The sequence below is a fragment of the Panthera onca genome, chromosome B3 (assembly GCF_046562875.1).
Source record: "Panthera onca isolate mPanOnc1 chromosome B3, mPanOnc1 haplotype 2, whole genome shotgun sequence".
Lineage (NCBI taxonomy): Eukaryota > Metazoa > Chordata > Mammalia > Carnivora > Felidae > Panthera > Panthera onca.
The window spans coordinates 58,670,927-58,791,727 of NC_138344.1; the positions used below are offsets into that span (position 1 = coordinate 58,670,927).

Below are 120,801 nucleotides of genomic sequence, written 5' to 3' on the forward strand. Positions count from 1 at the left end.
TTAACAAATACCTACTCCCAAATATCAATCCCCATAAACTGTACTCACAAACTTGGTGGTTAAAAATGGAATTTATGTCTCTTGCCATTTCAAGAGTTTTCTCTATTATTAGATTATATTCTCATACTTCTATCAAGGTGCAGTGGTTGGGGGCTGGGGGGGGGGGGGGATGCTGGCCCTTTAAGGGGGCAGCAAAGGAGGGGCTGGGAGTCTTAAAGCCAGGGCAGCAAACAAGCCAGGCCTAGGCTGCCATGGCTAAACTAAGTGGAAAGAACAGCAACAGTCCAGTGGTGGGTGTCAACAACAAGGCAGCTGTGAGGCCTGCAGGCCAAGTGTGTATCTGTGTGGAAGTGCTTCTCCAATTCCAAACTCTGTCCCATTTCTGACCCTTTGCTCCCTGCAGCTGGACTGGTGAGGGCACAGCATGGGGCTTTAAAATAGTCTGAAAGCCCAGGGTCCTGCTTCAAGACGCTCGGCCAATACTCCTCTGACAACCTTGCTAGGGGGAGATCATGGCTCTTTGAGGATGGATGCCATGACATCCTTACTGAGAAGGAGGGTGTGTCTGGGTTTCTTCCCTGTCTCAGGTTTACCTTCCAGAGGCGGATGGTGTTATCTTACCAGAGGAAACAGCCATGGCGGAAGTCTGCAAGCCTGCAAAGATGACATGTCTTGAAGGTATTGACAATTAGGCTGTGATATCTGGATGAAAAGGCTTGGGGTACAGAGACTTGATGGTCTGGTTCAGTGGATGGATATGGGCCTGGTGTCCAGAATTACTGGCAGTGACTTCCAAACTCTTTGACTTGCTAGCTACATCACACTGGTGACTGAGGTCACTTTTCTGGGCCCTATTTTCCTCTGCTCCATTGTGAAATTATCAATAACAGTCTTGCAGGACTGCTCAGCATTAAAAGGACACATACATGTAAGGTATCTGGTGCATAGTAGGCTTAAATTCCAGTGGGTCCTGGTAGCTGGAACTTGATTGGTTAAGGAGGCACTCAGGGCTGTTATGTGGGGGAAAGCAAGTGGAGAAACCTGGGGTAGTACTTACTGAGGCAATTGGAGAGATATGGAAAGCAAAAGTGGTTGGCACCTGTCAGGTTCCATTTGTGCTAGGGGAGTGGTTAGGGGCAGGTAACGAGGGGGAGACATTGTTTGAAGAGTGTGCTGGAGGTGACTTGTAAACAGAGGTGCTACTGAGAAGCAGCCTCTCTAGAAAAGACTCTTCACGCCTGAGTCCCCATCTACTCCCTCCTCAGGCCCCCATTTAAACCGAGGCCTGAGCAAGTGCTGTGGCTCCTTGGCTCCTGAGGAGGAGCCAGTATCTGCCTCCCAAATGGAAGACGAGGAGGAGGAGGAGCAGGAGATGGATTTGGATCCAGATCTAACCCCAGACTCGGAGGAGGAGGAAGAGGAGGATGAGGAAGAGAGTGATCTCGGGGATCCAGCTGTCCTCAATGCTGTCCACAGCACTCAGGTACCAGGACAGGATGGGGTGGGGTAACTGTTGTCCTGAACCATCTGCAGCTTACAGACTGTTGCTAAATATCCTTGTCTTCACTCCTTTCTAGTCCCTCGCTTTAATCATTTGGCCATGACTACATGACCTCCACACCTTTCTAAGATAAGTTCTGGGTTAACACTTTGTATTTTAGGCTTGAACCTGAGTAGAGACACTCTCCTTCCTTCTTCCTATTTCCCACTTAGTTTCTGATGCTGTCTTCACCTTAAAAACCAGGTCCTAGAAGGGTTGTGCATAGCCCATAGGTGCTCGTCCAGCTCCTGGTGCTGAAGGTGAGTTTTCTTTGACCCTAGGCCCCATGTCTCAGCAGTTCATTCCTGGTATTTATTCCCCTGGATTCCCACAACCAGTGGAGAGAGACCAGGGTTCCCAAACAGAAATGAAATCACTCAGATTCTCCCTCAACCCACTCCTGAGATACCAGTCTTGCCTCCCCTCAAAGGAAGCAGAGAGGTCCTGATCCAGTTGATTTTGATTACAATGGAGGGCCAGGCTTCTACTGTCTTGCATTTTGGAAGTGGTTGGCCTTCCCGCACCCCAAACCCAGTGGATGCTGATGACCACATGGCTCTTTCAAGCCTCATTCTTCCTCCCATTCTAGAGAGGTCTTCTCAACTCCCCTGGAATCAAGGCCTCTGGTGTGTTGGGGATGTCACCTGCTTCCTTGCACTTTCTGTGGCAGGTGAGTCACTTCATTATCCATCCTGTGAGAAAGTAATGGTGTGTGGAGAAGAAGCATGTGGAGTGTACCTTAGTCTGCTCTTGACCTTGCTCTGGAAATGGAGCACCCCAAGTGAGGTGCAGGTATGGGAGGCAGGAGATACCTATAGTCTAGGGAAGGTTGGTAAATGGTAGAGGTGGTCAGGGGACAACTGGCCATCCAAGTGAAAAAGACAAACTAGAGCCATCCTTTCACCTCCCAATGTTTCAGCAGATGAGCAGCATTAAGCTTAGGGCTGGAAAGAGCACCTGCCCTTAGGTTAACTGTGTAATGAGAACATGGCATGGGGTAGAGGAATTGCAGGAAAGCCTACAGGGAGAATAAGAAGACAATTGCAGCTCTGGGGAGGAGGAGTCCAAAAAGAGGCAAAGAAGCATTGCCCCAGTAGCTGAAGGCACAAGAGTCTGAGGGAAGACCATCACAGAGAGGAGAGACCGAGACCGGTGATGACTCACCAGACAGGAAAAGCGTATGCCCCCACACTATCAGGGACTAAGGAGCTGCTCCCTAGGAGGTCACCAACTCTGTTGGGTGAGGTTCTTACGGGAGAAAAGGCAGGTGACAATATAAAGGTGGGAAAGGCATGTGGCAGCAAGAGCAGCATTTGTTGCTGAAGATGCCCTTTTCCCAGACCTCCAAATTCCTCTCTCAGACGCTGGACTACCTCTCTCCTGTTCCTTTCCGGACTACCTTTTCCAGTGCCAGTTCTCCAGCACGACACTTTGGACCTCGACTTCTCCTACCAGACCCAACTCTCTTCTGCAGCCCACCAACCTCATGGCCCCCTAGTTTCAGGTACTGGCTCAGTGAGCTGGGCATCCCAGTGTCTCCCACAGGCTGAACTCTTCTCCAGAGGGTTCAGAAAGTAGTGGTTTGAGGAGGGGTGGAACCACTCCACTAACTGCCACAGAAAAACACCTACAGAAACTTAGTAAGAGAAGTGTGTGGTAGGGTCCAGTCATTTTCCCCTCACAGATGAGGAAATAGAGGCCCAGAAGGACTAAAAACTTACTTGAGGTTAGCTGGCATGGCAGAACTCAAGTTAGGACAGAACTCCCAACAACCAGGCCAAGTCGTTTTCTCTTTTGTCAAGATTTCCCGCAGCCAAATTGCAGGAAAATGTATCTTCGAGGGGAAAGTGAGCCCTGCTGAGCTAGGGTTGTGGTGTTTTGTGTGGCTGACTTTAGGGGAGGCACATGAACAGATGGAGTTGCTTTAGATGTCCAACTGAGGTTACCAGAGGCTAATTGAATGGGAGGGCAGGGAGCTGAGTGCTTTCTTTCACCCAGCCCAAGTTTCCTTCTAAGTCTTCCTAGTCATCTGACCCAGCTCCACCCTCAGCACCAACGGATCTTGCAGCTGCAGCAACATAGTCGAACACCAAGGTAAAGCCTGGATGGGCAGCGGGGTTGAGGGCAGCTCGTATGCATGCTGAGTATTCCTATGTGATTGGGCATCTCTCCAAAGCCCCTACACAAATAACACTCTCCCAGTGTTGCCCACCTATGCACTCTGTTCCATCCTGCCCAGATGGCTCCACTCCCTGCTTAACTCTCCTTGGGAAATTCACTGTGCAGGGGTGGGAAGGTCTAAAGGAATGTTCCTTCTGGCTTAAAGTCCCCCAGCCAAGAAGCCTTGGTCTCAGCAGCCAGACCCCTATGTTAACCTCATGACCCGAAAAGAGAAAGACTGGGTGATAAAAGTACAGATGGTTCAGCTGCAGAGTGAGAACCCCTGCCTGGATGACTATTACTACCAGGTGAGCCCCAGGTGCTCTTCTCCGCCTCTGACCTTGGCGTCAAATGGACCTGGACTCCATCAGCCTTCCAACTTTTTTTTCCAACTTTTAGAGGCCATGTCCAGTCAGGTGGGAGAGACCATCCCTACAGGATAGGGGCCATATTTCTAAAGCTGACATCCCAAGATCGTTATCCTCTATTCTCCTACACTTCAGACAAATGGGATTATTTACAATTCCCCAAACATTGACATTTTGTTTTCATCCTTTGCCAAGAATTTCCCCTACTCAGCCTTGAAATAAGAACTTTTCTGCCTTTGTACACTTTTGTGGATCTTAGAAATGTCTTGTTATAAACCTTCACCTACTTTGTGCTTTTTTAGATATGATACATGAATCTCCTAAATAGTGGGATTCAATTTGTTGAACTGAATAAATGCCGGCAGAAATTTTCACTCCTTACCTTCTGTTCCCTATCTCTCTTTTATATATGAGGCAGGTCTTAACTACTGATTTTGGATGTTGTCTAAGCTGTGTTCCACTTTCTTCTCAACTTCTATGAGCCCCCTACCAAGTTTCCAACCCTTAACCCCTTATTTAGACTAATTTCTTTCTTCCTTTCCACCATGCTTCAAAAACTCTTCTTTCTGCCCAGATCACTGAAAGCAAAATATTTTTATACTCTTGCCTTTTTGGCACTGCTCCTAAGTGAAAGAACTTTATTTAAATCCTTGTTTGACTCACAGTCAGTGGCTTTATTTAGCTTGGGATTTTACAGATTTCTTTGAGAAGATACTAGAGCTGGTGGGCCATTCCTCAGAAGCATAAAACTGGCCTAGAGTGCTATTGGCTACTGGCCAGTTGACAATAGTGCCATCTCTGTACTGCAAGCTCCTCATGGTTCTTCATGCCATCAGATAACTGTAATTTGGGAAAGCACAGGTACAATCACAAAACCAAACAGGGGTTGGGGGCGGAAGATGTGTGCAATGTGTATACTGGGAATAAGGAATGAAAGAAGGTTGCAGATGTTGGGACAGGTTTGCTTCCTGGATTTCCACCTTGCTCTCTGCCTTCTCATCAGACCTGGTGGTGGTATCTAGCTCCTCAGGTCCTTAGTACGGAGACCCCAATACAGATGGCACGATGCCCAACTCAAGATGTCGGCAGAAAGGCCTAAAGTGCCAAGATCATTTCTGAAATGAATGCTGTAGGAAAGGATGTATTAAGAAGTTGCATTTAAGAACCTTAATTCTAAGTTGAGATGAGGATACATTTTTCTATTCCATGGACTCTCAGGAATATTATCAGAAACTAGAGAAGAAGCAGACAGAGGAAGAACTACTTGGGCGAAGGACCAAGGTTGAATCCCTCAAGCTGGTAACACCTTACATTCAGAAGGCGGAGGCTTATGAGTCAGGTGGGACCAGGGCTGACGTGGTGGGTTGGGATAGACATCCGGATGAATAGAGGGTGGAAAGGGGAAGGGAATGTGTTTTTTTGACTCCTTTTTGTGCAGTGGTTCGAATCGAGGGTTCCCTGGGCCAGGTAGCTGTATCAACATGTTTTAGCCCTCGTCGAGCTATTGATGCTGTACCCCATGGATCTCAAGAGCAGGTAGAAGTGTTAACTCTCCAGAACCCTTTTTGTCTCCCCTGTTTTGGAGAAAGGACTGGGGCATTGTCATGCTTGAGATCAGATGGTGACCTAAAAGTGATAAAGAAGTGTGGTCAGACTTTGTGTTAGCCTTTCTGGCTCAATTTGTAGCTCGCTTGAGGCCTGGGCTGCTGCTATGGAGGTGTGGCTGATGGCCTGGGACTCTCTCCTAGGAGATGGGAGCTGCAAGCAGTCAGAGGCTTCAGGTGTTGTCCCGGATTGAGAAGGTGAGCTATCAAGTCCTTAGGGATGAGTTCCTAATTGACCCTTGAGAATGGAATATTGCTAATATTGACCTCTTCCTCTTTTCCCACCCTCAAATTGCCAGATGTTCATTCAGTTACTAGAGCTAGAACAGGGCCAGAAGGATGGGCCTCAACAGCCCTGCTACTCCGAACAGAAGAGCAACCAGGTTGAGAAGCTCTTCCAGGCCTTAAAGACCCAGGAGCAGAATAATCTGGAGTGAGTGTGGGAGGGTCACACCTCCAGCCCAGGAAGGGCAAGATGAGCAAAGACACTGACTTTGCTTCTGCCCCTCCTTTCTGGCATGTAGCCAGAGCCCTCTATACAGAGCCCTGAAAATGTTCTCCTTTCTCACATGTAGGGAGGCAGCAGATGGCTTCCTGCAGGTGCTCTCCGTGAGGAAGGGGAAAGCTCTGGTGGCAAGGCTGCTCCCTTTCCTGCCCCAGGATCAAGCTGTTAGCATTCTTCTAGCTATCACCCACCATTTGCCCCTCCTAGTCAGAAGGGATGTTGCCGATCAGGTATTGTGGCACTGAGCAGAGGATACTTTTGTGGATGGGTGAGGAATCCTTCCACTTCATCCTCTGTCCCCCACCCCCAGAGATGCTGGAGAAAGTGCTGGGCAGGGGGAGGTCAACCTGACACCCTCAGGTGGGTGAGTTCCAGAACAAACTACTATAGGAACAACTGATGAACTTTAGGTACAATAAACAAAATACAGGCATGTGTTGGCACAGGTGTGAGTGTGCTGTGGAGGTTTGAGAAGATAAGGACTCCCTGAGAAGTGCGAGCCCCATGTCCAACTTTGTTAGGGAATCCTAACATCCTAAATAAGTGGGTATTGGAAGACCAGTATTCAGGTTGGAGAGACATGAATAATGATAGGCTGGGGAAGTAACCTGACCAGGAAAGTGCCAAAAGCAGGTCAGCAAGAAAAGGGGGTAGAGGCAAAGTAGGAGGAGGTGAAGTTGTAGTGAAATCTGAGAGAGGCACTTACCTTCTTGCAGGCCCTACAAATGTTATTCAAACCTCTGGGCAAATGTATCAGTTACTTGACCTTCCATGAACTCCTCCAAGGACTTCAGGGGCTAATGCTGTTTCCGCCTGGCTCCTCAGAGCGACCAGTCACTGTGATCCTTCAGAACCAGGTAACACAGTGTGGAGGCTTTTCTCTTGCCACAGATGGCCTTCAGGTGCTATCACAGGCAAGGAATAAGCAAGGGAGTGCTAACTTTCCATCTTCGCTGCAGTGCTCCTCCATATCTAGTAAGCACTAGGATCACCTGGAGAACTCACAGAACACCGGTTCCTTGGTCTCACCCCTAGAGAGTCTCATTTAGTAGACTTGGAGTGTGGCCCATGCATTTGTTTTTCTAACAAGCTCCCTGATGGTGCTGAGGTGGACCTCTAGAGCAGAGGTCACCAAACTTTTTTTGTTTTTGTCTTTAATTTTTTTTTTTTTTACATTTATTCATTTTTGAGAGTGAGACAGAGCATAAGCGGGGGGAGGGGCAGAGAGAGAGGCAAACACAGAATCCGCCGAAGCAGGCTCCAGGCTCTGAGCTGTCAGCACAGGGCCCAACGTGGGACTCGAACTCATGGACTGCCAGATCATGACCTGAGCTGAAGTCGGACGCTTAAACGACTGAGACACCCAGGTGCCCCGTCACCAAACTTTATTGATTATCTCTTTTAGTAAAAAGCTCTGAATCATGTCCCCCATGTGCTTGTCTATAGGTCCTACACATGTGAAACTATACTAAGTACATACCTTTATTATGTAAATAGAAAGATAGAAAAACTTAAGTGAAGACTCTAGATGTGAAAGTTCTGATACCTTCTAATTACCCCAATGGTATATCTTGTGAACCCCTCTCTGAAGATCTTTGCCTAAAGTAATGCTTCATTCAGTGGGGTCCACAAACTACCTGCATCAGATTCCTGGGTCTATTCCTGATGTATAGACTCTGACTCCTGAGAGTAGAACCCACAAGTGTGCATTTAATCAACTCTCCACAAGGATCTTCTGGAAACTTGAAAGCAGTGATTTCCTTCTAAAGGTCTGAGAGTTCTTTGGCCAGCCATTGTAAAACCTGACCATTTTACAAGTGTTGTACTCTATTTTTACATGTGAACCTTCCCTTTTAATTGGGAACGTGGCAGAGCCAGGAAAGCACTGCTTGCCTATGGTGAACTTCTCTTACCTTGGATATTCTATCACTTGCAGTTTGGAATTTCTTTGCTCTATGCCCTGCTGAGTCATGGGGAGAAGCTGGTATCCCTGGAGTCTTCTCTTAAGGAGTCCAATAGTGATAATTCAGCTTGGTAAGATCTTATGGCCTTGTAAATACTATGTCAGTACCCCTGGGATGTATAGGCTGAGTCAGATGAGATATTTCCTGAGTGGTATATTCTAGTATTGGGAAGGAAGTTGTATAGAGAAGGGAAGTTGTATAAAGACAGACAGAGCATGAGCATGTGAGGGGCAGGGAGAGGGTGGGTGGGGAGTATGCAGAATCTGAAGGAGGCTCCAGGCTGTCAACACAGAGCCTGACGCAGGGCTCAAACCCACAAACCATGAGATCATGACCTGAGCTGAAGTCAGACGCTTAACCAACTGAGTCACCCAGGCACAACCCCCACATTTTTTCAATGTTTATATACTTGAGAGAAGCAGAATATGAGTGGGGGTGGGGCAGAGAGAGAGGGAGACAAAGAATCTGAAGCAAGCTCCGGGATCTGAGCTGTCAGCCCACGTGGGGCTCAAACTCATAACCAGTGAGCTCATGACCTGAGCTGAAGTTGGACACTTAACCAACTGAGCCACCCAGGTGCTCCTTTTTTTTGTTTTTTCTTTTTTTTTTTAATACTTATATTGCTCACGCATGAGCATGAGCAGGGGAGGGGCAGAGCGACTGAGAATCTGAAGCAAGGAACTTCAGAGTTCTTAATATAAGAAGGAGCATATGTAAAGCACTAAGTATTGTTTGGCACATAGAAACTCTGCAAATGTTCCCTTAATTGCTACAAGCACAAAGGCTGATAGTGGTGGTGGAAAAATAACTAGGAACCTTGGCCTTGAGTTCTGTTTACTACATAAATACCAAGACTCTGAGGTTTTCTGTCTTTTCTGCCCGCCAGGACAGACATGGTGGTTCTGATCGCCTGGGAGATCGCCCATATGCCGACAGCCTCTCTGGCAGAACCCTTAGCCTTCCCCAGCAACCTTCTTCCTCTGTTTTGTCACCATGTGGACAAACAATTGGTACAGCAGCTAGGGGAGAGGATGGAGTAAGTGATGGCAGAAACAAGGTCCTAGCCCCTTGTTCAAGCCCAGTCTAGGTTCTGTCACTTTGTTCTTGTTTTAAGCTAAGAATATGAAGGATACCTTGTTTTTAGAAGTTGTTCCAGATACCAGCATTTACTGAGTAACCAGTTGGTCCATATTAGGGCTGTGAGGCCTATTTCTTCAGTCAGACTTTTTAATTTATTCCCAGATGGCTTTCCTCATTTATTATGCTAAACTACTTAAGGGCAAGGATGAATAGAAGCTGAATGGTTAATTGAGGAAATATTTGAGGGACAACTACTCTAAGATAAAAGCATGAACAACATGAAAGGTCACTTGTGTCCTCAGAATTTACCATCTGCTGGAAGGAGTCAGATACTAATCAAATAACACAAATATTTTAGAAAATATAATTGTTTACAGTTAACATCTGTTCTCTTTGTAGGCTTGCTTGGATCTATTGATCCAGTTGTTCTGGAACATGTACATGTAGGAAAAGTTTAATCATCAGACATTAGCTATATGAGCTATGTCTTCAGAGATCCAGAGAGTCCAAGGACATTTCTTATGCTTTGATATATTGAAGGACCCCAACCAAAACATTTTCTTATGCTTTCATTAAAAACCTATGTGATATGCCTAAAATGGCATGACACGATAAGGTATAATTAAAGAGCTAAAAGAATGATGTGTTCAAACTTGTTATAAGTTAGGAGATGCAACTTGTGAATGCCCTAAGAAAGTCCTTAATAAAAGGGACAAGGTCTTGTTATGCCTAACAAAAGTATGACATGGAAATTTCTTTACTGTTTCCATTTTTTTTTCTGGTGTATTTATTTACTTTGAGAGAAAACAGGGAAGGGGCAGAGGAAGAGAGAGGAAGAGAAAGAATCCCAAGCAGGCTCCAGTGGGGAGCCTGATGTGGGGTTAGAACTCAAAGTGTGAGGTCATGACCTGAACTGAAATCAAGAGTCATGACACTTACCTGACTGAGCCAAACAGGTGCCCCCACTACTGCCATTTTGTATAAAGAGAAAGTAGCCCTCTTTAAGCTAATAGGATTGGCTATAAATATCTCCCTTGGGGTATGAAATGTTTGTTGATGAATACATGCCCTTGTTTGTCAAGTTAAATTAATCACTGGAATCCCTTTTTTGAATCAGGCACATTTTTTTTTTAATTTTATTTTTTAACGTTTATTTATTTTTGAGACAGAGAGAGACAGAGCGTGAACAGGGGAGGGGCAGAGAGAGAGGGAGACACAGAATCTGAAACAGGCTCCAGGCTCTGAGCTGTCAGCACAGAGCCTGACACGGGGCTCGAACTCACAGACCGTGAGATCATGACCTGAGCCGAAGTCGTACGCTTAACCGACTGAGCCACCCAGGCACCCCGAACCAGGCACATTTTAGGTAGTAGAGTAACAGCAGTGAAAACTCCCTGCTCTTCTGAAGGTTACATTCTGGTTAGTCAGGGGCTGATGCAAAACATTAAGTTGTGATCAATACCTTGGTGTGTCAGGAGTGACTGCAGTGTAATGGTCCAGGAAGGACTGTCAACAGTGGTTACAATTAGGTAGAAGGGAAAGTATTCCACACAGAGGAACTACTGAGCACAAAGCTGCCAAGTGAGAATGAATTTAATGTGTTTCAGAAGAAGAAGGAAAAGTATGGCTAAAGTACACAGAGAAGGTGGGAGGGTGATGAGTTTGGAGAGAGGGAGGCAAGGTATAGATTTATAAGCCATGACTTAAATATTGGAATTTTAACTAATGGGAAGTCCAAATTTTAAACTGGAAAGTGATGTGACTTCATTTTTAGGTCACTCTGGCCTGCTTATTGTTAGAGGAAGAAGGGAGAAAGCAGAGAAAAATGTTCAGAGGTTTCTTCCATCAGTTCAAGCAAAACTTGAAGAGGAGGGGCAGAGAAAGCAGAGAAGAAATTTGGAATAGGTCTTGGAAGTAAGAGTTGGCAGACATTGCTGATAGGCTTGGTAACAGTGGGGGTTGATAGGCTTGATAACCGTGGTTACTTGGATGACTTCAAGTAAAGTGAATGGTGGGTGCCCCATACTGAAGTGGGGGAAAAAAACAAGGAAAATAGGGCTTGGGGAGGGTGGTTAAGAAGAGTCAACTAAGAATTTTCTTAAGGGGATATAAAAACGACAGCAGGTAGTGATCTGTGTACATTAAGGGAGGATTTCTTTTGAGAATATCATGTGGACTTGGTATAATGTCAAACACCCCAATAAAGGGGGAGAAAGCAATGCAGAAGAAAAAATTTTACAGACTCAAAGTCTTAGAACAAGAAGGATGTGAGAAGGATGTGAATCAAAGCAGAAACGGAGGAGTTGGCCTTTGGTTACCTGTGTGTGAATGTGTTAAGATAGTGATGTTTATTAGACCTTCCCAAATTCCTATTACACACCTCTTCTTTCTTCACCCTCTCTGTTCCGCTCCGGCTCTGAAGATTTTTCATCATACTTCCTTGATAAAAGACTAGTAATGATACAGAAACTCTACCACAACCCCACCTTGACTACCCTATTTCTTTGCCCTTTACAATGGATATTATTTGACTTCAACATTCAGGTCAACTCCCTAACAAGAGAGCAGTCCACATTACCAAAGACGTGATACCACCCAGGTCCTGTAAGCGAAAATAACAGTAGGATAGTAAAAGCAAAGGAGAGAGAGGCAGAGAGAGGCAGAAACCGGGTTCCAACAGATGGAAAGCATTTAGAGTAAAAATACAGAGGGTAATGCCCCAGAGCGAGTCAAGTTGCTGCAGCCTGCCTTAAGCCGCTAAATTTGATCCCTAATTCTTTCAGGGTAGTTACGCAAACAGGCTTGAAGAAAAGGCAGATGGAGTTTTGTGGGTCAGGTTGGTGCCGGCCTCCATTGGCGAGAAATGCAATCAGCCGAGAGAGCTCAGCTGTCTGTGCCGGAATCACGAGACAGCCGGCAGGCGGCTACACTGCGCATGCCCAGGACGCAGATCGGCTCAGGTGACCGGAAGAAATGGCCGGACCAAAATGGCTGCAGAATAAGCAGCCGGCAGGGCTGCCAGCTGGGGCAGTTGCAGCTCTAAAGCCATGGAGCGGGTTCTACCTATGTTGTTGGTGCCAGTCCCAGCGGAGGCAACACGGCGGCTGGGATCCCGGGCACAGTTGCACAGAGAGCAGGAGGTTCTGGGGAGCCTAACAGCTGCAGGCAGCCTGCAAGTGCTTTCCTTGGCGCCGAGCGGCCGGAGTGGGGGTGCCTGCTGCCTCAATGGTCCCTTTCGGCAGTAAGTGCTGCGGGAAGGCTGGGCAGTGTGGGAGGAGTCCGGAGCCTTAGTTCGGCTGGCTCCAGTGCTCCCCCCGGGTGTGGGGCAGGGGAGAGGAGTGATAAACACCTGAGAGGTGATCTAGGTGCCCTCTTAGAACCTTTTTCTCGCTTTGCAGCCCCACCCTCCCTTCCCTTGTGAGGGGCGGGGAGGGGTAGGGGGTGGGAACAGAGAAGGTATTCAGCTCCTTTGGCCGCAGGGAACCTGGAGTGGGTCCCAGCTCGGGCGCTGATAAATTCAGCATAGGTTGATTAATCGTTACTGTGCTGTGTACCGTGCCCATTTTCTTTCAGTTAAATCCCTTAAAGATACCAGCTGGGGACAATCTCTAATTTGAATCATCTTGATACCTTTTTCTTGTGCATGAAACAGCGACTGCCTTCACACATGGACTCTTCCCCTCGCCTGCCTCCCTTCTTCAAGGATAGAACCTCGTTTGCCCACTCATTTATTGCTTAACAAATATTTATTACACGCTTACTGTTATATAGGAGCAGTGCCTCAGAAGTTGAACAAAATAGCAAAGGTTGCGTGATTTGGGAAGACCGAAAAAAACAAAAAACAAAACACCTAGTTATAATCCTATACTAACTTTCCACTTGTGTAACTGTTCGGCCAGGAGTTAGAGTTTATGTCATTAAGTTTGAGAGTGTCCTCTGAGTCTTTGGGCTTTTTTTTTTTTTTTTTTAAACCCTTAAGTTTTATTTACGTGATCTCTACACTCAGCATAGGGCTGGAACTCCCAACCCAGGGTCAAAAATCGTATGTTTTCTGACTGAACCAGCCAGGCACTCCTGGGCTCTTTTTAATAACAGAAAACATTTTGGAAACGATCTCCTCTTTAAAACTTAATGTAGTCAAGAGGGGTCTTGTCTTGGAATCTCCGGGTTGTGTAACAGTGCCTGACAGTAGAGATGTGTTTGTTAAATAAGCAACTGGTTTACTCAGTTTGGTATTTGTATTTTTTACTCCTGATCTCTAGCTGATAGGAAGAACAATCTCTCCATAACGGAAGTTAGTTTATTCAACTGCGTTAAGTACCTATGGTCACAGTCCCCTAAAGAAAGGAATGAGAGAAAAGCAGAACTCTTTAGGTGTTTGAGACTTAACAGAAGACATGTACACATGAAATGAAGGCATTTGTAAACTGCATGAAATTACTAGAAGGAAGAAGGATTAAGAGGGATTTATTTTTTATTTGAATTGAATTTTAATTCAAGTACTTCATAGGGTAAAAAATAAGGATAAATCTATAGTATTCAGGGCTTATCTCAAAGTGTATATGGCCCTTTTTATATGTTGAAATCACTGTACATTCTATAGTTATTTTTATTTAACATTCCTGTCTTTTCATGTGACAGTATAGTCCATATGCTACTGATGTTAATGGTGTTACTGTATTCTTCCTTTTTTTTTTTTTTTTTTTTTCAACGTTTATTTTTTTTTTTTTTTATTTTTGGGACAGAGAGAGACAGAGCATGAACGGGGGAGGGACAGAGAGAGAGGGAGACACAGAATCGGAAACAGGCTCCAGGCTCCGAGCCATCAGCCCAGAGCCCGACGCGGGGCTCGAACTCACGGACCGTGAGATCGTGACCTGGCTGAAGTCGGACGCTTAACCGACTGCGCCACCCAGGCGCCCCACTGTATTCTTCCTTTTAAATATATCTTAATTTAATATTTTTTATATTTGACCATTCCTATTGTTTTCCATATTTTCAGTGTAAACAGTCAGGAATTGAGTGTTCCTGAAAAATCATCAGTCCAGGTATAAAGATAGAAATATAAAATGTGTCAATATTTTTCTTTAATAAGGACAAAAAAAAATCGTCTGATTTTTTTTTTTAAGAAATAAAATTTAACTACTTCTGTATATAAAAAAAGATTTTTTTGAACGATAAAGCTTTATCAGCATGGTAGCCTCCTGCCATTCCATTGTTTTCACAATTGGGTCCTTTTATTTTTTTAATTTAGTTTGAAGCTGTCGCATCATTCACTATTCTCTTTCCATCATTACACTGCTGTAAAACTTCTGTAACTGTGCTGTCTAGCATGGTAGCCATTAGCTACATGTGACTCAGTGAATTTTAAATATTTCCTCAGTTGCACTATTCACATTTCAACTGTTCAGTAGTCACATGTGGCTGTTAGCTACTGTATTGGACAGTGCAGATATATAGAATAGTTCTGACCAACGGAATGGAAAGTTCTCTTTGTCAGGGCTATTCTATAATATACCCTCTTCGAGTCTTCATAGTCTATAAATACTAACAGTCACTTTTTAAGTCCTCGAAAACATTTAAGTTAGCAAAACCTACTTTGTTAAGTTTGAGCATCACCTCTTATAAAAAATACACATATTTGGTTGCTGAAACTTATCCTTGTGACTGTTCCTTTAAACATTTCATCAGACAGGATTTAGGAAGATAATTCATCATGTATTGCTCTATGTCCCCTTTCACCAGTCACTCGTATATTGTTAGCCTGAAGGGGGCTCAGGTAGAAGAGGGGCAAAGTCCCAGAGCAATTTACATTCCCTTAAAGCCAGTATAGGACTAATGCTACTACTCCATGAATTAAAGAATTGTTCTTTACTCATTCTGCCCTTCTACCCTCACCATTGTGGGTAAATATTACTGTGGATAATAGAATATAATAATCTATGCTTTTTCCTTAGCTTTGTATGGGACGCGTCTCATAAGAGCAGCTCACCAACAGACAAGCCCAAACTGCTTGCTCTTAGTGAGAATTATGAACTGTTTATCTATGAATTTAATTTGAAAGATGGAAGATGTGATGCAACCATTTTGTATAGCTGTAGTGAGGAGACATTGCAAAAGCTCCTTGAAGATCAAAATATCAGTAAGTATTTACAGGTGGTCAGTCTGTGACATCACTGTGAAATCTTATATATTCTGGGAAAACTTGTTATAGAGATGAAATCAGGGAGGGAGATTTGCCTTGTTAAGTACAATAGCCACTACCCACATGAGGCTTTTGAGCGTTTGAAGTGTGGTTAATGTGAATTAAGATGTCCTCTAAGTGTTAAATACGTTCCAGGTTTTGCAGGCTTAGGATCAGAAAGTAAAATATCTCATTCATAGGTTTTTGTATTCATTACATGTTGAAATGCTATTTTGGACATTATGGGGTAAATAATACATAAAAATTAGTTTCACCTGATTCTTTTTTTTTTGGTGCAACTAGAAAATTTAAAATTCCTTGTGCAGTTCGCATTTGTGGCTGATATATTTCTATTGGATAGTGCTGATCGAGACTGGTTACCCAGCTGTTTACTTTATTTCATCCTGAAGGCTGCAGAGAGCAGAAATGAAGCATTCAGGCTTTATATTTAAGCAGTAGCATACTGGACACACTTGATTTTAAGGTTCCTTCTTTTTCTTTTTTTTTTCTTTTTTAGATTTTTTTATTTTTAAGTAATCTCTACACCCAACGTGGCCGAACTCACAATGGAAGAGTCACATGCTCTAGTAGCTGAGCCAGACAGGTGCTCCCCCATCTTGTTAAAAAAAAAAAAAAAAAAAAATCTGTGATTGTTCTTGTGAGGTTCCCAGGATAAGTAGGGTTTTTTTTGTTTTTGTTTTCTTTAATCTTGTGTACTATCAGACTCGGACCATAAACAGAAGGAACAGAGATATTGTAGGCTACCTTTATTCATCCCCTTACCTACCTACCAGTGACCACTTGATTAGGTGGGTATGAGCAGTAACTGCCTAGAGTTGGACTAAGTGCTATTTCTTCTTCATTTGATCTGTTTATGATATGTTTACAAGATCAAAATTGCCAACTGTAAAATTGTGACCAGTGAGTTTGAAATACTATGCTTTTGTTTCCTAGGTATTTCCATATTGTCTTTGAGAATTCTGTCATTTCACGATAACACTTCACTATTGCTCATCAACAAATGTATCATCGTACACCTTATATTTCCTGAAAGAGATGCTGAGGTTGGAGTATGCAGCTGTTTTACATTACCCTTGCCTGCACAGGCAGCGGACAGGATTATTGACACGCAGCTCTGCAGAGGAATTCTCTTTGTTTTGAGTAGTTTAGGCTGGATCTGTATCCTTGGCAGTAAAGATGTGGATGTGCAGGGGAGGAGAATGCCTTAAAGGATGAGCCTTTTTTAGGCTTTTAGTTTTAGGGACTGGTATATAAGTAGAATTGTTAGATTTTCAGTTTAATTCAGGGAAAAAGATCTTTATGAACTTAAAATACTCAACTATATTGTTTTGTATTCCATTCAAATATTTTTTAGTATATACTTTTTTTTCATAGTCATAATATTCCAACTTGTGTTCTTTTTAAATTATATATGCTCTGTATTACCCATTTATTCAAAACATGCTTATTAAATATCTACTATGTGCTTGTTCCAGAAAGGATTTAGAGGGCTGCTTATGATGTGATGCATACATTTTCATATATGAATATAATCTCCTTATATGATGATTCCATCATATTAGTGAATCATATGGTTTGCTTAACTACTTTTAATTTGGTTTTGGAAACATTACAGTTTTTGTTTCCAGCAGATCTGTAGATCAGATCATCAGCAAAATTGTTTTGAAGACTTGAAAAATGACCCCTTATATGATTTTGGAACTTTTATTTCTGAATTAAAGGGATGGTTTGTCGGTTTTAGATATAAAATAGCCTTTATTAAAATTTATTTTGTAAAAATGTCATAAAGTGTTGCATTAACTTCATCTTTGTTGCCAGGTTATAGAACGGTGCTGTCCAGCATGTTAGGCACTAGGCTTATATGGCTGTTGTGCACTTGAAATTGGCTAGTATGATTGAGAAACTGAATTCTTAATTTTACTTAATTAGTTTAAATTTGAAAGCTGATACTTGATTCAGTTATTGGAGAACTTTTAAGTATATCTAAGTTCTCAAATGTGAATTTTAGGAAGTTTAAATACAAATCAGGTATTTCCAATGGAAATTTAGTGTCTAAACTGTGGTTTGCTGTAAGTGTAAAATACCAGATTTTGAACACTTACATGAAAAGGTGTAAAATATCCCAATTTTTTATGTAAATTACCTGTTGAGATGGTAATATTTTGGATATATTGGGCTAAATAAAATGTATTACTAACATTAATTTCACTGGTTTCTTTTTACTTAATAGGGCTACTAGAAAATTTGCAATGACAAATATGGCTCACATTCTATTTCTCTTGGAAAGCACTGTTGTAGAACAGTAGTGGAAAATATTAGCAGTGTATCAGAGCCTGTCACAGAGTGGATTTTCAGCAAGTATTGCTGAATGAACTCTGTATCAGGTTGTTTATTGGGCCACCAACTTCACATTCAGCTGGTTACTGTGATCAGGGCTGCCTCTAGTGTCCACTCTTCCTTTTGTTACTATACCCATAAGGTTGCAGCGATGAAGTCTATAAGCTCCATCCCATCCTGTATTTTAAGTGTTGGGGCATACTTAAGACTGGCATTTTCTTTAACTCTAACTCAAAGACATTTTTGACACTGTGGATGGTAGACATGTAGCTCATGTGGATTTAGCACTTCACCAAGAAGATATGTGTGATGAGCAGCAACAGGAGCCAGCCAAGGTTTCTTCATTTACTTCGCTGAAAGTGTCTCAGGACCTAGATGTTGTGGTGATTATCAGCTCCTCCAACTCTGCAATTGCTCTTAACTTAAATTTGTATTTCAGGTATGTAAATTACTGCCGTCTCTAAGTTGAGGTAAATAAAGCCTTAAGAGGTTAAAAAGTACTTGTTAGGGGGCAGCTGGGTGACTTAGTTGAGCATTGGACTCTTGATTTCTACTTGGATCACTATCCTAGGGTCGTGGGATCCATGCTGAGCTTAGAGCCTGCTTGAGGTTCTCTCTCTCTCCCTCTCCCCCACTCACACTTTCTCTCTTTAAAATAAAAACGTTTAATTTAAAAAATGTACTTGCTAGCTTTTTTTTTTTTTTCCTGAGAGAGCAAGTGGGGGAGGGGCAGAGAATCTCACGCAGACTCCATGCTCAGGGTGGAGTCTGATTCAGGGCTTGATCTCAGGAGAGTGAGATCATGACCTGAGCGCAAATCAAGAGTTGGACACTTAACTGACTGAGCCACCCAGGTGCCCCTTGTTAGCTTTTTTAAAAACCAGTTTAATTTCTCTATTCAGCTAGTTCATGTTCTAGCAACTACATAGTGAGGTTGTTACTGTAAAATTGTGCAAATGATCGTTGGCTACCTTTATTTATATCAAGATTTTGGTTTTGATTTATATGTTTTACATATAGCTTATATCATCATGTAAGTTACAAAGTAATCAAGCACAGTTTTAAAAATAAGTACATAATGTATAGTATAGCACAGTTGACTATTACACATTGTTTATTCCTTGCCCTACATTAAAGTAGAACAAAAATGGGATTTACCCTGTTTCAGAATTGCTTCTTATGTGGCTTAGGTTCCTGGAGCCTTGGGGATTACTTTTCTCTTAAAGAACTTTGATAATATATATTAAGGTAGCTTTCTCCAGCTAAGTACTTCCTCAGCTGTTTCCCTTGAAGGACCCACCCCAGTTACTGTCTAAATATATTAGTAAAAATTGGAGGCTTATTTGTGTTACTTTTAGATTTAGATATTCAAGTTGCTTCTGATTTTGTCATGTTTGAGAGAGGTATGATGTGAGAGGCATATGTAAATACCCCAACCTGTACATTGCAACTTATCTAAAAGTAGGCTAGTCCGTATTTATGACTTGTGGCCTTCAGGGCCATTCAAAACCATTAGGATTTTTGGTCCTAACTTAATATGAATGAGATAAACAAATCCTTGAGTAATTGGGAAGGCACTTTGATGGGTTTTATTGCCTATCGTTTGGATCACAAGAAAGGACAAATTCATTTTCACATACCTACTGAACCTCTTCCTACTGTGTTTTTTTTTCTTTTGTTTTAAATGGACTTGACCTTAAAAAAGAAAAAAAATCTTTGAACAAAGATGATTCGCACTTTCTCAGATCATATGCTTGTTTACAGTAGGCCATTTTTACTGACTGAAACATACCCTGGTATGTAGAATTACGTTCTAATCTACCTTGGAAAATAATTTGATAGATGAAGAGGAGGGAAAGCCTACTCAGCCACTCTGATCCTTGAGTATAGGGAACATTCCTGTGGATGTTTTTTGTTTTGTTTTTGTTTTAAGTTGATTTATTTATTTAGAGAGAGAGCAAAAGTGGGGAGGGCAGAGAGAGAGGAGAGAGAGAATCCTAAGCAGGCTCTGTACTGTCAGCTCAGTCAGTCCCACCAACTGTGAGATAAAGACCTGAGCGAAAAATCAGTTGCTTAACCGACTGAGCCACCTGGGTGCCCCCCTGTGGATGTTTTGGTAACACTTCAAGAGAACTCTGAAGACTGCACCATGCACATTGTTTGAACAAATTGCATTGAACTCAGTTACTGTTACATCACCCAAAGAAGAGCTGGTGTTTGCTTACCAGTAAACTTAGGAATCTAAATGAATGATCTCTATTTACTAATTACATGAATGCTCTTTAATTAGTATAATTTCTGGAATAGACTGTATTTTCTTGTTTTTTTTAACTTTTATTAAATGTTTTATTACTTTTTCTTAACATTTATTTTTGAGCGAGAGAGCACAAGTTGGGAGGGGGGTGCAGGGAGAGAGGGAGACACAGAATCTGAAGCAGGCTCAAGGCTATGAGCTGTCAGGACACAGACCGATACAGGGCTTGAACTCACACAATGTGTGAAATCATGACCTGAGCTGAAATCAGACGCCTAACCGACTGAGCCACCCAGGCACCCCTAATTTTTTTTTTTTAATTTTTATTATATTTTTTGAAAGAGAACTCGCAAGCAGAGGAGGGGCAGAGAGCAAAGGAGACAGAGGATCCAAAGCGGGTTCTGCTCTGACAGCAGAGAGCTCGAACTTAGGATCAGTGAGATCATGATCTGAGCCCAAGTCAGACACTTAACTGACTGAGCTACCCAGAAACCCCTGCATATTTTTTTAAATTTTTATTTTTTAAAAATTTACATCCAAGTTAGCATATAGTGCAACGATGATTTCAGGAGTGGATTCCTTAATGCCCCTTACCCATTTAACCCATCCTGCCTCCACAACCCCTCCGGTAACCCTCTGTTCTCCATATTTAAGAATCTCTTATGTTTTTGTCCCCTCCCTGTTTTTATATTATTTTTGCTTCCCTTACCTGATGTTCATCTGTTTTGTATCTTAAAGCCCTCATATGAGTGAAGTCATATGATATTTGTCTTTCTCTGACTGACTGATTTCGCTTAGCATAATACCCTCTAGTTCTATCCACATAGTTGCAAATTGCAGGATTCCATTATTTTTGATTGTCAAGTAATACTCCATTGTGTGTGTGTGTGTGTGTGTGTGTGTGTGTGTGTGTGTACACACCACATCTTCTTTATCCATTCATCCATTGATGGACATTTGGGCTCTTGCCATACTTTAGCTCTTGTTGATAGTGCTGCTATAAACATTGGGGTGCATGTGCCCCTTTGACACAGCATACCCATATCCCTTGGATAAATACCTAGTAGTGCAATTGCTGAGTTGTAGGGTAGTTCTATTTTTAATTTTTTGAGGAACCTTCATACTGTTTTCCAGAGTGGCTGCACTAGTTTGCATTCCCACCAGCAGTGCAAAAGAGACCCTCTTTCTCTGCATCCTCGTCAACATCTGTTGTTGCCTGAGTTGTTAATGTTAGCCATTCTGACAGGTGTGAGGTGGTATCTCATTGTGGTTTTGAGTTGTATTTCCCTGATGATGAGTGATACTGAGCATTTTTTCCTGTGTCGGTTGGCCATCTGGATGTCTTCTTTAGAGAAGTGTCTATTCATGTCTTTTGCCCATTTCTTCACTGGATGATTTGTTTTTTGGGTGTTGAGTTTGATAAATTCTTTATAGATTTTGGATACTAACCCTTTATCTGATACGTCGTTTGCAAATATCTTCTCCCATTCTGTCGGTTGCCTTTTAGTTTCGCTGATTGTTTCCTTTGCTGTTTAGAAGCCTTTTATTTTGATGAGGTCCCATTAGTTCATTTTGCTTTTGTGTCCTTTGCCTCTGGAGATGTGTTGAGTAAGAAGTTGCTGCAGCCAAGGGCAAAGAGGTTTTTGCCTGCTTTCTCCTTGAGGATTTTGATGGCTTCCTGTCTTACATTGAGGTTTTTCATCCATTTTGAGTTTATTTTTGTGTATGGTGTAAGAAAGTGGTCCAGGTTCCTTTTTCTACATGTCGCTATCCAGTTTTCCCAGCACCACCTGCTGAAGAGACTGTCTTTATTCCATTGGATATTCTTTCCTACTTTGTCAAAGATTAGTTGGCTATACGTTTGTGGGTCTATTTCTGGGTTCTCTATTGTGTTCCATTGATCTGAGTGTCTGTTTTTGTGCCAGTACCATACTGTCTTGATGATTACAGCTTTGTAATACAGTTTGAAGTCCAAGATTGTGATGCCTCCTGCTTTGGTTTTCTTTTTCAAGAGCTTTGACTATTCAGGGTTTTTCTGGTTCCGTGCAAATTTTAGGATTGTTTGTTCTAGTTCTGTGAAGAATGCTGGTGTTATTTTGAAAGGTATTGCATTGAATGTGTAGATTGCTTTGGGTAGTATTGACATTTTAACAATATTTGTTCTTCCTATCCAGGAGCATGGAATCTTTTTCCATTTTTTTGTGTCTTCTTCAATTTCTTTCATAAGCTTTCCATAGTTTTCAGTGTATAGATTTTTTACCTCTTTAGTTAGATTTATTCCTAGGTATTTTATGGTTTTGGTGCAATTGTAAATGGGATCGATTCCTTGATTTCTCTGTCACTTCATTATTGGTATATAGGAATGCAACCGATTTCTGTGCATTGATTTTATATCCTGCCACTTTGCTGAATTCATGGATCAGTTCTAGCATTTTTTTGGTAGAATGTTTTGGATTTTCCGTACAGAGTATCATGTCATCTGTAAAGAGTGGAAGTTTGGCCTCCTCCTGCCTGATTTGGATACCTTTTATTTCTTTGTGTTGTCTGATTACTGAGGCTAAGACTTCAATACTATGTTGAATAACATTGGCAAGAGTGGACATCCCTGTTTTGTTCCTGACCTTAGGAGGAAAGCTCTCAGTTTTTCTGCATATTTTATTTTCTAAGTGTGTTCTGAAGTTTATTTTTTATTTTATTTTACTTTAATGTTTATTTATTTATTTTGAGAGAGAGAAAGAGTATGAGTAGGGGAGGGCCAGAGAGAGAGGGAGAAAGAGAATCCCAAGCAAGCTCCATGCTGTCAGCTCAGAGCCTGTCTTGGGGCTCTAGTTCACAACCGTGAGGTCATGACCTGAGCTGATGTCAAGAGTCAGACGCCCCTGTGCTCTGAAGTTTAAAAGTGTTTTTATCTTTCCTGACTCCTAGTTCTAGCTCTTCTTTCCCCCTGATACAGAATGTCGGTTTCTCCTTTTCATTTTATCCTTTGAGATCTACCTCTCTCATGAAGCCTTTGCTTACTAAAACCCCTTCGATTTGTAATTTTATATTCATTTTATAATTTTTCTCCTCTGTGGACTTCTGTAGCACTTTTGCTTTGAACTACAGTTTAGCACTTAGTTATGTAGTCTTGTATTATTTCTCTAATTTTTTCATGTTTTCTATAGAGTTTGTAAGCAACTTGAGGACCCAAACTCAGGGTCTGTTCTTTCAGTTCATTGTCAGTGACTTTTCTTCCAATACTCTTACCCTGGCTTTGTCTTTGTTTGAAACCGTTCCTCCCTCAAATCACTACCTGCACTTTTCACTCCCTGACCACAGGTTCCCGAATTTTCTGTGTCACTCAAGTACCCCCACTTTACTTGTCATCTGACCTCATTGGAATTTCCAGTTCATTTGACTTTTCACTCTCTAGCCTCCTCATGTCTTTACTCCCTCCCACTCCTCTCCCTTCTCAGCATAGATTCTGTGACTCATCATTTCAATCACTTTTTTTTGCTTGTGCCCTAAACTCTTGCTCCTCTCTGTGGTAGCACTTGGTCTGACAAAATCTTTTTTTTTTTTTTTTTTTTTTCTTTTTCACTCTGCCTTTTCTGCCCCTGCCCCCAAGCAACCAGGCACTTGTGAGAAAACCACAAAGGAAAATCGATACCACTGTGAGTTCACATTTGCTACCTTCAACTGGTCTCTCAGTATTGTCTGGAAATTTTACAATGATTTTTCATGAGCCCATTTTTTTATAACAGTGTTTTTAAACCTCCGTTTTCCCCAAACCTCTGCTCATCTCTTTATCCCCAAGTCTTCTTAGGTAACTTTATCTCCTACTCTATAGTGGAAGTAGAATCCATCTAATGAGAACTCCCTCAGTTTCTCACATTAAGTTACAAACCTACTTTCCTGTGCCCATCTCCTCATCTTCCCTCCTATTAAAACAGATTCCCCTCCTTCCATGAAGGCCTCTGTGCTCTGTGCTCCAGATCCCATTCTTTTCCTTCCTTCTTAGGGACCATTTTCCATTTGCTTTCTTTATTTCTCCAACCTCTTTCTTTTTTTTTTTTTTTTGTTTCGTTTTTGAGAGAGAGAACATGAGCAGGGGAAAAGAGAGAGGGTGAGGGGAGAGAGAGAGAATCTCAAGCAAGCTCCACACTGCTAGCACAGAGCCCGATGTGGGGCTCTAACCCATGAACCATTAGATCATGACCTGAGCTGAAATCAAGAGTCGGACGCTTAACCAACTGAACCACCCAGGTGCCCCTCCAAACTCTTTTAAGCATTAGATCCATATCTAATTAGTCACCAGATCCTAATCATTCTACCTCCTAAGTGTTTTTTTGAATCTGTCTACTACTCTAAACTCCTTTGTTATCATTCTCACCCATGTCACTGTCATCACTTACCTGAACTAAGGTAAGGTAATGGTTTGTAATTGGTCTCCCCATGTCTGCTCTTACCCCATCAACTTCATGCTCTGTGAAGTAGCCAGAGTGATGAGTTAAAATGCATATCTTCTCAGAGAAACAGCCAGATATGAACACCTGGGGACAAGGTATCCACCTTTCATTTGGGGGGATGGGAAACTGCCTTCTCCATGCATCATCTTTTCTCCCTGTCCCCTGCCTTTTCTAGCTTTTTAAAAATCAATCCTTGATACATGTATGTTAACATATTATCTTCAAACTGTTGAAAGGGTTAATAGCAGTATAAGTGCTCAAGGTTTAAGTGCCACTCTTTCTCCCCCAGCTACTCTTCTATATCTGATCATATTGCTTTTCTTATTTAAAACCCTTACTTAGCTTCCCTACCCCACAAGATAAAACTAAAAATCCTTAGTAGCCCATAGAGTCTTGCACCATCTGTCTCCTGCCAACCTCTCCAGTCTCATCTCAGGCCACCTTGCTTCTCATTCACTATGCTTTAGCTACCTTTGCCTTTTTTTGTTTCTCAAAACACAAAGAAAAACTCTCTTTCTGCAAATACTCTTCCACCTACACCTGCACCTGCACTTACATTTTGTCTTTCTAGTTGGTATGCATTCCCCTGATCTCAGCCTAAATCTTACTTTGTGGTGACAGTATTGTGAACGGTTAAAAGCCTGGGCTTTATGGTCACACTGACCTGGTTACAGTTCCACTGTTTCTCTGGGCCTTTGTTTCCATATCTATAAAATGGGGGTATGTTTACCTCATAGGGTTTTTGAAAGGCTTAGTTTATATAAAGTTTTATGGGCACTTGGGTGACTCAGTTAAATGTCTTCACGGCTTCTGGGCTCAAGCCCCATGTTGGGCTCTGTGCTGACAGCTCAGAGCCTGGAGCCTGCTTTGGATTCTGTGTCTCCTTCTCCCTCTGCCCCTCCCCCCTCGCACTCTGTCTCTCTCTCTTTCTCTCTCTCTCTCAAAAATAAATAAACAAAATGTTTTAAAGTTTTAATCACAACATCTGCATTATCATAAATAAATGTTCTTATTTCTTTATAAAGCTAACTGCCCATAAATGTCCAATTCTTTTTTCTTGATTGAGATATAATCAGCACGCAACATTGTATTAGTTTCAGGTGTACAACATAATGATTCAATATATGTATATGTTGTGAAGTGAGCACCACAATAAATATAGTTAACTTCCATTACCACACATGGTTGCAAATGGGTCAAATTCTTAGGGCTGACTTTATCATTCTGCTATAAACAATGGAGAAAAGGAGTCCTGTTCAAAAAACCTGTCTATACTGTTCCTTCTATGTGACACCCCCTTCCCCTCAATATTTAACAGTAGTAACACAGATTTGGATTCAATCATCATTGTTGACCATGGCTATCATTTTAAAATGTAGGCAACACCCAGGACACCTACTATGTGAAAGAACTCAAGAAGACATGCCTGTTGAAGGCCCTAAGGGGATAGATGAAGATGATCCTGTTAATTCTGACTACAACATGAAACTGACCAAGTTTTCCTTTCAAGTTGATAGGTACAGAAACTTCCCTCTTGGGTTTACTTTATTCCTTTTTTTTTTTTTTTTTTTTGGTCATACTCTACCTTTTTACTAAAGGGCTTTACAGAAGTAAACACTTTTTTTTTAATGCATCTTCTTCATGATATAGTGTTTTATGTAGTGCCTTTCACTGTAACAGGTGTGAGTTCTACCCTATCTTCCAGGTCTTGGAAAGCTCAGCTATCATCATTGAATGAAACAATAAAGAGTTCCAACCTGGAGGTTTCCTATTGTGCTCCGTGGTTCCAGAATATTTTGCATTTGGAGTCTCCTGAATCTGGTAACCCCAGTACCAGTATGCCAGGCTGGGCCTTCATTCCACCAGACATAATGCACAACCAGTATAATTTTCCACAGAAAGATCATGCCAAGACCAGGGATCCAGGAAGATCATGGAAAATAATGCACATTCATGAACAAGAGGAACCTATTGAGCTTAAATGTATGTCTGTGACAGGATTCAGTGCACTGTTTACTTGGGCAGTGGAAAGGACGGGCTGCACCATTGTCCTTTGGGATTTGGAGACCCAGGGCCTGCAGTGCTTTTCCCTTGGCCAAAAGTGTATTCCTATAGACAGTTGTGGAGACCAACAACTCTGCCTTGTTTTGACAGGTGAGAATAACTCGTGTCAGGTTGAAACCCATTGCTAAGAGGTGTGCTTGCTTTCTTTTTTTTAAAAATTTTTTAATGTTTATTTGTTTTTGAGAGAGAGCGAGTGAGCATGAGCAGGGGAGGGGCAGAGAGAGTGGGAAACACAGAATCTGAAGCAGACTCCCGGCTCTGAGCTGTCAGCACAGAGTCCGATGCGGGGCTTGAACCCATGAACTACAAGATTATGACCTGAGCCGAAGTTGGACGCTCAACCGACTGAGCCACCCAGGCGCCCTGAGAGGTGTGCTTTCTTAACATATTTTACTTCTGCTCAGGTGATGTTAGTGCCTACACTGTCCTCTAAGTGGTAGTCTTTCATGGGGAAACTTGGTGTTACTCTTGGTACTGTTGTCTCATCTATTTGATTTTTAATTAAGGTTATTTTTGCTCAGCTCAATGCTCTGACGCTAAAGTCAGAGAAGTGTCAGAGTAGTAAAGGTTGGTTTTATCCCAGGGAGTCTCCTCTTGACTTGTCTGTGCAAGCAACAGTAGTAAGCTGGCTGCTTCTGGGCCATATGTATGTGCACCGCAGATTCATTCTATTGGGCTTGCACTATCTAGGCTTTTAAAGAAGACTGTATTATAAACATATAAAATTAGAGGATTTCTAGCTGTTATTGAAAAATTATTAGATCTGGCAACACTAGCCCTGCATTCCTCCGTAGTAATTTATGGGTTGAAGCTGAATTTTGGTTCTCTTAGATGGGCTGTTTTCTTGTTAGTTTTTTCTTGTACTTGTCTCACTACCCGTTTGATATTTCTCAGTCAGCAGTTATGCCATAACCTCCTACAAAGCTATTGAGTGATGCAATTGAACTATGTGTGTGTTGTTTTTTTTAATACCCCATATTTGGAAATCCTATATTTCTGTGTGTCAAGAGCGTGCTATTGGTTTTACCTTAGTGAATCGGATATATGACATCTCTGTAAATAGTTAAAAATTCCAGGCATTGATTGTGTGGATAATGTAAAGGAGAAAAGTGAGATTTAGTATTATTTCATAGGATGTGTTGTTCTTACGAGAATTTTCCCTGTGGTCCATTGTTGAAAAAATAAAACTCTTTTTTAAAAACATTAAAAAATCATGATGGATTAATCATGGTCATAGTAGTACCTGGTGCCAAATACATATATTTGTAATTATAGCACTGAAGTATTGCATAATTAGAAGTTAATGCATGTCATAAACCTAAAACCTAAATCCTGATAATTTATTTAAGGTAACTTTTATTTTTCCTGCAGAAAATGGACTCTCTCTGATTTTGTTTGGATTGACTCAGGAGGAGTTTTTAAATAGACTAATGATCCATGGAAGCGCCAGTACTGTGGACTCTCTTTGCCATCTCAATGGTTGGGGGAGATGCTCAATCCCCATCCATGCACTGGAGGTAACAATATTAAATGTCCACATGACTTTGCTTGATTATTTTCTGTCATAGACTCTTACTTGACTGAAGATTTGGGAGAATTCATTTAACCTAGCAGCAAAAAGAGCTACAGTCTTTACCCAACCATTTGCTTAGTTCTGGTTATTTCAATACACTAATTCTGCTTAGGAATTCTGCTTACCCTTTTTGGTCTTAAAAGATAAAAAATTATAGTAAAAACTAAAAAAGAAAAAGTTGCAAAAAATGAAGGCAACAATAAGATGGTAAGACTAAATGAAGTAGAAGCAAGCTATGGAAATCACAAACAAAAGTGACCTTTTATTTCTACCTTATGGTCCCTACTCTTCTAATCAAACTATGGAAGCAGCATAACCTGAAAAATTTGTATAGCATTTTGTAGTTCACACTTTTTTATATGCATTATCTAGTTTTGTCTTAAAATAACATGAGATGATTTGGGTAGTCTTTTTTTTTTTTTTTGTAAGTTTATTATTTATTTTGAGAGAGAGAGAGAGAGAGACAGACACCGGAGGAGGAGGGGAGAGAATCCTAAGCAGGCTCTGTGCTGTAAGCATGGAGCCCAGTGTGGGACTTGAACTCATGAACTGAGAGATCATGACCTGAACCGAAATCAGAGTCCGGGGCTAAACTGAGCCACCCGGGTGCCCCTGGATAGTTTTTATTCATTTCATTTTACAGATGAAAAACCTTAGGCTCAGAATGGTTGAGTGAGTGGCCCATAGCAATACTAACAAGAACTGGAGCTAGAATCAAAGTCAAGGTACTTTTCTGTACATCACACAGACCCCAAAAGTTAATAATGTTGTATGTGAGTTTGTATTTTTAATGACAGCTTTATTAAAGTATAACACACATACCATAAAATTCACCCATCTAAGGAGTACAGTCCACTGATTTTTAGTGTATTCAGGGTTGTACAACTATCACTGTTATGTAATTCCAAACATTTTCATTACTTCAAAAAGAAACTCGGTCCATTAGCAGTCATTTACCAGTTCTCATGGCTGCTAAGTCCCAAACAATGATATGCCTTCTGTCTCTGGATTTGCCTATTCTGGACATTTCCTATACATGGAAATATAAAATATGTAGCCTTTTATGACTGGCTTCTTTCACATAGCATATTTTCAAGGGTCATCAATGTTGTAGCATATATCAGTACTTCTTTTTTTGTATGGCTGAATAATATTCCATTATATGGATGTACCACATTTTGTTTATCCATTCATCAGTTGATGGACATTGGGTTGTTTCCACTTTTTAGCTATTGTAAGTAATCCTGTGAACACTGGTGTACAAGTTTTGTGTCATATGTTTTCATTTCTCTTGGATATACACCTAGCAGTGGAATTACTGGGTCATTTAACTTTTTGAACCACAAAATTGTTTTTCACAGCAGCTGCACTATTTTACATTCCCACCAGCAGTGTGTGACGAGGGTTCCAAGAGCTCCACATCCTCACCAACACTTGTTATTGTCCACCTTTTATTATAACCATCCTAGTAGTTGTAAAGTCAAAATTAAGTCATTGTGTTGTTTTTTTTTTTTAAGTAAGCTCTATGCTCACTGTGGGGCTTGAATCCATGACCCCAAAATTGAGAGTCACCTGCTCTACCTACTGAGCCAGCCAGGGACCCCTCATTGTGGTTTTGATTTGCATTTTCCCAATGAGTAATGATGTTGAACATGTTTTCATTTGCTTATTGTCCATTTGTGTATGTCTTTGGAGAAATGTCTATTTAAAGCTTTGTCCATTTAAAAATTTTTTTCTGTCATTGAGTTCTAAAATTTCTTTATATTTTCTGGGTACTGGAATCTGATGACTTTTAAATATTTTCTCCCATTCTGTGGGTTTTCTTTTTACCTTCTCGATGATGTCCTTTGAAATACAAAGGTTTTGAATTTTGATAGTCAATTTACTTTTTTTAATCTCTAGTGCTTTTGGTTCATATCTAAGAAATCATTGCCTAAACTGAGGCAATGGGGTTTTACAAGAGTTTTATCGTTTTAGCTCTTACGTTTAGGTCTGTGATGCATTGTGATTAATTTTTGTATTAGCAAGGGATTCAGTTTCATTCTTTTGTATGTGGATACTCATTTCTTCCAGCACCATTTGTTGAAGAACTTATTTTTATACACTACAAAATATCATTGAGAAAATTTGAGTAATGGGGAAAAAAAGAAAATTTGTCACCTATAAATCCATTATCCAGAAGTAATCATACTTATTTCCTTGTGGTTATTTTTCTTAAATATTAATGTTAATAATGTGTAATTTCATTAATATTCTTATCAACCCTGAAGGTAAATACTGTTATTAATCCCATTTTATTCATGAGGGAACACAGACAGGTTAGGAAATCTAATTCAGATATACGTGAATAGTGTTTTCCGATATTACATGAATGGTGATAGTTAGCCAGGATTTGAACCTAGGCAGCATGACTGCTGAGCCTCTGTCCTTATATAGTGTTCATGCCTATGTGTGACTTTAATTAGGATTGCATGGTATGTAAGAGATCACAACTAACACCACAGAAATACAGACAGTTATAAGAGAATATTATGAAAAATCATATGCCAACAAATTGGGCACTCTGGAACAAATGGATCAATTCCTAGAAACATATAATAAAGGATTGCATGGTAAATGGAGCATTGTCTTGGCCTTAGTCTCACTCCATATACAAATGAGTAAATATATATGATTTTAGTGATAACAACAACAATAATAAAGCAAATATCTTGTACCCACCATCCCAGCAAGAACTGGATTAACATTCTTTTTTTTTTTTTTTTTAATTTTTTTTTAACATTTATTTATTTTTTGAGAGACAGAGATGGAGCATGAGCAGGGGAGGTACAGAGAGAGGGGGAGACACAGAATTGGAAGTAGGCTTCAGGCTCTGAGCTGTCAGCACCGAACCAGACATGGGGCTCGAACTCACGAAGCGTGAGGTCATGACCTGAGGCGAAGCCGGTCGCTTAACCGACTGAGCCACCCAGGCGCCCCTGGATTAACATTCTTGAATGTGTGCCCCTCTCCATCCTATTCTCTTACCTCACTCAGTGTCAGAGTTAACTACAATTCTGAAAATTTTAACCATGCCCTTGCTTTTCTTTATCTTACTCCACATAAATATATCTTCAAATAATGCTATTTAGTTATGGCTATTGTTGAATTTTGCATATAGTGGTACCATGGTATATATTCTTTTGGGACTGTTTTTTTAACACTAAACATAATATTTTGTGATTCATCCAGTGTTAGTTTGTATAACTGTAATTTATTCAGTTTCACTCCCATATAGGATCCTATTGTATCAATACATCTTTACTTATCCACCTTTAGGTTTTTTCCAGTTGTTTTCTATTATGGACAAGTCACTATAAGCAGTACACATCCACTGTAGCGCGTGTGCAAGAGTTTCTCCTTGGTGGTAGTAGAAATGCTGGGTCGTGGGACATGTGCATCTTTAACTTTACTAAGTAAACACTCTAGTTTTCCAAAGTTGGTTTATCAGTTTATGTTCTCACCAGCAATGTATGTTAGTTTTTGTTGTATGTCTTTTCCAACCCTTGGCATTTGTAGATTTTTCAAATTTTGCCAACCTGGTATTACAATGGGTTTTAATTTGCATTTCCCTGATGATTCAGGTTGATAAATATATGACATTTGGATTTCTTTTGTAAAGTGACTGTTCAAGTCTTTTGTCTATTGTCTCTTGGGGCGTTTGTCTTTTTCTTACTGGTTTGTAGTTTGTATGTCGGATATATTCTAGATACTAATCTTTTTTTCTAAGTGGGATGAATATATTCTAATGTGTGGCTTGACTTTTTATGTTCTGTGTGGGGTCTTTAATGTAGTTCTAAATTTTAGTGTATTTTTATTAATCAGTCTTTTTTGCATGTAATTTGTGCCTTCTCCTATCCTGAAGTCATAAAGATGTTTTTGTATTTTTTCCTAAGTGTTAAAATTATGATTTTTGGGGCGCCTGGGTGGCTCTGTCAGTTAGGTGGCCGACTTCGGCTCAGGTCATGATCTCGCGGTCCGTGAGTTCAAGCCCCGCGTCGGGCTCTGTGCTGACAGCTCAGAGCCTGGAGCCTGTTTCAGATTCTGTGTCTCCCTCTCTCTGACCCTCCCCCATTCATGCTCTGTCTCTCTCTGTCTCAAAAATAAATAAAAACTTAAAAAAAAAAATTAAAACACTTTAAAAAAAATTATGATTTTCACATTTAAGTCCTTTATCATTTGGAACTTGTATTTATTCATGGTGTGAGGTGGGGACCTATTTCTACCCCCTGTGTATTGATAACCATTTGTCTCAGAACCATTTTTTTTCTAAACTCCTTCCTTTTACCACTACCCAAAATCTCTGTGTGTCAGGTCTCCATATATGCATGAGTTTGTTTCTGGGGGTCTATTTTGTTACATTGGTCTTTGCCTATCCGGGGCCAATTCTACCTAGTCTTAATTGTAAATCCCTCACTTTATTATTTTTCAGGATGTATTCATTATTCTTTCTTCCTTAACCCTCTTCCATCTGTTAGGATCAGCTTGTCAAGTTTCATGAAAAACTGTTAAGATTTTTATGAGAATTAGGTTAAATCTGTATATCAAGTTGGGAAGAATTGACATCTTTAGGGTATTTAATATTCCTATCCATAAACATAGTCTCTTTTCCCATTTTTTCATGTCTTTATTAATGTCTTTCAATGAAACATTATCATTTGTGCAATTTTTCCATTAAGAGCTTGACATCTTTTGTTAGCTTTATTTTTGGTCTGGATGTATTTATATTTAAATTTATGTGTATACATATGTAAATACTGTATGTTTAAATGTAGTATATCTTTACATATATTTAAAAACTTTTATATATTGATATTGTAAATGGTATATTTTTAAGTTATATTTTGTTACCAGTATAAAGAAATACATTGAGTTTTTATATGTTAATTTTTCTTTATTTCTGTACCTTTTATGTTACTTGGAGAAAATCAATATGTTTCCAATTTCCATGACTTACAGGAAATAGGTGAGAGTGCAGAGATTTCCATAATTTTCATTAATATAGTGTTTTTTTTCAAGTTTTTATTTAAATCGTTTTATTTATATGTTAACATATATGGTAAAGTTGGTTTCTGGTATAGAATTTAGTGATTCATCACTGAGGTATAACACCCAGTGCGCATCCCAGCAAGTGCCCTCCTTAATACCCATCACCCATTTAACCCGTTCCCACTCACCTCCCTCCATCAAACCTCAGTTTGTGTTCTATTGTTAGAGTCTCTTGTGGTTTGTTTCCCTCTCTCCTCTTCCCTCCCCCTTCCTGTATGTTCATGTATTTTGTTTAAGTTCCACATAAGAGTGAAATCTTGGTATTGTCTTTCTCTGACTTATTTTGCTTAGCATAATACACTATAGCTCCATCCACATAGTTGCAAATGGCAAGATTTCATTCTTTTTGATTGCTGAGTAATACTCCATTGTGTGTGTGTGTGTGTGTGTGTGTGTGTGTGTGTGTGTGTGTGTATGCCACATCTTCTTTATCCATTCATCAGTTAGTGGACATTTGGGCTCTTTCCATAGTTTGGCTATTGTTGATGATGCTGCTATAAACAGTGGGGTGCATGTGCCCTTTCAAATCTGTATTTTTGTATCCTTTGGGTAAATAGTGTAATTGCTGGGTTGTAGGGTAGTTCTGTTTTTAACTTTTTGAGGAACCTCCATACTATTCTCCAGAGTGGCTGCACCAGTTTGCATTCCCACCTACAGTGTAAGAAGGTTCTCCTTTCTCCACATCCTTGCCAACAACAACAGATGTTGTTTCCTGTGTTGTTAATGTTAGCCATTCTGACAGGTGTGAGGTGGTATCTCATTGTGGGTTTGATTTGTATTTCCCTGATGAGTGATGTTGAGCATCTTTTCATGTGTCTGTTAGCCATCTGTATGTCTTCTTTGGAAAAATGTCTGTTCATATCTTCTCATTTCTTAACTGGTAGATACTGAGTTTTGTATCCAGTGAATTTGCTAAGTTTTCTTATCCTAATAATTTGTTAGATTTTATTGAACTTTTTATATACTTAGCTACAATAACATCAGAATAATACAGTTTTGTTTCTTCTCTTCAAATCCTTATTCTTCTAACTTTTTTTCCTTATTTTGTTGCTGGGACCTCTAGCATAGAGTATCACTCAGAAGTAACAGTGGGCATCCTTATTTATTCCTGATTTTAAAAAAGAATACCTGTAATATCTATCCATATTGATATACATGAGTCTGTGCACACTCATGTATATCAAGAAAACCTTTATAAGATTGACTTTTCTTTTTTTCCTATGAGTTTTTTTTTTTTTTTTAAGTTTGTTTATTTTGAGAGAGACTGAGACAGCGTGAGTTGGGGGGGTGCAGTGAGAGAGGGAGACAGAGAATCTTTGCACTGATGGTGTAGAGCTGGACACAGGGCTGAAATCCACCAAACCATGAGATCATGACCTGAGCTGAAACCAAGAGTTTGACGTTTAACTGACTAAGCCACCCAGGCACCCCAGGTGTTGTTTTGTTTTTTAAATCATGAATGGGTATTGAAATTTTATTGAATACTTGTTCTGAATCTCTTGATATAATCATATGAGTCATCCCCTTTCATTTACTGTAATAAACTACATTAATCAATTTTACTTTTATTGTGAAATATAACATGTATAAAAAAGTATACAGAATACACATACAGTTTAACAAATAATTACAAAGCAAAAAGTCTTGTAACCACCACCAAGTTCAAAAGATAGAACATCACTAGCGCTGTAGAAGCTCCCGTGACCTCTAGTAGCTTGGATATTAAATATTAAGTTTATGTTCTTTTAGAGGATATTCTAGGAAATGTACATATTTACATGATCAAAACTAAAGTTAGTAACTTTACCCTTCTTGATAATACAGGTCCGTTGAATGCTTTAATTTTATTTACTTTTTCTCCCTACTTAAGTTACTATTGTTTTTATTTTTTTAAACCAAAGTAGACATCATTATTATGTATTTAGGTTCATTTCTTTAAAAAAAAATTTTTTTAATGTTTATTTATTTTTGAGAGAGAGAGAGAACGAGCATGAGTGGGGAAGGAACAGAGAAAGAGGGAGACACAGAATCTGAAGCAGGCTCCAGGCTCTGAGCTGTCCGCACAGAGCCCAACAAGGGGCTCGAACTCAAAAACCGTGAGATCATGCCCTGAGCCGAAGTCAGACGTTTAACTGACTGCACCAACCAGGTGCTCTTCAAAGTTCTCTTTTTGCACAGATATGATATATTTTCTTTGCTCTTCATTTCTTCTCCCATTTTAGGCCTTCACTCTGCCTGGAGTGTATCATTAAGAATCTCTTTTAGTGAGGATCTGACTGGTGCTGAATTCTCCGTTTTTATCTAACTAATAACATCTGTTTTGCTGTCATTTTTGGAAGATATTTTTGGAAGGTGTGGAATTCTAGGTAGGCAGTTTTCCTTCAGAACATTCCTGATCACTTTGTCCTATATTCTGGATTCCATTGTCACTGAGAAATCAGTTTCTTTGAGGATAGTTTATTTTCTCCCTTCAGGCTACTTTTGTGATCTTTTTGTTTTTAGTGTTCTGCAGTTTGACCAATTTTATGTCTCACTAATGAATCATAGTCTTTAATTGGAAAAATACTGGTCTATCTGATACAAATTCTTTAAAATTTGTTGAGACTTCCTTTCTAGCCTAGTAAGTACTCAGTTTTCATAACTGTTCCATGTACTTGAACATTGAATGTGCATTTTACCCCCACATCCTGTGACATCACAGTGTAGTTCAATCAAAAGTAATTATAATTTGCATACTTTCTTCAATTTCTCTTTTACCTTTATGAGTGTTTATTACATTGTGGATGATTTCTTTATATCTCCCAGCTCACCAATTTTCTTTTCAGCTGTGTCTAATCTGTTCTAAACACATCCTTCGAGTATCTAATTTCATTTTTTATTTTTTTATTTCTAGAATTACTATTTGGTCATTGTTTTAAAATATGTTATTTAGAGAATTTTCAAATTTACAGAAAAATTGAAAAAATAGTAAAATGAGCATCCATTTACCCTTCATCATTCACCAGCTGTTAACATTTTGCCACATATGTCTTGACTGGTTGTGTACTTTTTATTTTTGCCAAACTATTTAAAAGTTACTAACTTTGTAACTTTTTAAGTTCTTTGGCGTATATCTTCTAAGAACAAGAATATTCTCTTATTTAATCATACACAATTCAGTTTTCCCTCCCACCACCCAGACCAAAGACAGTTTTTTATGGTCTCTCTTTGGAGGCACTTGTTTTTCTAGTCCATCCACTTTTGGAGAGTGTCATGAGCCCTAGGTTTATCCTCTTTTCCTGGATGTGTAACTTCTACCAATACCTCTCACTCAACCTGCCTGGTCTGTTACACCCAGAACTTCAAAGTTAGTCTCCAGACTAACAGCATCACCGTCACCTAGGGATTTATTGAAGTGCAAATTTTCAAGCCCTACCCCAGACTTAATGAATCAGAAACTCTGGGGGTAGGGTTTAGCAATTTACTCTGGGTCATTCTTAAGCACAGTGCTTTAGGGTAAGAGTGTCAAGCTTTCTGCAGAGAGCCAGATAGCAAGTATTTTAGGATTTGCTGGTAGGATTCTATTGCAACTACTCAGAGGTGCCATTTGTAGCCATTGACAATATGTAAATGAATGGGTGAATGGGTGTGGCTATGTTCCCATAAAACTTTAGTTACAAAAACTGGCAAGGGCTAAATTTGGTTGGTGGGTCTTAGTTGTCCAATCCCTGCTTTAGGCTGTTAGAAATTTGCAGAATTGGGGTGCCTGGGTGGCTTAGTTGGTTAAGTGTCTGACTTTGGCTCAGGTCATGATCTCAGTTTGTGAGTTCAAGCCCCACGTTGGGCTCTGTGCTGACAGCTCAGAACCTACAGCCTGCTTCAGATTCTGTGTCTCCCATTCTTTCTCTGCCTCTGCTGTGCATATGCTCTCTCTCTTTCTCAAAAATAAATAAACATTGAAAAAGAAAAAAAGAAAAAGCACACTAGCGAGAAAAAAAAAGAAAAAGAAATTTGCAGAATCTTTCAGACAGCAGTTGGTTTTAGAGCATTCAGTTTTCTGGATTTGTCTTTCCCCTCATTGTTATCCCGGGAAAATTTTTTTGTTTGCATTTCAACTGAGCATTTATTTTTATTTATTTATTTAAAAAAAATTTTTTTTAACGTTTATTTATTTTTGAGACAGAGAGAGACAGAGCATGAACGGGGGAGGGTCAGAGAGAGGGAGACACAGAATCTGAAACAGGCTCCAGGCTCTGAGCGGTCAGCACAGAGCCCGACACGGGGCTCGAACTCACGGACCGCGAGATCATGACCTGAGCTGAAGTCGGCCGCTTAACCGACTGAGCCACCCAGGCGCCCCATCAACTGAGCATTTAAATATGTGTGTGTGTGTGTGTGTGTGTGTGTGTGTGTTTTAATCTGTGATTTTTAAGTGTACTGTATGGAAAGCTTCCTTAATATGCCTTATCAGAAATGGGAGTCTGTTTTTATTTTTTTAGTAAAAAAATCTTTTTATAAAGAGAGCATGAGCAGAGGAGAGGGACACAGAGAGAGAGAGAGAGAGAGAGAGAGAGAGAGAGAGAGAATGAGAATCTTAAGCAGGCTCCATGCTCAGGGCAGGGCCCAACATGGGGCTTGATCCCATCACCCTGGGATCATGGCCTGAGCTGAAATCAAGAGTTGAACCCTCAACCAACTGAGCCATCCAGGCGCCCTGGGAGTCTGTCTTTAGCCTGCTTTTTCAGTAAACTTTGTATCATGAAGTTTATATCACAAAATGCTTTAACATTTTAATTCAAATGGACTGTAAATTAACTGTAATAATAGTCCCCAAGAACCTGGCTTTGAATGGAATTAGAATTACAGATGGTAGAGCTGGAAGTGTTTTCTAATCTAACCTCCTATTTCTACCAAAGCAGAAACTGATGTTCAGCAAAGTTGGAGACTTGGGCAGATTGCATGGTTAGTCATTGTCAGAATCCTCACCAGAACCGGGGTACTGCTGCAGGGTAGAGCGCCTTGTGTCTCTTGCAGTCTCAGTACGTTAAGTTATAAAGTTAAAAAAAAAAAATCTATATCCTTAATTTTTTCCTATTGTAAGTTTTCCCGATTTTCTCCTGTTTCAGGCTGGGATAGAAAATCGTCAGCTGGACACAGTAGATTTCTTTTTGAAGAGCAAAGAAAATCTTTTGAATCCATCCTCAAAATCTTCTGTACCTGATCAGTTGGATCATTTTCCATCTCATTTATATTTAAAAAGTAAGTAGAAAAGTCTTCTGCATTTGTATTTTTCATTTTACCTTTTTAGTCATTTTCAAATTATTGTGCTTTTTGGTGACTGACTTGCCAAAAGTCAATCATGACATTTTATGTATTTCGTGGAATCTTGAGAGACTTGTAAGAATCTGTAAATGTTCTCATTCTAAGTGGATTGTTTATTGTTCATATCCTGTACTATGCTTTGTATTTTTAGTATACAAGGAAGAAATGGCCTTTCAAATTCAAGAGAATTTCATTCAAAAGAGAACAAAATTCATTTGCAAAATTGCTCACTCTTGCAACTGTCTGAGATATTTAGTGATGCCTGAGTTATGGATTAAGACTTGTTATATATAAATTTTTCAGCTTAACTCTTCTGCTTATTTGCTGCTTTACCAACGCTTCTTTTCAAGATTTGGCTTTCGTGTTTAATAAACAGGAAACCTAGTTGTTATTCTTCAACCAGGTAGCCATGCACATCCTCTCCTTAGAGGTACAGGGTAATAAAGTATGTTTTTCCTTACACTTACAGTTTTATAATCTTTTTTTGTTTTTTTTTTTTTTTGGTCTCTTGCTGGTATAGATCTCTTTCTTGTTAATAGATCCCCTTTTAATTGTGGTGGCCTAGAATTTCATTCTGTGGGCTTTGCCATAATTTTCCCAACCATACTCCTATTAGATTTTTGATTGATTCCAATTTTTACTATTGTTGGTAGTGTGCTATAAATGCTGTGTGTGTGTGTGTGTGTGTGTGTGTGTATAATTTCACATACATACAATTACTGGGATAAATGTGTAGATGTGAAATTTCCAGGTCAAAGAGACACATGATTTATATTCTTAAATGCTTTGAGAAATTGTCCCCCAGAAAAGTTTTATCAACTTGTACTCTAGTTACATGGAGAAAACAACAGCCTGCTTTTTTTCCATCAATACAGTGTTCTCACTGACACTGTGGATTCGAAATTTTCTTTTTTAAAAAACATTTTCTTTCATCTTGCTTGCCCAGTTTGCCCTTTCCTTTTGCATTGCTAACTTTTTTTTTAATACTCCAATTTCTTTTTTTTTTTCCAATTTTTAATGTTTAATTTTGAGAGAAAGAGAGAGTGTGAGCAGGGGAGGGGTAGAGAGACAGAGACAGAATTTGAAGCAGGCTCCAGGCTCTGAGCGGTCAGCAAGAGCCCAACGTGGGGCTAGAACAAAACAAGCAGGAAAATCATGAACTGAGTTGAAATTGGACGCTTAACCAACTGAGCCATCCAGGCACCAATCTGATTTCTTTTTTTAAGTCTGCTTGAATTTATAGAAAAAGGCCTGGTTTGTGGTAAGTGGAATTCCCTCAGCAATTGTCTGGTCATTATTCACTTCTATTTGGTCTTGGTCAGTGATTCCTCCTCCTTCCCCTCTCGCCTGCACTGCTCTGCCCTAAATGGTGGGGATGAGTCTGGAAACCAGCATGGGAATAGCTTACCAGCTGTCTCAAAGGCAATCTTAGGTTTCTCATCATGCTCATGCAATTCTGCAGGTGGGGCCAATGCTGAGATAAACAGGAATCCCTTTATTAGGGCCCAAAGCTGGCAAATGGAGGCTTCAGGAGCCTGCACTTCCTGCTTTCACCTGCATGTTTAAGAGAATGGTTTTGGAAACAGGCTGAAGTTCAAATTTTGGCTCTGCCATTTACTTACCAAATTAGCATGGGCAAATTATTTTAATCCCTCTTAACCTCAGTTTCCTCATCTATGGGAAAACGGCTACAGCACCTACCTCTCAGCATTGTTGAAAATGAAAAAAAATGAGATAGCACTTATAAAACACCAAGCCTGATACTTAAGATATAGCATAGGTGGTCAGTAAAAGGTGGTTACTAACAATACCAGTAAACAATGACTAATAGTAAGTAGAATCACTAACGTTTGCAGGTAAGACTTCATAAAATTTTTGTGAACTTTTTGAGAGGAGGATACTGGCCTTGTTTTTTGCTTGTCCAGGCAGCCCAAGATGCCCAACTTCGAGGATTGGGTGTCGGATGAGGAGAAGGTACGCATAGCTGCTAAATTCATCACTCATGCACCCCCAGGGGAATTTAATGAGGTGTTCAACAATGTCTGGCTACTACTTAATTGATGATCTCAGGGAAGGGGTAGCACATGCGTTTGCCTAGAATAACATGCGTCAGTTCACACCTGTGAAGATAGAAGGTAGAAGATTGGGTCTTCGTTACAGAACAGTCACCTGGGTAATAGATTTTTAGACCCAAGAAACAAAATTTTAAGTCTGATCATTTATGGAAAGAAGCAAGTGACCCCCAGCCAGAGGATGTAGATGGAAGTCTGAAGTCTTGGACAGAACCATGTGACAGTGCTTTAAGGGCCAACGTGAAAGATCTTTATTCCAGTGGCTTCTGTATGATTTATGCTAAAACTATAGACAGGCAACAGACCATTATTGTATGCATTGAAGCCATCAGTTTCAGCCTAAAAACTTCTGGAATGGTAGAGATCAGAGTGGAAGTTCACCATCACACCACCTACAGCCCAGGTGGTTGGAGTACTTAAGATTCAGGTTCACGGGGTGCCTGGGTGGTTCATTCAGTTAAGCATCCAACTCTTGATTTTGGCCCCAGTCCTGATCTCACAGTTTGTGGGTTCGAGCCCTGCATCAGGCTCTGTGCTGATGGTAGGGAGCATGCTTGGGATTCTCTCCGTCTTTCTCTGTCCCTCCCCCTGCTTTCTCTCTCTCTCTCTCTCTCTCAAAATAAACTTTAAAAAGTTTAAAAAATTAAAAAAAATCATTTTCACTATTAAGATGACAATGTTCAGTTGGTTAGTCATAAAGATGTATAGGATTCAGTAATTGTTTCAAATGAAGTCCAGATTGCCAAGTCATTGAGCATGCGGAAAGTAATTATCATACCGCAATTAGTGAAAACTATCAAACAGTGTCAGGCACCACGTTCAAGGCCTTGTGCCAGCAGCTTCCAGTTACCCACACCAGAAATCTACTGGAACAAGATACTCAGCTACAAGAGTGGCAAAGAAATGAGGAATGCTTAAAGGCCGAATGTAGGATTTTTCAGTATGTGGAGAGAAAGGATTCAACATGTGATCATATGATGAATAAGTGATTTCTAAACAAGAGTGGTGTTTTGGGGTGCCCGGCTGGCTCAGTCAGTAGAGCCTACAACTCTCGATCTTGCAGTTGTGAGTTGGAGCCCTGTGTTGAATATAGAGATTACTTAAGAATAAAAATAAAAAATTTTAAAGTGGTATTTTGCTAGGGCTTTCAAAGTTAGCAGGTTTCTAACCTTATAGAGTACTGTTGAACCTATAGCATCGTCTTGATCCTTTTGTGTTCTCTGCCTTTTAATTTGTTTTCACTATATCTACTTGTAAAAAAAATTTTTTTTTAATTCTGCCACATTTAATGATGGAGAAGGAGATCTATCCCGGAGTCATTTTACCGTTTAGAAAATTTTCCTAGCCAGGAAGCCCTGTTACTGATAAAGAAAGGTAATATGGTCGGTACTTTTCTACCCCTATCCTTCAAAGCACTTCCGGTACTTCAGTGGTTTTTACTGAGCCACCAGCAGCCAAAGAGGCTATGTTACAAACTAGCTGAATGGAAGACATGTTTATCCTTCTCCCTCTGACTGCTTTGATCATCATTTACTGCATCTCATAAATGTAGTGTTCAAAAGTTTGGATTGGGCTTTTCAGATCCTTTTCTGGGGGCAAAGGAAGTTTTCTGGAAATACCATTATAATCAGCTTCCCTGGGGAAGTTGTTTTTAAGTGCAAAGAGTTGAACCACATTCCCTGCACATTAATGTATTGGCACATGAATGTGTTTTTCTCCTCCCTCATTATCTCCTTCCCCTCTACCACCATTATACAGTTCTAGATATCTGCATTTTTTTATTTTTAAAAATTTATTCATTTTTTGAGACCCAGAGACAGAGCATGAGTGGGGAAGGCGCAGAGAGACAGGGAGACACAGGATCTGAAGCAGGCTCCAGGCTCTGAGCTGTCAGCACAGAACCCGATGCAGGACTCGAACTTATGGACTGCAAGATCATGACCTGAGCCAAAGTCGGATGCTTAACCCACTGAGCCACCCAGGCACCCTAACATCTGTGTGTTTAGATGAGTTTTACCCACTTACTGTTTTTTGTTCAAGAACTGCTGACATAATAGGGATGTAGTAGGGTATAAAACTTGAAAAATGCAGATGTTGAAGGAATAATAGTTATCTTGTGTTTTAATACTTTGTGGCAGGATTATACTATAAGCAGATGAATCAGACAACTATGTAAATCACAAACAAAAACTAAAAATGAACCAAAGTGAAAAAGGATAACGTTCCAGGCAATATCTTTCTCTTGTAACCTGTTATTTAAGGGAATGCTACTGATTTGTTCTAAATAGGATGTATAATTTGTTGCAGATTCCTCTTTCTCATTCCTGTCTGCCAAGAACTCAAATGTAACTGTGATATAGCAACCCTTCCCTAGTATACTGGCTGGTATATGTGTGATATCAGAATGACATAGATACAATATGACAACTGATAATGATGGATTCATTTACATTGTTTACACTTCCATGACCAGGCCTTAAGGGAAGGTCAGTTCTTAAAATAAGTAGTGTCTTCCTACCTATCTCCAAATACATGTCAAAACAGAAGGGTGTTTGTGCTTCAGCTTTGTTTTTGCTCAGTAATACAGTCAAACAAGCTTGTTTCCAAGTTACCCGTTGAGCTGTGGAAGAATTTTTATTTCAAATAAAGTATATTTGTGGGCTGCCTGGGTGGCTTAGTAGGCTGAGCATCCAACTCTTGATTTTGGCTCAGCTCATGATCCCAGCGTTGTGGGATTGAGCCCTGAGTTGAATTCTAAGCTGGGTGTGGAGCCCGCTTAGGATTCATTCTTTTCTCTCTCTCCCTCCCTCTCTCTCCCTCCCTCCCCATCTATCTCCTTGCCCCACCCCCCAACCCCCATCCTTCCTCTGCTGCATGAGTGCACGCACGCACTCCCTCTCAAATAAAAATAAATATATTTGTATTATGTGTCTTTCATAGTATCCATTCATACTGCACTATCCTCTATATCAGGTAGTCCAATAGACATATATCTGTTATGTTCCTAAAAAATTTTAACATATTTTTGATTATGTTAGTTTTGTTAGAAGAATACTGGTGTTCATGTTAATTTCTTTGGTTCTTTCTCAGATGTGGAAAAGCTGACACCAGCCTTGGATTTACTTTGCTCAGCAATTAGAGAAAGTGATTCTGAAACCCAAAGCAAACACTTTTCAGAACAGTTGCTTAATCTTACACTGTCTTTTCTTAACAAACAAATAAAGGAGCTTTTTCTTCACAATGAAGGTAAGATAGCAGCAAAGAGGGGTGCAACTGCCCTATCCGTGTGTCAGGACAGAGATCCCAGTGGTCCTATTGCCCGAGAAAATATAAGCCAAGAGACTGCTATTTCCTAAAGCTGAGAAGAGTCAGTGTATACAATTGATTGAGTGAAATAGGTTCCAATACTGGCCACGTTGACAGAAGGGACTAATTATTGTGAAAAGGGTTATGTTAAAACACAGAGCTACTGGTAAATACGAATAAGCTCAGATTTTTTTGTTTGAAATTTGAAAACACCGAGTTTAATTTTTCGGCATTTTTCTAGAATTCTTTATAACAGCTTAGGGTTTATTTTCTCCAGTTCTTGCTCTCTCTATATGTATATGCACACGTACATTTTTATATACATGAAATTGGCAAATTGATGTTTTCCACAGAACTAGATGAACATCTACAGCAGGGAGTGAACATTTTGACCAGCTACATTAATGAACTTCGAACCTTCATGATAAAGTTTCCTTGGAAGATAATAGATACCGTAGATGAATATGATGTAAATGAAAATGTCCCCAAAGTAAGAGAAAGCGATATATGGAAGAAACTCAGTGTTGAGGTAAATATGAGTAATTACTACTTCTTTTATTTGCCAGATTTAGAGGATCTGAGAAAACAATTTGAAAACCGGAATTTAGAATCTGTACATTTGTGATTCAGAATCTTTAGCAAGGTTTTATACATTTGGAGTTTAGGTTTTATAGATTTGGAGATCTCTGGGCATGACTTCAAATTTATGTCTACAAGCTTGTGTATTTAATTGAGAACACAGAGAGGTTCCCTCTGAATTCTTAATGCCAGATCTGCCCACTTAGATCCAGGGACAAGCACCCAACCCCAAAACTATGTGAAGTGGCACACTCTTCACGATATTTCTTCAATGGCTAGGGCCTGGCACTTTGGACTTAAGCATTCTGCCTGACCTTTGGGTAAATCACATTGCTGCTGGTAGTTTGATCTTAGGAAACTTTTATTTTATGGCATTATTTCTTGGACATATACTCAGTTTGAGTCCTATCTCAGATTCCAGTTAAGATATCTTGCCAGTTAAATTTTCTAGCTCACCTGCTTGACTTTTTTTTTTTTTTTTTTTTTTAACAGTTATTTATTTTTGAGACAGAGACAGAGCATGAACGGGGGAGGGTCAGAGAGAGAGGGAGACACAGAACCCAAAACAGGCTCCAGTTGTCAGCACAGAGACCTACGCGGGGCTCGAACTCACAGACCGTGAGATCATGACCTGAGCCGAAGTCGGCCGCTTAACCGACTGAGCCACCCAGGCGCCCCTTGACTTTCTTTTTATAGAAGTTAGTACAACCAGACTGTGCTGCTGCCCTCTTTATGACTGGGGACTGGAAGAATCCCTCCACCCACCTGTCGAGTATTGGCTTTGGAAAGACAAAGACCAAAATAGCTTAACCCAGATGATCAAACTCAGTAGGGAGTGAAAGTGATAAGTTTGACATACTGTCAGGTTCGCAGGACTGCTGTTCTTGGGGTGGAGGAACAGGGAAATAGCTGGTGTGACTGCTTTTTCTGTATCTCTTATTCTCTATCCGAAAGTTAATTGATTTTCCCTCTACTGTTTTTGGCTTCTCTTTTACAGTCTCCTTTGCAGGTTTCACTTCCTATTTTTCACCCTTTAATATACTCCAAGGTACCATCCATGGTCCTCTGGTCTTTTTGCTCAAAATAATTGATTTTTAACTTTTTGAAAGGTTATAGCCTATTTTGATGAAAGCTGTGGACTCTGTCTCCAAAAATATACATGTGATTGTGTGCATGTACACATGCATACAATTTTGCATAAGTCTTCATGGGATTTACCTACTCCTTGAAAGCCCCGGGTTAAGAATGCCCCTATTTGGGCCACCTGGGTGACTCAGTTGGTAAAGTATCCAACTTCAACTCAGGTCATGATCTCCTGGTTTGTGAGTTTGAGCCTGGCATTGGGATTTGTACTAATGGTGTGGAACCTGCCTGGGATTCTTTCTCTCTCCCTCTCTCTTTGTCCCTTCCCAACTTGTGCACGTGCACTCTCTCAAAAAAAAAAAAAAAAAAAAGTCCCTCTTCTGTCTAGGGTATAGGTCTTCAGTGTAGGTCTTTATTCCTTCTTACTAGGATTTTTGCTGTAACCTTCTAATGCCTTACTGTCTTGAGCTTGAATCCCCTGTAGTCTATTCTCCACATTGCTACCTGAACATTCTTCCTAAAATATGTATCTGGTTATGTCACCCTTAGCTTTTAAGATCTTTCAGTGTTTCCACATAAATTTCAGGATACAATCTATCTCCTACATATAACACCCTTCATGATGGAACCTCTGCTTTTCTTTCAAATCTCATCTGCTACTATGTCCAGTTTTTTCTCCAGTTAAATTGAGTAATTTGGAGTTTCCTAAAGAGTGATACCGTTTCTTGCCTTTATACCTCGGTATATATTCCCTCTTTTTGGGACACTTGTCCTGTTTCCTCAATATATGTATGTAATGCTTACTTGCCTTTTAAATTTCACCTCATTAGTCCTCTCTACTAGGAAGACTTTTCTTTTGTTGTTACCTCTTTTATTTAGATGCTCCTCTTCTGGACCCTCCTCTCTAGCACCCTGGGATACCTGCATCATTGCCTTTATCATACAAGACTATACTCAATACTTTATTTGTATATTTTCCACTAGTCTAATAGCCTGTATTTTGGTCAACTTCATCTGTCCTGTGCAAAGCACCAAATCTAGTGGTTGATTTTCAATAAAAGTCTATTAGGTGCTCAATAAATATATCAGTCCCATGTTGATAATCATAATAAGGAAATAAAAAGGAACTTAAAAGGCAAATACGTTTCCTCATTTTCTTAGGAAGTTATTGCCGATGCTATTTTGAGCAACAGAATACCAGAGGCACAGGCTTTCTTCAGGATTAACAGTCATTCTGCTCAAAGACTTGAGGAGCTGATTAGAATAGGCCTAAATTTGGTCTTTGACAATTTGAAAAAGAACAACATAAAGGAAGCCTCTGAACTTTTGAAGAACATGGTGAGTTGCATAAACTGTCTGATCTTAAAGTCTCTAATGGAAGAAACATTCTCTATATTGAATGCAATTTCTGATTGATATAAAAATTGATTTGTATTCATAGTTGTGTCAGAAACTAAGAAATTTATATAGCCTTTACTGGGAAATAGTCAGAAATGTTCTTTGGTACTGAGAACTTTTTTGAAGAAATTTTTTTATTGGGAGTTTCCATCATTTATTCTCTGTTATACTTGGCACTTTGACTAGAAGGAGACAGTGCTTTTCCTAGAAGGCTTCACACATGTCAAAGTGTGCACAGAACCTCGTTTGTTGGGAAACATTCTGGGTTGTTCGTGTGACCCCTTACGTCTCCATTTGAGCTAATGGCTTATACTTTTACTTCGTGCTCTGTGGTTTTACTTCATTTGAGAAGGGGAAGTCCCAGAGGTAGGCCTCCTGGACTAAGCTGAGACCTGGCCCTAATCTGCATGGTCGTGGCTTGTCCATGGTAACTTTCTAGAGGTACAGAGTGAAACCATGCAAGCATTGTGATTTGCATTGACTTTTGTTTTCAAGTGAATCATTATAGCAGATACCTGCAGTTTTGGTCATGGTAGCCTAGCATTACCTTAAATTGTTCTATCTGCTGCTTTTGTTCTGGCAAAATGGCTAAGGACTTTAGGGATAGGCAGTGTATACGTAAGGTAAATCTAGAGTATGAGTGTTCACAAGAGCAGAAAAGGTGTAGAATTCTAACAGGGTACATGTCTGTAATAGAGTATTTCTTTATCCAACATATATTTATGTTTAAAATAGTCCTTTTACAAAATGTAAAGGTTTTTCAATTTTTCTGTTTATTACAGGGCTTTGATGTAAAAGACCAGTTGCTCAAGATCTGCTTCTATACAACTGATAAAGATATACGGGACTTTTTGGTAGGTAAAGGTGAGGCTATGTAGTTTACATCTTCTAGTAAACCTTGGTGAAAATTCAAAATGAATTATTTTAATATTCGACTAATGTCTAGTAAGTAAAAGTATTAGAATTCCTTTTATTTTTAATGATCATTTTGCATTTGTGGTAAAAGAAAATTTGTGTGAATATATATACACTTCAAAAATTCAAAATACAGTTCTTAAATGGCATTTAATCTTATGACATTTGTTTTGCAGTTGTGATTGATTTTTGTGAGGTCATTGCTTAATTACTTTTTATTCAAGGTTGAAATTTTAAAAGAAAAAAATTATTTTTCTGAAAATGAAAAGAGAACTATAGACTTCGTGCATCAAGTTGAGAAGTTTTATTCAGGACATTTTCAAGAAAATGTGCAGATCCAGTCCTTTGCCAGGTAGTCTTATTAGCCTGCTTTCGATAATATGGAAAAAATATTGTGGACATTGTTTATAATTGTTAGTGAGCACAGGTTTTTTATGTGGAATTGAGCTTACATTCTCTATGAAGATAAAACTTGTATCATCCAGAAGGGACTCAGGGAATTTCCTCTCATTTCAATATTTGTATAATTACATACATATTTTTAAGATAATAAATACAAAAATTATAGTATTGAATTATGTGTTTCCTAAAAGAGTTGAAGTTCATGAGCAGATTTTCCCTCCAAAATTAAAAAAATTTATACCACTGTTTCAGGTATAGGATGAAGGAACAGGATTTTTTCAAGCACAAATCTGTTTTGGACTCACTCCTGAAACATGATCCTAAAGATAAATTTAACAAACAGGACCACAGAGTTGTGTTAAATTGGGCTCAGTGGTGGAATCAACTAACACAAGAATCCATCCTTCTCCCCAGGATAAGTCCAGAAGGCAAGTGTGAAAGAACCTAAAATTTAAACATATTGTATGAGAATTAAATTAGGCATTTGAATATTTTGGTGAGTCTCCATTTTGGAATTCCTTTTGGAGGAAGAATACTCAGTTACTTTAAAATGCAAGTCATTGCATGAAGACCTCTTATCTCAAGGTTTTTATTTTAATTTTTAGAGAGTGTGTGCATGAGCTGGGGAGGGGCAGAGGGGAGAGAGGGGGAGAGAGAGAGAGAATGAGAATGAGAATCTTAGGCAGGCTCCATGCTCAGCAAGGAGCCCAACATGGGGCTCAATCCCATGACTCTGGGATATCTCAAGGTTTTTGTAAGAGATTTATAATGTGACAGTGAAAGAGAAAAGCCATATGGTCTAGTGAATTGAAATTTCAAGGCTAAGAATTCTCTAGCCAGCCTCAAAGTGACATCTGTGTTTTTCCAATAGTCTTTGAGTTTCTTCTTGTGTAAACTAAGGATCTGTATCACATGAGGGCTCTGGGGAACAAGTAATAGTAGTTATGTATAGAATGTTAAATTCATGTTAACTATTACAGCCAAAGTTATTTTGTTTGTTTATTTAATTTGAGAGAGAGAGAGAGAGAGAGAGAGAGAGCGAGCATGAGCCAGGGAGAGGCAGAGAGAGAGGGAAAGGAAGAATCCCAAGCAGACTCTGTGCTGTTAGTGCAGAGCCCAACGTAGGACTTGATCCCATGAACCATGAGATCATGCCCTGAACCGAAATCAGAAGTCAGGCACTTAACTGACTGAGCCACCCATGTGCCCCCAAAGTTTTTATTTATATTAAGAAAAGAAAAGGGAAGAAGAATCTATTAAGTTAATTATTGTTGAGTTTTGTGTCAATAATCATAATTCACTGCTGTTTTAAAATGTATTTTATTCTTAATGCAGAGTACAAATCATATTCTCCCGAAGCCCTCTGGAGATACCTCACAGCTCGCCATGATTGGTCAAGCATTATCTTGTGGATTGGAGAATTTCAGACCCAGAACAGTTGTGCTTCACTTCAGCAGAACAGATGGCCCCTTCTGACTGTTGATGTTATTGATCAGAATACTTGCTGCAACAACTACATGAGGAATGAAATTTTAGATAAGCTGGCCAGGTATTGTAACTGGAGATGAATACAAGGAAGGGCAATAAAAAACTAATGGTGTAAATTTTGCTCTGAAATGCCATAAATCCAATGCAATGTTGTTTCATAGTATTTTAAAATTATAGTGTTACCATATATTGAGGTTTTAAAATCACATGCATTTTGGAGTGCCTGGGTGGCTCAGTTGAGTGTCTAACTCTTGATTTTGGCTCAGATCATGATCTATCTAATGGTTTGTGAGATATTGAGCCCCATGTCAGGCTTCATGCTGTCAGTGCAGAGCCTGTTTGGAATTCTCTCTCTCTCCCTCTCTTTCTCTGCCTCTCCCCTGCTCATGCTTGCTCTCTCTCTCTCTCTCTCTCTCTCTCTCTCAAAATAAATAATTTAAAAAAAAATATTTAAAATCACATGCATTTAACACCATGTGTTAGTGAATAGGTTCTCACACTGTAGCTGACATGGTCAGCTGTCATTGGAGCTACAAGGACCAAGTGGCAAGAGCTGAGAAGAGGATGCCTTAATGTCATGTAATGTCTCCTACTCTTCTCATTACTGTCACTGCACCTGTGTGCTGCCTGTGGATTTTAACTAAAGAGGACTGTTCAGTTAAGAAATGAGTGAGGGGGAGGGGTGCATCCGATTTTGGCTCACGTCATGATCTCACAGTTGGTGAATTCCAGCCCTGCATCGGGCTCTGTGTGGACAGCTCAGAGCCTGAAGCCTGCTTTGGGTTCTGTGTCTCCCTCTTTCTCTGCCTCTACCTCGTTTGCGTTCTGTCTCTCTCTCTCTCAAAAATAAACATTAAGAAAATAATTTTAAAAAATTTAAAAAAAATCAGTGAGGGGATGCCTGGGTGGCTTAGTTAAGTGTCCAACTCTTCATTTCAGTTGAGGTTATGATCTCGTGGTTCGTGAGTTCAAGCCCTGCATCAGTCTCTGTGCTGATGGTGCAGAGCCTGTTTGGGATTCTCTCTCTCTCTCTCTCTCTCTCTCTCTCTCTCTCTCTGCCCTGCACTCTCTCTGTCTCTCTCTCCCTCTCAAAATAAATAAACTTAAAAAAAGAAAAAAATTAGTGAAGGGTCAGTAGCTCTTGAAGTGATGTGAAGACTTTAAATTTTTAATTAATTGCTAAAAACAATTCTGTTAGATTGAACCATGTGAACTTGCCGTTTGTGTGGGTCAAAAATGGTTGAATATCAGCAATTTCACAGGCTAAACCTATCTTCCTAAGGCTATAAAAATAATATGATGAGACAATAACATATATATTAATTTTTAAGTTTCTGAAGCATATTCCTCATGTATTTATTTTATTTTATATTTATGCTTATTAGGGAAGTGTAGCTGTATTGTCCTAATCAATTTGAAGATGTGGAGAGTGAAATCTAGAGAAGTTAGGAGCTTTGCCCAAGCCAGTTACTTACAGGCTTCAATTCTTTTACCTCTGACTTTCTATTTGCTGTTCCTTCTATTGCACTAAATCCTTTCCTTATTTACTAAAAGTAAAATTGTATATAACTAGCATGGTTGTCAAATATTTGGCTTAATATTTATTTATTTAAAAAGCTAGTATGTGTGTGATTCAACAGGAATATGACATTAGTGAATTAGGTCTACAGTAAGAGATTAAAAGGAAAAACTCAGGGGCGCCTGGGTGGCTCAGTCGGTTGAGTGGCCGACTTTGGCTCAGGTCGTGATCTCGCGGTCCGTGAGTTCGAGCCCCGCATCGGTCTCTGTGCTGACAGCTCGGAGCCTGGAGCCTGTTTCAGATTCTGTGTCTCTCTCTCTCTGACCCTCCCCCATTCATGCTCTGTCTCTCTCTGTCTCAAAAATAAATAAACATTAAAAAAAAAATAAAAGGAAAAACTCATACCACCCTGTTAGATACAGAAGAGCATTTGATAAAATTCAGCATCTATTTATCATAAAAGCTACATATTAGCAAACTAAGAATGGATGCAAATTTCCTTAATGTGAAAGGAGTATCTAAAGAAATCTTGTAGCTAACGTTATGCTTGATGGTGAAACACCACAAACGTTCTATTTAGATTTGGAGCATGACAAGCCTGTTGTCGATTCTTCCCAAGTTGATCTTTAGATATAATGCAATCTCAATAAAAATCCCAGCAGGTTTTCGTGTGGATTTTAACAAGCTGATTATAAATATTTATATGAAAATGCAGAGGGTCAAGAATAGCCCTGAAAAAGAATTTGTCCTCCCAGATATAAAAGTTTATTCTAAAGCTCTAGCAACCAAGACAGAGTATTGGTTCAAGGATAGAAAAATAGACCAGAGAACAGAATAATGAGCATAGAAACAAACTTCTACATACATGCTCACTTTATATATGACAGAGGTGGCACTGAATAGTGGGCAAAGAACATTTTTTTCAACAAATGGGAGCTGGGGTAACAAAATAGCTGTGGCCGGGGGGGGGGGGGGGGGTTGGATTTAAACTGGACTTTTATTTTTAATTGGACTTTCTGCCTTCTCTCATGCATACAGTCAATTCCAAGTAGATTTCAAAACCCAAATGATAAATGTAAAACTATAAAACTTTTAGAAGATATGGAAGAATATTTTCATGACCTTGGGAGTAGGGTATGCTTTCTAAACGGCCTAAGGGGTCAAGGAGAATGGTTACTGAGACCTAGAGAGCTGCCTGGCAAGAGTTGTGTCCCTTAGTGGAGAGTGTCAGCCAACCTGCAGTCACCCAGCACAAAAAGAGTCAAGGTATCCTCATCTTCTCTTCTTTCTGACTCTTACCTTCTTATGGGGGTCTCCCATAGGCAAAACAAAATGGAAGTCTGAGGGTACTAGAGTCTTCTGTGCAGGTGAACCTCCAGGGATAGGAGAAGAGCAGAGCTTGGATCTGGAGGGGAAGATAACAGCATACATAGGCATTTCACAAAAGAGGAAACACAAATGGCCAATAAACATACGAAAAGATGGTCTTCCTCATTTGTAGTCATGGAAATGTAAAATTATTTTACCAAAAATCTAGGAGTAGCTGCACTGACCATCAAAGGTAGAGAGTAGATAAATAAAATGTAGTTACAGTCCTACAGTGGAATACTATATAACAATGAAAACAAACAGGGTATTGTGCTAAGTGAAATTAGTCAGAGAAAGAAAAAAATCATATGACTTCACTCATATGAGGACTTTAAGACACAAAACAGATGAACATAAGGGAAGGGAAACAAAAATAATATAAAAACAGGGAGGGGGATAAAACAGAAGAGAGTCTTAAATATGGAGAATAAACAGAGGGTTACTGGAGGGGGTGTGGGAGGGGGGATGGGCTAAATGGGTAAGGGGCACTAAGGAATCCACTCCTGAAATCATTGTTGCAATATATGCTAACTAATTTGGATGTAAATTTTAAAAAATAAAATTAAAAAAAATAATAATGAAAACAAACTGTAGTCACAGGTATTAACATGGGTAAATCACACAATGTTGAATAAAAGAAATGAGACTAAGAACAATATATCCAGAAGGTACCATTTATGCATAAAGTTTAAAATAGGCAAATCCAAGAGTGCCCGGGTAGCTCAGTCAGTTAAGCGTCCAACTTCAGCTCAGGTCTCATGGTCTGTGAGTTCAAGCCCTGCATCGGGCTCTGTGCTGACAGCTGGGAGCCTGGAGCCTGCTTCAGATTCTGTGTCTCCCTCTCTCTCTGCCCCTTGCCTGCTTGCACTCTATCTCTCTCTCTCTCAAAAATAGATAAACTTCAAAAAAAAATTTTTTTAAAGTTGGGAATGGGCAGGGGGGCACCTGGATGGCTCAGTCAGTTGAGCATCCAACTTCAGCTCAGGTCATGATCTCATGGTTCATGAGTTTGAGCCCAGCATCAGGCTCTGGGTGGACAGCTCAGAGCCTAGAGCCTACTTCAGATTCTCTATCTCCCTCTTTCTCTGCCCTCCCCTACCTGCACTCTGTCTCTGTCTCTGTCTCTGTCTCTCTCAAAAATAAACATTACAAAAATTTTTTAAAAAATAATTATTACAAAGTTAGGATAGTGGTTACCTCTGGGGGTAGCAAAGGACATGCATGGGGAAAGAATACACAAAGGTATAATATTCTATTATTTGGCTGATGGTTACATAGTGTTTCTGTACATGCCACATTATATATTTCCTATTGTCCTCTGTATAGTATATAAATTTAACAGTAAATTTGTAAAAAGTAATATTTAAATGCAAATTTCTATTCTTGTTTAGTTGTTGGTCTATTTAAATTATTCTGCTTTAGCTTCTAAATTTTGGAAATTCCCAGTGCTTAAAACATCTAATTTCAAGAGCTAACCACTGTTGCCACAGTGGATTGTGCAATTCTAGTTAAAATCATAAAAAAATGGAGATAGCTTAGATTACGTTTTTGAATTAATGAAGATAACTCTAGACTGTGATTTAAATACTAAGATGGTGCACCAGTCTTCATCAGAAACTAGCAAAATATATATGTGTCAGAACAGATTTATAGAGTGAGACTGTAGCAGGATTCTCAGACAGATAGTCCTGACGCTGAGGCTTTTCTTTCCAGGAAGTAACTTTATTCCTGCCAGCATTGCTCAGTTGGGTTCGTACCTGGAGAACTGAGCCCTGAACACCACGTGGTGTAGTTTTCTATATACTTTTTACTTCTTTGTCTCCTATATATGGTAACACACAAACATGTAGTCTGGTTAAGTGGTCTCCTGTTACAAGGTTGTGAGGGATGTTGTCACATACACATATAGCCAGGTTGCTTTGAGGTTTGTTTTTTCTTACATTAGGGAGGGGACCCTACCACAAGACTTGGCAGTCTTTTTTTTTTTTTTTTTTTTTTTTTTTTTTCAACGTTTTTTATTTATTTTTGGGACAGAGAGAGACAGAGCATGAACGGGGGAGGGTCAGAGAGAGAGGGAGACACAGAATCGGAAACAGGCTCCAGGCTCCGAGCCATCAGCCCAGAGCCCGACGCGGGGCTCGAACTCACGGACCGCGAGATCGTGACCTGGCTGAAGTCGGACGCTTAACCAACTGCGCCACCCAGGCGCCCCAAGACTTGGCAGTCTTAATTTGTAAATCCTTATTTTTAAGTAGCTGAGACTTCCACAATGGAAGTGGTTTGGTCTGCCCTGAGTGTAGCAACTTGGTAACTTGCCACCTCTGAAACCTGCCCAACAGGAGTGGGATTTTTCTTCAGTCTGAACTAGAAGACTTTGAACTCTTCCTCCTAAGACTGAACCGCATTGGAGGTGTGATGCAAGATACTCTCCCCGTTCAAAACTACAGGTCCAAAGAAGGTTGGGATTTCCATTCTCACTTCATTCTCTATTGTTTGGAACACAGTCTGCAGTATCTTCTCTATGTCTATCTTGACCGTTACAAGTGAGTATTGAGAATTGATTTGTCCTTGAGCAGCACAAATCAGTTTCCTCTTTCCATACTACTTCTGAATGTGACTTTTAGGAAAATATTAAACACTCCCTTGAGGAATACTGATCTTTTTGAAATAGTGCCCCTTCACTCCAATACTTGGTACCTTAGTTCAGTGCTGCATTCAGCTAACTGCTTATCATGTGTTTTTTGTTGATGTTAATCCTGTAACATGTCTGTTAACCTATAAGATAACTACAAAGAATAAAATGAAAGAAATGCCTTAAAAGTTTAAAAGAGAGGAAGATTCTGAAAGTTAACTTGGAGTTACTTGATACCTTCATTACCAGGCAAATGAATGCTAAACAATTCTGTAAGATTAACAGAAGGTTATGAGTTCATAACCACTGCAAGGTATGTTAGGTATACTCTTAAATTGATATTTAGATAGATAGATATACATCAGTGTATACTGCCCAAGATCATTCTGGCTGCTCTGAATTGCTGTTGGGTCAGTGCTAACAAGACTATGTCTCTAATATAGGAGTACTTACAGTGTTCCTGGCACTAGACTAAGTACTTTACGTGCATTATCTCATCTAATTTTCACAAAAGGCCTATCGGGTGGTTATTCCAATCTCCATTACACAGATGAGGAAACTGAAGCATTGAGAGAGGCCAAGTGCCTTACTTACGGCACATGGCTCTCATAAATGGCACAGCCAGATTTAATTCTACTTAGATTTGATTCCAGAGTCCACCCTTAGGTGCTAATGAGAACCTTTTTATTTTATTTTGTGTATTAAAGACTAAGAATTCAAATAGATGGTGTTTTTCTGGTTCGTATCATTGAAGCTTATTTAGACACAGAAATGTTTTCCCCAAAGCTGCTGGTAAGAGAAGATTTAGAAGTCATATATTCAAAGGATCTATCCTGAGATTTAATTCCTCGGTCCTAGCTTCTCTGTAGTTGTGGAAGTTTTTAAAAGCCTCTGAAGTTTGAAAATGCTGACAAGTTTTTGTTGTTTAAAATAATAAAATATGACAGGACAAGGTATCTGTTAATCTTACAGAGTTGGTAAAATTTCATCATGGAAGTAAACACATTATAAATAAAATTATCTGTCTCTAAATTTTTCTCTATTTCTAGATCGTAAGTAATAAGTAAAACACAACACAAGATTGGAGTATATTATATTTACTTTTAATTCTGAAATTCCTTTTTTAAATGCTAGTTATCATCTGGAGCAAACATGATTGTAACCGTCTTATCCTGTGTGCTAACCAGAGTTTGTTCCTTTGTTTTATATACAGACTTAATCCTTCAAATTGTCCCTTTTTGGAAAAAAGTGAATTATATGAAGCTCACCCTTGGTTTGAATTTTTAGTTCAGTGTCGACAAGTTTCCGGTAATTTAACAGGTATGGGTGTACTGTATTAAATACAAAAATGTCGGGGTGCCTGGGTGGGTCAGTCGGTCGAGCATCCAACTTTGGTTCAGGTCATGATCTCGTGGTTCATGAGTTCAAGCCCCTCTTTGGGCTCTGTGCTGACAGCTCAGAGCCTGGACCCCGCTTTGGATTCCATGTCCCCTTCTCTCTTTGCCCTTTCCTTGCTCATGCTCTGTCTCTTAACGAAAAAACAAAAACAAAAACAAAAAAAGTCTGGCTAAATGATCTGTTAAATGGCACATAATTTGTGTTCTCTAAATAAATCATTTGTCTATAGACAAACATCTGACTATAACCTAGATTCAAGCTTTGTTTAAAAAGCAGAAGACCAAAAATGTTGCCCTCTTGCCAGCCAAGAAAAGCCAGACAGCATGTGTGCCAGTGTTCCCTTCCCCCTCAGCCTCAGGCTTGTTCTTTCTGGATATGTCTCATCTTACCAGTTTATCACAGGGTGAATTCCTGCTCTCTGGTAATGACACCCTTTTTCTATGAAGAAGTGGTCTGTCTTCCAGGTGTCTGCCCTGAATTTTTTAGTAAGTAACTCCAGATGGAATTTAAAAAAAAAACCACAGTATGTCTGGATTGTTCTGTCTTATGTAGTAGAGCTGCTGAAGGAGAGCTTTGCTCTGGTTATAATCAGAAAAGCCCTGTAACCCCTGCCCCCCTTGAGGGTTTAGCTGGTATTATTCCAGAGACTCCACTTGGGAAAGGGGACAGGCAAAGCCACTAACACAGGCAAGGAATGTCAACAGCCAATCTTTCACTTTTATGTAATTCTGGGTTTTTTTCCAATATAAAGAATTTTTTCATAATGTGGGTTGGGGTTTTTGTTCTGTTTGTTTTTGATGTTGATAATATGTTTATTGTAAAGAAAAATTGGACGCCACAGACAACTATCAAAAGGTAAAACTCTGCAGGTAGATAGCCTAGGTAGATAATCATCCACAGGCAACTCTTGATCTGTCTTCATGTATTTTGTTCTGGTTATTTTCTCTATCCTTTTTTTTAGCCTGCATTCATCCAACAAATGTTTATTAAGCTCCCACATCGTGACAGTCTATCTGTGAGAGTCAGTATTTCAGGCATTGATTTGTATGAGCTCTTTGCTGAAGACATTAATTTTAGGTTATCATTTGTTGTTAATTTGTTGTTAAAATTCCACGCCGCCCCCCCCCCCCCCCCCCCGTTCATTACTGCCTTTTAGTTTTGTTTATCTCAGTTGTTTGAACAGTTGTTTGTCTCAGTTGTTTAAATAGAAGTTTATTTTTATTTGGACAAATCTCTCATTTTCCTTTTTGATGTTTTCTTATTGCTTTTAAACTTAGAAAGTCCTTCATACTGTGGATAGTGAAAATTTTCTTCTCAGAATTATGTAACTCTTTCTCTTAAGGAAAAAAACCTACTCTTTTGTTTTCCAGATCCCAAATTGATCTTCCAGGCTAGCCTTGCAAATGCTCAGATACTGATTCCCAGCAACCAGGCCAGTGTAAGCAGTATGCTGTTGGAAGGACATACTCTCCTGGCCCTTGCTACTACAATGTATGCCCCTGGGGGTGTCAGCCAGGTACGGATAGCACTTTTACCTGTTATTGCAAAATAGGACTGATTTTAAATTTAGCAGAAATATCTATGGATTTTCTAGACCTCCTGTGATATTCAAGTATAACTGCTTATAAGTATCTCATTATATTAAAGAGCATAAAACAAAGGATGAAGTTTTATATTTTATATTATATTCTCTTAAGTTGAAAGGGAACTAATATGTGGTGTAGATTTTTTTTTATCTTTTCTTTCTTTCTTTCTTTCTTTCTCTCTTTCTCTCTTTCTCTCTTTCTTTCTCTCTTTCTCTCTGTCTCTCTCTCTCTCTCTCTCTCTCTCTCTGGATTTCAGAAGCCTTGTATTAGTCAGGGTTCTCCAGAGAAACAGAATCAATTGTGTGTGTGTGTCTATCTGGTATTTATTTATTTTTTTAAGTTTATTTTTTTGAGAGAGGGAGAGCACAGGCAAGGGAGGAGCAGAGAGAAGGAGAGACAGAAGCAGGCTCCGCACCACCAGTGCAGAGCCCTAGGAGGGGCTCCAACTCATGAACTGTGAGATCATGACCTGAGCCAAGATCAAGAGTCAGACTCTAAACTGACTGAGCCACCTAGGTGCCCTTACCTTTGTTTTTTAAACTCCAGGTTTATTTTAAGGATAGCACATCAGTTTCTGATTGCTCCTGGGAGTAACTGTATTTTAGATGTGTGGCTTAGGAATTACTGTCTACTATTTGTACTCTTAGGCAAAAAGGAAATCCTAATTTTTGGCTATCCATATAAACTCTTAAGGGACCCAGTGGAAATTTGCCCATCTCTGCTTCTTTCAAAGTATAGTATGCCTGGTTAGAGGGAACTGAATTAAGGGTGCTGTTTAACATCTAATCCTTAAAAGCTTCTTACTGATGCTAATTTAATATAATACTACATCCTCCAGATTATTGCAATGTATTTTAATTCATATGGTTATCTATTCCTCTGTTTATAATCACCTGTCAAAAAACAGTCATAGAATAACTTGAGCACTGAGGGAGAAAAACCTAGGTAGAAGTCATCTAGTCAAGTGGTTTTCTTTTTCCTTTAAAAATATTTACTATTTACTATTTACTATTTAAATATTTTAAGGGGTGCCAGGGTGGCTCAGCTGGTTGAGCATCTGACTCTTGATTTCACTTCAGGTCATGATCCCAGGGTCATAGGATTGAGCCTCATGTCAGGCTCCATGCTGAGTGTGGAACCTGCTTAAGATGGTCTAGACCTCTCTCTCTCCCTTTTCCTCTGCTCCTCTCCCCTGCTCACACATGTGCTCTCTAAATAAATTAAATAAATAAAATTTTAAAAAATAAAAAATACTCTAAACATTTTAGTAGCAGAGCCTTTTTTCAAACAGTTTTTTCACATATAGTTTGAAAACCACTGATCTAGTTGAACTTCCTAATCTTATAGATGAGGAAACTGAGGCCTGATGTTGAATATCTGGCCCAGGGTCACCAGCTAGTTTTTCCTAGAACCAGAATGAGAACTCTTGGCTTCTAACTCCTTGACCATTGGTTTTTTCACTTCCATGTATTTTTTCAAGCTAACCTTGTTTCATTCGTGTGAAAAAAAAAACCAAAAACCTGAAATTTGGGAAAGAGAAAACCCTTACTCTGTACCATGTGATCTTTTTATTTAGGTTGTTCAGAATGATGAAAATGAGACCTGTTTGAAGAAAGTAGATCCCCAGTTACTGAAGATGGCATTAACTCCTTATCCCAAGCTAAAAACTGCTCTATTCCCACAGTATACTGCCTCTAACGTCCTGCCACCTGATATTACACTTTACCACCTTATGCAGGTACAGTATTTAGGTGGATAGTATTGAGGGGTATCAGTCAAGATTCAGCCAGGAAAACAGAAACCTACTCTGGGTCTCTCAATGTTTATTACTTCTTTTTGAGAGAAACAGAGTGCAAGCAGGGGAGGGGCAGAGAGACAGGGAGACACAGAATAAAGCAGGCTCCAGGCTCTGAGCTGTCAGCACAGATCCCATGTGGGGCCCAAACGCCTCAACCGCAAAATCGTGACCTGAGCCGAAGTCAGACACTTAACTGACTGAGCCACCCAGCTGCTCCTACCCTGGGTCTTTCAAATAGGAAATTACACAGTAACAGCAGAAAGGAGAATCCAAACATGCCCTGGTGAGACAACCCAAAAACTGACGAAGAAGGAAGCCGTCAACACTCCTAAGGCTGCAAGAACAGTGCAAGAAAGTGGTGTCATCAGAACCCAGAAGCTGGAGCTGTCTCTGGGAGCTAATCTGACAACCTGGCTGTCTAATGAGAGCCGGAAACAGAAGGTGGAGCTGGAACCTTGGAGGAGATACCCCAGAAAACAAAGAAGGAAAAAAAAAACCTGGTTTCTCCCCTCTTCCCACCTTTAGTATCCATGTTGTTCTCTGGGCTAACCCTACTGGTAGCCAAAGGGCAAATGAGCTTGGGCAATGCAGTTCTCTGTAGGGGAAAGGTGGAAATGGATCTGAAAGCAGATAGTTGGCCAGCATACTTGTCTGCTGCTTTCATCGAAAGCCACTTCATTCTACACAGATAACTTGTGTCTCTCTCTTCTCAGTGAATCGAGTTATTTATTTAAATCAGTGCTTCTTAACCATTCTCAGGACAAAACCTCTTTAAGAATGTGAGTCCTCTATCCAGAAAAACTGCACATATATGTATAAGTTTGCATATATTTTCAAGGAATTCATATACCCTGAAACCTATTCAGGGATCTTCTGTTACGAACACATTCTTTTGTTCATTTCTCATTTCAGAGGGCTTTTGCTTTTTTTCTTTAGGTGCGCATATTTCCCATTAGGGTCTTTAATTCAACATAAACCTATAATCTATAAAGGTACAAAATTTCTCCAGTGTTAACAGTCCTTAATTTATAGAGTAGTCCTGCTCAGAATGCTCACTCCCCATGTGGGTGCCACTCCATGAACTGCTTGTTGCTGGGATGTGATGAGATTAGGATCTTGAACTATTATATAAATCTATGTTACTAAGTACACGGTTCAGTTCAGCAGGCTTTTGTTGTGTTTTTTTGTTTTGTTGTTTGATCTGTGTAGCAAGACACTCTTGAAGCAGGAAGCATTTAGCTGGATTTAAAGTTATTGCAAGTTTCTTATCTTATTGCAGACCAGTAGCACTGGTATAAACTTTAAGTGGATTATACCAAAGCAGTTGCACTGCCTAAAGTGGATTCAGCCAGCCTAGAACATAAGTGGTTCAGGTTGTTCTTTGTTCTGTTCTCAAGTTGACTGATGCAATTTTTTAGTCGTATTACTTTATGAAAAGTAGCCCTTCCTTAACACACCACAAATTCTTATTTAATTTTAAATCAAAGCTGCTTTTTCCTTAGCCACTCACATCTTGACTTAAAAGTTTTATTTCTCCTTTATCTTTTCTACCATCTGTTGATCATCTTTGCTAAATCTTTGGCTTAGACAAATTTCAAACAGCTATGGCTCCCAGCTTTCAAACCTTTTCTGACTGGCTTAACAACTTCCTGCCCTCTTTTTCCTTTGATGGCAGTGGTGGTTCGTTCACCACATTCCTCTAACCTTTGATCTACTTTTCCTCTTTCCTTTCTAGTCCTTTTAGCAAACAAAACATTGTCTTGTTTACATGGTAACATTTTTTAGCCTCTTCTCTTGCTTTTGGATTCCAAAAGTATTTCAAAAATCCATTTACATTATGATTGATGTTGTTTGAACCGAAAGAGAGTACACTTTGCAGATGTAGTTTGAAGTGAGGGGAGTCTGTAAAAGGAACACAGCCAGTTCTTTTTTTATTAACGTAGGAAAGTGTCTCATGCATTCTTTTTTTTTTTTTTTTTTTGTAAGTTGGGCTCAGAGAATTTATGTTCAGAAAGATAAGGTTGAAGAAGGGAAGCAGACTACCTGTGAAGTCTTTTCATACAGTTTTGTTCACTTATTTTAGAGTCAATTAACTTTTAATTCTGATTTCTCCCCTTTTTCAGTCATTATTGCCCTTTGATCCTAGCAGATTGTTTGGCTGGCAATCTGCCAACACACTGGCTATAGGAGGTAAGTCATTACAGGTATTTAGGGCTTTAGAAGTTAAGTATCTCAGCAGTGTTGACAGTAGAACTTAATTTATGTAAGGCCAATCCAGTTTTTTTCTCTGCTTTTTTTTGTTTTGTTTTTTGAGAGAGAGCATATGTGCACGAGTGAGTGGGTGATCAAGGGAGGGACAATGGAGAGGAAGAGAGAGACTCTTAAGTAGGCACCATGCCCAGTGTGGAGCCCAGTGGAGAGCTCGATCTCATGACCCATCATGAGATCATGACCTGAGGTGAAATGAAGAGTTGGTTGCTTAACTGACGGCTGCCAGGCACCCCTCACTGCTTTCCATTTTAAAAATAAAGATGCATTCCGATGGAAAACATTTTCTAGGAGACTGAACTGAAAACATTTCGTGAGTTAAAAGTAATTGTAATACATCACTAGTGCTATTCTTGCCGAGAAATATAAGATGTATTATCCTAAAGTGTATCTGTATTATCTATCTGCTTAAATTTCTCCCTTTCCAAAAATCCCTGTTTACAGTATAGTATTATAAATAAGATTAAGAGCATAGGTGTTGGCTTTAGACAAATCCTGGCTCGATCTTGGGTAAGTGATGTAAGCTTTCTTCAGTTCCCTACAAAATAAGGTTAATAACAGTGCCCACCTCACGTATTACATGAGAATGACAGGAGACAAAGTATTTAAAAAGCTCTTGGAGCTCTTGGCGCATGGTAAGCACCAGAGGCATGCACATTGCTGTTCTTTTTAGACCAGAAGCACTTCTCTGATCTTTTTTTTTTGGTGCCATGCTTAAACTCTACTTTTTCTTTTTTACTTTTAAATTTAGGGTTAGCCTTTAATGTCATGGTACTTGTGGTGTCTCTGCCGATATTACTCTAAAGTAGGCTTCAGATTAGTACTTTGCACATAATGTATACCCTGTAAATATTTATGGACATGCATAAAAATGAATTTTCTAATGTGTCCATTTTGTAATTTCAAATTTCAATATATTTAACTCACCTACTGCCCAGAGCTCGTGCAGTGCCAGACCTGTAATAGATATTCAATAAATATTTGTTGATGGCTGAATATAGTAGTGCGTATTGCATTCTCAAATGAAAATACTTTCTTAATCTCAGTGAAGTTACTACTAGAGTGTAGACTGATTCCCCTGTGCTGTTCTAATGCCTCCAACTCCAACAACTTCACCAGAATCCTGACCCCCTTTTGGAGACTGAGCACCGTACTGGGTACACTTGGGGAGAAGAGAGGAAGTTAAAGGCATATTCCCTGCCTGGTGTTGGGAAATATTTGAAGAAATAAAGCATAAAGTAAATGAAACAATTATAAAAACATAATGTGGATTTATGAGATTGGAGAATTGTATTTAATTAGAATGTTTACTTTTTTTTTCATATGGTCTTACCACTGAAAAGAGATGTAGAGTGACTGTGAGGTGACTTGGCTTCTGTGTCAGGGCAGAGAAAATTACCTTTTGGGTAGAATTTTTTCTTGTATACCCTCTCCATACTAGCCCCCAGCTGCTAAAAGATCACGGTCTTACTTGAATTAAAAACTAAAGTTAGCTGATTTGGTGCCAGGCAGTGCTATATACTTCACATGTATTCAGCAAATATTTAATGAGTGAATGAACAGTTTTATGTGTAATTACAAGTTACCAAAGTCACTGTGTTCGTACAAAGAATATAGATAAGGCATGTGACAATTTTTTAATCTTAAAGGTGGTAGACTTTTAAGTAATAGCTTTGTTAGATGACAGACACCTCTCTTCAAGTCTGTCTCTCTTTCTTTCTCTTTCTTTTTTTTAAGAACCAAGTCACAGTATAAAAAAATCCTTTTTTTTTTGGAGGATAATTTTTTTTTTTTTTTTTCCAGAAATAGGCTTTGAACTTTGAAAATAAGAGCAGATGAAGTTTTCCAAGAACTTGTTCCTTTAACAGTTCAAAATGTGGTTTCAGGGGTGCCTGGGTGTCTCAGTCAGTTAAGCATTCAACTCAATTTTGTCTCAGGTCATGATCTCACAGTTCATGAGCTTGAACCCCGCATCTGGCTCTGCACTGAAAGCACGGAGTCCTTGGGATTCTCTGTCTCCCTCTCTCTCCTCCCCTCCCCTGCTTGCACACACACATTCATTCTCTCTCTCTCTCTCTCTCTCTCTCTCTCAAAAATATAAATAAATGTTAAAAATATACATTTAGAAGAAAACAAAAATGTTTTTTTCATTTTTTTTTTTTTTTTATAGGTAGTGAGTGGCCTAAGAGGCAATTAAAGATTAGGGCTTGACCGAAGTGGTTATTTCATACTAACTTGTCACACGCAAACATCTTCTGACTTCAGATATCTCTAGAGAGGAAAAAATGTTTTTTTCTGTTATTTTCATGGGCACAGAGTAACTTTAAACTGAGCTACTCTGCTAATCTTAGAAAGATGGTATCATCATATAGCTAATGAGGTCCTCTATGAAAACATCATCAGAAACTATAGCTAGTGATAAACGGAAATTGTAGAACGGTATTAATATGAAGAAAAGGATGTTCTTAAAACTGTTTACTGGAGGAAGGTATAGTGAGTTGGCCTTGGTGAATAGAGGACTCATATAAATACGTTATGAAGGGATTTCATTGTGTTATGAGCTGCATGAATGAATTATAAAGCTCTTTTTGCAGATCATCAGCAGAGATTTTACAGGCTAAAGGATTATTGCCATTGTGAACTTAAATGATCATCAAATAGAGAATTACGGCATATAAAATAAGTTCCGTGAGGAAAAAGCATAAATTATAAGTTTTTTATGCAGCATTTCAGGTACATATTTTTGTGTAAAATGGAGGGCTACTTCTTCACATTAAAATAAACTATTACATTTTGGTGGTTCACAGTAATACACGGTGGTACAAAATGACAATAACAACTGGTTTTCTTTTACCATTGCAGAGTTAAGTTTCCCACATACAAATTTGGAATTGATCATGGTGAAGTGAAGAGGATTAATATTGCTTTACTTTCTCCCCAGATGCAGGGAGTCATCTCCCGCATTTTTCTAGCCCTGACCTGGTTAATAAGTATGCTATAGTGGAACGTCTGAATTTTGCTTATTATTTACAACATGGACGGCCTTCATTTGCATTTGGTACTTTTCTGGTCCAGGAATTAACCAAGAGCAAGACTCCTAAGCAGCTGTGAGTATTTAAAACATAATTTGTACTCTTAATAAAAGGCATATCTGAGTATTTTTCACATTTATTTGAAAAAAAATTCTGAAAATATATCACAGTTAAATAATTATATCTGGCTAGTAATTTAGTGTTCTTTTTTTTCCCCTTTGTGTTTTTCTGTATATCCCAAGTGTGGGGAATTTAGTATATCTTTGTTAATAGGAAAAAAGATAATAAAGATAATATTAAAATATTCTTTTTATGTCTTTTAAAATTCTGTTTAAAACAAAAAAATGACCCAGGAGCTTGCCAAATATTAGTGGTTCCTCTAAAGAGGGAATTGTATATATAATAAGATGTGAATTCTGTATTTATGATCTTCATTTTTTATAATTCACTTTTATAAAGTACAGAATTTGGAGAAGTATTTTATATAATCAGCTAAATATAGATTTACTTTATTTATTGATTTGTCTTATAGCTAACAAAGTAATGCATTTTTATGGTAAAATGTTCAAGTAATTCAGAATGGTGAAAAATGAAAGATAAGAGTCCCTGAGTCTCCTGTCTTCATCCTACATAGTAAATTAATACGGTTTTTTTTGTGTGCATCTGTCCTTGAAATTTGTCTACGCTTGTAAAACTAATATAAATGGGGACACTTTGGTGGTTCAGTCAGTTAAGTGTCTCTTGATTTCAGCTCAGGTCATGATCTCACAATTCTAAGATCGAGCCCCGCATGAGGGTCTGTACTGACAGCATGGAGCCTGCCTAGGATTCTCCCTCTCTCTCTGCTCCTCCCATGTGTGTGTGCTCTCTATCTAAAAATAAACATTAAAAAGAAATTTTAAAACAATATGTCAAGTTTAATTGGCATTAATTTTCTTGGTAGTATGTATATATATTCATAATTGATAAGATCACAAGTTGACAGTCTTTCAGAAGTTCTGTGTTCCTTGGATGAAGTTGGAAGCAAGAATAATTTGGCTTATAAACAGGTGTTTTAGGAGAAGGTGAAATGTAAGGGAATGGGGAGCTATGGAGACAACTAAAAACTGCCAAGAACTTAAATGGGTGTGTGCAGGGGGCAAAAATCATAAGTGTCTGACGCTTCATGTATCACTGTGTAATTCTGGCTGCTCTTCCTGTTGAGAAATAATTTTCATATCCTGATGTGATTTTGATTCCTTCCTTTTTCAGGGTCCAGCAAGTAGGCAATGAAGCCTATGTTTTAGGACTCTCCTCCTTCTACATACCTTCAATAGCAGCTGCGTGTGTTTGTTTCTTAGAACTGCTTGGCCTCGACAGCCTAAAGCTCAGAGTTGATATGAAAGTGGCCAATATAATTTTGAGCTACAAGTGTAGAAATGAAGATGCTCAGTACAGCTGTGTCAGAGAGTCTCTAGGTACAGCATCTTTTCTATCTGGGGTTTGTTTTGTTCAGGGGACAAGGGATGAATAGGTCTGAGGCACTGGATTATGAGTGGTTGGGGGAGAAACAGTTACCTTCCTGTCTCATTCTTTTACGGCAGAATGTTTGCACTTTATCTCACTTTTTTGGGCCTTTTAATTAGGTTCTGAAATGGCCCAAGGCCACACTCTTCAAACAGAAATTCCCAGCGCCTGACCCTTTCTCTTCACCATATTTTATTGTTTATATTTCTTACAGCTGAAAAACTATCTAAACTGGCTATGGGTGAAAAGGCAACCATAGAAGAATTGCTTATTCTTTTAGAAGAAGGTATATGGAGCAGCATTCAGCAGCAGGAAATAAATAGGTTTGTTGAATTGCAACCTCAGTCTTTTTTCCAGCAAGCTTTAATCTTCCAAGCTGTGTTTGCCTAGTCTTTCTTCTAACGCCTCACATATTTTTATCAATCCTTTCAAGTCTTCTTACTCAGCCAGCGTATAGCAGATACTTGGTAAATGGACAAGGATTTTAATTTCTTCTTGCCATTAGTAAAAGGAGGGTGAAGATAATTATTCACTCTTTAGAGATAGAGTTTCCAAGAGATGGAAAAGTGCTCTGTCTCCTCCACTGTCCTGCTGGTCAGAGGAATCTCCTAAGTGTCACATATTGAAATCATTTAAGAAGATGTGGGATGGATCTCACAAAATTTGACTCTAAGTGATGTCCTTAATTTTTTCTTCCTAATGTATGTCAGTTGATAATGAAAGTTGAGGTGACCATCTATCCACAAAAACCCCTCTACATACACATTTATGCCATCTTTCCTCTGTGCTACGCCACCTGGGGTAACCCTGGGGTGACCCCAGACTGTGGGAAGGCACACTGTTCTCCTATACCTGCTGTCAATGGCTCTGTTTTCAGCAGTTTCCTGCTGCCAGTAGGAACAGGTACTCCCTGTCTACAGCCATACTACCCTGAACGCGCCTGATCTAGGAACAGGTACTCCCCACTTAGGAAGCCCATGCACTTGTCTGGACTCTGATACTGTAAATCATGCAAAAACAGTTAAGCACTCAGGAAGTGTCTTGACTGACTGTTTATGCAGTTCTCCTTAAGATGGTATATAGCTACTATATCTACTGATAGATACTTGGCTGATAAAAGAAATGAATTCTGCTAGTATACTAAGAAAGCTTTGTGTTATGGGTACAGGAGTCCTCTTTTTTCCCACCACTGTTTTCCAGAACAGCCTACTAAACATTGATATTTGTTGAAAGGCTTTTTAGAACATATGCTGTGGTTAAATTTATTTAATATTTACTAATTTTCCAGTTTAAAATTAAATTAAGCTATATCTTAACAAGTTTGTTTTTTCCTCTACTGCCCAATTACAGGATATCTAGTGAATCTAGCAGCCAGTGGGCATTAGCGATACAGTTCTGCAGGATCCACAATGTGAAACTGAGCACGTCTTATCTCAGAGAATGTGCCAAAGCAAATGATTGGTTACAGTTCATTATTCACAGTCAACTCCATAACTATCCCCCAGAGGAGGTAAGCCACCATTTGTTCCCAACTATTCAAGAAGAGGAAATTAGAAGACTTCTGGGAAGAAAAGTAGTGTTTTTTCTGTTGTGTATACCTAGGCTTTTGTTTTATATGATGCTACTATTTTTACTAAGATTTCAGTGGATTGGCTTCAGTTAAAGGACTAATCATTAGGGGTGCCTGGGTGGCTCAGTCAGTTAAGTGTTCAACTTCGGCTCAGGTTGTGATCTCACGGTTCGTGGGTTCGAGCCCCGCGTCGGGCTCTGTGAGGACAGCTCAGACCTTAGAGCTTGCTTTGGATTCTGTGTCTTTCTCTCTGCAGCCTCACCCCCTCATGCTCTATCTCAAAAATAAATAAACATTAAAAATTTTTTTTAAAAAAAAGGACTAATCATTAGTATTAAAGAGCTGAAGGAAGAGGTTTTTGTGACTCCAGATTGAATATGGAAATTCACTCCAAAGCAATAAATTACTTTGTAAATTTCCATGGTCACTTCCCCTGCACGCAGTTCAGGGTGAGAAAGAACAATTTGCCTCTGCTTTTCTCTAACATTTTTCAGCTCCAGGTGAAATTGACAGTTGTCTTTTTTAATCGTCTGTTTTCTAGGTGAAATCTCTTCTTCAATATTTCAGTCCTGTCCTTGAAGACCACTTAAGATTGGCTTTTGAGAACTTGCCCTTAGTGTCCAACTCCAGGATGGACAGTGATCAAGTCTGCAACAGGTCCCCCCAGGAATTCCAGGGAAACAAAGAAGAGATGACTGATCTCTTTGAAGTTCTGCTCCAGTGCTCGGAGGAGCCAAACTCCGGGTCCTGGCTCCTAGCTGAAGCGGTGAAACAACAGGCCCCTATCCTTAGTGTCTTGGCCTCATGTCTCCAGGTGAGGATAATGAAAAACCTAAATTAAGGACCCAGAGAGCAAGAGAACAGTGGAGAGGGACTGGGAAGGCTGATAATCAGAGAGGAAGTGGGGTGATGATGTGAGGCTCCAGCCTGTGTTTTCAAGGCCACTGTCACTTTTGTGCTTTTCCAGCTTAGGCTCCAGGCCATCTAATAGTACACTTTCTTGTACATTGATACTCAGTAACTCAGGTGATCAGAGCCTTGCTTCCTGGCTGGCAAAGAGAAGGGACCCTGCCTCTTGAGCAAAGAAGTGGGATGCTGTAGCCAGCCCCTTGATCAGCCTTTCTGTGGAAGGCTGTCTTGTTTTCTTATACTTTGTATTTCCACAACTTCCATGTATACCTGCTCAGTCTCTTGGTCCTTTGACATGTTACACTCTGCAGAATAGTTTATGATAATCCCTTGTTGTTTATTAGTGTTTATTTCATGTTTGAAGGCTTTTCAAGCTATTTTAACCAATTTATTGTTGGTGAGGTGACTTGTTCTAAACAGGACATATCCATCCATGGTTGTAGCATTGCTGGCAATTCCCAACTCCCTCTGTCAGGTAATCCAGACACAATTGTTATTTTATTTTGAAAAGTTTTTATCCAATGGCAGGGTGCCAGTACTATTCCTTGTCTCTGTGTTTGGATCATCACATCTGTGGAGGAGAGTGTTGCAGCCGAAGCAACAGGACACATTCAGGGCTCAGTGGAGGGCCACATGTGGGAGCTTCAAGACCTCTCAGTCATCTGGAAAACATTGTTAACAAGGCGGAAGAGCAAAACTCTCATCAGAGGTTTCCACCTTTTCTTGAAGGTAGTGATAGTCACTTCATTTCTTTCCTGAGTTTAAAAAGGTTACTTCAGAATTTTCCCATTGGATTTTTCAATTGTTGTAACCCTGGGTTTTTTGGAGTTTTTTAGCCAACAACAAATAATGATAATAGAACTACCATTTATTTAGCAAAGAGCTTTAAATTTATTATTCTAGCCAGTTCTCAAAATAATCCAATACAAAGACAGTATTATATGAAGATGTTATGAAATGGTATTATCCTCATTTTATACAGTAACAAGCTTGGGCTTGTAGAACTTAAGTATCTTTCCCCAGGGCCTCAAAGTATTTTAGTAGTATATTTATAGTTCAGATCTATACTTTCTCATTCCAAAACGCCTGTCTTCTGACTGAAAAGCTTTCACCAAAGTGATAGAAATGCCCCAGACAGCTGTAGGTTGGCAGCTCTGTGGAGCCCATTTTCCAGGAGTGTATGTAGAGGTGTCCTAGCGCCATCTAGTGGAACATCTCCAGCTCGTGTGCAGTGGACCAAGTATACATACAATAGACAGAAAATGGACTGTTGAGTAGGTGTACCTGGCCTGAATATCTTTTTTCTAAAAGATAAAAGGAATATAAATTTAATCTTTATTTTTAACATATATGGCTTAATTCTACGATGAAACTGTTACTATTAGTACTTATGTTTTTACTTTAACCTCTTATATTGATTGGCATTGTTCATTGAGAAAATAGTATTGATTGAATTCACGATTTTGTAATTTCATTCAAACTCTTTCTTAAAGGATTCCCCACTACTGTTGATGATGGAGATGTATGAACTATGTATGTTCTTTAAGAATTATAAGGAAGCTGAAGTTAAACTTCTGGAGTTCGAAAAAAGCTTTGAGACTGTAAGTTGGAATCATACTGCTCTTTGTGGCTGATCTGAAATTGGGTAGCGTGGCCCATCATCTGTTAGTAGTCAGGATATGATAGGCGAATGGCTGCTATGTGTCATAATTCATACCAACTCATTTGTACTGTTCCAGAGGTGGGGGGTGGGGGTAGGACAGGAGTCACAGCGGCCTTGCTTACAGCACCTCAGTTGCCAGGCATGACAGAGAGGTTTCATCTAATGTGTTAATTCTAATCAGGGTCCCGAGCTGCAGCCAAGCTCAGTGGGAAAGGGATTAACAGGATCTGCTATGGATGCTTGAGAGGAGTATGGTGGTGTGTGAGCCACACTTTGCCACTCTAACAGAACCGCCAACAGCACTGAGCGTGAAGGGTGCGTAATACTGCTGTATTTGCTGTGGCAGAAAATAATGGCCTTTTCCATCCAGAGCCCTCGTAGTCCCTGTCCAAATGATGCTGAGCCTTGTGGTCCATTTCAGGATTCACCGTTTCAGTACTTGTTTCAGGCCTGTTTATCATGTGGAGCTAATTAACCCTATGGAAGAAAGAGGAAGTCATAAGGAAGGAGAAGAGATGTGCCTTAGTCCTCCATGGGGTTTTAGCACTTTTGCTTTCTCTAACCCCAAAAGAACTCGATGATAAATGACACAAAACTATATACTGATTCTATCCAACAAATATATCACAGTGGAACCAGTATAGGCTTTTGCTGTAAATCAATAACTGTAATGAAGATTTAAAAGTTAAATTATTTGAAAATATTGAATAAATTATTGAAATATGCCTGAGGTTACAAAATCACAGCAAATAGGAACATTAATGTCCTCAAGTCTAGCACTTTTCCATGGCTGGGGCTCTGCTAGATACCTTTTCTTTTCTTTTCTTTTCTTTTCTTTTCTTTTCCTTTCTTTCTTTCTTTCTTTCTTGCTTTCTTTCTTTTCTTTTCTTTTTGACATTATTTTTTTTTTTTTAACGTTTATTTATTTTTGAGACAGAGGACATTATTTTTTATTTTAGCAAAATACACATACCACTTACGATTTTAACCATTGAGTATATAGTTAGTGGTATTAAATACATTCCCATTATTGCACGACCATCACCACCATCCATCCTCATCACACTTTTCATGTTGTGAAACTGAAACTCTGTACTCAGTAAACAATAACTCCCCATTCTCCTTTATCCCCAGCCTCTGGCAACCATGATTCTACGTTTTGTATTTATGATTTGATTACTTTAAGTACCTCATGTAAGTTGAATCATACAGTATTTGTCCTTTTGTGACAGGTTTATTTCACTTAGCATGACATTCTCAGGGTTCATCCATGTTGTACCATATTGCAGAATTTCCTTCCTTTTAAATGCAATAAAATTCCATTGTGTTTTATATGCCACATTTTGCTTCTCTGTTCATCTACCCATGAATATTTGGGTGGCTTCTATGTTTTCACTATGCTGCTATGAGCATGGTATACAAATAGCTCTTGGAGACCCTGCTTTCAATTCTTTGAGGAATCCTCCCAGAAGTGGAATTGCCAGACAATATGGTAACTCTGTTTTTAATATTTTGAGGAATTGTCATACTGCTTTCCATAGCAGCTGCATTATTTTACATCGCTGCAACAATGCACAAGGGTTCCAATTTCTCCACATCCTTCCTCTTCAACACTTGTTAGCTGTTTTTTGTTCTTTTTTGTTTTTAAGTAAGCTCTGTGCCCAGTGTGGAGACCCCAAGATCAAGAGCTGCATGCTGTACCAACTGAGCCAGCCAGCCTCCCCATTGTTTTCTGGTTTTTCTTTTTTTTTTTTTTTTTTTTTTTTAATTTTTTTAACGTTTATTTTTGAAAGAGAGAGAGACACAGAATCTGGAGCCACGTGCCCGAGATTACTGTTTTTTCTGATAGTAGTCTTCCTAATGGGTGTGAGGTGGTATCTCATTGTAGTTTTTTTTGCATTTCCCTAATGATTAATGATGTTGAGCATCTTCTCATGCTTACTGGCTGTATATCATCTTTGGAAATATGTCTATTTAAGCCTTTGGCCCATTTTTGAATTGGGTTATTTTTGTTGTTGAGTTTTAGGAATCCTGTATATAATTGAGATATTAATCCCATATCAGACATATGATTTGCAAATATTTTCTCCCATTCTCTGGGTTGCCTTTTTACTGTCGATAGTGTCTTTCCTTAAGTTTTCACGAAGTTCAATTTGCCCAGTTTTTCCCTTGTTACTTGTGCCTTTAGTGTCCTAGCCAAGAAATTATTGCCAGATCTAGAGTTGTGAAACTTTTGTCCTATATTTTCTTCTAAGAGTTTTTATTGTGTTTAGGTCTCATATTTAGGTGCTTGGCCCATTTTGAGTTAATTCTTGTATAAGGATCCAACTTCGTTCTTTGCATGTGGATATTCAGTTTTCCCAGCACCATTTGTTGAAAATACTGTCCTTTCCTCATTGAATGGCTTGGCACCCTTGTCAAAAATCATTAGACCATATATGTGAGGGTGTATTTCTGGGCCTTCTGTTCTATCCTATTGGTCTTTATGTCTGTCTCTATGCCAGTAGCATACTGTTTTGATTATTATAGCTTTGTAGTAAGTTTTGAAATCAGGGAGAATGAGGTCTCCAGTTTTGTTCTTTTTCAAGATTATTTTGGCTATTGAGGGTCTCTTAAAATTCCATATGATTTTAGGATGGTTTTTCTATTTCTGTCAAAATGCATCATTGGGATTTTAATAGGGATTGCACTGAATCCAAAGATCACTTTGGAGAGTATAGATGTTTTAACAATATTAAGGCTTCCAACCCATGAGCATGGCATGTGTTTCCATTTATTTATGTCTTTAATTTCAGCAGTGTTTTGTAGTTTTCATTGTACAAGGCTTTTACCTCATTGGTTAAGTTAATTCCTAAGTAACTTATCCTTTTTGATGCTTTCGGAAATGGAGTTGTTTCTGTAATTTCCTTTCCGGGTTGTTTGTTGTTTGTGTATAGAAATCCAACTGATTTTGGGGTGTTGACTTTTTATCCTGCTACTTTGCTGAATTCACTTATTCCAAGTTGTGTGAGTGTGTGTGTGTGTGTGTGTGTGTGATTGTTAGGGTTTTCTTACATGTAAGATCATACTTTCTGAAAAGATCATTTTATTTTCTTCTTTTCCAATTTGGTGCATTTTTTTCCCTTGCCTAAAGGTTCTGGCTAGAACCTTCAGTCAGTGCTGGGTGGAATAGAAGTGATGAAAGCAGACATCCTTGCCTTGTTTCTGATCTTAGAAGAATGGTTTCAGTCTTCCACCTTTGAGTAAAATGTTCACTGGGTTTGTCACATGTGGCTTTTATTATGTGGGATAGTTTCTTCCTATCCCCAGTTGTTTATTTTTTTAACCTTGAAATAGTGTTGAATTTTGCCAAATACTTTTTTTTACATCAATAGTAAAATGGTCGTGTGGGTTTTTTTTTCCTATCTTCTGTTGATACGATGTATACATTGATTAGTTTTTTGTATGTTGAACCATCCTTGCATCCCAGGAATAAATCCTGTTTGGTAATGGTGAATAATCCTTTTAATATGCTGCTGAATTCAGTTTGCCAGTATTTTTTTAAATGTTTTTTAATATTTATTTTTGAGAGAGATAGAGACAGAGCACAAGTCAGGAGAGGGACAGAGAGAGGGAGATACAGAATTCGAAGCAGGCTCCAGGCTTCGCACTGTCAGCACAGAGCCCGATGTGGGGCTCAAACTCACAAGCTGTGAGATCATGGCCTGAGTGAAAGTCGGACACCTAACCGACAGAGCCATCCAGGCGCCCCTGAGTTTGCCAGTATTTTTTTGAGGATTTTTTTTTTACATCAGTGTTTGTAAGGGATGTGGTCTATAATTTTCTTGTAGTGTCTTCATCTGTCTTTAGTATTAAGATTATGCTGGTTTCATAAAATGAGTTGGGAAGTGTTCCTTCTACTTCAGTTTTTTAGAAAAGTTTGCAAAAGATTGGTAGTAGTTCTTCTCTAAATGTTTTTAGACCTCACCAGTGAAGCCATCGTGTCCAGGGCTTTTCTTTGTCCATAGTACTCTGTTATAATCCTTTTTTTTTTTTTTTTTAAGTTTATTTATTTTGAGGGTGCTGGTTGGCCCAGTCATTAAGCATCTGACTTCAGCTCAGGTCATGATCTCACAGTTGGTGAGTTTGAGTCCCACATTGGGAGAGCGTGAGCCCTGCTTTGGGTGAGCTCGAGCCCCACTCGAGAAATAAATAATCCTTTTTATCTGTAGAATGACCCCACGTTCATTTCTGATTTTAGTAATTTGAGACCTCTATCTATAAAAAATGTTTAATTTCAATAATAAAACCACAATTTTATTTTTTCAGTCTTCCTTTTGATAGTGACTTCTAACTTTATCCTATTGTGGTCAGAGAAGATACTTTGTATGATCTCTGCCTTTTGAAATCTCTTGAAACTTGTTGCTTAATGTATGGTCTGTCCTGCAAAGTACCTCATGTGCACTTGAGAAGAATATGTTTTCTATTGTTCTTAGGTAAAATGTTCTGCCCCTGTCTGTTAAATCTATTCAGTTTATTGTGTCAAGCCCTGTATTGTTTTTGTCTGATTATCCATTAGTGTGAGTGAGGTATTGCAGTCCCCAGCTATTATTATTTCTTGCTTCAATTCCATCAGCTTTTGCTTCATGTATTTTGGAAATCCATAATTAGGTATGTAAATGTTTATAATTGTTACATTTTCTTGCTGTATTAAACCTTTTATGAGTATCTACTCTCCTTCTCTGTAAACTTTTTGATTAAAAGTTTGATATTAGTATAGCCACCTCCACCACTCTTTTTTGGTGACTATTTGCATGGAATACCTTCTTCCATCCTTCCGCTTTCAACCTGTTTATGTCTTTGGATCTCAAGTGAGTCTCTTGTAGACAGCACATAGTTGGATCATGTGTTTTTGTCTATTCTGATCTCTGTCTTTTAATTGGAGAGCTTAATCCATTTATATTTGAAATAATTACTAACCAGGAAGAACTTACTTCTGCCATTGTGCTGTTGGTTTTCTTTATAATTTGTAGCTTTATCGTTTCTCATTTCCTTCATTACTGTTTTCTTTTGTGTTTAGTTGATTTTTGTAGTGAAATGTTTAAATTCCTCTCTGATTTCATTTTGTGCCTATCCTGTAGCTATTTTCTTTGTGGTTACAATGAGTTTATATCAGCTTAACTTCAGTAACAAAAAGTATTCCTGCAGCTCCAACCTCACCCCTTTTAGTTGTTCATGTCACCAAATTACGTCTTTATAGATTACATGCCCAAAGACATAAATAATTCCTTTAAGGGCATTTAGTCTCTTAAATTATGAAGAAAACAACAGTTGGAGTTACAAACCAAAGTTACAGCAATACCGGCTTTTATACTAATAATTGTTCTTTTCTTCTTTAAATGCATTAGTCTCTTATATCATATGGAAAGTAAAAACCCCTTGCTACAGTAATACAGGCTTGTATAATGGCCCATGTATTTATGTTTATTGAGTTCTTTATTTTTCCATATTACTTTGAGGTATCGTCTAGTGTCCTTTCACTTACCTTACAGGACTCCCCTGAGCACCACTTATAGGAACAGTCTGGTAGTCAAAGACTCCCTCAGCTTTTGTTTCCCTGGGAATGTCTTAATTTCCCCCTCACTTTTGAAGGATAGTTTTGCTGGATATATCAGCCATGGGGTGCCTGGGTTGCTCAGTCGGTTATGTCTGACTTTGGCTCAGGTCATGATCTCACAGGTCATGGGATCGAGCCCCACATTGGGCTCTGCACTGACAGTGTGGAGCCTGCTTGGGATTTTCTGTCCTCTTCTCTCTCTGCCCCTGTGTCATTCTCTTTTTCTCTCAAAATAAATAAAGGAATTTAATAAAACAATAAAACTAAAAAAAAAATTAGAAAAATTTAAAAAGGAACACCCATTTAAATGTGTGTGTGTGTGTGTGTGTGTGTGTGTGTGTGTGTGTGTGTGTGTGTATCTATGTATATCTCATCCCACTGTCTCTGGCCTCCACAGTTTCTGATAAGACCCTTGCAGATAATCTTCTTGAGGATCCCTTATATGTGACCAGTCCCTTCTCTCCTGTTACTTCCAAGATTCTTGTTGTTGTTGTTGTCGTTGTTGTTTGCCTTAAGAAAGTTCAATTATTATGTGTCTCATTATGGGTTTCTTTCAGTTCACCTTGCTTAGAGTTTGCTGAGCTTCTTGGATATTTATATTCATGTCTTTCCTCAAGTTTGGGAAGTTTTCACCCATTGTGTCTTCAAATATTCTCTCTACACCTTTCTGTCGTCTTCTAGGACTCACATGATGCTTACATTGGTCCACTTGATGATGTCCCATCAGTCTCTTAGGCTCTGTTTGGTTTTCTTCAATCTTCTTTCTCTTCCTCAAACTTGATAACTTCTATTGTCCTGCCTTTAAGATTGCTGATTCTTTCTTCTGTCTGCTCACATCTACCTTTGAATCCATGTAGTGAATTTGTTATTTTACTTGTCAGCTCCAGAATTTGTTTCCTTTTAGGTTTTCTCTTTCTTGGTATTTCCATTTTGTTCACACATCATTTTCTTGACTTTCTGCACATCTTCCTCAGTTAAAACAGTTGTTTTAATGGTGTATCTGCCGTTAGGTCTATTTTAGGGACTGGTTATGTCAAAATTTTTTTCTTTTGGGGCCCTACTTTCCTGCTTATGTGTATGCCCTGTGATTCTCTGTATGAACTCTGGACATTTGAATCTAATGTTGTGGTAACCCTAGAAGTCAGATTCTCCCCCTTCCCCAGGGTTTGTTATTTTTTGTTATTGTTTTATTATTTTGGGTTTTGGGTGGCCAGAAGTCATTTCTGTGCCAAGGATCAGCACGAAGTGTAAATCTAAGTAAGGTCTTCTTGGGTCTTTTCTAGCCTTTCCCTGCACATACACAGTAATTTTCTAATTTTCCTCATATATGCAGTTGTTTTTAAATGTCTCAGTCTTTATGTCTGGCTCCCAAAAGGGAAAAAAGCAAAAAATGAAGGGAGTGGGGAGGAAAAGGGTGCTAGCCCTTTAAATCTCCTGGAAGTCAGGGGAGGAGTTCGGTGGAGCTTGCAACAGTGGGTGAGGTGAAACAACAATGACTGCCCACTTCTTTGTCTACACCTCTGTGGCTGGAAGCAGCAACTGGGGATCAGAGCACCAATTTCTGATATTTGGAGGACAGGGTCCTTTTTGCCCCCACAACTCCTGCAAGCTGTGTGCAAGCTGCTCTAGGAACATGTGCATACACAACTGCCTCCCCTGTGGCTAGGGGTGAGGAGTGGGTTGCAGCTACTGTGGTAAGGACTGAAATTGATCAAAATTGTCAGCAATTTACCTGCCATTAGGCCTTCCTCTGGAACTCACAAGCCTTCAACACACTGCAGAGTTCCAAAATGATTGTATTGAACTGATTTGCCAGTGCAGTTCTTGTCTAGGTGAAGAGAGAGATGCTGGTGCTTTCTGCTCCTTCCCTCCACACCACCTTTTCAAAAGGAATTTTTTTTTTTTTTAATTTATTTTTGGGACAGAGAGAGACAGAGCATGAACGGGGGAGGGGCAGAGAGAGAGGGAGACACAGAATCTGAAGCAGGCTCCAGGCTCTGAGCTGTCAGCACAGAGCCTGACGCGGGGCTCGAACTCACGGACCGCGAGATCGTGACCTGGCTGAAGTCGGACACTTAACCAACTGCGCCACCCAGGCGCCCCAAGGAATTTATTTTTTAGAGCAGTTTTAGTTCATCATAAAATTGAGAGGAAGTTTCAGAGATTTTCCATATACCCTCTGCCCCCACACCTGTATAGACTCTCCCCGTTACCAACATCACAACACCAGCATGGTCCATTTGTTACCAAGGATGAACCTATACTGACACATCATAACACCCCAAAGCCATTGTTTACCTTGGGGTTTACTCTTAGTGTTATACATTCTTCAGGTATACATTTGGAGATATGCATAATGACATATATGTGTTACAGTATCCTACATAGAAGTCTCATTGCCCTAAAAAATCTTCTCTACCTATTCATTCCTCCCCACTCCCAACCCCAGGCACCCACTGATCTTTCTACTATCTTCATAGTTTTGCCTTTTTCAAAATGTGGTATAATTGGAATTGTATAGAATGTAGGCTTTTAGGATTGGCTTCTTTCATTTAGTAATATGCACTTAAGTTTCTGTCATGTCTTTTCATGGCTTAATAGCTCATTTTTTTTTAGTGCTGAATATTACCTTGTCTGGATATACCACAGTCTATTTATTCATTCACCTACTAAAGGACATCTTGATTGCTTCCAAGTTTTAGCCATTATGAATAGAGGTGCTCTAAACAAAATTTTCAACTCCTTTGGGTAAATACCAAGGAGCATAATTGCTCGATCAAATGGTAAGCGTGTGTTTTGTTTTGTAAGAAACCATCAAACTTTCTTCCGAAGTGGCTGTATCGTTTGCATTCCCACTAGCAATGTATGATGGTTCTTGTGGGTCCACATCCTTGCCAGCCTTTGGTGTTGTCAGTGTTCCAGATTCTGGCCGTTCTAATGGGTATGTTGTGATATGTCACTATTTTAATTTGCATTTCCCTGATATATGATGCAGAACATCTTTTCCTATGTTTATTTGCCATTTATATATCTTCTTTGGTGAGGTATCTGTTAAGGTCTTCAGCCTTTTTTTTTTTTTTTTTTTTTTTAAGTAAACTCTATGTCCAACATTGGGGCTCAACTCACAATCCCAAGATCAAGAGTTGCATGCATGGGGCACCTAGGTGTCTCAGTCAGTTAAGCGTCCAACTTTGGCTCAGGTCATGATGACGGTTGATGTTTTGAAGCCCTGCATCAGGCTGTCTGCTCACAGCTCAGAGCCTGGAACCTGCTTCAGATTCTGTGCCTCCCTCTCTCTCTCTGCCCCTCCCCTGCTGTGCACTCTCTCTCTTTCTCTCTCAAAAGTAAGTAAATAAACATTTAAAAAAAAAGTTGCATGCTCTACCTACTGATCCATCCAAGTGCCCCCAGCCTATTTTTTTAATGGCATTGTTTTTTTATTGTTTGTTTTTAAGAGTTCTTTGTGTATTTGGATAACATCCCATTATCAGATTTGTCTTTTGCAAATTCTTGCAGTCTGTGGCTAGTCTTCTAATGCTCTTGACATTGTGTTTTGTAGAGCAGAAGTTTTTAATTTTAATGAAGTCAATCTGGGTAATTATGTTTTTATAGATTATCATCCAAGGTCATCTAAGTTTTCTCTTGTATAATCTTTTAGGAGTTATATAGTTTTTCATTCTATATTTAGGTCCTCCCAGGTAGTTCTTATTCTTGTTTGACTGCCCCTGCTCCAGTTTGCTGTGGAGGGGCAGCGCACCTGTTCCATCCTTGCCTCAGCCCTTTACTTTCATGTATCTTTTCTTCTGACCAGTTCCATCACCTGCCTGCTATAGACTCTCTTGTAACAGCAGCAGGAGTAGGTAAACAAGTAAATAAAGACTAAGAACTAATTCTCTAATTCAAACTAATGTAGCCTGGTACTTGGGATCATTCCTATTAATATTGCCAGCATTTGATTGTAATGACATAAGTCTAGGCTTCTTAATTGAGATCCTTTTCTAATGATAATATAAACTACATGCAAAGTGGTAGAACAAGTTGGGCAATGTTAAATCTTTCTAAGAGGTCTTGATATATGAATTTCAGATCTTCTGGACTCCAGGGCAGCCCTAGATCCCTCTCCAAAGCTGTTAGGTGAAACATGTCAGTTTAATTTCACAGCAACTCACAGCATTGTTAGTTTGGCTGTCACTGACTTGGGGATATTCGCCTCAGTTCACTCCATGGTTAGCGTTCAGTCTTTAGGTCTCTAGTCCATCTTTGACTTTGACACACACAGCTCTCTACAGCAGGGCATCTCACAAAGAGAGTATCTGCAAAGCTGCCAAGGAGGGCTTATTTTTGCACTCCTCTGAGGCATACTTCCATTTCCTGTCATGTGGAAAGGACCTGAATAAGTGTCCCCCTTTGTGACAGGAAATGACTTTTGGTGGTACCTTGGCTTTCTTAGACGTTCCCAAATTTGGGGGTTTTGATTTGCTGTGAAATCACCTTTCCTGACCCCCTTTTATTTTCATAGGTTGAAACAACAGCCACAAGGGTCCATGCTACCATCCCTGCTGCGTGGCTGAAGGAGCAGGTGTGTTTTCTTTTGAAGCTTATGCTGCAGCAGTGTGGGACCCAGTATGAACTGGGGAAGCTTTTACAGCTATTTGTTGGAATAGAACATCTCTTCTGTGATGGTAAGACACAGTCCTTAAACTAAAGTTGTTAGGAAATTAGCTTTCTTTTTTTTTTTTTTTTTTTTTTTTTTTTAGTTTATTTATTTTGAGAGAGAGAAAGAGCAAGCAGGGGAGGGGCAGAGAGTGCAAGAATTCCAAGCAGGCTCTGCACTGTCATCGTAGAGCCCCATGTGGGGCTTGGACGCACAAACCATGAGATTATGACAGGAGCCAAAACAGAGTCAGACACTTAACCGACTGAGCCACCCAGGCACCCCCAAATTAGCTTTCTTAATCTTGAAAATATTTTAGAAGGGCATTCAGGAAAATAAAATACATATAACATTACATTTATAGTCCATAATGAGGTATGAAGAAGAGGTTGCAGGAATCTTCAATCATGGTGAAAACATTCAAAACATAGCACAACAAGATATAACCTAAATAATACAGCTGTCTGCTCCTTCTGAGTCCTTGTCAGCTACGTTCCCCTTGGCTAGTCTGCACCCTGTCACTGTCATTCTTTTTTCTGACAAGTCACCTTAACATGTCATCATTGCTCAGGGTCACAAACTGTTTCAGGAATGTCTAACTCATTTTGAAGGTTTCAGACAAATTATGCTTATTTTTTGCAGACTCCTCCAGACATGGGCAGTCTCTAAGGTTGTTACGGATTGAAAGAAACCAGTTACTGCCTTACCCTCTTTTCTATTTGATAATTTCAAGTTTTTATACTAGATTCTGACATTTTCACTACTAGGGTTATTTTATCACATTTAAATTCATAGATATTCATCTGGAGAACTCACATCTGTACCAAACACTGACAGAATACTGGGCTCAATGCCTGGATTGTAGGCTGTCAGGGCTGACGACTGGAAATAAAGAGGGGTGTTTCCAAAATGCAGTGTATGTCACATGGGACTTGTCAATTACTTTGTATACCAAATAGATCCTTTTTACATATAGGTGTTTTTATTGGTCTGTAGTAATCTTAATTTTTTTCAGAAATGAATTTCCAGTTTTCTTGCCAGAATTACTGTATCCTTGAGAAATTATAAGGATTGTGTTGTTAACTATTATTATGCTTTGATTCATATAAACATTTTCTGTTTTTATAGAACATTTGTGCTCTGTGTGTAACATGTATGTGCTTAGAGAAAAGAAATTATGTTTTTTAAGTTTATTTTTGAGAGAAAGAATAAGTGTGGGAGGGGGAGGGGCAGAGAGAGAGAGAGTGGGGCAGGGGGAGAGAGAGAAAACCAAGCAGGCTCCTCACTGCCAGCTCAGAGCCCAACACGGGGCTCGAACTCATGAACTATGAGATTGTGACCTGAGCCAAAATCAAGAGTCAGATGCTTAACTGACTAAGCCACCCACGTGCCCCTAGAAATTGTTCCTATAAAAAACCTGTGTTTTATATGAAGAAAAGAAGCCCAGCATCTCCATACTGGTGGTTATTGTGCAAGGTGTCTCACTGTCCCCAGAACCACCTAAATCAGACCGCAGCCCAGCAGATGGCCCCTACAGAATATTTTTCATGCCCCTCTTTTATGGTAGGGCACACATCAGCTCTACACAGACTATGTGGGAATGGGAGCAGACCCAGCCACATAGGTCTGCTATGGGCAGAGAATTCCAAATGTCACTGAGGAAAAGGACTTCCTAGGGATATGAAGAAGAACTCAGCTGGGTCTCCCTGGGTTAAGCAGTTGTGCGAAGGAGAAAGTGATGCTCCATTCTGGATACGGTGTGCTGCATTAAGGGGCTTGGCTATTGGTCAGCTACAGTTTCAACTGTCCTGCCAGTTCTGTGTCTTAATCCACATGATGCCTGCACCGAATGAGCAAGTGAGCAATCATAAAAACAGATTTGTTCAAGGTAGGAGAAGAATCCAAAAGAGTTGGGATTAGCCTGAATGACTGGTCAGATCTTCCCAAGGTCGACTGAGTTGCTACTGCAGGCCACCAACTTCTGCCGTGTATATAAAGCCACATGTGTAGATGGAGTCCCTGCACGAATCTTTAGTGGTTCTTACGATGTAGGAGATGCCCTTATAGCTTCATTTGCTAGCAAACCAGAGAAGAAAAATAGGTTTGTGTTTTTCCTTTGATTACGTAATTGTGTTAAACATACATGCTTTCCCCCTGATATTTACTCTGGAAAGGCCATGGCAGCATTTTCCTGATTAAATGTATATATCCTTTTCTCTTTGGCACAGGTCCAGATGTGAAGAAGCTCTGTGTCCTTAGCAAAATTTTGAAGGATACATCCATAGCCATTAATCCTGTAGTTATTAGCAGCTACAGCCCTGAGAATTTTCAGCATGAATGCAGATCTATTTTGGAAAAACTGGAGACAGAGGGACAGTTTGCTTTGGCCAGGAGGGTAGCAGAATTAGCTGAGCTACCTGTGGACAACTTGGTTATTGAAGAGGTATCATTAGTCTCTTAAGTTACTTAAAATGTTAGCTTTTTAAACCAGCATTAAACAGAATCAAATGAGATAGATGATTTATAGAAGAGGGTTTTTTACTTTTGACACACACCTTACTTTCAGAAATGGATGAGCCTAGGATGCCCGTTAGCAAAGAGTGTGTGTTTTAAATTCAGGTCAGCTTATAGGATATGCTGCAACTGTTGTGCTTTGAATAGAATTAAATACAGGGTGGCTTCATCTTGAACCCCCCTTCAATTACGTAAATTGAGAATTGCTTTTCATACTTTAACTTTCCAGATAAAATATTCAGGATCATCTGTAGCCAAGTCTCATGTTCTCTGACTTGATTTGGTTTTGACAAGTATGGCATTCTTGGGAGCATTCGCATTCGTGACACTTTTATATCTAGGAAGGACTAAAAATTGCTTTGTTAAATTTCACAGATAACACAGGAAATGCAGACCTTAAAACACATTGACCAGTGGTCCCTGAAACAAGCAAGAATTGGCTTCTGGAAAAAATGTCACGAGAATTTTAAGAGAAATTCCATTTCAAGCAAAGCAGCTTCCTCCTTTTTCTCAGCCCAGGCCCCTGAGGCATGTGAGTGCCCAGCTGAGGGGGCACTGAGCAACATTGAGGAGGCCCATCTGCTGCTGACACTGGCTGCACACTGGCTTGCTCAGGAGGGCCTGGTGCCCGTGGACGAGCTGGAGGAGCTGGAGAAGCGGATCTGGCTCTGCCGCATCGCCCAGCACACCCTCAGGGAAAACCCAGAGGAAACAGAGCCCAGGTTTTCTCAACAGATCTCAACTAATGGGGAACTTTCCTTTGAAAGTGTAGCGAGTGAGTTTTCAATCTCCATGTTGGCCGCTCTGAACACATCAAAATACTTAGAACTTAATGGCCTTCCATCCAAAGAGACTTGTGATAACACACTGGGTCGGAAGGAGCAGGAATCGCTGAACTTCCTGATTGGGCGCCTATTGGACGTTGGCTGTGTGCATGAAGCAAGTAGAATATGTCGGTATTTTCATTTCTATAACCAAGATGTTGCCTTGGTGTTGCACTGCAGAGCACTGGCTTCAGGGGAAGCTAGTGTGGGTGACCTGCACCCAGAAGTCCATGCTGTCCTGCAAAGTGCTGAGCTGCCTGACGAGGAGGAACCTGGCATGCCACTCAGGAAAGCCCGGAGCAGTAAGTGAAAGAGATCAAACCTCCCTGAGTCCTGAATGGAGCTGTTGGCACTCTTTCCCAGAAAGAAAGGGTCCCTATTGGCATACTAGTTACATAAGTTCAGGGTAATCCATAAACTAGGTAATTAACTAGTCAATGAAATAGCAACACTTGTGTCTTTTAACTAGCTGTATATCAAAGTTAGAGGGAATCTATCTGACTTGTAGCTAGTCCATTGAAATTTTTCTGTACCAGTAATCATGTTTCTAATTATACATTGATAGTATATAGACATAGGCTGATTTTTGTGTTAATCTTGTATCCTGTGCCCTTGCTAAACTTGCTCATCTCAGTGGATTTCTTATAGATTCCTTGGAATTTTCTACAGACAATACTCTCTGTGAATAGAGACCGTTTTATTTCTTCCTCTCCAATCTGAATGACTATTATTTCTTTTTCTTGTTTTATTGCACTGGCTAGGACTTCCAGTATGATATTGGGGAAGAATGGTAAGAGTGGACATACTTACCTTGTTACTGATCTTAGGGAGAAAGCATTCAGTCTTTTTATTTTTAATTCAAATATAATTAATATACAGTGTTACATGGTTTCAGGTATATAATATGATTCAACGGTTCTATACGTTATTCAGTGCTCATCACAATAAATGTACTCTTAATTCTCTTCACCTATTTCACCCATCCCCCCTCCCCACCTCACCTATGGTAACTACCAGTTTGCTCTATAGTTTTTTTCTTTTTCTACTTTGTTTTTAAGTTTACTTATTTATTTGGAGAGAGACAGTGTAAGTTGGGGAGGGGCAGAGAGAGAGAAAGAGAGAATCTCAAATAAGCTCTGCACTGTCAGCACAGAACCCAATGTGGGGCTCAGACCCCCGAACTGTGAGATCATGACCTGAGCCGAAATCAAGACTCAGATGCTTAACTGACTGAACCACCCAGGCTCCCCTGTTCTCTATAGTTAAGAGTCTATTTTTTTTTGCCCCTTTTATTCTTTATTTGTTTCTTAAATTCCACGTGAGTAAAATTGTATTTCTTTCACTGACCTTACTTCACTTAGCATTATACCCTCTAGATCCATCCATATTGTTGCAAATGGCCAGATTGTGTTCTTCTTTTTTTTTTTTTTTTTAATGTTTATTCATTTTTGAGAGACAGAGAGAGACAGAGCATGAGCAGGGAAGGGGCAGAGAGAGAGGGAGATGCAGAATCTGAAGCAGGCTCCAGGCTCTGAGCTGTCAGCACAGAGCCCGAGGCGGGGCTCGAACTCACGAACTGTGAGATCATGACCTGAGTCGAAGTTGGGCACTCAACCGACTGAGCCACCCAGGCGCCCCGATTGTGTTCTTTTTTTATGGCTGAGTAATATTCCATTGTGTGTATATACCTCATCTTCTTTATCCATCCATCTATGAATGGACACTTGGCTTGGTTCTATATCTTGCTTATTATACATAATGCTTCTGTAAACATAGGGGTCGTATATCTTTTCAAATTAGTGTTTTTGTATTCTTTGGGTAAATACCCAATAGTGGAATACTAGATCATATGGTAGGTCTATTTTTAATTTTTTGAGGAACCTCCATACTGTCTTCCACAGTGGCTGCATCACCTTGCATTCCCAGCAGGATTGCACCAGGGTTCCTTTTCCTCACCAACACTTGCTATTTCTTATGTTTTTTATTTTAGCCATTCTGACAGGTGTAAAGTGATATCTCATTGTGGTTTTGATTTGAATTTCCCTGGTGATGAGGGGGATGTTGAGCATCTTTTCATGTGTCTGTTGGCCATCTGGATGTCTTTGGGAAAATGTCTATTCACGTCTTACATATTTTTAGTTGGATTATTTGTGTTTTTTGGTGTTGAGTTGTTTATATATTTTGGAGATTAACCCCCTAATGGGATATTTTATTCACAAATATCTTCTCCCATTCAATAGGCTTTTTTTTTGTTTTGTTGATGGTTTCTTTTGCTGTGTAAAAGCTTTTTATTTTGGTGTTAGTCTCAATAGTTTAATTTTGCTTTTTTTCCCTTGCCTGAGGAGACATATGTAGAAAGAGGTTTCTACAGCTGATGTCAGAGAGATTACTGCCTATGTTTTCTTCTAGGAATTTTATGGTTTCAGGTCTGACATTTAGGTCTTTAATCCATTTTGAATTTTTTGTGTGTGTATGCTTTCTCTCTCTCTCTCTCTCTCTCTCTCTCTCTCTTTATTTTTTTTTTTTATTTTTTTTATTTTTTTTTTTTTTAAATTTTTTTTTTCAACGTTTTTTATTTATTTTTGGGACAGAGAGAGACAGAGCATGAACGGGGGAGGGGCAGAGAGAGAGGGAGACACAGAATCGGAAACAGGCTCCAGGCTCCGAGCCATCAGCCCAGAGCCTGACGCGGGGCTCGAACTCACGGACCGTGAGATCGTGACCTGGCTGAAGTCGGACGCTTAACCGACTGCGCCACCCAGGCGCCCCTCTCTCTCTCTCTTTAAATGAGGTCAATATATGTGTACTGACAGGAAAAAATGTACAACAACGTAACTTTATTTTTGTAAAAAATAAATGGTGTGCATGTGCCCATGTACCTGTGCAAACCCACCCACAGAAAATAATGCATACCAAGCAAGTAAGAGACATTATTCTGGCAAATTTGGTGGGGGTGGTATTGAATGGATAAATGACTTTCACTTGTTACTTTATGCACTTCTCTACTGTGATTCATTACACTAAGCATGTAATACTTTTGCATTTAAGATACTACATATTAAAAATATGCCTTAAAAAGAAAAAAGTAAATAGCAACTCAGACCACGTTATCCCCTGCTTAAAACCCTTCCCTGGGGTTGTGGTTGTAGGTAAGGCAGAACGAGCTCGCTCTACCTGTTGAAATCAACGTAAAACCTGGCACACAGCAGGCAGCACTGAGTGACACAAATTATGATTCCCCCCCCCCCCCGCCCCCACCTCCCATCACCTCCAGCCTGAGTGTGATGCTGTCTGAAACCCAAAACTAAGCACTAAGCCTGACAGAGCACGTGTTCCAGGAGAAGCCCTGTAGAACGGGCTCAAGGAGCAGGAAAGGGAACTCCTAACACCCTTTCTCTCTAATCTCAGCTCCTAAGAAGCCCTTTGGCTGTGGTAGTAGAGGCTGGAGCCGCAGCTGGTAAGATCCAAAACTCAGAGAGGAACTTTATTTTTGAATTCGAGGTGTCCTGGTCTCAAGACGATGCAGTGAACCCCTGTTCTCTTTTGCATTATCCTGTCTGCTGGCCCAGGATGCAGGCACAGTCAGGGAAAGTGCAGGATAGAATGAGGCTGCTAAACTTCCAGCTGTTGGCCAGAAGGTTGAAAAGTGAAGCCTCAGGGAACCGGAAAATACTTGGGAGAGAGATTCAGGAAACCCGACAATAAAATTGTAAAGCCCAGGGCTCAATCCTGGGCTTTGCGTATATAGACCTGCTCCTAATCAGCATATCAAGACTCTGAGAACTGAATTAACAACTACACTACCCAGGCTGCAGACTGAGCATAGGATGTTACACACATGCAGGCTAGATCTGAATGGCACTGCAAAGGATTTGAAAACTCATATTAAAATCACAGCCACTGGGTGGCTCAGTCAGTTAAGCATCCGACTTTGGCTCAGGTCATGATCTTGCAGTTCTGAGGTCAAGCCCTGAATTGGGCTGTCTGCTGTCAGGGCAGAGCTTCCTTTGGATCTTCTGCCTCCCTCACTCTCTGCCCCTCCCCTGCTCACACTCTCACTCTCTCTCAAAAATAAATAAAAAACATGGGGTGCCTGGGTGGCTCAGTTGGTTAAGCATCCAACTTAGGCTCACGTCATGATCTCACGGTTCATGGGTTCAAGCCCTGCGTCGGCTCTGTGGTGACCGCTCGGAGCCTGAAGCCTGCTCCAGATTCTGTGTTTCCCTCTCTCTCTGCCCCTCCCCTGCTCACACTCTCTCTCTCTCAAAAAATAAACATTAAAAATAAATAAATAAACAACATTTTTAAAAAATGGTCCTTAAAAAAAAAAAAAAAGAACCGACACAGTCTACAGAACGTGGGTTGGATATCGTAGCGGAAACCTAACCAGGTCAACTGCCTGCTTAAAACAAAACCAACATTCTTCATAAGATTTAAACAAGAATCAGAGTCTCATACTATTCAAAATGTCCAGGATGCAACTTGAAATTACTTGAACATTTAGGTGTATGTGTTTCACCAAATGTAGGTAGTTTTCAGACCTTATGTTTTCAGATATTTTTTCAACACTGTCCTCATAGTCCTCTCCTTTTGGGACTCCAGTGATGCAAATCATAGAACTTTTGTTACTGTCTCACAAGTTCTTGTGACTTTATTCAGTTTTTTTTCATTTTTTTTTGTCTTTATTCAGATTGGATCATTTTTCTTTCCTTGTTTTCAGATTGGATCATTTCTGTCTGTCCATTTTCAATTTCACGGACTCTTTTCTCTGGCATTTGCATGCTGCTCTTGAGTTTATTTCTGTGCTTTTAAATTTTCAGTTATTTTTCACTTCCAGAATTTCTATTTTATCCTTTATACCTTGTTTCTTTGAGACTCTGTTTTTCTTTTTGTCTCAAGAACACTTATAATTGCTTGTTGGAACAATTTGTATGATAGCTACTTTGAAAGATAGTTTGTTCAATAAATGGTAATTCCAACATTTTGTCACTTTAGTACCGGGTGTATTTTTGTGTATTTAGAAAGCAGGGGAGGGGCAGAGAGAGAACCCAAGCAGGCTCTGAGCTGTCAGTGCAGAGCCTGTCACGGGGCCCGATCCCACAACTGCAAGATCATGACCTGAGCCAAAAATCAAGAGTTGGACACTTAACTGAGTGAGCCGCCCAGCACCTCTGGACCTCATTCTTTTTAATGGCTGCAGAGCATTCTATATGAATACACTAATTTTACTTAAGACTTTATTGTTTAATAGTACTGTATTTTTGTTTGTTTTAATTTTTTTTTAACGTTTATTTATTTTTGAGACAGAGACAAAGCATGAACGGGGGAGGGTCAGAGAGAGGGAGACACAGAATCTGAAACAGGCTCCAGGCTCTGAGCTGTCAGCACAGAGCCCGACACGGGGCTCGAACTCATGGACCGCGAGATCATGACCTGAGCCGAAGTCGGCTGCTCAACCGACTGAGCCACCCAGGCGCCCCAATAGTACTGTATTGATACATACTTAAATTCTTCAATTTTGTTTTTGCTGTTAGGAACACTGTGATCTAAATTCTCCCTTCTACTTTTTTTCCTAATAGAAACCCTTTCTCAATTCAAGACCACTTTCTTCTATTTTTGGCTGAGAGGTTGTTTTCATTTTTTTCTTTTTTAAGTCAGGAATGGATTTTAATTTTTATCATGCGCTTCAGGCCTCTATCCAGTTGACCCTTGGTTTTTCTCATTTCTGATTTGGAAAAATCCTTCAGGGTCCTTAGAAGATTGAGTTGGGGAGGGGGAGGCTGGCGGCAGGGGCTGGTGCCAGCCTCGTAGATGCAGGGTTGTGAAGACTGTACCTCAGGCAGTGACCAGGGAGATGTTTTAGAGACTCAGTCAGCTAGATCTGGTGACTTAGGTGGTACGAGAGGAAATTGGGAGGGTGTGTGGAGGAGGGTTCAGCAGACATCTTTGGTAATTATCTAGAGTGTTCATTGGGTGGCTTGGAGTCTTGTGTAGCCTCTGAGGCCTTTGAAGTCTCCTGGCCAGGATTTCCTGGAAGAAGGCAATGAAATAGTGGGGTGTGGGCCCAGTCACAAGTGGTCCCAGACCCAGGGGGAGTCATGGAGGTGTAACGGGAGGAAAGTGTGAGCAAACAGATTGTGCCATAGGGGGCTTGGGAGAGGCCTTTACTTGCCAGCTTAAAGCCCCCTCAAACCTGTATCTGCTTCCAGCTTCAAGTTTGGATAGTCAGTCACTTGTGATGCTGCCCCCCAGGGATGAAGTGGTGACTAATCTGGAAACTCTGACAAGCAAATGCCTCCATGGGAAGAACTACTGTCGGCAGGTCCTGTGTCTGTATGAACTTGCCAAGGTATGTGCCCAATGGTGGGGCCTCTGGGGCAGCTGAGGGAGGGAAGCAGGAAGATGGAGATAGATTTTGAACACTGCCAAGTTGGCCCTTCACGTGATAACCATGACATGAGGGCAGATGGCTCATCAGGATGTCGGCCCCTGTAAATCCATCCCTGGGAATACCGGGGACTCCAGGCCAAGTGCCAGGCCTTTTGAGTCCTGGCTGTGCCCCAGCCAACCAGAAGTGAGGGCAAGAAATTTCACTTTTCTGGGCTCCTGATTCTCCATCTATAAATGACTTAATCATGAAGGTCCCTTCTAGCCATAATATCTTAGTTAGCTTCAGGATTGTTTGGAGGTCTCCATATGCGGGAGAGCCTAAAATAAGTTATAAAATAAAATGGAATGTGATGACTGTAAAGACAGGAACCAGAGCAGCCAGAAATTGTTTGTGGCTTTGAGCTGATTGAGGGGAGAAAATAATAGACACTGAGAAGTGGAAGAACACGGGAGAAATAATGGCAGGCACTAAAGCCCTTTGGAAGGGCTTCTTTGGAGATTGAGGGTTTTGCTGCTGCTGTGGGAACAGCAGAGTTGAGGCTCTTGCCTTTTATTCAACTTTCTTACATTTCATAACATTTGAAAAGCTCAGTGTTCAACAAGAGGTGAGTCACCTGATGGTTTCTGAAGACAAGCCTTTCTTTCTCTTGCTTGGATTCAGCTCATTGGTGAAGAGAAAGAAAGGGCTAGAAAACAGTGCTTCCTTCTTCTAAGGTTTCTGCCCAGGGTGAGGGATCTTTAACCTCAGAAAAAATAGTGGAGTCTGTCCACATGGGATTTCAGAAAGGGATGCCTTTTGCTAGCTTTTTTCCTGGCTCCTAACAGTAGCTTTGACCAACTTTGCCTTCCTCTCAGGAGTTGGGCTGTTCCTACGCAGATGTGGCCGCTCAGGACGGTGAGGCCATGCTCAGGACGATCTTGGCCTCTCAGCGGCCCGACCGATGCAGGCAGGCCCAGGCTTTCATCAGCACCCAGGGCCTCGAGCCAGACACAGTGGCTGAACTTGTGGCCGAAGAGGTGACCCGGGAGCTGCTGACCCCATCGGAGGGAACAGGTGCTCCACCCTACATGCCTCCACGTCTTTCAGACCACATTCCCACGTTGCCAGCATAAGGAATCTGGATGTCATGTTCATGTGCATCGTGCATGCTGCCTCTGAGACTACCAGGCTGCACTTGTCAGAGGAGAGTACACTCTCCATTTATTTTGTTATTGTTGCTTTTTGTTTATTATTTTATGATTATACTTAGAGTAACTATGCCTTTCTTGGAGCTAACAAACTCCTGCTGACCTATAAGGTGACCACTAGGCCAACGTGTCTGAGCTCAGCGAAGCAGACAGCTGCACTGGGAGCTCCTTCCGCATTACTGGGCAGAGTGCCTGGCATGGGGTTCTTAGCTTTCTCTCAACTCTCAAGGCTAAAAGTAGCCCCTTTCTCACCGCCTTTTTATACAGGACTTAAGCAGATGTTCACCCCAGCAGAGGAAAGCCAGACGTTTCTTCAGCTGACCACTCTGTGTCAAGACTGCACGTTGGTAGGCATGAAGCTATTAGACAAGATTTCCTCCGTTCCCCATGGGGAGTTGTCTTGCAGTAAGTTGTTGGCCGTTTTCTTACATGTTTGGGCCCAAGCCGGTCTCCAAGAAGTCTCCCCAAGTTAGTCTTTCCAAAACAACTTGGATCCTTGTTCCCCCTCTGGATCCCTTCCCTTCCAGCATAGTTTATAAGTTCTTGGTGGAAAGCCATCAGTCATTGAAGAAAATTCAGAAAATAAATATGGGAATGCTGCCCAAAATGTAAAATTTACACAAGAAGGTAACCTTATAACATTTATATAACATTTACCTTACCTTATTCTCATGTTATCCCCTAAAATGGGGATATTACAGTCCCCATTTTAGAAGGTAACTGAAGCTGAGAGAAGTTGATTGATTTGTAACTGTTACGTGTCAGAAGCGTTACTTGAACCCAGTCCCTGTGACTTGAAAGCCTGCTCGCTTTCCACAATATCTAGTTTATTCTAGGCATTCGGGAGTATGTGTCCATCTGATCTTTCTCTATGGAAGTCTATAGGCATTTTTTCAAAAATGGCATTATCCTGTGTATACTGTTTATAATTACTTTATGGACATGCTGTCATTAACATCTTTCCATGACCATATTCTTCTATATCATTGTCACTGGTTACACAGTATTTCTCATGTAATGAAAACATTTTATACCTTACTTTGGGACCTTAAGATTGCTTCCAAATTTCTGTTTGCAACACCATGACAAGCATCCTTATAGGCACATTTATATGCACATTCATGATTATCTCCCTAAGATAAATTCCTGATTCAAAAGTATGCCTATTTTTAAAGCTTTATATGTCTGTTGCCACACTTTACTCCAAAGCTGGTGAGGTCAGGGATCTCAGAGTCTTCTCCAGACAGGCTGTCTATATAGGCCCCTCCACCCTGCTGCCAGGGTTCGCAATCCTTTCTTACCCTGACTGCCTCACCTATCCAGCCACGGAGCTGCTGATCCTGGCCCATCACTGCTTCACGCTGACATGCCACATGGAGGGCATCAGCCGAGTCCTGCAGGCTGCCCGGCTGCTTACAGACAAACACTTGGCCCCCAGTGAGGAGTATGGGCTGATGGTAAGTCACCCCTGAACCCCCACCCTCCATTCTGAGGCTACCTTTGAGAGAACAGATAGGCCGGGGACCAGTTCAGAGCTGACATGGTCTTAGTGCATTTGCTCCTCTGGATACCACTGACTACTTGGGAGCTGGCTGGGCAACTCAACCCTCTGCTCTAGGTTAGGATTGCTGTCAAAATCAGAGCAGAGACTGCCCCAAAGGAGCAGATATCAAGAGGGTCTGTGCCATGCTCCAGGGCTGTCCTACCCCCTTGCCAGGGCAGTTCATTTATCTAGAGGGCTGAGACAGCTCTGTTTCCCCCCAAAACAAGGTTCAGTGTTGTCTCTGAACTGAAATGAGCTGACAGCTCACACCTCCTGTGCCTCCCCAATCTCCCCAGGCTTGGAACTGACCCGTGTGGGTGAGCAAGCCACCGGGCCCTGTAATAAGGCGTGGTGGGAAGAGGAAGCGTGCCTGCCTACCATGTCACGTCAACACTTAGGTTTATAGACGACTGAGGAGGCAACAGCCAGTGGTGACCCAATGGCGAGCATTTCTGAGTCCTCCAGAGGAGGTCCCATTGGGTACATGGGAAGGGAGGGAGGGAGCTAAGAATGGCAGCCTTGCCATTAGCCCTTCTGCTCCCTGGGTTGGCATCTGAAAGCAACCGAAATGATGCGAGCAGCGGTGATCCAGCTGACACTGATGCAAGCTGCCCTCACCCTTTCCAGGTGCGCCTGCTCACTGGCATTGGAAGGTACAATGAGATGACCTACATATTTGATTTGCTGCATAAAAAGCACTACTTTGAAGTGCTGATGAGGAAGAAGTTGGATCCGGTAGGTGTACAGTATTTTGAGCTCCAGGACGGCATATATTGTTGACTTTACAGCTGACTTCTCAGGAATAATCCCAGTCAGGGCGGCCCCCTGGGATCAAAGGGAGAGAATTAAAGAACTTCCTAGGACACACACCGTAACCAGTAGCTTTAAGTTACAGAGTTCAGACTAGGTAGCAATTATGCCGATAGATGTTAAATAATGAGGAAAACAAGTTTGTGCACTTCCTGTCAGCCTGTCACCTGCCTCGGCTGTCTGAATGCTGGCTCCAGGGAAGCAAAAACCCTTCCTGGGAGCCATGCGAAAGTAGATTAACCAGCTCAGAATGCTGTGTCTGATGGCTTTGAATGGAGAGTTTTCAAGGGACCATGAGACTGCGTGTTGCCAAGAGCCGCTAGGAAGTGAATGGAATGCCCAGGCCTGGGCTTAGAAGGCTGTGGGGCAGCTTACAGTGATGACCAGGAAGGAGGCCTGGAAGCCAAGGCCTGACCTGTCAGCCCTCTAGGCTCTGGGCACTTCTCTGTCTTCGGCGTGCCATGTGACCCCAGGCATGTCACTTACGGAGCTTCTGTTCCCAAATCATTCATTTGGCTGATTGATTGCTTCAGCCTCTTTCACCTCTGAAGATTTAAAAACCAAGGCACATTTTTGGCTTCTGGGAACTTGAGCTCAGCCAATCAGGACTAAGAGATAAAGCAGAAAAAGTCTCCCCAGTGCTGGGCTAGTTTCAGGACAGACCAGTCCAATTGTCAGGAGAGGAGCAAGTCCTGGGCCGAGGTACACCTGCAGGATACCCCAGAGGGTTTTTTTAAAATTGTTTCCAAGGCGTTTTGGTTTGTGCATGTAAATATTCTTTTAATAAGTTTTTTTCCTGATAACAAAAGTAACGCATATTCACTATAGAGACGCTTGGAAAACAACAATGCACAGAAAAAAGTCCTCACCAGGAGACAGCCACTGCTAACAGTCTGGTGTAGGCCCTTTCTCTGCACATGTAGCCAGAAACATATATACACATAGTTATGTATTTTTTAGCAAAACTTTTATCATGGTGTGTAGATATAAAATAGCCTGCTTTTCTCACTTAATAAGCATGCCATGAATATTTCCCAAACCAACATTGGCTGTAATGGCTACATGGTATTCTCTTAGTCCTTATTCTGGACATCTGGATTCTTTCCAGTTGTTTGCTATTGAATACCTGTGGTACATCCATCTCAGCACGTTTCTCTGCTTACTTCTTAAGGGATAGATTCCTAAAAAATGGAACTGTTAGAGTAATGCACATGTGCACATTTTTGAGGGTTCTCCCTTCTGACAGGTTTCACCGTTCACATTTGTACCAGCAGAGAGGATGTGCCTGTTTTCTTAGGGTAGCATAAACTTTTGTGTTCATTTTTGCTTATCTTTTCCTTTTTCTTGGGAGTTTTCAAGGAACTTTCAGAACCAAGGGACTCAGCCAGTCATGCCCCCTCGCAGTCACTGGTTGACCTTGGTACTCCCCTTTTTCCCTGGGCAGAGCGGTACCCTGAAGACAGCCCTGCTGGACTACATCAAACGCTGTCGCCCGGGAGACAGTGAGAAGCACAACATGATTGCTCTGTGCTTCAGCATGTGCCGGGAGATCGGGGAGAATCACGAGGCAGCTGCCTGCATCCAACTGAAATTGATCGAGTCTCAGCCCTGGGGTGAGAGAGGTCACAGCAGTGCCCTCAGGCCAGTGCTGCCAGCCAGGAGAGGTTTTTGGGACTAAGAAGGGGATTAATACCCACTTCAGCTATTAACTGCCACTCAGTGGGGCCCCAGCTGGGCAGACAAGAGACGGAAGGGGATTTGGAAGGCATTTGCCCCTCTTGTAGCCCATGCACCCGGGGTGACATCCATCCGGAAGCAATGTGTACACTGAGGCTGGGCGAGCCTGCCTTGATGCTTCTGAGAACTAGATGAACCCTGCTCCAAAGTGTGTGCTTCTGGTCCAGTAGCCTTTAGCTGAGTAAGACATGCCTGCCTCCTAGCGAATGTGAGCTGGATGTTTCTAGTCCAGCCCACCATCACTGAGTGGGATGGGAGCAGCCAGCCTCCAGAGTCAGACACACCCCACAGGTTTCCCCTTCTCTCCCGCAGAGGACCGCCTCAAGGACGGGCACCACCTGAAGCAGCTGCTGCTGAAAGCCCTGACTCTGATGCTGGATGCAGCAGAGAGTTATGCCAAGGTAACAGTGGAGTCTCATTCCAGAACGGCCTTAGAGCTTGGTGTCTGCAGTAGGAATTATCTGATCTCCCTGGGCTCTTCCAAGTGAAAGGAGACGCAGCCTTGGGCCAACGGGGGGCAGAAGGGGTGAGTTCAGTTGCTGGAAGGTTCCCAGGGGACATGCCAACATGTCCCCTGTGCCTCCCTCTACCCTTGTCTCTCAGGACTCCTGTGTGCGACAGGCCCTGCACTGTCACCGGCTCACCAAGTTGATAACACTGCAGATTCACTTTCTGAACACTGGCCAGAACACAATGCTCATCAACCTGGGCCGCCACAGGCTGATGGACTGCATCATTGCTCTACCTCGGTTCTACCAGGTAAGCAAGGAAGGAAACTCTAGAAGTCAGCTTTGTTGCCAGCACCCCTTCCTGCCACCCCTCTCCTGGGGCCCACAGGTTGAGTCACTTGCCTGGAATATCAGGACTAGAGACAGAATCAGGGTAATTCTAAGCTTTTACTTTTAGCTGTCCGATACACCAAATTGCTTTTCATGGCAGGATTTGTTAGCACATTGTTTGGACAGAGGTTGGAGCTTGCTGCTAGGCCAGCAGAAAGGCAGACAACCTTTGGAGAAACATTCCTGCTAATGGGCTGAGTATCTCTTAGCCCCACTGTTTCTAGGATGGGACACCTGGGTTAGCATAGGGATCAGGGCTGCTGGGAGGCTGGCTTTAGCACTTAGGTTACCAGGGAATCAGCCCCTTCCCTGTTCCTTACACAGTTGAGTTAGTGGGAAAAATACCATTTCTCAGTAGTTTTACTAACTCATTGTGAAGATTAAAAATACCGCAGGAAAATGTTTGGGGTTTAAGGGAAGAGAAATGTCAAACGAACACCAAACTTCCCAATGCTAATGCTAATAGTCTTTCCTGATGGTCACATTCACCATGAATGTAACAGTAGGAAGTTTTTTAGAACCCCTTGCCTTCAATTTTATATCAGATAGGGCTCTAATGGTATCCTTCTTCCCCTCCATCCTTTTATAAGGCTTCTATTGTGGCTGAGGCCTATGACTTTGTTCCTGATTGGGCTGAAATTCTATACCAACAAGTGATTGTTAAAGGAGACTTTAATTACTTGGAAGAATTTAAGCAGCAAAGGTTATTAAGATCTAGTGTATTTGAAGAGATTTCAAAAAAGTAAGTATTAAAATGACTCTGCTTTGAGATAAGGCATGGGTTAAGAATTCTATGGCTAAATAGAACATGTCTGTAGCTGCCTCTCTGAGATGGCAAACAGATGTCAAGAATCGCCAGGGGCACCTGGGTGGCTCAGCCAGTTGAGCATCAGAACTTTTGGTTTCAGCTCAGGTCATGATCTCGCAGTTCGTGAGGTAGAGCCCTGCGTCAGACTCTGCACTGACAGTGCAGAGCCTGTGTGTGATTCTCTCTTCCCCTCAAAATAAATCAACTTAAAAGATCTCTTGCTTCTGGATGTTTTTTTAACAAACGTATGCAAATAGATGAATGAGAACAGTTTACTTACAGCACTCTGAATTTAAAATGGGAGGACAGCTGTTCAGCTTGCCCAAGGTGCCAAACTGTAAACCTCAGAGGCCTCCTTTGGAGTACTGAACTTATTGCAATTAAAGTGAGCATTAAGATAACATTTTTAATGAAATAATTTCATGTTTATCCAGGACCCCTAATACCATAGATAGAATTTCTCAGATTCCAGCATCATCTCCTATGTAAGTAGCTGTGTCAGAGTAGACAGCTCTCGCTCAGATACAGTATCTTAACCTGTACATTCTTCTGTTTCTTTTCTAGATACAAACAGCATCAGCCTACTGACACAGCTGTGAAAAACCTGAAGAAGTTATTCACTTATTGTGAAGATGTCTACTTGTATTACAAACTTGCATATGAACACAAATTTTATGACATTGTAAATATGCTTCTGAAGGACCCTCAAACTGGCTGCTGTCTAAAGGACATGCTAGCAGGTTAGGTGGATGCAGATGATAGGAGGGTGGTTACTGCCGAGATGTCATAGATGCCTGTTTTCTTGTACTGAAGTGAGGTACTGACAGATGTTTGTTCAGAATAATGTGGTGGGGGTATGTGTTGTCAAGTTGTAAAACCCCAGGACTGACCATAACCAGTCCTCTGTGAATAGTGGGTAAATGAGAGAATTTTCACGAGGAAATTCTTACTTAAAAGTGATCGTTCATCTATACCACTTCAGATAGTATAGTATTGGTATAAAGATCAAAAGCTCCATCTTCCTGAAGATGGCTTCTATTTAGATATGCAATATTGATTAAAGAATATCTGTGCCTGCAGATTCCAGTTTCAAAGGAATTTAATATTATTTACACAGTTAAGGAACAGATGATACATTTCCATTTGTTAGAAACTGATCTCTATAATAAAATAGATTTTAAATTCATTGTATGTCATCATTACTGCCAAGGAAATCTTAGCCCTTGTCTGCCCTAAAACAATCTTTATTTACTGTAATTATTGCTGTGTAGTCATTGCTTTCTGTTAATTCCTCCAATCATTTAGACGGTTCTTACACTTAGTAGTCTACAGAGCTTTGATTGAGGTTCCTATTTCCTATTTAAGAGAAACTTAAAACATGTTTTGTTGTCCCTACTTTTGATTCTCTGACAGTTTCAAAAAGACTCCAACCACAAATTTGGTTAAATTGCTTAAAATATATAATAAAGAGGATCACCCAATCTATGCTTTTACAGCCGTAACCTGAGTAATAAGCTCAATTACTCCAAATAAATAAGCTCTTCTCCGTACTGAGTTAGGCCTTACTATCTAAACAAGCAAATAATTTGCCCAAATAAATAAGGAGAGGAAGGCAGCCCTATACCTTTGTCGCTCTAGGGTGACACTAATCAGGCCTGGCACATCATTTTTGTCTTAAAGCTGTTAACTGCTCATCAGGCATTTATTAATAGCTTTGTAAGTATACAGAGAACTCTAGTCCCAAGAGCTGTTGTTCTATACTCTCCAAAAATATCTCTTGGGAGTTAACACAAAATTTAAGTCCTCACAATAGTGATTTTATTAAATTAGTTGCTTTATAAAACATTGCAGATGTCATAATTGTTAACATAACAATTTACCAAACTGTAGTCAACTGGTGCAGTTTGCTGAGCATGTTTTATAAAGGAAAGGAAATGCCAAAACCCTGTTAAAGTTGTTCCATTGCAGCCCAGGAGAACAAAGGAGGATTGTTCAGACACTGAAATCAGGGAAATGAAACAGGTAAAGAGCTTCCCTCCCCCGTCTGAAGCACTCCGTCAGAACAGTCTGATAAATAGAAACTAGACAGTCTATGCATTCAAGAGATTCCACAACTTGTAATGCAACACAATAATGGAGGTCTGCCTTCTTCAGCTTCAAAGTTGGAGGGTTTTGGTCATTTGATTTTTAAGTATCAAGCTAGTGCTTTTCAGCCATTGTATCTTCACTCTGAGATAAGCAGTCTTCTTCACAATGTATTTTTAATATCCTCACGCTCAATTTTAAGACAAAGCAATTTTAATACTAGGTGCACACGGCATGCCCTTGCTGCAAACTGCTTTTCTTGACAAGTTATGAAGTAGTTCAAGGAGGTATGGTTAAGGCTGTATTACTGAATGGTGCTGGTAAATACTACACAATTTTTGTCATGTTGCAACCTTTGTTTCCAATTCAGTGACTGCTGCTATGGAATCAGAGAGCAACAATGACAACATTATTACGCTTGTTTTTTTAAACTATGATTTAGTAGCAACTGAGGTTCCCAATTTTAACCCCTTGGCAGCAAGATCCAAATTCCCTCATTCGCACATTAGCACCTAAGTGTCAAGGGGTTAAATAACCAGCACAAAAGATACTGCACTTCTGATTGTAGCATTTGGCAGAACTGAAAGGAAAGGAAGTTGTGCTACATGTTGAAGGGATTGTGGGCAACAGAAAGAAGACACCAGGAGAAGATAAAATGTCACATGAAGTCTTCATAGTCTTGTACATATCCTCCATCATAACCACCATAATCTGCCAGATCGTCTTTCATGGTGGCCTTTAATCCCCCTCCAGGAACCACGCCTTTCTTCTTCTTTTTGGCTTTGCTTTGCTAAAGACAAAAGAGAGTTAATTCATGAGACTGTCCACTGTGGGCACCTTTTTCTGGTACAGAAACCCTCACAGAGACACTAAAGCCTCTGGCAACAAAAAAACTTTAGGGGAGATCTCAGACCTAACCCAAAGCAATTTCTGTTCCAAAAGAAAACTCTGACCATGTCTGTGAACAAAAGGACAGTAATGGCACTCAGGCTCCAGCTCTATTCCAATTTAAATTTTAGTTCAGGCTCCCAGTACACTGAGAATATTATGCCCCACACCCCCATCCTAATGTGATAGGCATCTCCCTTGCATGTTTGCCCTTACCTTTTCTTGCTTTTGTTTTTCACTGCAAAGCACAGTCAATGAATTGGTAATCTTTTTCAAGTCATCAATTTCCACTAAAAAAAAAGAAAAAGGAATTACCACCTCTACTTTGTCCATCATTAGCTTCAGTAACTTTAAAAAGGCTATGAATTTGTCCTGTTAAACATAAGATGGTAAAGAATCACGATTCAGTCTATGGCTAGGCTCACAAATCAGAACTATTTAATGTAAAATAGAAAACTCCGCAACAAAAATTTTATAATGACCTGAAGTAACCAAGACACCATTGTTCAAAAAGAAACCCAAAGTGTCTTTAGAGCTCATACTGTCCCCTACCATACCTCCTTAACTCAATCTAAACATGTGAGGGGGCAAAAAAATAAACACACGGAGGATCACCATGCCTTTCCACAACACATCCTCAATGCACACTGAGGAGTGGCTGAATGAACATGGAACAACCATTCTTAAAACTACAAATTACAACTCCCCACCCTTTAGGGTCTCTATTTTCTACCACTTCTACCACAGGAACCAGAATGAAAACAGGTTATCTCAGAAATCTCAGTATCCTACTAGGAGACAAGTCTGATTAGTGGACAACACATCCTTTGATCCTTATAAAAATACCAAGCTGAAACACAGCAGTTTTTAGCTACCAAAAAAGAGTTTCAGTTTTGGTTGGAGAGCACCTTCAAAAAGAAGAAAAAAAGTATATGTAAATAAAATACCAACTATGGGTATATCACTAATCAAATTCAGAACACCCAAATTAGTAATGATTTCTCAAGGAAATCCCAATTGAAAGTTCATTGTGTAGAATTCCTTTTTCTCGATCTTAAAAACAGCAGTGCTAGCAAAAACAGTCCCTTCCACATTAGTGCCACACCACCCCTGGTTTTTACTCCCACACACCCTGTCTCTGAAATGTATGACTCCTTTCAGGGCATGGCACCACACCCACAGACCCAGAATATAGGTACCTGTTCTGTTGAGCAACTTAAACCTAGAGTCACAGGCTTCCTTGTTTGTAAAATGAACACTTACTATGGTTGCACTCAGCTCTAAAATTCCGTATGGGGAGAGACAATTTTCCCCAAAAGATACTTCCTCGTCCATTTAAGATATAATTAGATAAGGGGAGCCAACAGCTCAGAGCCTGCATCGGATTCTGTGTCTCCCTCTCTCTCTGCCCCAACCCTGCTTGCACTCTCTGTCTCAAAATAAACGTTAAAAAAAAAAATTTTTTTAAAGATATAATTAGATAAAAGAATAAGCTAGTGTTTTATCAGCTTTGTATCAGCAAAGTCCAGATGTCCCTTTGGGAAGCCATTTTAAAAAAATTAAGAAGAGAGCCTCAAAAAAACAAAACCACTCAAACTCACTGGGTATTTGCAGAACATTCCCAAGGTAACTTCTGAAAAGGAAATCCTAAGTCTATTATAGCATCCCAAAAAAACTCAACCTCCATCCTCCTATGATGGGCTGTTACTAAAATCCACCTACAGAAGTAGAGATTAGAATTACTTACGTGAAATACACACATCTCGAACTAAGGCTTCCAAAAAACTGGCATAATATAGTGACTTTTCATATTGTGTAATTTTATCTTTTAGTAACTTTCCAAACTCTGTGAAGTCATCTCTTGAAGATGGGTTCATAGCATCTATTCCATAAACTGTATTATTAACACCTGCAGGAGAAGAGGGAGCACTAAAAATATCAGAAAGATTTTTTTTAGGTTTATAAACCAATTCGGTATCTGAACAACGCTGTTCTTTCATGCTAAAGCAGAGTTTCTTAACCTGGGTCCACTGGAGTTCTTGGACAGAATTCAGCAGGTCTGCAAATTTGGATCAAAGATTACAACTTTATTTTCATTAACCTCTAATTTAGCATTTCCTTCCATTTTGATTATAGGCAATAAATCACAGTGGTTATAACTAGCAAAAACCTGTTACTAGTAAAGATCAGATATTTTCATATCACATTACAGTTGTAGTTCTCTTAAAATATTGTTTCGGTCATCATTACTTTCAAATCACATTACTTATTAGATAGACCTGCCACTAGATCTTATTTACTGCATTAATAAAAAAGCACATTATTACTGTATCTCGTCTTTTTAACATTATACCTATTTCAATATAACAGACTTCCTTAGTAAGTAAAATTCTATGTATTTTCTGCATTTAAAAAAACATCATATTAAGAGGAAACCTGTAGTTTTCACCAAGCACCAAAAGCGTCCCTGGCACAAAAAGGATGTTTTTAAAGTCTATGTCTAAGAATAGCCTGCAGCAGGGGAGGGCCTGGGTGGATCAGCTGAGCGGCTGACTGTTGGCTGACTGTTGCTTTCGGATCAGGTCATGATCCCACTGTCATGGGATCAAGCCCTACGTCGGGCTCCATGCTGAGCATGGAACCTGCTTGGGATTCTCTCTCTCTGCCCCTCTTCCCCTGTTCCTTTCTCAAAATAAATAAACTTAAAAAAAAAAAAAAAAATAGGCCACAGTAAAATGGGGAGAGAAGGAAAAAGCAAACAAAACAAAAACCCAGATGGCTCCTGTCAAAGTATGCAGCTGACTCCAGAAGCTAAGAGGGGTAAGCCATGTATTAAAATCCCAACAGAGGGGCACCTGGGTGCCCTCCTTCTCTGCCCTTCCCCCATTCATGCTCTGTCTCTCTCTCAAAAGTAAATAAACATTTAAAAAATCCCAACAGAAAGAATCTGGCCTAAAAGGATTCTAGGCTAAGAGACAGTATACTTTGTATCTTCCTCAATAGCAAATTGAGTTAACAGTATCACTGATTTAGTATTTTAGTATGAGAAATACAACATTAAAACCCTATTAACTAAATGATGGCTGTATGAATCCATGTTTTTGCCTTGCAATCCATAATTGTCCCATTTTAGAATTTTTAAGTAGCATGTAAACTCTTTTCTTTAATAAACACTTGGCTGGCTGTTACCATGCTATGAAGACACTGGATAATGGCTGCGTGCCCTCTGCAGGTTAAGATCTGCCAAGCACACGCCAGTGCACAGGAGCACCCAAAGTAACTCCTCAGGTTGCCAGCAACTCCCGGAGTGAGAAAATCACATCTCCCACAGAAAGGACAATGATCACTTGTCAGCCTTCCTGATCCATTTTAAAGAGCAGGAAGGATGGGGATACAATTAGCTATAGGTTTCAAAGCTCTTTAACTCTTTCAACATAATCTTCTACTCTGAAAAGTACACAATAGGTAATGACAACAATGAGCTTAATTAAACAAAGGGAGAACTTTTAACTATTTCTTTGGCCATGTTTCTTACTTTCCCCTTCATGTCATGTTACTCTCCCCCTAGAACACTCTGAACTTCCATACATACAGGATCCTGAATATGTTTTTTATCTCATGTACCACTCACAACTGTAGCATGACACACAGAAATGGAAGCCCTCTAAAGACTGGGTATGGCGAAGGCCAAGAAGGGTCACAGAAAGGAATGATCCTGAGCAGAGGCACAGCTGAAGGTGAATGCCCCACAGGGACATTCTTATCCAGATTTAAGACAATAGGACAGCCCTATAGTCAGTTCAATATTTAAACCTCAAAGCTACAGACCTCACATTTCATCCAAATTTCATCCAGCTGATATATTTAAAGGAGCAGGAAACTTTATTTGAAAAGGTCCAATGATTTATCTTAATAACCTTTTATGTGATACTCGGAACATAATCATTAAAAAATCTGAAAATGTATTTCACTCTGCCTTAAGCAATGAAACCTCAAACCTCAAATATAAAATAAAAACTACTTTTGAATATCTAAGTTCGCCAGTATTGTTATGCCAAAAATGGAGATGTTTTCTAAACTTTCATAACTAGTAACCAGTTCCACGCATGCACTTGGAACTTCAATACTTCACTGCAATCACCCCCTCCCTGCACCTTACCAAAAGTTTCTTTTGCTAATTCAAGGTCTGACTCTTCCTGTAATTTCTTTAGTCGCAGTTTATCTGCTAACTGTTCTTCTGGTGTTAGCACTTTAGGTTCTTCAGGTTCTTCTAACTAAAATGAGATAGAAAGAAAATTTTAAAACGGCTGGGATTACGAATGACCAGTACATTTTTGAATTGTGTGAACTTTTTTTAATAAACACAAAATTATAAATAATAGCAAATACTTATAAAGTGTTTATTTCAGGCATCCTTCTAAACACCTCAGATGTTCTTATCCTGATTTTACACAAAAAAATTTGAGGCACAGAGAGGTTAAGCAACCTGTCCATGGTAACAGAAGGTTAACACAGCTGCTAATGTGAGAGAGCTAAGAACCCAAGAAGACTGAGTTTATTTCCACAGCCTTTTTAAAAAATATGGAATTGAGACTGTAGACAAGGGAAAAATCACACTCACATTCTGCTGCTAAAGACTGTATATTGATTGAAACAACTTTTCTAGGGCAACTTGGTAATGTGCATCAAGTCTTAAAATAACTTTTATATGCTTTATGGACTCAATTGCACTTCTAGGTATTTATCTTAAGAAACCAAAGATGCACACTAACATTTAGCCACAAGGATGTCCATTGGAGTATTACTTATAATTTCCAATAAATTTAGAGATAACCCAAATGTTCAACAAAAGAATAAATAAAACATGGCACAGCCATATGACAATACAGATGGCCCTTGAATAAAACAGGTCTGAAAAGCATGGGTCCACTTATTCAGACTTTTTCTGGTATTTACAGTACAGCAAATGCATTTTTCTCTTCATGATTTTCTTAACATTTTCTTTTCTCTAGTTTACTTTACTGGAAGAATATGATATATAATACACACAACTACAAAATTATGTGTTGACTGTGTTAGCAGTAAGGTTTCCAGTCAATAGTAGGCTATTAATAGTTAAGTTTGGGGGAAGTCAAAAGTTGTATGTAGCTTTTTGACTGTGCAGGGGTCAGCACCCCTAGCCCTCACATTGTTCAAAGGCCAACTGTACTATGCAAACATAAAAAAAGTGTTTTGGGGGCACACGGGTGGCTCAGTCAGTTGAGCATCCAACTCTTGTTGATTTCCATCCAGGTCATGATCCCCCAGGGTCATGGGATGGGGCCCCACATCAGGCTACATGCTGAGTGAGGAGCCTGCTTAATATTCTCTCTCTCTTCCTCTGCCCATCCCCCACTTGTGCACACACACGTTCTAATTAAAAAAAAAAAAAAAATTGGGGGCGCCTGGGTGGCTCAGTCGGTTAAGCATCCGACTTCGCCTCAGGTCACGATCTCACGGTCTGTGAGTTCGAGCCCCGCGTCGGGCTCTGTGCTGACGGCTCAGAGCCTGAAGCCAGCTTCGGATTCTGTGTCTCATTCTCTCTGCCCGTCCCCCAGATGTGCTCTGTCTCTGTCTCTCAAAAATAAATAAAAATGTAAAACAAAACAAAACAAAACAAAAACACCAAAAAAAGTTTTCCTCTTGGGGCACCTGCATGGCTCAGTAGGTTACGCATCCCACTCCAGCTCAGGTCATGATTTCACAGTTCATGAGGTCAAGCCCTATGTCGGGCTCTATGCTGACAGCTCAGAGCCTGGAACCTGCTTCAGATTCTGTGTCTCCCTCTCCCTCTGCCCCTCCCCTACTCATGCTCCATTTCTGTCTTTCAAAAGCAAATAAACAATAAAAAAATTTAAAAAAAGTTTTCCTCTTACATTTTTATATTATTATAAAAGTAACACATTATCATTGTCAACAAATTTTAAAGACACACAACAGAAGTTGTCAGTTATTTTCCAGTTCTACTTCTCTGACAGTCAACAGTTTAGTGAATATCATTTCTTTATACTGTGATACTTCCTACAACAAATGTATCACTTTTACTATGAAGGAGAATCTATGACAGTATTCATTAAAGTGGGAAAAAAGTAAAGGGAACTTGTGCTATTCATAGTTAACTATGTCTATGCAGCTTGCAGATTCTGACTCACAAGTCCACTTCTGAAATACATCATATTTTGTTTCTCATGGAGAGGATAAAATGAGAAATGTCATTATGCCAAGTTAGGAAATCTCAGAATACTTTCTAGAAAGAAAAAAGGAAATATCTTGACTTAACTGTCTTTGTAGACCTGGACATTATTAAGTATTTCCTGCATCAAAACTGAACTCATCTTAACTCAATATTTTACTTAAGACAAACTGAGCACACTCTAACTAATAAGGTTTCTTTATGTTGGATATAAATACCAAGACCCAACAAAGGAAGTACAAATTCTAACTTCAATGACCAAGAAAGATCTAACCAAGATGGCTTCTTAGACTGAGTTCTAAGTTTCTATTGCTTGTTCCGATCATAGAAACACACATGTAAATATTTTTGATATGCAAGTATAAATTATTTTAAAAGTATCTAAAATGTCCCTGACTGGGGAAACACACTTGATACATTGTTGGCAAATGCAAACTGGTACAACCCCATACAGAGGGCAATTAGAACCCTTGGCAAGACTACAAATGTAATTTGCCCTCTGACCCATCAATCTCTCATTTGACAATCTATCCTACAAATATGACTATACCCATTAAAAATGACACACAGATACGGCTATTCATGGAAGTACTGTTAGTTCAAGTACAGGAATGGGGGAAAAAGATCCAGCTGCCCATGACTAGAAGACTGGTGAAATAAAATATGGTACATATTTGTAGCAACAGAATACCATACAGCTACAAAAAACAAAAAAAAAAGAATAAACCAAAAACTAGTGAAAATGCTTTATTATAGGGGGTGACAGGGAACAGGATGGAGAGGAGAGGACAGGACAGGAATGGATGTTTGCGACTTAGTTCTGAGTGTACCATTTTCGTATGGTTTTGCCTTCTGAACATTATTTCATGTTTAAAAAATAAAGTTACATAAAAAATAAAACTTTAAAACTTTAAAAATGGAAACGATAACAAATAACTCTAAAATGTGTATCAAAAGACATACTGACACAAAATAATACAAATGACTTTAGAACCCAGAACATAATTATACATCCTTAGAGGATATATTCTCAATGCAAAAAGAATTGCAAAGAAATCCTACAAACATTGTTAGTATTACTGGTATTGTAGAAAAGCAAATAAACAATTATGTTACCATTATTAGAATCCATGAACTAACGCTGACATACACAACACATATACTCATGCATTTATTTCTTTCCTAGCTTCACCTATAAAAATGGGTCTAAAAACCTCAGGGAAGTAGCACATTCCAGGCTTAAAGAAGAGAGTTTACCAGGTGAGCCCAGCACTTATTGTGCCAGAAAGCAAGAAGTTTTCAAAGACTAATAGGGTTCTGTCAAAAGGATGAACATTAGAACAAATGAAAGGGTTTCCTACTGGCCAAAGTTGGGAAAATTTGAGCATCAAAAGAATAATTACTGTATCTGAGTAAAATTTATAAAAACCTGTACATCTACAAATTTACTCAAAAGAAAAAAACCCACAAACCCCTCATTTTTCAACCCTTTGAAGTTACTATTACACTCCCTCCTTACTCTGGAAATTAGTGATTACAAGAAAACAATTAAGCTTTTACTCTGCTTTTCTAGCACAAACCATATCAAAGTAATCAAACAGCAAAGCAAGTAGAAGAGGAGGAAGAAAAGCCAGCCAGTAACAAATGGAAGAGAAGTCACTGGATGAGAAAAATCACCATTCTGCAGTCCGTAATAAAATAATTAGGCAACAATCATTACTAACACTAAACTAATGGGTGGGAGCTTGATGTGAAATTGGATTACTTACAAGAATATGTAATTTTATAATAGAAGGATCAGACTGTTACCACCTTAACCCAGTCATCAATTTTAGCATCACTAATAATAGGACAGATATTACGTGACTCTTGATGTGATATGATGCAATATGAAGCACATAGCATGACCTCTAAAGCATTCCAATTAAAAATGTTTAATCTGAATCCCATCAAACTTTTAGACTTACCGGCCAAGTTACAGGAAATTGCAACTGTAAGCAATCAGACAAATCAAAAAGGTGGGATATTCTACACGACAAATGGGCTCCTCCCTTCAATAAGTGAATGTCATTTTACTTTTTGTTTTCAAGTTTATTTGAGAGAGAGAGCACATGCATGTGCATAAGCAAGGGAGGGGCAGAGAGAAGAAGAAACAGAACTCCAGGCAGGTTCTGAGCTATCAGCCCAGAGCATGATACAGGGCTTGAACTCATGAACCATGAGATCATGACCTAAGCCAAGATCAAGAGTTGGATGCTTAACCAACTGAGCCACCCAGGCGCCCTTACTGTCATTTTAAGACAGAGAGAAAGATACTCTAGGAGACTTAGGATATGTTAACAACCTAATGCAATGAATCTAAGGTCCTTGTTTAAACAAACCATATGTAAAAGATATCTTGGGACAATTAGAAATTGGGCACATATAGGGGTACCTGGGTGGCTCAGTTCGTTAAGGGTACGACTCAATCTCAGCTCAGGTCACGAACCCACGGTCATGAGATCAAGCCCAACATTAGATTCCACATTGAGCGTGGAGCCTGCTTGAGATTCTGTCTTCCTCTGCCCCTTCCCTGTCTGTGCACTCTCTCTCTCTCAAAAAACAAAATAAAACAAAACAACAAACAAAAAAACCAACCCATATACGCTGAATATTAGATGACATTAAAAAATTACTGTTCATCCTATTAGATATGTAATCATGTGAGAAACAGCTTTGATTTTTTCAAAGATGCATACTGAAGTATTTAAAGATAAAATGCACATTTTATTTACTTGATTTTAACAAAAAAAGATGAAGCAAATATGGCAAAATATTAGCAACTGTTAAATTTAGGTGACATACATGATTATTCATTATGATAATTTATCTACTTTTATTTTGAGGGGCTTTTTTAAATATTTATTTTTGAAAGAGAGAGCACGCGCAAGAGGCAGAGGGGCAAAGAGAGAGGGAGACACAGAATTCAGTTTGGGGATTTACTTCTCTAATAGTGTCCATTTATTGTCTTTACAAAGCCCGTCAGACTGCTAGGTAATACTTGCTGTCTATTAAGACAATGTAGCATTACTGATGTGAGAATTCTGTATTTCAGGAAATGAATATTACTTACCCTCTTTTTAATTTCTTCTTGCCTTTTTTTCTGCTGCCGTTCTTTCTCTTTTATTTTCTCTGCTATTTTTTTCTTTTCTGAAATTTTTACTTCTGAAAGAAATGTTTTAATCACAGTTACCTTGAATATTTTCCAGTTTGTGGATGAGACAGACATAACAATAATATACTTCAAAAGACCAAACTTCTCCTAGCTCCAATTTCATATGGTGATTTACTCGTGAATAACAATGGGAAAGTTCTGGGACTCTTCCTTTCTCTTCTCTGATCTGACCCCTAGGACTCAAACATCTCCCTTCATATTTCCCCAGTGCTTTCAGCAGGATTTAGATTATTAAAATATGAGATCACACCCTCCTCTACTGTCTCCTAACAGCAGCACTCAAACAGAAAGTGGCAGGCAGTATCCAATCTGATTATGTTTTGAGGGGAGAGAAGAGATGGGAGGAGAAGAGAATAAAGTGAGAATGGAAGGGTGTTTGGTTTCTCAACACAAAAATTTTCAATTTTGCAAGCATTTTGTCATTTGTCTTAAGTATTACATGCTCACCAAGATATAAAACCAAAAATGAAGGAACCCCAGTGGCTCACCTGGTTTTATTTCTGCTTCCTCCTTTTTTTCATCATCATCATCATCCCAGTTATCCTAAAGAAAAGGACTTCTATTAATAATTCTTGCCTGTTTATTTTTCCATGTGCAACTTATCTAACTCCACAGAAAGAAGTGTGTTTTTTTTTTTTTTTTTTTGTACTGCATTAAAATTGTAAATTAATGTTAGGAAAATGCACATCTTCATAATGTTGAGCCATCCTAGCCAAGGAAAAGGGCTGTTTTTCCATTTGTTCAAGTCTATTTCTGTATCTTTCAAGGAATGTTTTAAAGTTTCCCTCTTGGAGATTTTGTGAATTTCTCTTCAAGTTTGTTCCTAAGTATTTCTCTTATGTGTTCCTACTGTAAATTGGAGGGGTTTTTTTTTTCTTCCCTGTTATGTCCTCTAACTGGTTATTATTTGTGTATACAATTGGTTTTTACATGTTAATTTGTCACTTTCATTGATTCTCTAGGGTTTTCCAGGTGTACTATAATATCATCTGTAAATGAAAATGGCTTTACTTCTTTACCAATTCTTATGCTTCCACAACTGATTTATCTAACTGCACTGGCTAAACCTCTAGTACACTGTGAATAATGGCAGAGATGATGGGCATCATTATTTTGTTTTTTGGTTTTTTTTTGAGAGATAGAGAGCAAGTGGGGGAGGGGCAGAGAGAGAGGGAGACAGAATCCCAAGCAGGCTCCAGTGATGTCAGCACAGAGCCTAATGCAGGGCTTGAACTCACAAAACTTGAGATCATGACCTGAACCAAAACCAAGAGTCAGAAGCTTAACCAACTGAGCCACTCAGGCACCCTGCCTTGTTGTTCTTAATGGAAATATTTCTAGTGTTTCCCTACGAAGCATATGCACCCCACCACATTTATGCAGTAAAATTTATCAGTCTTTTCTTTTTATTGTCGGTGAATTTCATCAAGTCAGTTTCTTCTAAAACATGTATGCTTTCATTGTTTTTTATTTAGATCTCTAGTCCATATGGAGTTTTTTCTTTTGTGTGGTATGAAGTATGGATCTAACTCTTTTTCTAAATGGTTACCTAATTGTCATAGCATCAGTTATTAAAAAGTATACCTGAGCCCTGTGATTTGCCACATACTAAGTTTTCACAGGTACTTGGTCTACTTCTGCTTTCCCACAGGTCTACTGTCTCTTCATGCACCAATACCACACTGCTTTCATTACTTTAATTAATTATAGTATGTTTTTATGTAGGTCAAGGCTGGTTCCCTCTCTTATAGGTTTTCAGGCTTTTTAGTGTTCTCCTGGCCATTCTTGCATGTTTGTTTTTCCATATGAAATTTTATATCAACTTGTCTGTTAACACAAGACAACCAAGCCAAAACTACTTCTCTTAAAGTAATTTGCAGTTGTTTTAAATAAAAAATTAAAAGGACTTTATATTTCTTACTTTCCCAAATGTGAAAACATCCAACATTCTAGCCAATGGCTCAATTATTGATATACAACACAACCTATACAACACAATTATTGGTATACAACACAACCCTGATTAATGAGTTAAATCTATATAATATTTAAGCCCAGTATTTAAGAGCAGTCAAGAGCTGATCAATAGCTTATTGAACCCACTCCCTAACTTGGGTAGGGCAATTTAAGGTTGATCTACACTCTTGTCTTTTCTACACCTAACACAGTCATTGAACTAAATATAAACTGATTATCAAACAATTTTCTAAAGGTTCCAGAGACTTTAGAATGTTTAAGTTTAATAGGGATAGCCATTTGAAGCTGAACCACAGGATTGCAAGAGGCTCTGCTGCTGCTGGAAGATGTAGAGGCTGACTAATGTGCCATAACTATGACACCAAGCTTCTGTTTTATAACAAGACAGCTCATAATGAATCAGTCTAGGTATTTAAACTAACCAAACCTCGATTTTAATAAAACTCTCTAAGTCCACCAGAGAACTAAAAAATCCTGATTAAGGCTATCATAGGCTCTGCAAGCAGAGTAGAAAGAAATTTGGATAAAAGTAAAATATTTTTATAATCACCTCACCTTGGCAATTTAACTCACAGGTCAAGGTTAACAGACTGAAAACAAACCTGCTAGTCATTATTTGGACATCTAAGATACAAGAGTTAGAAATTAAAAAGCAAATGTTTGTATAATCTGACTGGTTTGCTTAAGTGCTTGTTATCAATACACCACAGTACAAAAGGAACCCTAGAGTTGAAAATAAAAATTAACTACTAGGAGTTTTTTGTTATTGTTTTAATCTTCACATAATATAGAAAGCTGGGTCTGTGACTGATATCCTGCTTAGGTGGTGCTCCAGACAGGAAGACCATTTGCTTACTTCAAAGGGGTACATATTCACCACTCTCTATTAATGATAGTGATGATGATGATGATGATGATGATGATGATAAAGCATTTACTAAGTGTTTACTTTGCACCAAGCACTGTGCAAAGGGCCTTACATGTAGTAACACAGTTAACCCTCACGAAGTCCTGTAAGATGGTGGTTTCTCCATTTTATAGGTAAGAACATTAGGCCCTCAGATAGCTATCCCAAAATCTCAGGGAAAAGTAATGAATGAACCAAACCAACCAACAAAAACAAAACAAAACAAAACAAAACAAAACAAAACAAAACAAATGAAGGAACCAGGTTTAAAGTGTCATAGTAAACAACTTCTTACTGGAGTCCTGAAGTATACCATAACTATCTGAGAACTAGGTCCCTCCCCACTAAAATTCATTCTATCAATCAGTTCTGGAATGAGCTCCCCTGGAATTGCAGGAAAGCTCATCAAAGGAAGGGTATGGCACAGAGTGATGTGTCCAGCTACAACTATACCAGTTACCTACCTCAAATTGCCTGTGATGGTTTTCTATTAATTTTAAGAAACAAGTCTAGCAGCCTCTGGTACCAGGAGGCCAAGAGGGGAGAGGTATAGCTAAAAATGAGCAGCTCCATCCCAATACCTCCAACATGGAGAAACAGATACATCAGGAGCATTTCTCAGTTCCCTTTCCCAGTAAAACATCACCCAACCCCCATCCATATCCCTGCGCCCTCAATATCTCATTTATACCAACTCTATGTACCACCCCTATCCCAGTTCCTGGTTTCCCTAAATCAAAGTATAAATCTTATTCCAGACACTCAAGTTAAACTGTCCCATCAGGGCTGACATAATGAGGCTACCTAGATTCCACCACAGAATGGATTTTAGTAGCAAAAGCAGTGGTCCTATCAACAAGTCCTGGGAACAGCTATGGCACCTGCTCCTGCGTTCATAAAAGGACCATGAAAGGCAAGCTCTGCCTGTCACCCTCACCCCAAAGTGCTTGAAACAAGGCTGCCCTGACTGGGGACAAGTCCCTAAAGAAGGGAGCATAGTGAAGTCAACAGAGAGACTTCCAAATAGACGTAATTCCCACAGCATAAGGCCAGGTAGTTTTCCCCAAGAACTAGAGTTTTTGTTTCCTTAGTTATAAAATTTGCCAGCGCCTAAAAAGTAAATGTAAGGTCAAAATCTGCCCAATTTGCTGTAAACACTAGGACTTTGTAAATGCTGACAGTAAGTTCAGATAAAATTTAAAAAACGTTCTTAGAGAAACACCTAAAATTTAACACGTTTAAACAGAGAGTAAGTCTGTAATTTAGTAAGCTCTAAATGGTTATTTGGTTCCAGAGAATACTTATCAATAACCAAGTAAATTCCTTACCCAATTTTTGGTAGCTAATAGATCTTCCAACTGTAATATTCAATTAAAAATTTTTTTTCTGATGTTTATTTATTCTTGAAGGAGAGACAGAGACAGAGCATGAGCAGGGGAGGGGCAGAGAAAGAGGGAGACACAGAATCCGAAGCAGGCCCCAGGCTCTGAGCTGTCAGCACGGAGCCTGACATGGGGCTTGAACTCACGAGCCAGGAGATCATGACCTGAGCTGAAGTTGGACACCCAACTGGCTGAGCCACCCAGGCTGCTCTCCTAAAATGGCTAGCTACCTTCCTTAGAACAGAGGCAGTTTAGGGGCACCTGGGTGGCTTGGTCAGTTAAGCGTCCAACTTCGTCTCAGGTCATGATCTCATGGTTTGTGGATTCGAGCCCCACATCCGGCACAGTGCTGACAGCTCAGAGCCTGAAGCCTGCTTTGGAATCTGTCTCCCTCCCTTTCTGCCCCTCCCCCACCTGTGCTCTGTCTCTCTCTCAAAAATAAGCATTAAAAAAAATTAAAAGAAAAAAAAAAGAACAGAGGCAGTTTATAAATCTCTTGCTAATCTACACTCTTCTACAGATACACACCCAACATCATTTGAGCCTTTGCTCTGAAAGAGATGGCTGCTTTTCAAGTTTAAAACCTACTTCCCAATTGAACATGACTGAGAACTGAAAACAAAATTTTTAAACCCTGCTTTTTAAACATTTCTAATAATACAGCCAGTAGTTGGCTGATCTGTCATTTTTACAATGCACAACTACAGAATGTCACATGCAATCAGAGAACACATTTAGGGCTGAAAATGCTTTCCAACTTAAGCAAGATGTATTTATAGATCATCAAACAGAAGTAGCTTCAAAGGAGCAGTAAAATTCTTCTGCCCCATAGCAAGAGTCCATTAATTAACATATACTCTTTTACTTCCCTTTAAGTAATTTGGTTTAGATAAATAACCTTTTGCAGAAAAAGAGTCTTTTACTGATGTTCTGTAAGCTGTACTGACGTGCTCTAAGAGGCTTCACAACTGTGTAACAGGCTTCTGGCAAGTCTAGACTTCCCAGCAAAGTTCAGTTCTTAAAAGAAGCCTAAATGTTCTTCCATCATCTCAAAACTATGCTGGTTTCTGGAAGCTAAGGTACCTGCCTCTAAAGTCTACTTCATTTAATTCTATTAAGTTTTTAACATCCTACTATGTATTATGGCTAAGCACTCCGTTGAATTCCATCTCAATGCCTACCAGTTTCACATGTGGAACTATTATTAATCAATCCTACTTCAAATGCCTGGCTAAAGCAATATCAAGACAATGAACACTAAACAAATGGCTTATTTATTTTCAGTCATCCAGCATGACAAACACATTTTCAACACCAAACATCCTTCCTAACTGAGGCGCCTGGGTGACTCAGTCAGTTAAGCGTTACACTTCGGTTCAGGTCATGATCTCATGGTTTGTGGGTTCGAGCCCTGCATTGGGCTCTGTGCTGACAGCACAGAGCCTGTTTTGGATCCTCTGTCTCCCTCTCTCTCTCAAAAATAAACGTTAAAAAAAAACAAAACAAAACACTTCCTAACTAAAAACTTACTAGTTATAAAAACTGCCAGGGTACTGAAATGATATAATTGAGATTTTCCTCAAAATAACCTGGTTAGGGGAGAATAGTTAAGTGGAGATACAGAAGAAATAAGATTGCTCATGGATTTATTTAAATTTCTCTTTAGTTCTGTTTATGTTTGGAATTTTTCATGAGAACTTACACACTTCAAGATACCCATTTCCTGGCAAAATGCCCACCTTCTGAGTATTTCCCAAAAATCTCCCCTTCTTCAGAAATGCTATTTCTAATGCTTGAAAAATGTCCTTACTCTGGTAGATTTAGGCTATTAAGCAGGATACGATCCTAACAGATAGTTGAATGGGTAGGATGAGTCAGGCAGTTTTCAACTAAGTTTATTCTCGGATCTTTTAAAAAGAATTGTATAATAACATTATATGTGCAAATGCCAGAGATGCTTGAACACAGCCAGTTTTCTCAAAACAATTCTATACAACTTGAATAAATCCGGCTTTTAATCTATTCTATTGAAATACTAGGAGACTAGTAAAATAAAGTAAAAGTTGTATTGTCCCTGCTTGCAGGGGATATGCACTCATTGCCTTAACACAACCTACACATCACTCCAGCAATGGGGAAGGAGCCCAGTGACATATGCCAAGTGAACACTTCCTCCCTACCTCTGCATAACATCAGGATAGCAAGAAAGGTAAAATAAAGCCAGCCCGTGACATGAGACTATTTTCCTAGTTCTCATCTTTTCTTTTCTTTTTTTTTTTTTAAGATTTTATTTTTAAGTAATCTCTATACCCAACAGTTGACTCAAATTTACAACCCAGAGATCAAGAGTCTCATGCTCTACTGACTGAGCCAAGCAGGCACACCTAGTTCTCTTGTTTTTAATTGGGAAGAAGCACAGCTTCTCTCCCTTCTCTCCTCATGATTAACAATTCTATAGTTTCTCCTAAATCCATTTCTGTCACTGCCAGACAACTAAGTCAAGGACAGCAAAATGTTATAATGTCTACTGAAGAACAGTAAACTACTGAAGCAAATTACTGCAACAAAGACCTCAGTTTTCCTTTCATTTCTCAGGATATTACAAATGACACTAAATCTATATTCTTAAAAGTTAAACACTAGATGACAACACAAAGCGAAGAACTTATTCTGTTTCTACATCTTACCTTTGAAGACTTAAAAAAATGCATATATTATACTATTTAAAGGCTATGATTATTTGATCTTGTGAAAACTAAGCTTTGTTTCATATATTTACAAAAGGATTATGTATTAAAACATCAAAATTCAGAAATTTGGTACTACTCATTACCATCCAAAGTGACAAAATTCAACTCTAGACTGGTAAACTGAACAAGCAAAAACTTGCTTGTTAATCATTCCATTCAAAACACAAAATTCACAGTAAAGAGCCATCGTGGAGAGTCCCCTGGAGCTCAGGAAATCACAAAATGTGGCACAAAATAAACCCAGATACTGGATCTAAACAGGGTATTTCCCGCAAGCCAGAAAAATTAAGGCAACATCCTGAAGTAAGAGAGTATTAACGTTTGCGTGCCTCCCAAGCGCTAGGCAACTATGCCTAATACTAGACATATTAGATCATTTAAAATGCAGAACAACCCCCTGAAGTTATCTCCTGTAAGGACAATTTAGATTGGGGAACTAAAAGGAAAGAGTAAAAAAACTTGTTTATGACCACAAATATAGAAAATGTCAAGGCAATAATATACACCTAGGTCTGTCTGATTCTAAAGCAGAGGAATCAAATTACTCCATGAATAACATACCTTGGGAATCTTGAAGAAATTCAATAGAAATAAACCAACATTTCAAGTGAGAAATAAAATGGACAAGTTCAGCTTTTTTCTCCAAGATCAACTTCAATGTTTATGTAAAAGAAATAAGATATTTGCATAAAAGAAAAATTCTGCACTAAAAGAGTGACTGGACAAGATGACCTTTATGGTCCCTTACAACCTGTAAATCTCCAAAATTAGTTCCAAGTGGTAAGAATTATATTTATCAGGAATGACACCATTTAGATCCAATAATCACAGGCAGGTTACTTCATAGCATTAGTCCAGACTATTCCCTTCAAGCTTCATTTTCTGGTACTTCTTTCCTGATTTCTCTCTCTTCTCATTTGCTGAATTATTCCCAATAGTCAGAACAGATGTCCTAACTGCTGCATCCAGTAAGCACAGAAAAAGTAAAAGGACAAATGTGAACTAAATGCTCAAAATAGAAAATCTGTTACAATGTAGTAAGGTAACTAATATCTTGCAATGAGAATGATACACAATCCATTCCCATGTCTATACAACAAGTAAATGAAGCATCTAAGTATATGCACAATAGCACTACTCATTTATTAACCCCAATGTGTGCAGAACTCACATTATTTCTGGACCTCAAGCTGTTCAATAAAGTAGACATCCACCTCATCAGACTCAGGAGAAAAAAAAAATCCAAACATAAGTAGTATTAAGTTCATAGTGATACCTATTTAAATTTTTTCAGCTCAAGCAGAAGGACTTAACAGGACTCCCAATATGTGTTGAAGGGTATAAGTCAGGAAAGTAAAACACTAAGTGAATCAAAACCAAGAGAAACCATCTTCTCAATTCATAAAAACTCTGCACAAATGTAAAAAGATTTTGAGAGTTCTGTTAGAAAGAATCTTAACATTCTGGGCTTGAGATGTTTGTTAACTACTAAAAACAAAAAAAAAAATGAATGCACTAGTCATAATGTCATCTGGACCAATATGAGTCCCCAGGAGTTTTCAACAACAAACGACAAGGATAAATCTGGTTCAGATCAACAAGGCATAGGAAAAAAAACACTGGCCCCCTCCTCTATTCTAACCAATATTTTCTTAAGCGTCGTTCGTATGCGAATAAATAACTCACTCCGTCAACTCTCCGTTTTCCCAGGACTACCTAGGTTTCTGACAACTTAACTGCTGGCTATCTCAGTACTCGGTTTTTACAACAAGGTGGGGAGAGGGTAGTCTAAAGTTATTTTGTAAACTTTACTGTTTCTACTTGTCTTGTGGGGGGGGGGGGGAAGGCTAAAATTAAAGCACAATATTTCATTCATCAAACTGCTCCAACAAACTCTACAAATGGGCCTTCAGAAACAAAAATGAGTTACTGTCCCTAGGGATACCTGAGCTCAAACAGGCAGGTGGTTGTAAGACTTTCCATATGGGATAAACCATTGGGCTCAATGCCCAACTTCCCAGATCATTCTGGCGAGTGGCTCCAGACCGCGAAGTTTGCACGTGGGCCGGGCCCGGCCGCTGCTGTCACCTCCCGTCGCCAACTGGAGGGTGGGATCCAGGCCGGGACGCAGACCCTTAAAGAAGGGCTGGGGCTGGGGCCGCCACCGCCCTCGCCAAGGAAATCCAAAAGGCCACGCTGCTCGACTCCGGCCCAAATGGCCGGCGAGCGTAGGGGAGGAGGGCACCGGGGGGCCCTACGCTCGCGTCTGGACCCGTAGACCGCAGGCTCGGGCGGCGCCCCTGGGCCCAGAGTCCACCAGCTCGCCCCTCGGCGGGCATCCCCGCCCGAGACAGCGCCAGTTCGCTCCCGCGAGGCCCGGAGTACCGGCCCGCACCCACCTTGACGTCCTCGTCCTCGTCCTCGCCTTCCCAGCGGTCCCCGCCGGCGGTGCCGCCGCCCCCCACCTTCCGCACCGGGTCTTCCACGGAGAACGTGTCAGCGTCTACGGAAGAGAGCGAGCCGCGTTAGTGCCCGATTCAGCTTGGGGCCAACGCCGGCCCAGCCCCTGTCCCTCGTAACTTCCCCTCACCCCAGGAGTCAGAGTCCCCCGCTGCTGCCGCCGCCATCTCGAACCGGGTGTGAGCGTGTGTGAGGGGAGAGCTAGCGAGGAGTTAGCGCGGCGGAGGTGAGTCACTGACTTTGCTCTCGTTGGCCGGCGCGGGGCAGGCTGGGACCGTGGCTGACTCTGCGCCGGGGCCCAGGCCCCGCCTCTTCTGGCGGCGGCGGCAGCGGCGACGCGCGCGCGGGCGTGAAGGGGGCGTGGAATGCGGCCGACAGCGCGGGAGTCGGCGGGAGAGGGAGACTGAGTGTTCCTTACCCCACAGCGTGGAGGTAGTGGTCCTGGAGGTAGCGGGGCGGGGAGAGAGGAATCGCACGGGAGACGGCTGCCCCAGCGTGGGTCCCGGCGAGGAAACATACGTGCGAGGAAGTTAGAAGCGCGCCTTCCTTGGCGCTTGGTGCTCGCCCGTCGTTGCTACCCTTTCCCTGCCAACTGCAGCCCCGCCCCGACCGGCCGGGTGCGCCCTCCCTGTCTTCACTGTGGCCGCCGCCCGGAGCTGTTGGCGGATACCAAGGAGACCCCCAAGCTTTCCAAGCCGCGCCCGCCAGTGGGGGCGGCGGACCCGCGGCCCCGACCCCCGGAGGAGGCGTCGCGCGCTGGACGAGGGGAGATTGCTCTGGACGCCGGCTAGGACCGGGCGCCCGGGAAGGAGCAAGTGGACAGGGCCGCATTCTTGGCGGCCTTCTCAGCCAAGGTACTCGAATTCAGCTCCTGGCGCGTTTGCCTTGAGTTATTCACGAAGGGATCGAAGAGAGCCCCAGAACTCGAGGATTGTCCCTTCCTGTGAGCCCCTTGAGGCCAGCCAGTACATGATTCTTTCGCAGAATAATTTCGGAAGTCGGTCTGCGCTAGGCCTTGTC

The 120,801-nt window shown here is 40.1% G+C and overlaps 3 protein-coding genes and 1 pseudogene across 4 annotated transcripts; 3 read left to right on the forward strand and 1 right to left on the reverse strand.

The window, feature by feature from the left end:
• The first annotated feature begins 251 nt into the window (after positions 1-251).
• PATL2 (PAT1 homolog 2) lies at positions 252-9,872 on the forward strand. The gene is made up of 16 exons (XM_060617369.2): positions 252-332; positions 588-678; positions 1,266-1,483; positions 2,130-2,210; positions 2,881-3,044; positions 3,557-3,634; positions 3,867-4,008; positions 5,287-5,407; positions 5,507-5,604; positions 5,817-5,870; positions 5,972-6,105; positions 6,248-6,407; positions 6,894-7,034; positions 8,114-8,211; positions 9,028-9,177; positions 9,621-9,872. Exons 1-16 carry the CDS (start codon positions 252-254, stop codon positions 9,637-9,639), a joined length of 1,830 nt encoding a protein of 609 aa, XP_060473352.1. The 3' UTR covers positions 9,640-9,872.
• Positions 9,873-12,169: 2,297 nt separating this feature from the next.
• On the forward strand, positions 12,170-99,072 carry SPG11 (SPG11 vesicle trafficking associated, spatacsin). Of its 2 annotated transcripts, XM_060618693.3 has the most exons (40): positions 12,170-12,462; positions 15,179-15,363; positions 16,360-16,584; positions 18,001-18,202; positions 25,845-25,982; positions 26,171-26,619; positions 27,901-28,046; positions 38,296-38,428; positions 43,654-43,809; positions 44,223-44,398; positions 46,693-46,869; positions 47,712-47,783; positions 48,069-48,196; positions 48,499-48,674; positions 49,582-49,795; positions 54,961-55,164; positions 56,467-56,573; positions 58,022-58,167; positions 59,814-59,975; positions 62,159-62,225; positions 65,245-65,410; positions 66,587-66,792; positions 67,056-67,164; positions 68,192-68,351; positions 68,953-69,225; positions 69,849-70,049; positions 70,814-70,921; positions 81,099-81,261; positions 83,462-83,676; positions 84,123-84,873; positions 90,781-90,920; positions 91,817-92,015; positions 92,417-92,554; positions 93,473-93,606; positions 94,320-94,427; positions 95,947-96,115; positions 96,552-96,640; positions 96,843-96,998; positions 97,669-97,820; positions 98,451-99,072. In XM_060618693.3, the coding sequence occupies exons 1-40, from the start codon at positions 12,269-12,271 to the stop codon at positions 98,629-98,631; spliced, it is 7,275 nt and encodes a 2,424-aa protein (XP_060474676.2). In that variant the 5' UTR covers positions 12,170-12,268; the 3' UTR covers positions 98,632-99,072. The 2 variants fall into 2 exon arrangements, with proteins under 2 accessions (XP_060474676.2, XP_060474677.2); XM_060618694.3 differs by lacking the exon at positions 15,179-15,363 and having other exon boundaries at positions 12,335-12,462.
• Positions 38,790-42,857, forward strand: LOC144616692 (F-actin-capping protein subunit alpha-1-like; annotated as a pseudogene).
• A 609-nt stretch (positions 99,073-99,681) lies between the features above and the next one.
• EIF3J (eukaryotic translation initiation factor 3 subunit J) lies at positions 99,682-120,027 on the reverse strand. Its single transcript, XM_060618695.3, has 8 exons — positions 119,912-120,027; positions 119,721-119,824; positions 110,794-110,848; positions 110,204-110,295; positions 105,019-105,133; positions 102,607-102,768; positions 101,076-101,149; positions 99,682-100,761 (listed from the first exon to the last, which is right to left on the reverse strand). The coding sequence occupies exons 1-8, from the start codon at positions 119,946-119,948 to the stop codon at positions 100,630-100,632; spliced, it is 771 nt and encodes a 256-aa protein (XP_060474678.1). The 5' UTR covers positions 119,949-120,027; the 3' UTR covers positions 99,682-100,629.
• Between the last annotated feature and the right edge of the window lie 774 nt (positions 120,028-120,801).

Coding starts and splice junctions, on each gene's coding strand:
- PATL2 (XM_060617369.2), top strand. CDS start 252: ATGGCTAAACTAAGTGGAAAGAACAGCAACAGTCCAGTGGTGGGTGTC. Junction 3,635..3,866: donor CAACATAGTCGAACACCAAG/GTAAAGCCTGGA, acceptor TCTGGCTTAAAG/TCCCCCAGCCAAGAAGCCTT. Junction 4,009..5,286: donor TGGATGACTATTACTACCAG/GTGAGCCCCAGG, acceptor ATGGACTCTCAG/GAATATTATCAGAAACTAGA.
- SPG11 (XM_060618693.3), top strand. CDS start 12,269: ATGGAGCGGGTTCTACCTATGTTGTTGGTGCCAGTCCCAGCGGAGGCA. Junction 96,116..96,551: donor GATCGAGTCTCAGCCCTGGG/GTGAGAGAGGTC, acceptor TCTCTCCCGCAG/AGGACCGCCTCAAGGACGGG. Junction 97,821..98,450: donor TTTGAAGAGATTTCAAAAAA/GTAAGTATTAAA, acceptor TTTCTTTTCTAG/ATACAAACAGCATCAGCCTA.
- EIF3J (XM_060618695.3), bottom strand. CDS start 119,948: ATGGCGGCGGCAGCAGCGGGGGACTCTGACTCCTGGG. Junction 110,849..119,720: donor ACGAGGACGAGGACGTCAAG/GTGGGTGCGGGC, acceptor CCTTTTCTTTAG/GATAACTGGGATGATGATGA. Junction 105,134..110,203: donor AAGAAGAAATTAAAAAGAGG/GTAAGTAATATT, acceptor ATCTCATTTTAG/TTAGAAGAACCTGAAGAACC.